Below are 144,179 nucleotides of genomic sequence, written 5' to 3'. Positions count from 1 at the left end.
GCTGATAACGTGTTATAAATAGGCAAAAGTAGAGAAATAACATTTGCTAAGAGCGAGGACGAAGTGGTGCAAAATATCACACTAACAAAAGTATTGTAGATATTAGAAAATGAGGGACACTGAGAGTTTTATATTTCTTTATTTTCTCTTCTTGATGTTCTCTTCTCACTTTGAACAAATGAAGTGCTCTATTTATAGAGCCACTTCAATGGAAAATTACAAAAGGATTACTATTTAGCTTGTGAGTCTATACTATACACATGTAATACTTTACTGTACACATTACTATACACATGTGATACTTTACTATACACATGTGGGCAAACATACCCATTATTTACAACAATTTTCACATATTTGCCATGTTCTTACATTCGTATAGGATCTAATCACTAACTAATTAATAACTTAATACATAGCAAAGCACTTATTTAGGCCCACTTTATAATATTAATTAATCACAAAACCTAAAATATCAACTTTACAAAAAATTACTAAAATTGGAAGTTGTTTAGTTATTTAATTATGGTCCGATAGATAGACGAATACAACGTTATTAATAAACAATGAAATGTTCACAATATTAACTAAAGAGCTAAATGATTATCGATTGGAGCAAATCTTTACAAGAATGATCTATGAATGATGGCTTACAATATAAATTGTTCGGATCACAAGAATACTTTGTGGAACAAGCCCAAACAAATTGTCAACGACGTATTTGAAAAAAATAATGTTAGTCTTACCACATTATATAAGCTTAGAAGATTTGCAATTTAAAACATGTTTACTTATCATGATAATGAATGAGATCCCATAATAATTTTATATCTTGATTTTTTTCTTTAGGTATGAGAATGTACAAGATGCTCAAAATTTATTATCCACTAACTTTTTTATTACTTAGACCAAACCCAACCTTGGGCTAAATGCTATTTTTTAGGTTTTATTCCCCCCCCCCCCCACAAAAAAAACCCAAGCCAACCCATGCTAAATGTGTGGATTAAAAGCTAAAACCATAGTCTGAAATATCGATAATATCAACGAAATATCGAGGATATTTCGGTTTTTTTGAATCACGGATATTTCAAAACATATCCATGTACATATCGTACAAATATCAACAATATCCACGATAATATCGGAAAATATCGATGTCGATAATTTCGGTCACACTTCAGCAATATTTTGTCAAAATATCGATGTAATATCGCTAAAATATCGAAAATATTGATGTAAAGGAAGGAAAAAAAAAAAGAAAAAGAAGAAATATAAGGAAAAAAGGGAGGGAAAAAAACACAAAGGGAGTTTGAACCCCTCTCATTTTACTCCTCCAACACCGTAACCACCATATATCACTTATGTTTTAATGATAATATGCTAAAATATTTAAATTTATATGAGTGGCATGTTAACAATTACATGCAAAACTATTTTGGGGATTTATCATTTGATGAATACTCTTCACAATAAACTTACTCTACACATAGAGATGATGAAGATAGTGAAAATTTTGAACCTCGTAGGAACTTTATGTGGTACTGAATCACTCATGTATCTTACCATGTAATGTATAAAGTGTAAAATATTGTAGTAAATCATTATATATAAATGATTAAGGTGTGTTTAATCTTTTTTTCATTAATTACTACATATTTTCTACACTCACAGTGTTTGCCAGCTCGCTGTATAATCAACTTAAATCAGTTAAATCCATCATATAATACATTTCCTTCTATTTTTTTTTTTGATAAACTAATAGATAATTGACTAAATAAACATTCGCCAAAGTTTCAATAAAAATTTCCAAGTTTTTCTTACAATTTCCGTGGTTTTTATTCAATTTTTATCGATATCGATAATATCTCGATATTTCCATTGAAATTTCCATGTTTTTTTACTACTGATATTTCCGATATCATCGATATTTTATACCATGGCTACAACCTAAAAAAAAGCCAGATTTAGCCCATGATTAGTGGGGCTGATTCACCATATATGTGTATTTTATTTAGTTTTATATTTATAAATTCATTGAATCCAACAACTGTCACAGCCCGTCCCGAACTTTTAATGTCGGGGACGTGAAATGACGGATTTACCCTTAGCGGGTATTAAGGTATGTGTGTGTGTGACGTTATTTGGATTAACTTTATATAAGTTTTGGAAAAATATATTTAAGTTGGGATGAATTAAAATTAATGGTTTTGTAAATTTGTGTGGTTAGGGTTTGATGTTGGATTTGTTTGGAGACCACACACACACCCTCGGGACATTTCCCTTTTCCTCCCCCTATTTCCCGTGTCTCTCTCTCCTCCCTCACGACTCTCACTCTCTCTCTCTCACCCCGATCGTACGGACCAACACCAAAACCCCCAGAAACTTCATAGATCGAGGATTTTGAAGACACCATCGTGCTCGTGAGGACTCTACGAACTCAACCACACCCATTTCAGGTAAGAAATCTTTTGATTTCACGTCGAAACCATAAGCACCGATTTTGGCACTGTTCATGAACTTGGTGTTGGTTGATTTTTAGGTCAATGCAAGCTTATAGTGAGCTTAGGGAGGTTCTAAGGAAGCTCGGGGACGTTCGTTTGGAAGTTTTGGACGTCGGGATCACCACGTTCAAAGTTGGCCGGTTTTCGTGGGATTTCTCTGGTGAGATTTCGAAGTTTTTAGAGCCTTAAAGTAGAATAGTGTGAAACTTCATGTTTGGGGCTTCATTTTGATATAAAATACGAAGAAAACGGTTGAGAAACGAAGGAGAACAAGAAGTTTTAAAACTCACCGGAATCCGGCCACCGGAAAAACCAGTCAGGCGACTGGCTGGGGAAGATGACGCGCGTGGGGGGCGCGTGTGTCCGTGCGTTCCCTGGCGCGTGGGGGCGCGTGCGACACCAAAAAATTAATCTAAAAATTTCTCGACGTCCGTGACGTCAAGTAGGTCGATATGGTATATTCATATACCCAAATTGAGCATCGTATGAGAAGTTATTTCGAATTGTTGGTTATGTGTTTAAATTAATGTTTTTATAGTTGTTTCGCATATAGGTGACACTTATCCCGAGGACGAGCGCATCCAGGGACGTCACGTGGGTTACGACCCATCGACTTATCAGTGAATGGGCAGTTTCGTTTTCGTATTACCTATATATTACTGTTTTTCCCAGAAAATGCGTTTATATGAAAATATGATTTAAATTGCCATGCATGTAATTGTTGAATTATGAATTGATAATTGATGCATATATATGTGCGAATTGGTGCCGTGGACACACAGGTGAGTATCAGGTGAGTTTATATGGTTTATATGAATGAATGATGATGTGATTGCGTTGTGAGCTCATAAACTGCACCTTTGGTATTAGTGCTTATAGTATTCACCACACCGCACGCTCGCCTTGGATCCAAGTAGGTGGATGTCGTACAGACCACTAGAGGTGGTTCCGACATGCCAGTCGTACAGACCATTAGAGGGGTTCCGACTGGTGGGTGACCTTAGATTATGCGCGCAGATGATTGATGTGAGAAGCATTAGAGCGTATTATTTCACCATTTTAGTCGTACATACTACTATACGTAGTTCCGACTTATATGCAGTGTAGTGCCGTACAGGTCACAGTTGGTGACTCCGGCAGGGCAGTACAGGTCACAGTTGGTGACTCCGGCTGGATGGGATATTGAGCTATAGACTCAGCAGTACAGGACCACTGTAGGGTCTCCGATTGATTTATTATTTCACCTGATTTATATTGATGCATTCTTATTATATTTTGGCATGGCATGGCATATTCTTCTGAGATGTTATATTGTTAGATGATGAGCTGAGTTTTGTGATATGTGTATATATATGTTTATATTCTATTTTCTGGGAAAGTATACAGGTTTTACGAACAGGGGTTAGAAATGTTTTAAATGAAATGTTTTGGAAAATCTTTGGTTTTACTGACCCACTCACCTTTGTTTTGCGCCCCTCCAGGTTCTAGTTAGCAGTTGGTGGCTCTCGAGGTCTTTTTCGGCATTCTGACAGACGTACTGCATGTAGGACTCACCTGCAGGTGTTATACTTTTATTTTGGTTCTACTTGACTGCACTTAAACCTACGCTCTGAATTTGTGTGTTTACTTTATAACTCCCTTTTTATGCTAGTAGGTTATTACTGCTAGTGGTTGGTTTAAATTCCTTCATATTTCTGTTGTATCATGCTTCCGTGTTGCACTTTTGGCTACGTCACGCTCACGTGACGGCCAGCACGCCTTGATTCTCCGGATCGGGGTGTGTCAGTTTGGTATCAGAGCCTAGGTTGTAGTCCTGTATAATTGTTAATGCTTTAATGATCTTTTGATGTTTCTATCAGAATTATGCCGCCTCGTAGAGAGCGTAGGGAGTCCCGCCGTGCTCCTGAACCTAATTTCCCGGATATCACTCAGATAGGGGAAGCAATGGCCCAGGCTTTTCAGAATGTAATTCGTCCTCCTCTCCCACCTCAGAGGACACCCCTAAAGACCATGTACAATTTGAAACTGGATCGTTTTATGGGTAATGAAGGTCACGAGGGGGCAGAGAATTGGCTAGATCATATTGAAAAGACATTTCAGGTGATGCAAAGTCAGGGGAACTTTCCAACTGATAGGTGGGTTGAGACCACTACCTAGTTTTTGGGTTGAAAGCCAGCCGCTTGGTGGGAAAATCAGACTAGGTTCTTGTCACCTGAGGCGGCTGTTGACTGGAAAGTATTCAAGGAGAACTTTATGAAGAGATTTATCCCCCCAGAGTATATTGATCGCAAGAAACAGGAATTTACTCGATTGAAACAGAAGAATATGTCAGCTCATGAGTACTACAGAAAATTTACTGATTTGTCTCGTTATGACCCTGATACAGCTGGTAATCAGGGAGAGATGCTTCGACGTTTCAAGTTGGGATCTAAGAAAAAGTGGCGGACTTTTGCCAGTGCACTCCCCTGCGCCGATTATCATGAGTTTTTCGAGATTTTGGTTAGGATGGAGGACTCCGATAATCTTCCCAGTGACAGTGAGGATGACGAGGACAAGAATGACGGTTAGAAGAATGATGATAAAGGTAAGGGTATCTCTATTCCAATACCTCGCAAGACACAGAATTTTAAGAATAGTGGAGCCAGTTCGAGTTCTTCTAGTGGAGGATATAGTATTACTGGCCCGAGGAGAGGTGGTGGAAGATTTTCTGGTGGGCCCAGATTTCAGAGGTAGAGGGATTCTGGTGGTGCTGGTGGTTATGGCGCTCCGTGGTGCCGTCGTTGTAATTTTCGTCATCATGGTGAGTGCAGGAGAGGTGGTGGTGCTTGTTATACCTGTGGGCAAATGGGACATCGGGCTTCTCACTGTCCCCAGGGTCAGCAGAGACCTCAGCAGACCACTATGCCACCTCCAGCGCCGATTCAGCAGAGTTTTGGACCTGGTAGTTATGGCCAGTCGAGTCGTGGTGGTGCCTACCACTACCAGGGGGATGCTGCTCCGTATGCTCCCGGACCTTATCAGTATCCCCAGGAGCCTTATTCTCAGACAGGGTATTCTCAGAACTTTGGGGGTTATTCTTCTTATTCATCCATGCCAGCTGGTGGATCTCAGTGGCATCAGGGAGGTCAGCCCCGTCAGGGGGAAGTTGCTACTGGTGGTGTAGGATCATCTAGGCAGTCTAGTCAGTCAGGCCAGGGACGTACTCCCCAGGGGCGAGGTAATCAAGGCAGTAGAGGTCGTGGTGGACGACAGCAAGCTCAGGGACGTGTTAATCACATCTCACTGCAAGAGGCTCAGAACCATCCAGACTTGATCATGGGTACGTTAAATGTTCTTGGTCATTTTGCTAGGGTTTTGATTGATTGTGGTGCTACGCACTCTGTGATTTCTCATACGTTTGCTCAAATGACTCAACCTCACCCTTCACCTCTAGGATTTGATTTAGAGTTTGCCATGCCTAGAGGAGATAAATGTTATGTTGATAGTGTGTATCTTGGGTGTCCAGTGATGGTAGAGGGCATAGTTATGCCAGCTGATCTTATTCCGTTAGATATTGTGGATTTTGATGTGATTCTAGGGGCTGATTGGTTGCATTATAATCGTGCCCATATTGATTGTTATGGGAAATCAGTTACTTTTTATCGCCCTGGACTACCCGAGGTTACTTTTGTGGGCGAAAGAGGTGGGGTGAGACATGGTGTTATTTCTGCCATAAGAGCAAGGAAATTATTATCGAAGGGTTGTCAGGGATATTTAGCACATGTGGTGTTAAATGATGTTGTTCCTACCAGTATAGAAGAAGTTTGTGTGGTCAGGCATTATCCTGATGTATTTCCTGATGATTTGCCGGGGTTGCCGCTAGACAGAGATGTGGAATTCTCTATTGATTTGCTTCCAGGTACAGACCCTATATTTCTAACTCCTTATAGAATGGCTCCTGCTGAGTTGAGAGAATTAAAAATTCAGTTGCAAGAATTACTTGATAAAGGTTTCATTCAGCCTAGTTCGTCACCTTGGGGAGCTCCAGTATTATTTGTGAGGAAGAAAGATGAAACTCTAAGATTGTGTATTGATTATAGGCAATTAAACCGGGTAACGATTAAAAACTGTTATCCATTGCCTCGCATTGATGATTTGTTTGATCAGCTGAAAGGTGCGTGTGTATTTTCTAAGATTGATTTGAGATCTGGTTATTATCAGTTGAAAATTAAAGATGAAGATGTACCTAAGACGGCTTTCCGAACCCGTTACGGACATTATGAATTTCTGGTTATGCCATTTGGGTTAACCAATGCACCTGCAGCTTTCATGAGGTTGATGAACGAGGTATTCTAGCAATATCTTGATAAATTTGTTATTGTTTTTATTGATGATATTCTGGTATACTCTAAGTCTCAAGCAGATCATATCCGACATCTTAACCTGGTATTAAAGAAATTGAGGGAACATCAGTTGTATGCCAAGTTCAGTAAATGTCAGTTTTGGTTGACTGAAGTGGCATTTTTGGGGCATGTTGTATCGGCTCAAGGAATTCAGGTAGATCCTCAAAAGATAGCAGCAGTGGAGAATTAGGAACAACCTCGAACCGTCACTGAGGTACGAAGTTTTCTTGGTTTGGCAGGTTATTACCGACAGTTTGTTCAGGATTTTTCTATGATTGCTTTGCCGTTAACGAAGTTGACCAAGAAGGATGTTAAATTTGAGTGGGATGAGAATTGTGAGCGGAGTTTCCAGCAATTGAAATATTGCCTTACTCATGCTCCGGTATTGGTACTTCCTGATGATAGCGGTAATTTTGAGATTTACAGTGATCCTTCCTTGAATGGTTTGGGATGTGTTTTGATGCAGCATAATAGAGTGATTGCCTATGCTTCTCGGCAGTTGAAAAATCATGAAAGAAACTATCCCACTCACGATCTTGAGTTAGCAGCCATTGTCTTTGCTTTGAAGATTTGGTGGCATTATCTTTATGGTGAGAAGTGTAAGATCTTCACTGATCACAAGAGTCTTCAGTATCTATTTACTCAGCATGATCTTAATCTTCGTCAGCGAAGATGGATGGAATTATTAAGTGATTATGACTGCACTATTGAGTATCATCCGGGTCGTGCTAATGTGGTGGCTGATGCACTAAGTAGGAAACCTCAAGGTAGACTCAATGCCTTATATGCTAGCCGTGTTCCTCTTCTTGTTGAACTGAGGGCAACTGGAGTAAAGTTGGAGTTGGAATATCGAAGTGGAGCCTTTCTTGCCAGTTTTCAAGTCAGGCCAGTTTTGGTGGATCGTATACTCGAAGCTCAGATGGTGGATGAGGAAATTCAAGAAATGGTTCAATTAAGAAATGAAGGGAAAAAGAAAAACCTCAGGATTCGAGAATCAGATGGCATGCTTATGCAGGAAAACAGAATGTATGTTCCGAATAATGAGGAATTAAATAAGGAAATTTTGGATGAAGCGCATTGTTCAGCTTATGCGATGCACCCAGGAGGAACTAAAATGTACCATACCATTCGACCATTTTATTATTGGCCGGGTATGAAGAGGGAAATTGCTGAGTATGTGAGTAGATGTATTATTTGCCAGCAAGTTAAAGCAGAAAGAAAGAAGCCTTTTGGGCGAATGCAGTCACTTCCCGTTCCCCAGTGGAAATGGGAAAATATAACCATGGATTTCGTGTATAAGCTTCCTCATACACGAAATGGATTTGATGGTATTTGGGTGATTGTGGATCGACTTACCAAGTCAGCGCATTTCATTCCAGTGAGGGAGAAGTATCCTCTGAATAAATTGGCTAAGTTGTTCATCACGAAGATAGTGAAGTATCATGGAGTTCCAATGAATATTATTTCTGATCGAGACCCAAGATTTACTTCTAAATTTTGGGTAGCTTTTCAGGAAGCTCTTGGTACGCAATTGCTTTACAGCACTGCTTATCATCCTCAAACTGATGGGCAATCAGAGAGGACGATTCAGACGTTGGAGGATATGTTGAGATCTTCAGTGTTACAATTTGGTGATTCCTGGCATGATCGCCTCGACTTGATGGAGTTTGCCTACAATAATAGTTTTCACTCGAGCATTGGTATGTCACCATTTGAGGCACTTTATGGTAGGGCGTGTCGTACGCCATTGTGTTGGTCTGAGGTTGGTGAATGAGTGTTAGAAGGCCCAGAGATTGTGGATGAGACTACTCAAAATATTCAGGTGATTAAGTCTAACTTGAAAGCAGCCCAGGATCGACAGAAGAGTTTAGCAGATCGACATGCCACTGATCAAGTGTATAATGTGGGCGATTGGGTATTTTTGAAATTGTCACCTTGGAAAGGTGTGGTACGATTTGGAAAAAGAGGAAAGCTAAGTCCGAGATACATTGGACCCTATGTGATCACTGAAAGAATTGGTGAAGTTGTCTACCGGTTGGAGTTGCCTCCGGAGTTATCTAAGGTCCATAATGTGTTCCACGTCTCTATGCTTCGACATTATATTTCTGATCCTTCGCATATGATCCCTCCTCAACCGTTAGAGATTAATCCGGATTTGACATATGATGAGGAACCAGTCACTATCTTGGATTGGAAAGATAAGGTTCTAAGGAACAAGACGGTGAGTTTGGTGAAGGTGTTGTGGAGGAACCATTATGTAGAAGAAGCTACCTGGGAGACAGAAGATCGAATGAGAGAGATGTACCCAAGGTTGTTTTATGGGTATTAAGCGGTTTATTTGATTGTGGGAATTTCGGGGATGAAATTCTATAAGGAGGGGAGATTGTCACAGCCCGTCCCGAACTTTTAATGTCGGGGACTTGAAATGACGGATTTACCCTTAGTGGGTATTAAGGTATGTGTGTGTGTGACGTTATTTGGATTAACTTTATATAAGTTTTGGAAAAATATATTTAAGTTGGGATGAATTAAAATTAATGGTTTTGCAAATTTGTGTGGTTAGGGTTTGATGTTGGGTTTGTTTGGAGACCACACACACACCCTCGGGACATTTCCCTTTTCCTCCCCCTCTTTCCCGTGTCTCGCTCTCTCCTCCCTCACGACTCTCACTCTCTCTCTTTCATCCCGATCGTACGGACCAACACCAAAACCCCCTGAACCTTCATAGATCGAGGATTTTGAAGACACCATCGTGCTCTTGAGGACTCTACGAACTCAACCACACCCATTTCAGGTAAGAAATCTTTCGATTTCACGTCGAAACCATAAGCACCGATTTTGGCACTGTTCATGAACTTGGTGTTGGTTGATTTTTAGGTCAATCCAAGCTTATAGTGAGCTTAGGGAGGTTCTAAGGAAGCTCGGGGACATTCGTTTGGAAGTTTTGGATGTCGGGATCACCACGTTCAAAGTTGGCCGATTTTCGTGGGATTTCTCCGGTGAGATTTCGAAGTTTTTCTAGCCTTAAAGTAGAATAGTGTGAAACTTCATGTTTGGGGCTTCATTTTGATATAAAATACGAAGAAAACGGTTGAGAAACGAAGGAGAACAAGAAGTTTTAAAACTCACCAGAATCCGGCCACCGGAAAAACCAGTCCGGCGACTGGCTGGGGAAGATGACGCGCGTGGGGGGCGCGTGTGTCCGTGCGTTCCCTGGCGCGTGGGGGCACGTGCGACACCAAAAAATTAATCTAAAAATTTCTCGACGTCCGTGATGTCAAGTAGGTCGATGTGGTATATTCATATACCCAAATTGAGCATCGTATGAGAAGTTATTTCGAATTGTTGGTTATGTGTTTAAATTAACGTTTTTATAGTTGTTTCGCATATAGGTGACACCTATCCCGAGGACGAGCGCATCCAGGGACGTCACGGGGGTTACGACCCATCGACTTATCAGTGAGTGGGCAGTTTTGTTTTCGTATTACCTATATACTACTGTTTTTCCCAGAAAATGCGTTTATATGAAAATATGATTTAAATTGCCATGCATGTAATTGTTGAATTATGAATTGATAATTGATGCATATATATGTGCGAATTGGTGCCGTGGACGCACAGGTGAGTATCAGGTGAGTTTATATGGTTTATATGAATGAATGATGATGTGATTGCGTTGTGAGCTCATAAACTGCACCTTTGGTATTAGTGCTTATAGTATTCACCACACCGCACGCTCACCTTGGATCCAAGTAGGTGGATGTCGTACAGACCACTAGAGGTGGTTCCGACATGCCAGTCGTACAGACCATTAGAGGGGTTCCGACTGGTGGGTGACCTTAGATTATGCGCGCAGATGATTGATGTGAGAAGCAATAGAGCGTATTATTTCACCACTTTAGTCGTACAGACTACTATACGTAGTTCCGACTTATGTGCAGTGTAGTGCCGTACAGGTCACAGTTGGTGACTCCGGCAGGGCCGTACAGGTCACAGTTGGTGACTCCTGCTGGATGGGATATTGAGCTATAGAATCAGCCGTACAGGACCACTGTAGGGTCTCCGGTTGATTTATTATTTCACCTGATTTATATTGATGCATTCTTATTATATTTTGGCATGGCATGGCATGTTCTTCTGAGATGTTATTGTTGGAAATGTGCCCTAAAGCCAATCATGTGATGATACTTTACGGACATTTCACATGTTAAACTAATCTAGTTTTACATATAAAGGGCATATATTATTGTTTGAGCCGTCTCATATAAATGTTATATGCTTAAACGATAAAGTCCAAGGAATATGTGATTGGGAGAATGTAATCTAATGAAGTTAGATTCATGAGACCATTCTTTCGTAGACACATCCTAAACGTTCCTGATCATAGGATTGCCAATTGGGCATTGACAGTCCGTTAAGATCAGTACGTACTATGTCTTCTCTCAGGGAGAGTGATTAGTCTCGAATCATTGGTGTGTGTGACATCAAGACAAGTACGGTAGGTGCTCAATAGAGAATGAGTTCACTGAACGCGATCAACAAAGAGTTCTCATATTCCATGTCACATGAGAACTCATGGTTGGGATAATGCAAAGTAGTCCTTTGACCTGAGGCATCATAGTTGTCTTGTGGTTAAGACCTTGATCTTTGATTATGTCAAAGTCATCCCACCAGGAGGGTGTCCACGGCATCGTTGGGGTCAAGCCGCTTAGCTATGGAGACAAGTGAATGCGCAACAAGGGATCTCTAACCTTCAAACCGTTTGAAGGAGAATACTCTCTGATATGATTTGAATCTCTGGCCAGAGTATGAATGAGATTTGGGAATGCGTTCCTAATCACATTCAAGGTAATCATATAAGCACAAGACACACATTGGATAGTAGACATGAGAAAATAAACTATCAAACCAAACAATGTGGTCAAGAGTATTAGATTAGAGAATGACCGTATTGCATTTGTAATCCCAGACTGAATAGGTTCTCCACCTCTTCTGATTAGCTTGGGTAACCATGACATACGGCTAGGTGTCACTCATGGTTTGTGGAAGCCCTAAACGTGTGTAATCACTAAAGGGAGAATTGAAAATAGTTTCAATTCACAATCGATGTAAAATGGTTTTAATCGCCCACTACCTCGCTAAAAGGAACCTAATGGATCGTACACCGTGTAAGGTAGAGATGGACGAAATAAATGAAATGAGTAAGATTAATTGAATGGTTTAATTATTTATGGCAAGGATTAATTAATATGTTAATTAATCAAACGAATAAGTTCGTTAAAGACCACGGGATAGTTTTGGACCTTAAGGCCCAATGGGCTTCGAACGTCAAGCCCATTAACTTAAGTTGTATGACAATTTAATGAATAAAGATTCATTAAAGCCCAAAAGCCCAAAAATCCCTAAATGGCCGGCCATAAGGAATGAATTAGGGTTTTGGTTGTTTAGGTCACTTAAAGAAGTGACTATATAAATGATTTTATAGCCAAATATTCATTAAGTGAAATAAGGGTTTATTTTTGGGGAAAATGGGTGAGAATTGTCTCTCCATTTTCTCTCTAAAGAGGCCAACACCTTGGAGGTGATTAGCTAGTCATCTAATCCTCCAAGGTCACTCATTCATCATCCAATATCTCCTTGGTGTAGAGACTTAGAGGTTCTCAATTTTGGGAACTTGGAGAACCTATTCTTCCATCCAAATCCATGGATCTAAGAAGCAAGGAATGAAGGCCCTATCTCTTTGGGTGATTAGCCTTTGCTTATGCAAAGAGGAATCTACAAAGGTATTAATTTCAACTTACTTATTTTTGAGTTGATTATTGGTTCACCAATCTACTAGGCTTTGAATTTCATGGTCATGTTTTGTTTTTGAGTACATACAAGCATGATTCCGCCTTTAATTGTTAATTGCATGCTATATGATGTTGCTCAAATGAACATGTTTTTACAAAATAATTCCTTCAGTTATATTGTTAGATGATGAGCTGAGTTTTGATGATATGTGTATATATATGTTTATATTCTATTTTCTGGGAAAGTATACATGTTTTACGGAGAGGGGTTAGAAATGTTTTAAATGAAATGTTTTGGAAAATCTTTGGTTTTACTGACCCATTCACCTTTGTTTTGCGCCCCTCCAGGTTCTAGTTAGCAGTTGGTGGCTCTTGAGGTCTTTTTCGGCATTCTGACAGACGTACTGCATGTAGGACTCACCTGCGGGTGTTATACTTTTATTTTGGTCCTACTTGACTGCACTTAAACCTATGCTCTAAATTTGTGTGTTTACTTTATAACTCCCTTTTTATGCTAGTAGGTTATTACTGCTAGTGGTTGGTTTAAATTCCTTCATATTTCTGTTGTATCATGCTTCCGTGTCGCACTTTTGGCTACGTCACGCTCACGTGACGGCCAGCACGCCTTGATTCTCCGGATCGGGGTGTGTCAACAACTAAGATCTAATTTGATGAAATTTAACAGTAAAAATATATATTTAATGGTCCAAATTTAAATCTAATGGCTAAAGTAATTAAAAAAAATCTTTTATGTATTTCATATTTTTTTTCCTAGTGTTTAATGAGTTTCATGGTGTCGGTTTGTGATTTTTCAATATTTGTCAAAATCTAAATATTTTTAAGTTAAAATGTTCATAAAATTAAATTATGATAGTCTACATAATTTTTTCTTTTAAAAAATTTACTTTAAGAAAAAAATTAGCCTAAATTTATTCATTAATAATCTGGGGCTAAAACCTAAGGGTTTGTTTGGTATCTAACTTGAGAACAAAACTCAAAATTTTGATTTTTTCTTAAAACACATGTTTTGATTTAAAAATTTTAAATCCAAAACCTTGTTTGGTATGCAACTTCTCTAAACTAATAAAAAAAAACACACATTTTGTGTTTTCAACAAATAAACTTTGTTTTGAAATATTTTTGGGTTGGAATTTTGAGAATTGTTTTCAAATCAAATACCAAACAAAAAACTTAAAATGTGACTCAAAACTTGTTTTTGAGATAAAAATATTGGATCCAAATCCAATACCAAATAGGCCCTAAATTTTCTGAGCTAAAAATTTTAGATTTTAGCCCAAATGTTGGAAATGGTCTTAGGTGTTAGTAAATGTGGGAATGGAAATCATCCTCATTCCTTTTCAAATTTTTGGTTGTTAGTGAATGATGGTGTGTACTCTTGGCACGTGTCAATGAAATTTTCTAGTGTCGAAGAATGACAGCTCCTGACACTAGGATAACTGAACAAAACTAAACTTGACAATACATTATCCGCTTAATTGCGAGGAATTCCTAGAACGTTTCCTCTTATATTGGTTGCCAAGTTATCCAGCGGGGGAGCCAAACAATGAAAGATACGCGGGAGTTGGTTTCGCATATTAAATCCTTGACATGTCCATCTTACTTGAGTCTTGTTGTTAAGGAATTTCTTGCTTCCAATCCAATCCAATCAATCAAAGGAATTTCTTGCTGAAAAATCAACAAGCTGCAGTAAACGGGTGCAACTCCGTGGTGTTGTCCTGTTCAGACTCTTTAGTTCAACCTCTGCTGGATAACCAAAACCAGGTATGTATGTATGTGTATACATACATACATATATATGTATAAACAAACAAGATTCGAGACTTGATCAAGTAGGTACTTTAATCAAATGATTTTATTAATTAAGCATATATATATATATTTTTCGTACGTACGTGCATGTGTAGTTTATGGAAGAAGAGGTTGCAGTTGCACTGGAAGCGAATCAGGAAAGAATGCAAAACTTGAGAAAGAAATTGGTGACATAAAGAGCAACCTCTTCAGGTTAGAAGCCAAGCTACACTCCCACTGGCCACATCCAAAGCATCAAACAGATCAGCTTTCGGTATTACATCGAATAATCGACCTCTTCATCGTTTGTTTTTAATTTACTTGACAGATGAAATCATCCAATTCTTCATGCCCTTTCGGTAGGAAATTATAAAGCAACGTCGATCACATACTGTGTATTGAATTTTTCTTTTCAATCTTTTGAGATGTATTATTTATTTATATCAAAGATGATGAAGAACAAGGAGAAGATTATGAAGAATTAAAGAAATTAAATGCCACTTTGGAGGATAAATTCATGGAGATGGCAAACACTATTGCTGATATCAAGTGTTCCTTATCTGGTCTAATGATGCCGATATGTATTATGCAAATGTTAATCATGAATTAAAACTAGTTTTAGTTTCTTCTTGTCGTGGTCAATCAATCAGCTTCTAATTAAACATGTTTATCAACACACGTATATGTATATATGTGTGTGTGAATATATATAACGGATCCAGCGTCCAGTTCTACGAGTAAGAGAACTAGTACGAGTGTGAGCGGCATATATGTAGGAGAAGAGAAGAAGAAGAAGAAGATGATGATCAGACAGCAAGCTTGTCGACGGATATTTCTGCGTTGCTGATCGTTTTGGTAATTTTGATCTCTATACTCATCGGGCTTCAGCTTGTAGCTCTACCTACTCGCTGAATTTGCAATTGGCTTGCATTGCAATGTGCATGCAGCAAAAGTAGTAGATTTTTATGTGCCTTTAATTGCAATGACATCGGCACATTCGAGTCTCGGTATGCTCTACTCACCATGTACTTCAAAATAAAAGACGAATGATATTTATCTTTTCAATGTTTTTAAATAACTAACAGTTAAGTATTCAGAAAATTTGATAAAACTAAATGAATGCATGGCTGGACTAAATTTTCATCTTTAATTAACTCAACTTTCTTACTTTGTGGGTAAATAACTAAACAAAGTGAACCTTCTCTCAGATGAGACTGTCATTAGTTGTTACTAATAATGCTATTCTGTTAAATTTTTTACCATGGTAACGCTTTACGTCACCGGTGGACGGCATGTGGAAGTGGAAGGCATGTGGAAGAAAGGAAATGCTCAGGAGACCATGTTTTAGGACCAACATATTGTGACGGTTGATGGTTGAATTTATTTTTGTTCAAGAAATGTCTGTGATCGTTAAATGGGAATAAAAAATTATACCAAAAACCAAAAACAATTCAATTTCCCCTCTTTATAATTTGCAAATTTTGCTTTCTCAGTAACTTCACTTTAGTTAATTTATAGACATACACCAGATCAATCAAATATTTTTCAAACAAAATCTAAACCGTCACAACCCCAATGCATCAAAAAGCAGAAGACATGTTCTGGCGTTTAATATCTCACATCAGATTTTATAAATTCATATTAACCAGCTGCCTGAAAATCCCCAAAGTCGTCATCTGGTATATCTTGAGTGCCTTGATTCCCAGAAGAGCTTGTTTCCGTCGACTCATGTTCCGTTGATTCCGAGGCCTCGTGCTTAGAAGTTCCCTCAAGATTGAGATTTGGAGGCAAGTTTGAGGAAGACTTGTCAACAGTAGCAGAAGGCGAAAGTGGTGCCGGAGGAGGAGGTGGTGGTTTGATACAAATCAAGGGTTCTTTTTGGTTAGCCTTTTTCTCTGGTGAGTTGTTCTCAGAAACCTTGGACTTCACGATTTCGGCAGTTTTCTGTTGACATCGAAAGGAAATTCAATCAGCATGCTCCAGTAAGTAGCATAAGTAAAAGCACACATTTTGAAAGAAAATGCGATGCAGATCACTAACGTTCTTTAATTGTAGTACAATAGTCTCCCCCTCTTTTAAGCTGTAATCAACTAAGGAAGTTTGCTGAAATTTTTGTTCCATCTCTTCTGCAGTTTTCTTTTTGTCCAGATATCTTCAAAACAATTTAGAAAGGTATATGAGCTTGATAGACGGAAATTCATCCTCTGATATGCATGCATTAAAAAATCAAATCCCAAGCTTGTAAACATGTTATAGTAGAAAATGAAGAACAAGCAAAATTGTAACTGTACATATAGGACATACTTCATGTGATCATGCAAGGCGGCTTGGAAATCATAAGCTTCTGTTCTTTCTCGAAATCCAATGCCAATGAAAGCATGCCGAAGCCGACCATCTGCATAAATTTCAAAGTAATGAGGATCAAACATGAACAAGTCACTGGAAATAAAAATATAACTCAGAAGCCCGAAATTGCATCGCTGTCTGGTACAAAACTTTGGGAAAACAGGAATACAAGAGATAAGAAAAATAAAGTGAAACAAAAGAAGTGGCACAATACTTACAGATACGAGCCACAATTCTTGGTCAACTTCCTGGACTATGATTTTGTGGCAAAATGCCACATGATGATAGCACTAATTAACTTCAATGTTCTGGTCTACTCTTGTCCAAGCCACTATGGGCAAATGGAAGGTTTGTAAATATTAGCCCCTCTCCCACTACCGGGCATCTATTTGAAATTTTAAAAGTCATGCACGCAGTAATGCATGAGCTCTCATGCCTAGAATGGATATGTATCAGAGGATGAATTTCCGTGGTTTCTCTTGATCTATGGCAATTTTTCACTCAATGCCTTCTATATATGAATTATAGGCCAATGCACAACGGTAAAATGGGCAGGAGGAACATCTACCTTAGGAGTCGATAACGGACGGAAATACAAGCTAAAAAACTCTTTGAATTGTTCCGACTTTAGGTTACAGGATTCACTAAAACATTAAAGATTACAACAATAAAAACTCACCAATGTTCTCCTCTACACGAAGAACGAAGTATCTGCAGACCAAAAAACATTTTTTAGTCACCCTCTATATAACAGTAAAAATTTAATAAGATTCTGCGGTTCAATAAACTTAATGTAATTTTTTAGTCACCCTCTATATAACAGTAAAAATTTAATAAGATTCTGCGGTTCAATAAACTTAATGTAAAGGTATCTTTCTTGTGAGTAATGTAGTCGCATGATGTTTTAACATTAACAGTCCGATAAAGATGTGCTCTAGTTCAGTGAGAATTAGGATAAACCTGCTGCTATCAATTACAGGTTCCACTGGATGAGGCTCTCCATTTCTCAAAAATGCCCGAGCATATAGTTCATCTGCAAGGACATATCACACAACAGTTTAAATAACAAACGTCTCATGGTACAAATGGAAGGCATATAACACAGCTTTCATCTTATTAAAACTAAAATATCCTCACTCGTTTTCTTATCTTCAAGTCTGATAATGCACTCTTCTCCTTTGCTGATTACTTTCAATATCCCGTCCCATACCCATTTGTTTACATCCCATTCATCTGCCCTGAAATACACTTCAGAGACTTAAAATTGATCTCCAACACATGCAAAAAAGAGTTGAGGAAGTAATCAATGCCAATCGATAGAGCAGTCTTCTTTTTGTTTGTTCGATCTAAGATTAAGAAGCACCTAATCTCAGGACTAATAAAACTCATCTCTGTATGTTTGCCTCTTTGTTGATTCCTTGCTTATGCGTCAATCTAACTCAACCTCGGAAAACTTATTCTCAAAATAGTCCATACAAAACCTCATACAATCTACCCTAACTTTAAGATCATTCCAATGTTACTGATCGATGTGTGGACGGAAGCATCAAAATTACAAATGCATCATATCAACCATGATAACAGATATCAGATCAATCATAAATAAACTGTCAAATGAATATCCTATTTTCTATCTATTCCATGAGTTGAGCAAAACCTGTATGAAGCAGCACTTTTCCTCGGCGGTATCTGCAAAACATTAAAAAATAGTTTAACACCACAGGTAACTTCAAGAACCCCCAACAAGAGTAACCAAACATTTCTCACATTATCGATTCCTTATGATTACTTGTAAACTCAAAATCAAGAGTCATGATTTTGTATTCGATGACAGATCGAAATCAAGCACTAAGTGGTTACTAACTTAAGTCAACACTTGAACTATCAAAAATATTCAATCTATTCCTCCATTACCCTAATTTTGCACTCAAATTAACAAAAATTAAAAAAATTATAATTTACATTTTATTCAGGAATTAACCAACATTTGCAATTTGCCCGCCTATAAAATTCATTCATTCAACTAATACATGCATCAGTGTTCATCAAGAAATCTAGTTGAATTATACATTCCCAAGATACCAATTAACGGAATTACTCAAAAAATTCAGGAAAACACAAGGATTCGGACAAACGATGTATCCATGTATGTATATTACCAAGTATACGTAACATTCAGGCACTTGAAAAAGAACAAGCTCCAGAGCTTCAGCTTCCGTCTCTTCTTGCTCAGTCGGTACCGCCGGTTCCTTCTCCATCTTCCAGATTTGGGATCAGGATTCAGAACCAGTGAGATGGAATTTGAATCTGAAACTTCTGGTTTCTGAGGGTTGGGACTTGATCGGAATTTGGTAGGATATTTGGTACTATCTCTCTCTCTCTCCCTCCCTCTCTCCCTCTCTCAGACGATCACAAAGCGTTCGAGCTTCTTCTTCCTCTTCCAGTCCTTTCTATCTACAAGTGTTCTGGTCAGTAATTTTACAAGATACAACAGGGACCGTTGGATGAGATTACTTTTTCTAATCCTACGGTTATTATCGTCAATCTAAGGCTTTTACTGTTTGCTGATTAAGCAAAAAATGGGGATTTTTCAACGGTTGTGATGAGCGGAAAGTCTACGGGAGACGGGAGTCAACCCAAAGTGTGATTTGGTGTAGAGAGAGAGATTTGGTTGAAGTTGGAGGGTCACCTCATTTAATGGGTACAAGGGAATATGCTTTGGATTGCCCCAAGCACAAAGCTTAGAGCAGCTCCAGCGGGAGCTCCTGCTCGAGGGACAGGCTCTGGAACAGGGCTTGATTGCCCGAGGGAGGAAGTCCAGCGTTGGCTGGCGAGGGAGCCCGAGCACCCCCGAGCGCCAGGCCCGTCGATTCTCGCCGGCCCGAGAGCCTGAGGTGGGTCTGACGTTAGCTGACGTCAGACGCCTGTTTTAATGTTTTTTTTTCTGTCGAGCCTCGAACTCCTCCAACATCTTGCCGATCTCGTCCACTATCCCATCCTCTCCAGCTCCAGCGGTGGTCACGGTGGAGGAGGAGAAGGAGCTGACGGAAGATTCGGAGCATGCGATTTCGGCACCAAAATTGTGATCTGATGATGCATGCAAGAGAATGAGAGAGATTAAAGAGAGAGAGAGGTTTCAGAAATGAGGGGGGTTGCGTCGTAGAGAGAGAGAGAGAGAAAGGAGAGACAGAGGGCTAGGAAACATGAAGAGTGTTCTGGAAAAAAATGAGAGAATGGTTGTCGGTTGAGTTTGGAAAAATGAAATGGAAAAGGAATAGGAAAAAAGAAAAAGGAAAACAATTAAAAATGATTTTGTATTATTTTATAAATAAAAAAAATACTAATATTTTATTGCCAATTGCCCCGGCTATTCAGTGCAGGGGTGGAGATGCAAAAGACAATTGCCAGGGGAATGCACTATTTATTAAATGCGATTACTGTTCATTGGGTGGATTAAATAGTGAATAGCCTGGGGGGAGGGCTCCTACACTGGAGTTGCTCTTAGAGGCTATATGAGGGGCAATTTGAAGGGCTATTTTTACTCTCAATATTTTAAATATATTCACCCAATCAAAATTACCTTTAAATAAAAGAAAAATAAAATTTAGATATAAGTTTTAAATATTTTTATCATCTAGGAGTCATATGTACTTAGTGGTGGAACCAGAATAAAATCATTAATTGTCCTTGATCCCAACAACTTCAAAAATTCATGCATATTTGGTTGAATATTATATTTGATCACTATAAACAGCTAAAGCAAAACTAAATTACAACATTTTCCTCCTATTTCTTCTATTTTCATATATTATATTTGTCTTTCTTTTCTCTTTTGTTGTATGAAATACTTTAATTGAAAAGTCTTAACAGTCTCCAACATTATTCCACAGTATCCTACATCCACTATCGACAAGTCTCTACAAATAATGGTAGATGTCGACATATGTTAATAGTAATTGACAGGTGTCTACTAGGTACTTGACAAAATGGCCCAGTAAAATATTTTTGGTTGATATTATGGCCTCATTACTTGAAAATCCTAACTACATTACTGATGTACTCCACCTCGTAATCAGTATTTTACCGACTTGAAAAAATAAGTTACATAACACGAATATTATGTTACGTGGAGTAAGGTGCTAATAAGTTACGTCATTCTTTCAATAGACTTGATACCGGTTCACTATTAAAATTGTGAACCGAACTAAAAAGATAAATATGTGGTTCAGTTCGGTTTTCAAAAGATAACCAAACCATCCGGACCTACTTAATTTTGGCCGGGCTTTTGCTCCGTTCTTGTCAGTTTCTGGTTGCACCGAGTCGTCGGGTCGCCCTCGTCCCCTTCTCCGTTCTTCTCAGTTCGGACTTCTGAGGTGGGTTCTCTACTTCTTTCTCGGTGGTTGCCTTGATGTATGTTATGTGTGATATGGGTTAATTGTTAGCAGATTTTTTATTAAGTTGATTGCTTTGATTTTTATAATTAATTGCTTTCTGGTTTCTCTAAATCTAATGCTTTGATAATTGCTTGTTAGTTGGTTGCAATTTGTGGTAATTTCTTACTACTCCTGATGAACTTTAGTTTGAGTTAACAATATTTGCCGTTGACGAGGGCAATGAGAGGACTCATGTTTAGTTATGTTGGTTGGGAACTTAGTACTTTGATATTCTGTTATGTACTTCGGATTTGAATCTTTGATCGAAGTGGCATATTTTTATTATTCTTCTTTCAATTAGTTTTCTCGATTCGCTGTTTCGCTCTACCTGAAGAGAGGCCACGATCTGATCCATAATGTCAAGATAAGTACATTTCCATTGCCATGAAAATGATACAAAAAACATAAAGTTCAGAAACTTATGTTCAACTTAACATGAATTAATGAATGCGGTCACTGTTTTTGTGTGCGGTCTTTTCATTTGTTTAAAATAACAAATGTTGCAGTGTTACGCTACTCTTTAGTTCGTTATGGTATGAACTATGAAGTTGCTGCTTATAGTTAGATGTCATTAGGTTGAGTTCATTTGAGATACTGTCACCTGGTCTTAGAGATTGCTTCTGTAACATAAGCATGTTATGGTAGAGTTATGTTTTTCTCGATAATTTAATACACCGGTCCTACCCAATGTGAATGCCTGTGTTTTTACTAATGTGTTAGTTCATGTTGCTCTTTTGTAGATATACTGATAACGGTAACTGAACAAAAATTCTGGATTGGATTTTGCATTGGGTATAAAGCAAACATGGTTGAGTTGAACCCGGGTATACTAATAGATATTGTGGATGAAGAATGGATGAGAAACACTCTTCCTGATGACGGTAGCATTTGCCTTCCCCCTTTTATGTGTCCCGACAAATGCATACATTGAAGAAGTTATCATCACATTATTTGTTGTTGGTCAATTGTTAAAATAGTCTTTTTGTTGTTTGCAGAGCTTCCCCTACCACCAGTGCTTGTTGTACAGACTGATGACAACGCAGATTCAAGTACGTCTTTTTATTCTTTAGGAAAAAAATTTCACCCACCGTGCCAGTTTTTCCATGGAGACGAAAATTATGGTTGGATGCTCTAACTTTCACACTATTGCATTTTGTGAGGCTTTCCATTAAACTCTCTTTTCACCCTTTCTCTCTTCTGTACACTCTTGCCAACAACGTTTTGCATAGACTTAAGAAAGGGGTTTCACTGGTCTCGGAATTGGTTAGACGATGACAGGATGGTATTTACATTTTCACCTTTTTAGCAATAGATTGTGTAGGCTTTCCTGCTATGAATATGTGCTATTTTATACCTCTTTGGGAACAGATCCAAAGCATGGAGAGCAGAAGCAAGAGAGCTTAAGTCCGAATTAGAATAAAACAAGCCTTATTCTATCCCCCCCCCCAGAGATTTGAAGATCAAAACTAAATGACATTCACATCCTCCATTTCTGTTTTCTGAACTCTTTAAAGCCCTAGTTTTTCAGGTACAAGGAATCTGATACGTCTTTGTGATGCAGACCACCGTTGGGTAATTAGAGGGTGTGGTTGCTGATTTGTGCAGACATGGATCCATTATTGAAATTCTAATGGTTAAGGGTGTGATTAGCTAAGGATTTCGGTAGGCGATAGTCAAAGCCTTTTTGAATTTTCAATAAATTAACAAGTGAGGATTTTGAAAGATGTTTACGAACTACTAGGCGGCTATTCTCTGCTTGTTTGTCTGAAATGTTTTGGAAGAGCATCAGTATATCCTACTATACTTTGGTATCATTAATTTGCTGTGGTAAATATAATTCTAATGATGTACCGCCACTATAAGAGCGAAAGATGGGGTAAATTCTATGGAAGGGGAGGGATTTTTGGAGCTCAGGCACAATATTTGTTTGCACTATTTTGTTTATTTGTTTCTTAAGTTTTCTTGTGGAAAAATATTATTCGTACTGATCTCTTTTTCATTATTTCTGGATTGATCAGATCAAGAGACTCAACAAGTTGATGCGGATGGTTGGCATGATCTTGCATTACCTTCCAGTGATTTTTCTTCTTCTCTTGGCAATGCTTCTTGAAATGAATTTGATTGTTGTCTTAATGTGATCTTCTAACATGAAGCTGATCATGTGCAACACTCTAATCTGCATTAGTTATAAGTAGATTTTGCATATTATTAAGTTTTTAATTTATCCGCCAACGCATTTTGGCATTCGCCATATTTTCATGGTTGTTGGAACATACCGAAACCCCTTGCAGAATGACAATCAATTCAAGTAAAGCAACAACTTACACTCCGGTGCAAAAACATTTACATCGACATTGAATTAGAATTACTTGTGATCGAATAACGAATCCTTATTGCTCATCTCGGGCTGTTGATCGGATAACGAATACATCAGCAATTCCTCGTGATTCCGTTTTCAATTTTCACCGGAGGTATTGTCTGTGGCGGAGAACTTGTTCTTAATACGAAACCTCAAAAGCATCGGCGGGCAAATGATCAGAAGACGGCATTGCTTCTTTCTCTCCAGATTTAGTCCAAGAACCAGTTATCCTCAGGGCCATATAATTTGCTTTCCTTTTTGTACCTCTAAGCAAGTTACTCTCAGACGCTTTCAGCTTTCTGTTTTCTTCCAACTCGAGAGCCTTCTCTTCTTTCGGCACATTTTCTTCGCGCACATTGGATTTCTCAGGCAAATTCTGAACCTCGAGTAGCGACTGATCCCCGATTCTCAGCTCCTCCAGCAGCAACCTTGCAAATGGGTTATCAAGAAGCATGATCTCGGGCTCCTTTTCGCCAATTGGTGCAGTGTCTTTCAATTCCATGGGAAGAAACTTTCAGGACTATCTTCTTGATTTGCCTTTCTTCTTGGTTTCTTGCTTTCTTCTCTAAACTTGAAGACCTGTGAACAAAAATGTAGTGCCTGCTCTGTGTTCTAACAGAGTTGAGATTGTTTTTGTAAGTAGTTTAATCGACAAACTATTGGAGGGAAAATAAACTGACTGATCGATACATACACTTACCCAACGCCGTGATCTTCAAAGTTGTCCTTCTACTCTCTTTCAGAAGATCGAATGCACAACTAACAATAGGTTTTCGTTCGATAAAAACCATGTCAATTTATATAGACGATCAATCCATATGTTTCTGCTATTAGAATTCGTGTTGAAAAGCAAAATAGTCTCCTTGTCAAACTATAAGTGGTAAAACCGTTTCATACATTAAGCACAATTTCATTTGAATTAGGATATGTATTTATCTTTTCATAAGACTTTAAAACTAATTGGAACTCTAATAGCCGACCTAATTTGAACTCTAATAGCCTAAATGCCTTGGACTTATGCTCATACTATAATAGTACGTGTCATTGGTCCATTATAACTCATACATCAATATTATATAAGATATTTTGGCAGAAACACAATTAATAATTAAGTTGATGTTCGGTGCAACCGGCAAGTATTTCTTCATAAAATTGGCCATTGTTTCTTCATAAATTTTTGGTTATGAAGATTTAGTTGTCAGTGCTAGCAAATTTCAACTTAATAATGATACTACCATTGACTTAAACTTTAACTTAATTATGATGCTGTCACCGTCTCTTGTGCTTATGGTTATAAGTTCATTAGATTTTTTGGATTACATTAAACTAAGTAGTGACTGAAACCCTACTCATATATAGTTTAAGTTTTATCATATATTCATATATAAATGCATAATATATTCAAGGTACTAACGAAACTTAAAAATAATAACTCCATAAATCATATATTCATATATAAATGCATAATATATTCAAAAATATCATAGGAATTTCATATGCAAAGTTTTCACATAATATTAAACTCACTCACCGCCTCTTAATACAATGGCCTAATAGTATTACTTTTCACTTGTAAGTGAGAGTCATTAAATTCATATCTCGTAAATGACGAGTCCAATGCTAATTTATTCTTCATTTGTTAGTGTAAATATATTGTTGTAGGCCACTAGTAATACTCAACGCATGTAAATCGAGATGCCGAGATGCTCAAGTAGTATCGACAACACTAGGATTAAACACACAACTAAACTTCGAAACTCTATTGCAATTGACACGTGAACATGTGGTAAGGTGCCATCTACACACAAATCAAGGCACATGTTGCACAGGACGACACACTCACTGTGATGAGCCCACCAAACTCCCTTAAGTCTCTAAACACCAATGTAAATTGGGTGCATTTTTGCTCACCACCCTACTTATTATCATTGGATGAGTTTAAATTTTAAATTTGTATCTACCCACTACATAGAGCTTAAAATTTAAACTCATCTAACGGTAATGAATAGACTAGTGAACATCATGATCACAATAGGGTGGAGAACTCATCTCTTTAATGCCTCACAATAGGCTATTCATCAAAGATGATCCTTGGTGTAAAACTTACGTTGTATCATATTTTCAAAGAGCTACATCAGTGATTAGGCTCTCATTGCTGCAGATCTGTAGCAGTCTTTTTTGGATTCAATCACACCCCTTGTCAAAACCCCTCTCCATTTGTCTACTCTTTTTAGAAGGAGGAAAAATAGGTTGGAAAGACTTAAAGATGGCTCTGGTGTTTGGAAGGAAGGTAGGAGGATCTGAATGTTGTGGTGGTTGATTATTTCAAAGAGTTGTTCACTGATAGAAGTTATAATCATTTTTCATGAATTTGCCCATTTTCCTTTCGTTGTTGGAGGATGAAGTTAGAGATCTTAATGCTCAAGTTGATAATTCTGCAATCACGGATTTTTTGTTTGCTATTGGCCCCCTTAAAGCTCCTGGCATTGATGGGTTTCATGCCCTCTTCTTTCAGCATTGCTGGAATGAATGTGCTAATGATGTCACCGCTTCTGTTTAGCATTGTTTTCAGCATAACAAAATTCCTCCTAGTATGAATGAAATGCTTATCACTTTATTACCCAAAGTCCCGAATCCAATTTCTATGAATCAAATTAGGCCCATTAGTTTATGTACTACAATGTATAAAGTAGTTTCCAAATTTTTTGTTTGCAAACTGCGGCCTCTAATAGAGAAGATTATTAGCCCAAATCAAGTCAGTTTTGTTCCTGATCGTCATATAACAGATAATATTATGATGGCTTAGGAAGTTCTGCATAAGTTTAAGCTTGCTAAAGGAAAAAATGGTTTCTTGGCTTGTAAAATTGATTTGTCTAAAACTTATGACAAATTATCATGGGATTTCATTGCTTATGTTCTTTATGAAATTGGTATTGATGGAAGCTTACTCCAACTCATCTTGAGCTTTATAAGTTTTGTCAACTTCAGAGCTATCGTTAATAGAGAACTTTCTTATGCTTTTCAACCAGGTTGTGGTATAAGACAAGGAGATCCTCTTTCTCCTTATCTTTTTATTATTTGCATGGAGAAGCTAAGTCATTTAATTACCTATGAAGTTAATAAGAAAACATGGAAACCTGTCAAAGTGTAAAGTGGAGGTCCTGATATTTCCCACCCGTTTTTTGCAGGTGATCTTCTTGTTTTTACTAAAGCTATTGTTACACAAGCAAAGATTGTCAAGTCCTGCATTGATAAGTTATGTGCCTTTTCCAATGAATTAGTTAATTTTGAGAAGTCTAAGCTTTTTGTTTCTCCGAATACTGGGAGAAAAGTGGCTCGTAAAATCAGCAGGATATGTGGCTCAAATGTAGCTAGCTCGCTTGGGACATATCTTGGGAATTCCTTTATTGCATAAAAGAGTCAATAAAGCAACCTATCAATATGTTGTAGATAAAGTTCAGATGAAGTTGTCTTCTTGGAAGAGTAAAATGCTTTCTATGGCAGGTAGGCTTACTTTAATTAAGTCTGTTGCTTCTGCTATACCAGTATATACTATGCAAATAGCTAGCATTCCTATCAATATTTGTGATTCTCTTGATAAAATCAATAGAAACTTTCTTTGGCGTAATGTGGATGATAGAGCCAAACCTCACCTTGTGAGTTGGAACAAAGTTAGTTCTATGATTAAAGGGGGTCTTGGCATTAAAAAACAAATCAGATGAATAGGGCCCTTCTTGCTAAATCAGGTTGGAGGTTACTGAATAAGGACAATGGTTTATGGGCTAATATGTGTAGGAAAAAGTATCTCAAACATGGTGAGGCTGATCTTTTTAAATTTAAAGTATGGAAGCGTGATTCTTCTTCTTGGAGGAATATTACTCATGGTGTTGAGACCTTACATAAAGGCCTTAAATGGAGAATTTGAAATGGTCAAAATACAAATTTCTGGTCTGATATTTGGGTTGGAAATGATACCTTGATTAATTATGTTCTGCCTTCAGTTCATGGTTTTGATCCAAATTTAAAAGTTGCAGACTTCTCTGAGAATGGGTCTTGGAATGTTGATAAGTTAAGTCTTATGATTCCTCCCTAAGTTATAAAGAACATTCTTTGAATTCTAGTTGTTTTGTCCTGTGATGGCAATGACTCAATGATCTGGAATGGCACCAATAATGTAGAGTTCAGTGTGAAAAGTGGCTATCTTATGAATTTTCCAAGCCAAGAATTTGCTGACAGTTTTTAGGATTTCATTTGGAAAATCAAGTTGCCTCCTAAAATTAAATGCTTTCTTTGGATTTTGTCTCATGGTAAGCTGCTGACTAATGAGCAACATTTTAAAAGACACATGTCTAGCAACACTTTTTGTCAGATTTGTAGTTATGCAGTGGAGAATATGTCGCATGTTTTCTCAAGCTGTCATGCTTTTATATGGGTCTAGAGAAATATTTATGTTCCACATCATTTTCATTGGAACCAATTTGATTCATTCCTTGGTTGTGTGGAGGCAAATTTAAAATGCAATGATTTGCATGAGCTTGGGTTACCTTGGAATCTTGTTTTTGCTGTAGCCTTATGGTTCATATGGAAGTGGAGGTGTTGTGCGATATTTTGTCCTAATTTTATTAAACCTCTTGATCCAAAGAAATGCATCTTGGAGTATTCTACTAAATGGCTCAAAGCTAATGTTAGCATCTCTAGTAAACATAACTCTGTGCAGGTTCTCTTAGCTTGGGTTCCTCCTCTGTCTGGGACTTTTAAGTTAAATGTGGATGGTGCTTGGGGTGATTGGAAGTGAATGACTAATTAGAGACTGGCATGGTAACTGGATCACTGGTTTTATTGCTAAAAATTGAGTTGGGAAAGTCCTCCATGCTGAGCTTTGGGCTTTGTTTTATGGGTTGAAGATAAATAAAGCTAGAAATTTCTCTCATCTTATTGTGGAGGTTGATTATGCTTTCGTGGTTTCTCTCATTCATGGTTCACCTAGCCTTATTAATCATCCTCTCTATGGTTTAGTCTCGGAGTGCAAAAGTTTGATCATAGAGAATTGGTGTTGTAATGTGCAACATGTTCATAGAAAGCATAATTTTGCAGCTGACGGGTTAGCCAAATTAAATTTAAATAGCAAGATGGAGTTTCAAGAGCTTGTGGAGCCCCCTCCTTGTTTAGTTCAAACTCTTTTGGATGACTGCTCTGGAGTTGCTACAACTAATTTAGTTGTTTCTTAGTGTTTTCTTTTTCTTCTTTCATGTTTTCGAAGAAAAAAAAGAATTATCAAAGTTTAATTATCTCACAATTATTGCATGTTTGTTCATTTTTATTTATTTTGTTTGTACCATACTTGACCAATCCCGAAACTACTGAGCACCGGTTAACGTTATGCAGTCAAGGACCCAGAAGAGTTTCCCTCCAACTAGGAGGCCAATCACAGCGCGTTACGTGTCGACATCAGAAGCCAATCATAGCGCGACACGTGTCAACAGCAGAAGCCAATCATAACACGACACGTGTCAATGTCAGAATGAATCTAGAAACTCTCTTCTATAAATAGAGATCATTCTCTCACAATATTTCCTAATGTCATTTGTACTAAATCATTCACTAGTACTCACAAAAGGAGAGCTTGAACCTATGTACTTGTGTAAACCCTTCACAATTAATGAGAACTCCTCTACTCCGTAGACATAGCCAATCTGGGTGAACCACGTACATCTTGTGTTTGCTTCCTTATCTTTATCCATTTACATATTTATCCACACTAGTGACCGGAGCAATCTAGCGAAGGTCACAAACTTAACATTTTCTGTTGTACCAAAGTCCTCACTAATTTTGTGCATCAACATTTGGCGCCGTCTGTGGGAACGACACTTATTCCCACTCTCTTCAGCTTTGTCAAGCTGGTTTCCACCATTCGTACACTCTTTTTTGACCAGGCATCCCTCTCCAACATGGGGAGCGAAGAAAGCCATAGCACACAGAATGACACCCCTCTTGCACCTAGTGTGAAGCAACGAAAGAAGGAAGGAAAGAGGGTTGCTCTTCAAGCTAAAGTCGATGAGCTAGAAGCTCAAAACAACAAGATAGCAATGAAGAATGAGGTCCTCCAAGAGTAGTATGAAAAGCTCTTTAAGACGTTCCATGAAACTATGCGTACTCAAACACGTGAGCTTGTTGCCCATGTGGACATCAACCATCATCTAGGTGCCCCCCAACACGGAGGGTCACCTTCCTTCGACATGGGTATCCCTGATGAAGAGCGAGCTAATCATCAAAACATTGATCAACATGAGACCTCTCAATCCAGCTGCTTCGACCCGAAGCAGGAGAAATGGAGGAAGACACCTCTTTGCAGAAGGGTTGAAAGGATCGAAAGCCGTTTATCGTGACTGTCGAGACTTCCTAAAGCAACGTCGAGAGAATCCCCTCCACATATGCTCGAAGATCAATGACCCAAGGGTTTCTGAAAGACTTGGTCCCCTCCCACGACCCAGGCCAGCTGCCAATCTAGGGAAGGAACAACATGTCCTAGAGGAACATGAAGGTACAAGAGACTCTGAGGTATTCCGACAAACTCGCCCTGTAAGTCAGTACGGCGAGTCCAAGGAAAAATCACATGCCCTTGCTCAAACTTTCCTACTTCCAAGAGGCGATAGAGACTTACGAAAGAAAATCCCAGTGGTACATGACTCCACTTAAGACCCCCTTGTCCTACAGCTCCTTGAGGAAGTAAACAAGTTGAAGGCCGAACGTCAGGCCGAGATACCTGACTGGAACCAATCCAGGCCTGGCCCTCTCACAAGGAGGATCCTCGACACCCCCCTTCAAGTGAAGACAAAACAAAAGCTTGGTTTACAACTCTATACTGGAAGGGATGACCCAATTGAACACCTTAATCTCTTTGAGTCCACCATGTCATATCGGATGCACACCGACGAAGAGCGATGTCTTCTCTTCCCCTTCACCCTCTCTGGTGGAGCTCTAAACTGGTATTGTCGTCTTCCACCTGAGACAGTAGACTCATTTGAGGAACAGAGAAAACTGTTTGTCTCTCAACACATCTTCTAGACCGATCGTTTGCATTCTGCAGATGACTTATACACTATTCGCCAAAAGCCGAACGAGTCACTACGAGAGTATGCTGGTCGTTTCAGCCATGAGTATTCTCGCTGCGCTGAGGCAGATGACAAGACTGCCCTCAAGGCCTTCATGGCAGGCCTACATGATTGTTTCTTCATGCACATGATCAATGCCAACACTTGGAAGACTTACCCTGATGTGATGGCACAGGTTTACAACCATGCCTCCGCTGAGGCAAGGACATATCAAGGGAAACCCCCCACAACCACCCTTTATCAGCAAGTAAGGAGTGGAAGCCAGATCCAACCAAATGAGAAGACCTCGACCTTCCAAACGGCAGCGGTGCTTTCCCATGCCTTACTTAATACTTTGCCAAGTCAGCAGACATATTAATCTCAAGGCAAAAGGAAAGATTTCCATCCTCACCAGTCTCATTTTAGTAAGAGGAGTAAGGGACACTACCGCAATAACCAAGGGTATCACAATGATAATCCCCGACCCTAGGCAGTCAACACAGTGGGTCAAACACGTGTCAGGACAACCCCTACCCTGAAGTATGAGGCATACACACCTTTGAACACCACATGCGTGGCCATTTACCCCAGCATAGCACACTTGATACTGAAGCCAAAATCGAGGCACCCGGATTACAAGCCCACGAAGAACACGGGCACGTTTTACTGCTACCACGAGCATAACGGCCATGACGGCGAGAAGTGTATCACCCTTTGTGATCATATTGAAGCTTTGGCATGTGAAGGAAAAATTGATCAATTCCTCCTTCACCTTTCAAAGGGTAACCGTAACCAACGCCAGGTAAATGTGATAGATTCCATAAGTGGTGGCATACCCATATCTAAATCTTCCAACAAGGCCATGAAAAATAGTGAACGAGCTTTAAAGTTTGGCCACCAAGTGTTTCACATGGAAGACATCAGGGGAGGTAAGTATCAATAGCCTAACTGAGATCCAATATGTTTCTACCCTGAGGAAGAAAGAGGTATCATTTACCCTCACAACGACCCACTGATCGTGGAAGCTCACATAGCCAACTTTGAAGTACGACGAATCCTGGTAGACACGGGGGCTTCGGTCAATATCATGTTTGCTGAAGCTTTCAGGGCACTTAATGTAGCTGAAAACTTGCTCGACCGCTCGATTTCCCCTTTAATAAGCTTCTCCGGTGATATCGTGCAACCTTTGGGGAGCATACACTTACCTTTCACCATTGGTACATGCCCTTACATAGTTACCATTACCACTAACTTCCTAGTGGTTGATTACCCAACGGCATACAATGTCATCTTCGGACGCACAGGCATCAATGATCTCAAGGCCATGGTATCCACACATATGTTGTTGATGAAATTTCCAACCCCCTATGGCAATGGTTACATCAGAGGAGATTAACTTAGTGCACGATCATGTTACAACAGTTCGGTCAAGCAACAACACCTGCTTGTGCCCAAGGAAACCTTTTCTATACATGACCAAGTCATAAAAACCAGCCCAGACGAAGTCAACTTGGATCTTCATGGTGGCAACAGTCAACCCAACGATCCTCGAGATAACTTTTTCACCTAGCAAGCACAACCCGCAGAAGAGTTGGAGAAGGTCTATATCTCAAAAGATTATCCGGATCGCATGGTGAAGATTGGTACCACCTTGTCACCACCTATTCGGTTGGCATTGATCTCTTTTTTGCAAGAGAACACTGAGGTCTTCGCTTGGTCATACGAGGACATGCCAAACATCTCTCCCGATATAATCTGTCATCGCTTAAGTATTGACCCCAAGACCAAGCCAGTGAGACAGAAGCGAAGATCTTATGACGCTGAAAGGTACGAGGCAATGAAGGCAGAAGTTAAAAAACTCAAAGGCATAGGCTTCGTCCGCGAAGTCAATTATCCAACGTGGGTAGCAAATGTTGTCCTTGTTAAGAAGAATCCGACCAAGGAAAATCTCCTGCTTCAAAAGGTCTTGTGGATAATGTGTGTTGATTACACCGACCTAAACAAAGGATGCCCGAAGGATAGCTTTCCTCTTCCTCTCATAGACAGACTTATAGACTCTACAGCAGGGTGTGAACTCCTGAGCTTCATGGATGCTTACTCAGGATACAACCAAATCCTCATGAACCCTCCGGACCAAGAACACACAGCCTTCATTACTGACAGGGGACTATATTGCTATAAAGTCATGCCCTTCGGCCTAAAGAATGCAGGAGCGACTTATCAGAGACTGGTCAATTCAATGTTCGCCGAATAGATTGGGAAGAGCATGGAAGTTTACGTTGATGATATGCTAGTCAAGAGCAAACATGCTGACCAACATATCACCAACCTATCTGAAACTTTCACCATTCTGAAGAGGTATCGAATGAGGTTGAACCCCAACAAATGTGCCTTCGGCGTAGGCTCTGGCAAATTCTTAGGCTTCATGATAAGCCAACGAGGCATTGAGGCTAATCCCGAGAAGATCAAAGCAATCCTCGACATGAAGGAATCGGTAACTTCAAAAGAAATCCAGAGCCTTACTGGCAAGGTGGCAGCCTTAACTAGGTTCATCTCTAAGGCCACCGACAGATGTGTTCCTTTCTTCAAAGCACTTAATGGAAGTAAGAAGTACATTACCTGGACTGATGAATGTGTTAAGGCATTCAAGAACCTCAAATATTACGTGAGTAAAGCCTTTTTGCTCTCCAAACCTGAGGTTGGTGACACTCTCATTATCTATCTGTCGGTATCGGCTTCAGCAGTAAGTTCCGTTCTCATTCGAAATGATGGTAATGTCAAACGACCTGTCTACTACGCAAGCAAGGCCTTACAAGATGTGGAGACACAATACTCCAACATTGAGAAATTGGCTCTAGCATTAGTCATGTCTGCTTGAAAACTTCGCCCTTACTTCCAAGCACACTTCATCATCGTGCTTACCAATCATCCTCTTCGACAAATACTCCAAAGTCCTGACACTTCCGGGCGAATGATCAAATGGGCGATAGCATTAGGTGAGTTTGACATCTCCTACCAACCAAAGCCAGCTGAGAAGGGCCAAGCAGTGGCAGACTTCATCGCCGACTTCACATATCCTGTTGACATTGTTTCTACGCTTAAAAAAGTGGTTTTATTACCCTCGAAAGCTCAGAAAATAGAACCAACAGCCCCAGTATGGAGTCTATATGTTGATGGCTCGTCCAACCAACAGGGTTGTGGAGCAGGACTAGTTCTTATGACCCCTGACAAAGTGGCGATGGAGTATGCTCTTCGTTTCAAATTCAAGGTGTCGAACAATAAGGCCGAATATGAAGCCCTCCTAGCAGGCTTACGTTTGGCCAAACACCTTGGGGTTAAACGAATTGATATCTTCAGTGACTCCCAATTGGTGGTTAACCAGGTCACCAACAACTTTGACACTAAGGATAGCTCAATGACAGCATATCTAACACAAACACAATTGTTGCTCAAGTACTTCCACTACCAGATCATCCAAATTCCTCGAGCGGCAAACAGTCATGCAGATGCTTTGGCTCGCCTCGCCTCAGCGGTGGAAGACAAGATTGGGAGAAAAATTCAGGTCGAATTGTTGGCAGCACCAAACACCATGGCTGCGGAAGTGTGCAACTTACAATAAGGAGATAGTTGGATTACCCCGATTTATAGATTCCTTGCTCATGGCACCCTTCCAAATGACAAAGTCCAAGCTAAGCAGATTCGATACAAGGCTACCCGCTACTTGATCATTAATGACCAACTATACAAGCGGGGTTTTAGCCTACCATACCTAAGATGCCTTACGCCCGCAGAGGCGGAAACTGTCATTCGGGAAATACATGAAGGAGTCTGCGGAGATCATGCTGGATCTCGATCCCTAGCACACAAGGCTTTTTGCCAAGGATATTACTGGCCAACACTCCACCAAGATGCCATCAGAATATCCCGCTCATGTGATAAGTGTTAACACTACGCAACTATTCCTCACTCCCCTCCCGAGCCGTTCACTCCTATGATCAGCCCTTGGCCCTTCACTCAATGAGGACTTGATTTAATCAGCCCAATGCCTGCAGGGAAGGGCAAAGTTCGCTATGCAATCGTTGCAGTTGACTACTTCACAAAGTGGGCCGAAGTAGAACCCTTGGCAACCATTACTGAGGTAAAAATAGAAGACTTCGTATGGAAGAACATCATTTTCAGATTTGGCATTCCCAATGCGATAGTCACTGACAACGGGCGACAGTTCGACAACAATAAGTTCAGGATGTTCTGCTCTAAGTTCAACATCAACTTATGTTTTGCCTCCCCAGCTTATCCCCAGTCTAATGGACAAGTTGAAGCCATCAACAAAATAATCAAGCGAACTTTGAAAACCAGCTTGGACAAGGTTAAAGGTTGTTGGCCAGAATTTGTACCTCAAGTTCTTTGGTCATACCGCACTTCGTATCGGACATCAACAGGAGAAACCCCATTCTTACTTGCCTTTGGTACAAAGGCAGTTGTTTTAGTTGAGCTTGAGCAAGCAACGTTCCGAGTCCAGAACTATGTGCAAAGCGAAAATGACAAACAACTTACCCTCAACTTAGATCTAGTCGAGGAACACAGAAACCAGGCTCACTTGAAGAATGTCGCTTACAAGCAGCGCATATCCAACTACTATGACTCAAGGGTCAAACCTCGTTCTTTCAAAGTGGGGGACTGGGTATTGAAGAAAAGATTACTGTGCGACAGAGTCCCAAGTGAAGGTACACTTAGTTCAAACTGGGATGGATCGTTTGAAGTTGTTGGCATCAGTGGCCCTGACTCCTATAAGCTTAGAAGCTCCGATGGCAAGACCCTTGGCCATCCATGGAATGCTGATCACTTGAAGTACTATTACAAGTAAACTCACATTGTACAAGTGTTAAGCTTCAGTCGTTCGGTATCCTATGTAACGAAGACTATTTGGCATGAATTCAATAAAGAGGTGATTTAGACAACTCGATCCTAATCCTCTTACATTCCTAGCAATGAAACACTCGGGTTCAAAGCTTTAACATGAATGCTTCCAACATGAAACAAAGTCTAAGTATATGTCAACAAAACTATACAAATAAATGAACAGCTTCATAGTATATTCGTTCAATCATACATTCCAACACATTCATACATAAGTCAACTGTGCTTTGAAAGGGTTCAACATATTTTGTGTCATTCGACACTTGCTATAATGTGCCTAGACACCTTGCTCTTATTCTCACCAACCAGGTGATGAAATGTGAAGAAGGAACTCATCTTCATGCCACCAACCAGGTGATGAAATGTACAACCCGTACTTTCCTTCATACCACCAACTAGGTGATGACATGTACAACCCGTATTCTAATATCTGACAACTTGCCACTCATGCCACCAACCAGGTGATGAAATGTACAACCCGTACTCTCCTTCATGCCACTAACCAGGTGATGAAATGTACAACCCGTACTCTAATATCATTTGGCAACTTGCTATTCATGCCACCAACCAGGTGATGAAATGTACAACCCGTACTTTAATATCATTTGGCAACTTGCCACTCATGCCACCAACCAGGTGAAAATGGAACTCATCTTCATGCCACCAACCAGGTGATGAAATGTACAACATGTACTCTCCTTCATGTCACTAACCAGGTGATGAAATGTACAACCCGTACTCTAATATCATTTGGCAACTTACCATTCATGCCACCAACCAGGGGAAGAAGGAACTCACCTTCGTACCACCAACCAAGTGATGAAAGCAACTCACCATTCATTCCACCTACCAGAAGACGAGTGGTACAACTTGTACATGTGAACTCCTAGCATTCACAAATAATCAAAAACCCTCAAGTTTGACAACTTAACTAAAGGAGCACTTATGCCCAACAAGAGTTATAGTCACCAACAAAGTCTTATTGCAAGCCAACAATAACTTCAGTGCATGGCATACGAAGATCAAGCTATTCATCCCTCTTGCATCTGCTTCAAACATTTCCCCTCTGTAACAATGCAAACACTACAACTCGTAGAAAGCTTCACACACTCTTGATCAAGACAGTGTGAAGCAAAACCAATTTATGGTGCTAACAAGAGCTTCATCAATAGAGGGCAACCACAATTCTCAAAAGCTTCACACACTCTTGATCAAGACAGTGTGAAGCAAAACCAATTTATAGTGTCAACAAAAGCTTCATCAATGGAGGGCAACTACAATTCTCAAACCTTCGAAGCAAATTCAATTTATATGGTTCATCCAAAACTTCGACTACTACAAGGCGTGGCTTGCATCATGATCTCTTGCTCAACAGTGTGGAAGCAAAATTTGTATATGTTGTCTCTCCCACATTTTCAAATTTCTAGTTTCCTAAAAAACACAAAAAAAAAAAAAAAAAAAAAGGAAATTCAACAAAGCTTCATCAATGGAGGACAACTACAAATTCTCAAAAGCTTCACACTATCTTGATCAAGATAGTGTGAAGCAAAATCAATTCATGGTACCCAAAAAAATCTTCAACTCCAAAGCTTCACCTACAAAGCTTCAACACAAAAGCTTCACCAACAAAAACTTCATCAATTCTCAAAAGCTTCACACTATCTTGATCAAGATAGTGTGAAGCAAAATCAATTCATGGTACCCAACAAAAGCTTCAACTCCAAAGCTTCACCTACAAAGCTTCAACTCCAAAGCTTCACCTACAAAAGCTTGACCCACAAAAGCTTGACCCACAAAAGCTTCACCTATAAAAGCTTGACCCACAAAAGCTTAACCCACAAAAGCTTGACCCACAAAAGCTTCAACTACAAAAGCTTGACCCACAAAAGCTTCACCTACAAAAGCTTGACCGACAAAAGCTTCACCCACAAAAGCTTCACCTACAAAACTTCAACACAAAAACTTCATCCACAAAATCTTGACCCATAAAAGTTTGACCCACAAAAGCTTCACCTACAAAACTTCAACACAAAAGCTTCACCTACAAAAGCTTCACCTACAAAAGCTTCACACTATCTTGATCAAAATAGTGTGAAGCAAAATCAATTCATGGTGCCCAACAAAGCTTTAACCTCAAAGCTTCACCTACAAAGCTTCAACACCAAAGCTTCACCTACAAAGCTTTAAAATATATATATATATATATATATATATATATATATATAAATTTCGGATATTCGAAAATTTGAAAATTCAAAAATTTGGAAATTCAAAAATTCGAAAATTCAAAAATTCAAAAATTAGAAAGAAAAAAATTCGAAAAAAAAAATGCCTAGACCTCCTATTCTTTGGGCCTAACAACTTTCATAACAAATATATATGAAGAAGGAGTTTTGGGCTACCATTTAGAAAGGAAATGCCTCATTCGTCAACTCCATCGACCAGAGACTTGGGGGACTCCTATCATATGCTACTGCACCTTGATACTTGAAAGTCTCACGACCACTCAGTGACTTGGATTTTTCAAGTCTCCAAACGAGAAGTTTTCTTCACTCGGGAAATTAAGGGAGCACTACCTCAACCTACATGCTTCACTCACAAAGCTTCAACATACAAGCTTCAACAAAAGGAAAAATTCAAAGAACTTAGTGAAGAAGGCCTTGGTGTATTTAACACAATACGTTGAAATGAAGCAAAGCTTGTTTATTGATATCTCCGATAAGTTAAAAATATGCACATATACATGAATCAAAATAAACAAACAAGAGGGAGCCTTCACAAAGGTTGCTTAGGAGAAGTCTCCGCAATCGCCAGAGCCCTAGAAAGAGGAAGCACCAGAGGGTGATTATTCAGAGCCTCAGTACTAGGCAGAACCCCAAAAGGAGGAGGCACCGAAGGTTGGTCATTTGGAGCTTCATTACGCGGTACAGCCCCAGAAGACGAAGGCAATAAATGTCTTTGGAACAAACCCACAAACCTCTGATGATCAAGTAAAATATGACCATCAGATTCCTACAGTTGGTCGAGCTTCCTCTTCATGTTTGTAGCATAGTCATGTGCGAGCCTGTGCAACTGTTTATTCTCATGCTTGCACCTTCTGATCTCTTGTTTGAGACTTATCACTTCAGCCGCCAATGATTCAACTTGGCGGGTTCGAGCAAATAGGCATTGGACCATATTAGACACAGAACCTGCACACTGAACACTGAGAGCCAGAGAATCCTTAACAGCCAACTCATCATACCTTTTGGAAAGTAGTCTGTTATCTTTGAGAGTGAGAAGGTTCCTGGCCACCACCGCAGCGGTCATATCATTCTTCATCACAGAGTCCCCAACGATAAGAGGACCAGTAGGAGATAAGAAGGATTGGCGCCATATGTTGTCTTAAGAAGGCATTGCTGCATCTTCACCAAAGTTCAAGTCAAAACGACGGTCGGATGGGCCAGACATTCTCAGAAATGATGAAGGAGAAATGAGGTGCAATAAATCTCTGAAGTAAGGGGAAAATTCTGATGTGAAAATTATGTTGACACTCAAATTAACCCTCTTTTTATCAATTGTAGCAAGTATGTAAGTAGGGATCGTTCTAGGCCGGGGATTATGAGGGATTGCAAAATCACTTGGACTTGACTCAAAAACGTAAAAACAAGTTTAAAACACTAACTAGACTCAAAGAATGTAAAACTAAACTTTAAAACACTAAAACAAACCAAAAGACTCAAAACTGCCTTAAAACCACTTTCTGGGCAGTTTTGGACACTAGGGAAGAATTTGGACGAAAATTGGTTTAAACTTGACTCAAGACACCTAAAAACACAAACTAAATGGGTTTCTAACTAATATGACATTTAAAACTAAAGGGGGATTGATTTTGGACGAATTTTGAAAACAAAACAAAACTTTGTAAATTGAAAAGACTCTAAAACGAATTTGGTTTGGATGGATGGAAGGCTAGCTAAGGGGTTCATCTCCACACATGTCACACTTGCATATAAAACGATCTCTAATTGCTTTTCAATAAACCATGAATTCCCAACGCCCCAAGTTAATTAGGTCCGCTTAAATTAACCTTCAGATTTTCCTAATGTTATTGAATTGGATGATTGCATACGACAACCCAAAGCATTCCCCACAAGTCCCCTACATGATTGCATAATAGAGATACAAGCAAGAATCATTAAGTTCTATGAAAATCATAAGCATTGACGAAGCACTTGTTACTATGATTGCATAAAACTTATGCCAAGAATTTACTTAACGCGATTGAGATCATCAACCTTTACTACTTGTGAATATAAGTTCATAACGATTAGGTGAAACTCCCTTATATCCTAGCATCAAATTCATGCATGCAAATTAAGTGTCGACCCTCAACCAACATACACAAATCAGTTTTAATTCTTGTAGATAAGTAAATTGAATTCACAACTTATGAAACGCAATTAGAAGTAATCAAATCATATAGCAAGCATAATCATGGTTTCGAATCCCCCCCTAGCCAAGGGGGGTTTAGTTCCTCATACTCGCAAATAAACAAAGAAAAATAAATTTAAACATTAAAACAAAGATAGAAAACACCTAGAAACGCTCCACAATCCAAGCTCCTTGAATGGCATGCACGGCTCCAAGTTGTCTTCCTTCTTCTCCTTGCAAACTCACGGCACACAAGGTATGTTTGGGTGAATGGTGTAGTGAAAATATGGTAGAGGATGGTGACTAAATGGTGCAGCAAAGGATGGTATTTATAGGCTGAAATTCGCAGCCCCTATGTAGCAAAGGAAAAGGATTTAAAAGCCTAATTTGTATAGGATAATAACACACAATCCTTGAAGGAAAAGGCTAAGGCTTTTAGAAACCAAGGGGGAAAGGAATAATCAGGTTTCTAGAAGTTCTAGAAAGGTTTGGGGCGTCACTTTTGTAGGACAAGGGATAAGGCCTTCTAGAAAGGTTGTTTTGTGGCTGATTTCTAGAAAAAACAAGGGATAAGGTGTGGCACCTTTGTAGGAGTGGATAAGGGCTTCTAGAAACCAATTTTAATGTGTCCTAATATGAAAATAAATCCCCCATGCAGCTGGAATTAAATTAGGATAGGATTAGGATAGGATAAGATAAGATAGGATTGGATAGGATAGGGTTTGGATAATGTTTTGGATAAGGTTTCTTCACTTGAGCTGATTCTTTGGCTTCAACTTCCCTTCTTCAAGTAGGAAACCTTGTTTGAGTAGGAAACTTCAATCTTCTAGGAATCCAACTTCAATTAGGAATCCATCTTCAACTAGGATTTCATCTTCAATTAAGCACTTTCCCACTTCAATTAGGAATCTTTGTATCTTCAATTCTTCAACTTCAAAACACATTCCTAACTTCATCAATCCTTCAAATTCGTCCATCCCTTGTGCTTCATGTGCATGAACTCCATTCTAGCCCAATTTTGCTCCAAAATGCTCCAAATTGCATCCTTTTGCTCACTTTGTCTCTAAAACCTGAAAACACATGAAAATAGCTTAAAAGACTACTTTAACTAAGAAAACACAATATAAATGCATAAGAACTAGCTAACTAAGGCGCATAAATATGCTCCTATCAAATTCCTACAAGCAATAACTCTCTGAATGTACTTCTTGCACACAATTGGTGCCCTTATAAAAGAAAGGGCAACAAGGCCGTTGGTTTAAAAATCGAAAAGGCACCATTCTCCAGATTTCGAAGAGGCAGTACTTTCCACACGCAACATTAGCTCATCGGGTACCACAGATAACTTTGCCAAAGATCTCTGACAAAGTTTAGACACATAAATTTTGAAGATCCCGCTACCCTACTATTACCCACAAGGGTAAAGGAACAACACCTCTGCTTGATAACTAGAAAGTCCCAATGTGTGTCAACATCCATGCTCCGTGGCAAGGTAGACTGGCAAAAATGCCTAACCTTTACTCACATTCGAGAAAACACTCTCAACAAGATTGCTTGCTCAAAAATCGAAGAGGCACCACTCTTCGAAACTTGAGAGCCAGACTCCCAACAGGATTACTTTATCAAAAATCGAAGAGACACTGCTCTCCGAATCTCAAGAGTTAGACTCCCAACAGGATTGCTTTCTAAAAAATCAAAGAGGCACCGTTCTCTAAATCTCGAGAGCCAGATCCCCGACAGGATTGCTTATTCGAAAACCGAAGAGGCATAACTCTCCGAACTTCGAGAGCTAGATTTCCTTGGATAAAGCTTGTCTGCAATCTTCATAAACAACATCAGCTTTCCAGATACCACATACCACATACCACTTTTTCAAAGCGCTCTGACAAAGTTAAAACATGTGAAGCTTGCAGCTCCCACTACATTGCTATGACCAAGAAGGGTAAAAGAATAGCATTATTACTTGCTCAAAAATCAAAGAGGCACTGCCCTCCGAATCTCGAAAGCCAGACTCCCAACAGGATTACTTTCTCAAAAATCGAAGAGGCACCGCTCTCCGAATCTCAAGAGCCAGACTCCCAACAAGATTGCTTTCTCAAAAATTGAAGAGGTATCGTTTTCCGAATTTCGAGAGCCAGATCCCCGACAAGATTGCTTGTTCGAAAACCGAAGAGGCATCGCTCTCCGAACTTCGAGAGCCAGATTTCCTTGGATAAAGCTTGTCTGCAATCTTCACACACAACATCAGCTTTCCAGATACCACATACCATTTTTCAAAGTGCTCTGACAAAGTTAAAACATGTGAAGCTTGCAGCTCCTACTACATTGCTACGACCAATAAGGGTAAAGGAATAGCATTACTACTTGTTGTTAGAGAGACTCCTATATATGTCGACCTCCATCCTCCATGGACAGGCAGACCTGCAAAAATGCTCAACCCTTCCTCATATCTGAGAGGGCACTCCCAACGAAGTCTCTCGAAATACTCAGCTTCTTTTCCTCCCGATAATACCTCTGCAAACAAGCCACACTAGAGCAAGAGTATCTCATATCATCAGGATTAAAAGCAAGAGTATCCCATATCATGCGTTTTCCCTGTCTTTTCCTTTGTCCTTATTCTTACATGCAAGACAAGGAGAAAGATAGCAATTAGTCAGCACTTGGAATAAAGCTTCCAGTCAGGAACTGACTGCCTGGAATCCCTTGCCTGATTACTTACCTGGCATTGCTCTCGAGTACTCATCTTCAACATCTTATGCTTCCAGAGAAGATACCACATCTGCCTGAGGAATAGATAGGGCAAGTGAGAAGGATACAAGGAAACATGTGGAGACAAGCGTAACAGAACACGTGCCGACGTGCCGATACATCCACTACTTTGTCAACAGCAAAAGTATCCCATATCATCAGGGTCGAACGTACTTTAGATTTGATGGACTTGTTTTGATCCTCAAATTCTTGAGTCGGCTTTATACTTTGGAGGAAACCAGAAAACCCTCCAGCCCAGTTCAAGAATAAGCCTGTAGAAAGTTACTTCTTCAAAAGCAAAAGTATCTCATATCATCTCTTCTCCATTTGCTTCTCTTTATCCTTGGTGCTATTTACGACACAATGAGAATGAGAACAATCAACCGGAAGCCGAAGTCGAACCTCCGATCCAGGTTACTTGCTTGGAAGTCTGATTACTTACCTTGTCTGTTACCTCTTTCGGCAAATCTCCTAGCTCGGTGACTTGGGGGACTCCTACTGTAGGGTTTTGTATCGCACTTAACCAAGCCCGAAACTACAAGTAAGCTTCAAGTGAAATTGATACATTAACTTGTGCATCTTCATCGGTTAAAGATACCACTTTTGGATGGAGGAAAAGTACTTCCAGAGAAGATGTCACATCTACGTATGAGACAGATAAGGCAAGTGAAAATGATACCACACTTCGGTACTTAGAAGTTTCGTGATTACTCAATGGCTTGGATCTTGCAAGTCCCCAACCGAGGAGCTTCCCTCACTCGGGAACTTAAGGGAGCACTGTTTGTACCATACTTGACCAATCCCGAAACTACTAAGCACCGGTCAACGTTATACCGTCAAGGACTCAGAAGAGTTTCTCTCCAACCAGGAGGCCAATCACAGCGCGACATGTGTCGACATCAGAAGCCAATCATAGCGCGACACGTGTCAACACCAGAAGCCAATCATAACACGACACGTGTCAATGTCAGAATAAAACTAGAAACTCTCTTCTATAAATAGAGATCATTCTCTCACAATATTTCCTAATGTCATTTATACTAAATCATGTACTAGTACTCACAAAAGAAGAGCTTGAACCTATGTATTTGTGTAAACCCTTCACAATTAATGAGAACTCCTCTACTCCGTGGACGTAGCCAATCTGGGTGAACCACGTACATCTTGTGTTTGCTTCCCTGTCTCTATCCATTTACATACTTATCCACACTAGTGACCGGAGCAATCTAGCGAAGGTCACAAACTTAACACTTTCTGTTGTACCAAAGTCCTCACTGATTTTGTGCATCAACATATTTATTTTAGCAGTGTAAAGGATACCCCCAAAATCCCTAATAACATACAGTTTTGAAACTTTGCATAATTGCAAGTCTAAAAATTCAAAGTGATAGTGTTAGAAAAGTCTCATTTACCCATTCTATAGTGATCAGTTAGCAGCTTGGAAGGTTCGAGCCTTATTAAGTGCAGTTACGATAGGCAGGCTATAGACACAAGGACATGGCCCCATAATCTGAAAATCTAACTAACCAATCGACTTCTAGAAAGCTTATGCAATTTAAGGGTTGTGGTTTATGAAATTCAAACATGAGCTTTACGTCATTCAAGGGAATAATCAAAAGGGCGATCCAGAAATAAGCCGAGGGGTGGCTATGAACTCTGACCTTAAGTATGATTAATTCCATCATCAACCAACGTACTCAGTCAAGTACGTTTTGTGATACCATGTGTTTATGCAAGTTCGAATGAGGCATCCAGACTAGGAATCCTCAAGATGAGTTTTGTTCCAAATGAGCTATGATACATAGAAATGCCTTAGCCAAGTTAACTAAATATAATTCGATCAGAAACGCTCAGGTCCAACGCATTGGGTTTGACAAAAGTATTTCCAACGTATTTCTAATTCATATGTGAGCGACCAAGTCCCTAAAGTTCGTCTAAGAGTCATTAAGGATGAACACACAATTTAGGCTAGAAGGAAAGCCCATTCCTAGTGACACTTTGCGATCTTTTAGTGAACGAATAAATAAAGAATGTTTATTTGAAGAGAAAGGAACTTATCAAAGTCAAAAAGTCGAAGGCCTTTCTAGACAAATTCCTTCACTTTCTTATCCTTAACCCGACCGATGCATAGTTCGGAGTAAAAGATTCTCATGGGCTTTGTACCCGATGTCGAAATAAGGTGGTATTCTATCACAATGATAATCTTTACAAGCACCAAGTTTGGGAGCTAATATTTCTTTGAAAATCAATGCTACCTAAGAGGCTTCGAGCTCTGTTCTGAGCCTACAAATCGTGTTTCACTCCGTCACTCATTACTATGAAGTTAAATTACTTTAGAAAGATTTGTCGGATTAAAGTCTTATTTTGTGATTAAGAAGCAAATGATGAAAAGTTTCAAGTGTTTTTTGTTATCAAAGTCCCATGATTAGGTCAAAACGAGTACCGTTTTTGGGGAAGACATGCCTTCATCTCTAGCATAATTGTTTTTTTCTTCTAAGGATGCTACTTTCTACTAGTAGTGGTACTTGTTTCAATTTGTTTGGCTCACTTTGAGAGAACACCAGGAGGGTTCCAATGAATAAGAACTTGCCTAAAGACCTCAACATTTTCCTCCAGTTAAACTCATATGTAAAGATTGCGATGATGATCTCGCTTTTTGTTACGAAGCAAAATGTGGAGGCTAAGAAACCTATTAAAGGAAGGTTTACTATTGAAAGGTTATGACTTATCCCTACTGCATTTGATATTTCTTGACATAGGTAAATAGAGGTATGGAGATTAGGTATGAAAGCTGAAGCATGAAAGAAACAAGAAGGATCCATGTTGCAACTCAGAGGAAAGGATTTGAAAAAATAGGGCCAAGTTTGAGGTATTTAAAGAGGAGGTGCTAAGTGATCTCATTGTTGAATTTGGAACACCTCACCTTGAGATTTGTTTCTGCAGCCGATAATGCAAAAGAGATGTCCCTTCTTTATTGTGCACAAGTAACATGACATCCCTCATCATTGCTATCTTCGTGCCGTAGTTTTTAAGACTACATGCTTGACAGACCATTTGTAAGATTAGGTAGAAAAATACATGATGCTCATGTTGGGTCATTAGTTCAATGGTGGATGCAGATATAAAGCCATCAAAATCATATTGTTACTTAGCACAATAAGTTGAAGGGGTTGAAAATGTTGGATTCACAAAGAAAGATTGTCAAAATTTTTTGTATAGAAAGAAATCTGAAACTATAGAAGAAGCAATTGCACACAGTTTGTTTAATCATTTGGAGATGCTTTATGCTTCGATACTACATTTTGAATTAACAATTACAATTTGATTTGTGCTGTATTTGTTGGAGTTAATCATCATTGGATGAATGTGATACTTAATTGTGCTTTTTTGTTATATGAAAACACTAAATCATTTGTTTGGTTATTTAAGACATTCTTAGAGTTGATGGGTAATAAACAATTGAAGACCATTTTCATTGATGAAGAACAAGCAATGGCAAATGCAATTGAGCAAGTGTTTACAGAGACGTGTCATCAGTTGTGTATTTGGCACATCGCACATAATGCTATAAAAAATATTTCTAGCCTTTATGCCAGTCCGAAGTTCAGAACACATTTCAACAAGGTGTTTGGTGGTTGCTAGAGTGTGCCATAATTTCAAGCTGATGAGATACTTTCTTTGCAAAAATGAAATCCACTCAAAGAGTTTAGAGTACAAAAATAATAAAATGTGTACAAAGACAACACGTATTACTGAGTTTGTGCATCACTATGAAAAAAAAGCTAGAAGACATGCGTTTGACAGAGTTGCAAGAAGATTTTCGCTGTAAACAAAGTATGCCTCGTCTCAAAGTAATGAGTAGAATTTTGTGTCATGTAGATGAGATATACTAGGATTCATATAACTGACCCCACTTAGTGGGAAAAGGCTTTGTTGTTGTTGTAGATGAGGTGTACACTAATAAAATATTCAAGTTCTTTGAAATTGAGTACATGAGTTGTTTAACAATAAGGTTGAGAGAAGTTAGTAATGAAGACTGGGTTACCAGGGTCGACCCTGAGATTTTGGAGCTGCAAAATTTGAATTAAGAGTAAGACCTTTAATAAGAAAAAGAGGACTCGAGCCAGTGACGAGATTTGAACCCACAACCTCACGTGAAATTGAACAAAGAAACACCACTCGTTCTAAGGTCAAACTTTGTTATATTAGTGCACAACATCATATATAACCTATATGTCTTGTATCACGTTAAAAAATTCAGGCACTTCAAAATTAAAGGCCCTGTGCGGTGCACCTTCTACACTCCCTCAGGGCCGGTCTCGGGATTGCTGTCTATGAAGCAACCTAAGAAGGTCATAAAAGAGTGAACACAATTGAGTGTATCTCTCATACTTCCATGGTTTCATGCTCATGAAAAAATGTTTGAAGTTAAGGGTATATTGTGTCGTTATGCTTTGAGGGTTGTTTGATTCGAAATATTACATATCAACTCAATATCTATTAAAGAGATGGACCAAAACGGTCAAGGAAGGGGTGGTGTTGAGTAGTGACAAATGATTCATCACCACAGAGAAATCTGAAATCTGCTCATTCATTATGTCTCAATCAATTGATGCATAAGGGAAATATTCTTTTTAGCTTAACGTTAATGAGTGATTGGGCTGCTCATGTTGTTGATGAAAATTTATTAGAAGTAATGAAGTTGGTTGAAAAAGACATGAAAGCAAAGAAAGTCTCAAATAAGCTTAACAAAAAAAAATAGCCTCTCTACTTTTGGAGAGCTAAAGTGGTAACCAATAAGAGATTGAAGAGTGCTTTGGAAAAATTGAAGAAAGTGGCAAAAGTTAGACATACCTCTTAAGTGTCGCCACCTAATACTATAGTTTATGGTAATACTCCTTCTATATGGCACACTTAATACTTTTTATCATGATTATGTTATATTATTATGTAATGAATATATGTACATAATCAAGAATCTACCACTATTAAAGAAGGAGATCTTGTCAAGCGCACTGAATCCATTGTGAATGTTCTACCAATGCTTCATCAAATATGACAACCTCATATCCATCGTTTCATGACTTCTATAATCAATTTTGTATTGAAACTTATATTTGGGGTTCTAAGTCACATTTTGTATTATCATTCTAACATTTTGTTTATTTGATTTATGTTAATGGCAGTGGACATCTTGAATAACACAACTTTAGCTCTTCTACTTCAAGCATGCTTCAAAAAATTGAGCAAATGCTGGAAACATAAAGTTCATTGGTTGAAGATGTATGAATTGAATGTATGATCCGGGATTTTTGCTTCTTATTTATATGATCTGGCTTGTTGACAATTAGTCAAAATAACTTTTAAATTCACTTTGGATATCAAGTTCGTTTAATAAATTTTGTTTCTCACAAGTTTAATTTCAAAAGTATTATCTATTGGTTCCAAACTCTTATTTCTCTTAGTTGGATCAAGAACTCTACAAGTTAAAGAAGGCAGCCATGCCATGCAACATAAATTGGAGGGAATATTTGGAAGAGAAAAAAAGGGGTGAAATGCATAATAAAAAAGCCATTAGATTTAGGGATAACAATTCTAACCATTAAATCAAATAACCGTGGAAAATTGCCATAATAAATTAGATTTGGGTATGAAAATTTGGGTATATTTTGGATATGAGAAAAAACAGTGAATATTTTCGGTTATAGTTTTGGATATGGTTATAGGAGTCCGTAATCCGTATCCATCCCCGATATATAACATAATTTATCTATAATATAATAGTATTATATCTATATATGTGGACTCATTATTCACCAAACCCATTACCTTGAGAATACAAAAGTTGCATTGTGTGAGTTGCATTTTGTGGGAAAGTTCAAAAGTTTTGAATCAAAAGTAATGAGAATTCAATGGTACCTAAAGGAGATATCAAATTTTAGCTAATATCATCAATGTTTAGCTTTAATTTTTATACTCCAAAGATTTGTTCTTTGAATCATTTTATATATCAAATATTTAACGACAAAATTAATATTTACTAAATTATAAAGCGTCAATTGAAGGAATATATTTTTTGTATTGACAAAGATGAATATATTCGTTTATCGATGGGGAATCAGTTACTCGATGAGTATGGTTATGGATAATATCCAATGATTAATTTGCATTTATGGATATAGTTAATTTACGTGGTTATGGGATGAATATAACATTCCGTCCCCGAACCGAACCATTGACATCCCTAATTAGATTGATGTATATTAATTAGTGGGAATCTTAAATATAACAAAATAGGAAAAATTATATTTAAGACTTTCCACGTTGCGATTTTTGAATGGATTGTAGCGCCACTCAGCAAAATCCAATGGCAAACCAAGATCCACACAAGTTTTTCTCGCGAAAGAGAGGCAAGTGAGAGCATCCCCAATGGGGGCTTTATCCTCATTGAGGCTACCACATTTGTAGCTAAAATGAAAATTTTCATTCCTAATGAGTTGAAAAATGGGGCTACATCCACCACATAGGCTAGTAGCTTCAATCCTTAGGTAGCAAAAAGTTAGGCTATATTTAGCTCCAAAAAGTAGGGGACCCACACCAAATTGAGGGACCAATCTTGGTTTTTGGTTTGTTTTTAGTTTAGAAACTAGTAATAAGCCCGCGCGATGCCGCGGGACTTAAATGCACCAGCCTTAACTACATGAATAAAACACATTTAACCTGAAAAACATTCAACATAATCATGAACGAACAAAAATGATAGATCTAGGAAATTATAAAAAGCATTGTAACCGTAGATCCAAGAAATTATAAAAATCCATCCAATCAAGAGACTAAAAGTTGTGGGAAGGTGGGTATGCAACCAAGAATCTTAAGATATACTTGACTTGCAATTCCATTATAATTTCACACAAAAAAAGGATCAAATTTTGATTGAAACATCAAACAAAACAATCTCATCTGTTACAAATTGGACCAACTAAATAAAGAATATATCGATAAGATTTTCAACCTAACTATAAAAAAGAGCTTTATAACAGCGCAATCAACATTATTTGAACTCAACTAAACAAAAACTAATTGCATGTTATAAATTCCATAGGTAATTGAATGGCAGTGCAGCCCTTACATAATGTTTTTAATCGATTTAGTAGTTAACACTGGACAATTACACAATACAAATCTTAGAAACTATTCCAACTTAGAGCAAAAACTACCTCTAATCTTTGTTTCTCTTGTACTTTGGTATTGCAGGGTTGACTTGTAAAGGGTGAATGAAGTCCTGAAAACATAAAGAATAAAAAGCCTCTGTTTCAGTTAACTAAAAAAAAACAAACCATAAACAAAGTGAGATATCTGGTAACCAAAAAATGAATCTTGGAAAGCAGACATAAACAAACTTCAATCAACATTACTTTAATACATTTGGATATCAACGAAAATTAAATTTATTCAATTTCGATATAAAAAAATTAATTAATGCAAGAAAAACATTTGTGCCTCAATGACATGAGAAGTACTCAAAACAAACATCGTTTTCTTTAAGTCTTTAGTCTATCTCTGCAAATCGCAATAACTCATATCCATTGAGAATCAAATTAACTAATTAACTTACTAACCCGTCCTGTAAATTTCACATCTATGCTCTAAACAGATTTTGTAACTAATATCCCAAAAAAGTGGCAAAAGGGAAGGAAAAAAACTTTTGTATGGTACATTGCAGTGTTATTTGTGTAACCAAAGTCAAGCGCTGAAACGCCAGCAACCTCATTGTATTCTTGGAAATCTGTTGCAGATTTTATAGCTCCAAAAGAAAATATATCCTGCAGCATTAATATCATTTAGACTGACGTATTTTTTCCAAGTGAATACACATGCAAAGTATCAAAAAGAGAGAAAGGAGAAAAAATTATCAAAATAAGAATTACAAACCTGTCTTATAATATAAACAAAAGGTAATTACAGAAAAATAGCTGGAAAACACAAAATAAGTAGAAAAGAAAACAGACAATCAGCATAATCTAAAATTACTTAAACAATTAATCCACATTGAAAAGCATAATTTACAAATCCAAACCAAATTACATCATCCAATAGATTTTTTTTTATACATTTGTTATTGTGCCTCTAAATTGATTTCAGCAAAACTTGTTTCTTTTTCCACAGTTTGTGAAGCTCAAAATTTTTCAAAAACCTACAATCATTACACAACGTTGTCACATCATAAGTGTAGAAGAAATCACTGCTACCAAAATTTATAAAGACCAAAACAGTTAGCACCCAAAAATAACATTGATTAGCAAAGACCAATTTGCCAACAAAAGTTGAATAGGAGATACCCAGAAAATTTCCTTAGTTTTTACGATTCTTAAAAATATGACCTAACTTTAACCAAGACTCAAATTTTATTCAAGGATCATGTTAAGCTAAGCAGCAAATTATAAATCACTAATCTTGTTCTTAATTATAGTAATTTAGAAATCAACAGATACAAAAAAAAAGTCACAAAGCTTAATAAAAACTCATGAAAAAAAGAAGTTTTAAACAGAACACCTGCACATGACCCTATAATTTGGCTAATTTACAAACGCTCAACGTGCTCAGCAGATGTTAAACTTTTCAGTAGTATATAATTTGAAACTAATAAAACTATCTCTAACTTTTCAAAAATATTTAAACTGAAATGAATTGATATTTTTTTCTATACACTGATAAATCAAGGTTTGCTATAGAAAAGGAATCTATAATTTAAGCTTCAAAATGCATTATAACATCAATTAATCCAAAGAGAGCAAGCTGACGATAACAATTTGATTAGCTTTGGAAATCTCTTTGCTTTATCACTTCAAGATACTAAATTTTTCAAGCCGTCTTCTCTCTCTCTCTCTCTAAAACGTCTTTTTTTCTAGCAACTGGCCTAGAAAAGACTAAAACCCAAATGCATGGGGTGAAGTATTTTTCAAGCCATCTTCTCTCTCTCTCTCTAAAACGCCTTTTTTTCTAGCAACTGGCCTAGAAAAGACTAAAACCCAAATGCATGGGGTAGAATTTCACCCAAAATATTGGGAAAACTAAATAAACAAATAAAATTAAAAGATAAGTGCATGAAAAATCAAATCTTTCGCAACCCTCTGAATGACACGGATGCAACAACTCTTTGAATGACATGGATGCAACAACCCTTGCCCTCCCTCCCGCCGTCGCCTAACCCCAAATCGAGCATCACCACTCAATCCCCTCTCTCTCTTCCTTGAATCATACACCCCCTGTGACTTTGTCTGCCTGCAAGCCGCATGCCTTCCTCTCACCAAATCCATCTCTCTCTCCCTCCCTCCCTCCCTCCCTCCCTCCCTCCCTCCCTCCCTCCCTCTATGAGTGACACAGTTTGAGTTACTTTTACTGTGTTTGACCATTTTTCTTCAAATCACATAATAAACATTTTTCATCATCGTCACAATCATTTTGGGAACCAAATCTTAAGAAATATAAGAATCACCCTATTTATTTCACTTCTTCATAAGGGATAATCTTATATAAAAGAACTCGAAACGTATTCAAGGTAGAGCAAGCTAAGGATTTAGAAGATAAAGACCCTTTTTTAGCAATATCTAATTTAAGCATTAGTTTATACTGCATGAATACAATATATAACACTACCAAACAAAGGAGATGAAGTGGAGAATGAAACACATACAGACCGATTAATAGAATAAGAATCATTTACCCTTCCCTACACCATGTAAGGTGCTTATGGGTTGCCAAAGAGCGGAAAATGTGATTCCAATGCTAAACAAATGCACTATACTCCCAACCATCCATATCATGAAACCATCATCGCCAAATTCTTGAATGGGACCCGTGCAACTTCCCAAGCTTTCTGCTGAACACAAAGAAACCATGAGATGATGAGATCACATAAATCCAAACCTTTAAGAAATCAGGTTATACTGTATTTTATAATTATTTGCACAGTCGAACTCAGAAATCAGGTTATGCAAAACCCTAAAAATTAGCAATTAATTTCTTTGATCCTAATTACAAAATGTATTGGCATATGAAGTGGGATCCCAAAATATAGTTCTCAAACTATATTTGGAATCCTGAGATCATGCACCAACATAGTCACAGATTACCAAACGCTTTAATCGAAACACAAAATAACCACCAAACATCAAAATTCCAAAAACCTAAAACACAAAGCAAACAATTACAGTAAAATTAATATTAAGCAAAATCAAATGAACGAACAATGTATACAAATTCCTTTTCCTAGCTTCTTGCACATTCTAAATCTGTGGGAACCATATACAAATTTTTTTATTTTACAAAATTTATTAAGCATTTAATTAACATAACAACATTCAGAATTATAGTGGTTCTCTATGGTGCAATAATAAATTACAGTGGAAATGTAAACTTGCAATTCAAGTCTATGCACCTGGTTGAATTTAAAATGCTTACATGTTAATCGTCTACAGTTAAGTTGTTAAACTCTAATTCCACCAAATTAAACTCTACAGTCCCTTATGGGATCAAATGAAAGCTGTATATGAAACCTATTTTAGTCTAGTATTATAACTTTTAACCATATTGATGATGTTGAAGTGAATAATTAAAACGAAGAGTAAACATAGTCATACAACAAATTAACAATGCCATGCAAAAAACTTGCTCGTTGGACAACTCAACCCTGTATTCCATCTCCTTATCTGTCATACCAAAAATCTGCACAATTGTTTAAATCCAAATTCAGGTCTTTCCAAAACCCGCCTGAATTATTTGAAAAACACGAATTTAGAACAATAATTCAAAACCAAAGAAAAGAATATCCATTACTCAAAGTAAAAAATTAACCATCTCGTTGCTTCCTAGCTCTAAGGAAATGCCTAGGTTTCACTTTTACTAATGTCGAAACACCGCCATCATTGACCAATTAGACAAATAAGACCCAATTCGATTACGCCCAAACTGACAGAACACCCAGATTCCCAACACCCATTGAGCAATCTAACCATAATTTAGCACATGAATAAAGTGAAAACATAAAAGATACATGGGATAAGCTGACAGCCAGCCATCCCTGCGTAATACATTCACTTCTGAACCCCAAACACAACAAAACAAAAATCCACACACATGAACTACTGCTCCCTTATGTAATAAGAATTAAAAGCATCTCAAAACAAAATGGCAAACTATAAGAGCACTGTAAAAGTAAAATTGCAAGAAATCTAATACTTGGAGGGCAAGTACTAATCAGACCAAAATGAAAGATTGAACTACCTTGCGTGGAACTGTGCCTTGGTTTTTTCCCATACTTACAGGAAGCTTTGCATTGAGCTCTTATAGCCCAAATTTTCTCTGAAGGGAAAAAACACAATTTTGAAATAAGATTTTCATATTATTCCTTAAAGAGAAGAATTAGAAAATGAATAAGAGAACAATGAGTACTTTTCATCATATCTGGTTAGAGTGTGTGGTCCTCTAGTCCAATGGTCCTGCAGCCATATTTACTTTATAACTCTTTCTTTTAGTGTAAAAAACATCTTGGATCTCTAATTAATATGAATACGGATTCATACTTTATAACTAAAGATCTTACTGCTCCTGATAAGATGAACAAAACGCCATTTATTGCATGCATTGCATTACAAACACAATGGAACATCTCATTAGATATCCCCACACAAAAAGTTTTTATTGCTACTTTGATTTTTGCTTATCCTTTTCATGAAGCATGGGGGAGCTAATTTTTTATTTATTCCAATAACGTTATAGGGTTGCAAGGATATTATCAATTTAATTGATTGTATTTGATTGGTGGAACTTCTACATCTATATTTCAGGTTTTCAATTTTAGCACTGGGAGTCATTCAGAAAATGTTCGACATTGAGATTACCTCCATGGATTATGCTTACAATGGACAACTCATGTTCTGCGGTGATGGGACAATATTTTTCAGTCATTCACCATTCAATCAATTCAAACTGAGGAACAGGCAACATCAAGAAGAGGATCTGCCATGTCAGGATCACTGTCGTCCAATTAATACAAAAAATGGAGATAAAAACGATCAATTTACATAACAGCCTTTCATTTTCTCAACAACCAAGCAAAAGAAAATACCTATCCGTTAAACACTCGATTTGGGAGTAAATGTTGCTGAAACTGGGCTTCAATCCCCTCAACTGCAACAACCGAATCGAGGTGTGCAAGTCATTGAAAAACTCACCCAAGATTTCAAAGCTGCATAAAGAAATAAATAAGCACATAAATTAGCCAACCCAGAAATCAAAGAAATCAAAATCAACCCAGATTCAAAGAAATCAAAACCTATCCAGAACCAAAGAAATCAAAATCACACACAGATACGCAAGACAACTCAAATTTGAAGCCTTACTTTTTGGGTAGCTTGGCGGCTGACATGAGTCTTATTCAGTGTTTGATCCATCCATGGATCCATTTGTTCTGCCCGTCACTTCTGGGTCGTACAATCTTAAGATCTGCAAAAAGAATTTAAAGAATCAATTTTTACGATTGAAAAGCCAAAAGTGCTACAAACTCCAAATTAATGAGAACCAAAGTGGAGTAACACTTACAGGTCGCGAGAGGAGATGAGGACGTTGTCGGATTTCAGGCGAACCGGATTATGGAAATTGCATCTTGGATCGGGCTTTCGAACTTCATGGTGGACCCAAGCAACTCTCTTTCTGTCCCCCTAATCGTGCATCTGCCCTCACCCTTTCTCTGCACCCAACCCCCTCCCCTATCTCCCCCAAATCACGCCCCCACAACATCCCATCAGTTAAGAATCAAATCCAAAAGTAAATTGTAGTTACCTATTATGGTAGAATTTAAATAAGAGTCTCCAAATAGAAAGACAAAGGATATAATACAACAGATAGCTCACCAAAAAGCTACAACCCTTTCACAGCGGTGATACATTTCCGCTTATTACGCATGGCCTTTTCAATTGTAATTTCTTGCTTCTCCTGCAGAAAAAACACAACAGAACAGATTTCAATAACCACTCATACCTATTCCATCTCTGGAACTAAAACTTTCAATTGTTTATCTATATATAAATATTGATTATGATCACATTTTGATCATCGACATAAAATACAAATCATTGTATATTTGCACAATCAAATATTTATGGAACTCACAATCGAGAGCCAGAGCTTCAATTCCGGTGAAACCACCCTTCTCTCAAACCCTTGGCAACCAATTCTTACATCATCTATACGGTAAAATTGATCAATCAATCAAAGATTTAAAAAACTTTTGAATTTTAACCTCAATTACAACATGCAGACACAAAATCGATCCAAATCAAAGTTGAAGAATCCTAATAAGAACAAAGGCACTAAACTATAGAACTTGGTATTTCTTAAAACCCCTAACCCATGATATTTTAAATCCTTAAATTTTCTGAGCACCGAAACACTATCAAACTAACATGATTAAAGAAATTGCAAATTACAAATGGGGAAAACTACTACCCATGGGTAGTTCCTAAAATCCCATCATGTTTTCAATTCCAAAATTTCTCGTCATTTAGGAAAACCACTAAGCTTGTCTACCCTGTACTGTGCACCTAATAATAGCGCAAGGAAAGAAGAAAAATGAAGATAAAAAAAATGCATAGCTATACGGCCATAACTGCATCCTATCTAAAACGCACTAAAATGTTAGAGATAAAGTTTGGAACTTAACATTGTATAACATTTACAGATGACAACCAGTGTAAATTTGTGAAAAGCGAAATCACTTTATTGTTTTGAATGTTGTTATTTTGGGAAACCTTGCAAATCACATTTTTAGGTGAGGGCAAACTACCAGAAAGGAAAATGATTTATACCTTTTATCAAAGATCTACAACCTTGGTTCCTCCGCCATTGCTTGTCTTCTCCGGTCTGAGTTTCACTTTCCTCGTAGTCTCTTCCTTCACTGGTAGTTTTTTGTCCTGTAGAGAGAAAAAAAATTAGGGTTAAATTCTAAACGCAAGGTTCCTTGATTCTTCCGCTTCAGAAATTTGTTGTCGCATAGCCAAAAATTAGAGAAAATAAGCTTTGGTTCAGAACTTACTCTCTGCAGGCATGGGTTCCTCCTCAATTTTCGTCATCCTCCTCTTTCTGCGATCTCTCTTTCTGTCTCTCTCCTTGTCTCTGTGTAATCGTTCTCTCCCTCTCTCTCTCTTTCTGTGTTCTTCCCTCTGTGCAAGCCCATACTCACCAACTCCCTCAATCAACTCTCTCTCTCTCTCACTCCCTTCCCTGTCCGTGAATCCCTGTGCATCAATAATCTGAAAACCCAGTTCGATTTTTCATTGCTCGGATGGAGAAAATTGAGGAATGAAAGAACAAATTAGGGTTAGGACAAAAGTTGAGAGAGATGCAGAGTTGGGAGAAAGGGAAAGTTTGAAAGAGAGTGAAAGAGAAAGGGTTAGAGAGAGGTTGAGTGTGACAGAGATGAGGGGAAAACACGGGATGGGATTACCAATCCCTGTAATTTCTCTTTCTGTCACTATCACTCTCACTTTCTCTCACTGTCGCCCTCCCACTCACCCATGCCAGGATCGGCATGGCCTTGCCTGTGCCGAAGATAGACAAAGTGACGGGGAAGGAACCTAACCCCAATCTGAAACCCTAATGATACAAAGATGATTCTACCCCTCTAACTCACCATCCTCACCGTGGGATCTGAAGATGAGATGGGTGGTCTCGTCATTTAACACAATAAAAAATTTCTGAAGCCCAGTGGCAATTTTGCAAATTTGGTGAAACCGATATATCTATTCAGACAAAATTACCCCCCTAACTTTTAATAACTACGTTCCAACCCAGCCCCAAATCCCACGGTTTTGTTGTAAATAAAGCAAAATCGAGGGGGGAGGAATTGACCTCAAAAGACAAAATCACCCTCTGAACTTTTGAGAATTACCCCCCAACCCAGGCTGGCATTGTTGTAAATAAAGCAAAATCAAAACAAACGTGAATAGTGCCTGCCCTCCCCCTACTTTAGAATAGATAATGGGTGACCCCATTTTTAATTCCAAAATGTGATTTTAACGGTTTATTTTCAATAGTTTGTTTGATTAAGAAAACATATACAAACAATGACTATTTTTTGTGTGATTGATTAGAAAAAAAAAACGTAGTGCTTTGTATTTAATTTTCTTGATTAAAAAGTTCATAAAAAAGTGATGAAATTTAACATTGATAGTTTAGAGACCTAAACTGAATATATAAACAAAAAATATAACTAAATTGTGATAAGCTAATCCAATCCAATAGTTATTATGAAATGAAAATCTTGTTTGATTTCGGAGAGTATGTTAATCAGAGAAATAAACCAACAGATAAGATTGAGATAAGATAATCAAATCCAATAGTTGTTATGAAATGAATTCTTATTTTGTCTGATTTCATAGAAACAAACCAACGAATGAAATTGAGATAAGAGAGCTTACAATAATGCATAAGTGATGAAATCTTTGTCAGAATTTGAATTTTTTTAGGTTAAAAAGTTCATAAATTAAAATTTAAGATAACACGTCCAAAAATCAAGTTAAGAAAAATTAAGACAAAAATAAATTTACTGTAATCAAATTACTATATAAATAAAATATATGGCCCCATATAGAGCCCGAAAGATGTATAGCCCTTCATTGAGAGATATTCATTTTTAGAGCCTCAAAGATTTATCGGAGCTCTAAATTGAGCTATATCCATTATTTTTCTAGCTCTATATAAAGCTCCTCATTGAAGATGCTATGAGGAAGGCAAATGGGAAACTAGTTGGCATATCCTCTTTCCCAAAAAAGACAAAACTAATACACTTTAACACAGTGACACTTTACCCCAATGGTAAAAAGGTGTTCAGCCCTTACATAATGATATGAGTTCAAACTCTGTCGATAACTAATTTAACAAAATCTACCATTTTACAAAAAAAAAAAAAAGGAAAAGAAAAAAAAGAAAAAGAAAAAACGCTTAAGCATTCGGCGCACGTTAGCCACTTCCCACCAGAGCAACCTCGACCATAAAAAGGGGCTTAAACACTAACTCACACCCTCTGATTCTCTTTGCGCGCGTTTGCTCTGTGTTATCAATGGCGGCGGCAACTTCCTCTTTCTCTCCTGCCCTCTGCCCTGCTCCCCAATCATCGTCAACATCCAAAACCCATGTGGCTCCCTCCAGTCTAGGGTTTTCATCCGCCGTCTCCAAGTCCATCAACCCCCTGAGAGCCAAAGCTACCCGCGGCGGTAATGTCTCTGGCATTGGCTCAGCTCTCGGAGCATGCATGGTGTCAATGCCGTCCATTAAGTCCCCTCCTTCTCTCGATTTCGAGACCTCTGTTTTCACCAAGGAGAAGATCAACCTCGCTGGTCACGACGAGGTCTCGCTCTTACTATCTGTCTATTTGTACAAACGCATTCCGATATTGCTCAGTTAATGTACTAATTGAGTTTATGGGTTTTGCTTGGATTTCGATAAATGGGTTTGGGAAAGAGAATGGGAAGCTCTTTATACTTATCATTAACTAACAAACAATAGAAAGGTAGGAAATGGAAGGCTAAACAAGGTAGTTAGGTTAAAGGAACGGAAAATGATGGAAAAGTGTTGAGCTGTTCTCCGCGGGTGTACGCAAATACATGTACATTGTATTTATTTGTTGCTATTATATGCATATTACTGATAATGAATGAGAAATGATTTCCATTTGGATTGTCTTATTGATTGTGTGTGTTGGGTTTGATGCCAACTGCAGTATATTGTGAGAGGAGGAAGGGATCTGTTCCATTTATTGCCTGATGCTTTCAAGGGTATTAAGCAAATTGGTGTTATTGGTTGGGGTTCTCAGGTGAATGAACTTCTCTCATATCTTTTATCTATTTGTTAAATGGTTGTATTTATTGAACATAATGATTAGTATTTGTGTCTGCATTGTTTCTTAGATTTTCGCATCATTTATGTATCCGTACGTTTCCTTGTGAAAACAAAACCAGAAGCACCTGCTTTAAATAATTGGGAGATTATCTGTCCTTTTAAACGAGTTGCAGAAAGAAATGCATGACTTATGGGTGTTGATTTCTTTTCTGTTTTCTTTTTTCTCTATGTCAATAGGTTACTTATGGTAATCCGGTATGAGTAAATTTATTTGCTTCAGGATCCTATATTACTACACACTGAATCTGAATATTTGTATAAGCTTCTCTTCCCAATTTCTCATGGAGCACCATAATTAGGCCGGACAGTTGGAATAGTTTGTGAGTTGCACATGGGTTATTTGAACGACTGACAGTAAGGTACATGAGGTTTTGTTGTAATATTCTACTGCAGAGCGTGTGAGAATGTAGAAGTCTAGCTTGCAGACTATGCTCTAACATTGCTTCTTTCAAATAACCTTCTCTTTGGGAACAAGAGAGGGGATGTCTACATATCATAATTCTTTTCCATGCATTTTTCACTGTTGTAAAATGTGAATGTATTTTTCTGTCTCGGTCACTATATGTTATTTGGGTCTTTTAACCTATCTTCACCTCAGGGACCTGCTCAAGCTCAGAATCTAAGAGATTCTCTAGTTGAAGCAAAGTCTGACATTGTTGTCAAGGTAAATGCTTTCCTGTTTACACTAAAAAATGCATTAAAAAAAAAAAAATTTAGTTACTGACTTATGTTTTCAGTGTGTTGCGGTTATCGTTTTCTTATACATACATATTATATAACCTTCCGTGACTTTACAGATTGGGCTTAGGAAGGGCTCCCGTTCTTGTGCTGAAGCTCGTGCAGCTGGTTTCACTGAGGAGAATGGGACTTTGGGTGATATATACGAAACAGTTTCAGGCAGTGATCTCGTGTTGCTGCTAATTTCTGATTCTGCGCAGGTCTGTTAATTGCACTTTTGGAAATTTTATTCCTTCTAATATTGGCTGTAACTTGTAGTTGCACAGGTGCTTCTGTTCTGTTCTGCTAAAATAATTTTTGGTCTGCTAATCCATTTATCATTTTAAACCATCTTTATCTTCTTGTCCCTGGGCACTGACTTGTTGTACTTACTAATAAGTCACTTAGGAAAATAGGTTAAGAAAGGCTGAAGTACTGATAATGCGATTACACAGTTATATGGTTTTTTTTTTTTTGATGTAATGTTGTCGACTGTATCTGCTGAAAGGTGTTGACATGGTGTTGATAATCAAGTGTTTTTAAGTTCTCTACCATGTGAGTACTTAACATGTCATTTGTTAGCATTAAACCAGAGTGTTATTAAGCTCAGTATGTAGTTGTCATCTCATAGATATCTTCATAATTATGCATGATTTTGTTTGCTGGTCAGAAATTATTTGATGCCGTGCTAATGTAAGTAGAGTTTGCTTGGTGAAGTTTTACTTTGTTGAGAATCAGGTCATATTACAGAAGTAATCTCTAATGGAACGAAGTCGTGGGTGTGTGGGTGAACGAGCCTGTTTTCTGGGTACCCTTAAAAGTATCTTTCTGAAAGGGTTGAACTGTCTCATGTTGCAGGCCGATAATTATGAGAAGGTATTTTCACACATGAAACCAAATAGTATACTTGGTCTTTCCCATGGGTTCCTTCTAGGGCATTTGCAGTCAGTGGGACTTGACTTTCCCAAGAACATCAGTGTAATTGCTGTATGTCCCAAGGGAATGGGTCCATCTGTAAGGAGGCTTTATGTCCAAGGCAAAGAGATAAATGGTGCGGGAATTAATTCCAGTTTTGCAGTCCACCAGGTCATCTCTCTCTCTCTCTCTCTCTCTACATATTTTCTGGCCTTAATATAACTGATATCCTGGATACTAAATGTTCTGTGTTTGTACAGGATGTTGATGGTAGAGCCACAGATGTGGCCCTGGGCTGGTCAGTTGCCCTTGGTTCTCCTTTCACATTTGCCACTACACTAGAGCAGGAATACAAAAGTGACATCTTTGGCGAACGAGGTATGTTTTATTTGCTACATCGTAACTTTCTCTCTTTTCTTTGCTTATGCTTTGAATCCAGTAAACTTCATATCTCATCTCTTCTTCTTTGCTTTGTAGGCATATTACTTGGTGCTGTTCATGGAATTGTGGAGTCACTATTTAGAAGGTACACTGAAAATGGAATGAGTGAGGATTTGGCTTATAAAAACACTGTTGAATGCATAACTGGAGTTGTGTCAAGGACCATCTCGACTAAGGTACTGCCCATGTATGGATTTCATTATTTGTAGTTTACATCTGTTTGTTCCTGTGCACATCCGTGCTTGTATATCAATTTAATTATTTTTCCCAACAGGGCATGTTAGAGATTTACAACTCTTTGTCTGAAGATGGCAAAAGGGAATTTGAGGCTGCTTATAGTGCCTCATTTTATCCATGCATGGACATCTTGTATGAATGCTATGAGGATGTTGCCAGTGGCAGCGAGATCCGCAGTGTTGTCTTGGCCGGTCGCCGCTTTTACGTATGTTCTCCATCTGTTTTCAATTGGTGAAATCCCTATTTTAATTATTGTTGTTTAGAAATACATGATTCTCAGTGTCATAGTACTTTGAATACTTTAAGTAAACAAATATTCATGTTATGCAAATTGATAATGAACATGCTTTGTTTACAGGAGAAGGAGGGTCTGCCTGCATTCCCAATGGGTAAAATTGATCAGACCCGCATGTGGAAAGTCGGTGAGCGTGTCCGATCAACAAGGCCAGCTGGTGATCTAGGCCCATTACACCCTTTCACTGCTGGTGTTTTTGTTGCCTTAATGATGGCGCAGGTATTAGCCTAACTCTTTAGAATGGGTGAGAATGTAACATTGCAAAAGATGAGATTACCTTCCAACAAGCAATCGTTCTGAGTTGCTTACAAATGAATGATACTTTCCTTTTGTTCTGATCTCAAAGTTCAGCAGATTATACATGTTCTCATACTAACTTGCCAAAATTAATAAGGTTTCATCGATTACTTTATATTGACACCAGACTAAGTTAATTAAACAGTCCGAATAGCAAGTGTGTGCCTATAAAATATTAGAAAATTGGCAACAAAAGATTGGTATATGAAAATATTTTGATGTTTTTACTTTTTGTCAGACTAAGATGCATATCAGCTCTAGACCATATAGTTAAGAATGTGGATTTCATAAAGGGTTATTATTCTGTGAATATATCTAGTCAAAATCATGAAACATCTACTTCAAACATCATGTATTTTAAGTTATCATCTATGAGAGGATCTGTGGTAGAAACGATGAACATGCATACTTAATGTTTCATAATGCAAATTGTAGGTTTCTTTCTTTCAATTGAAACTTCAGTTCCTTGGAACATAAATGCTGGGAATTTATTTTATTTTTTCCTAATAAGAAGTGAATGATTTTGTTAGTTAACTGGGGATAATTTCTTCTGCATGTGATTTTAACCGCTTTATGAATTTCCAGATCGAAGTCTTGAGGAAGAAAGGACATTCATATTCGGAGATCATTAATGAAAGTGTTATTGAGTCAGTGGATTCTTTGAATCCTTTTATGCATGCTCGGGGAGTTTCTTTCATGGTGGATAACTGTTCAACAACAGCTCGGTTGGGATCAAGGAAATGGGCTCCACGATTTGATTACATCCTTACTCAGCAGGCCTTAGTTTCTGTGGACAATGGTGCACCCATCAACCGAGACCTCATCAGCAACTTCATGTCAGATCCAGTGCATGGAGCCATCAAGTTATGTGCTGAACTGAGACCTACAGTTGACATTTCAGTGCCTGCTGATGCAGACTTTGTGCGACCAGAGTTGCGTCAGAGCAACTAAAACTCGAAGAACCTTCTGCCTGAGCTGGCCTACGAACTTCCATTTGGCTCCATATTTAAGGTGTGCTGTAGTTTTGCCTAGTTTAATCTGTTTTTACTTTACATGTGTACTTCAGCACATTGCAAGTTGTGTTTAACGCTGAATGTTGTATTATGATTTTGCGGGAGTAACAAGTAGCTAAACTATTAATAATGTTTGCATTTTTTAGTCCATGTTACTGCTCATGGTGGTTCATTCAAAGCTCTGATGATTGGTTTATGGAAGTAGTTTCAAAGGGAAAAGAAAGGGCACAATTACGCTTGTGCAGTTCTGAAATTGGTGGTTCGTTTGAGTATACAATCTGATACACAATAATATGACTTAAATGGTATGGGACATTGCCACAGTGGCATCCTGCCCAATAAAATAAAAAGACGTGTGTAAGTTTGTTCACATGTCCTTATTTCATTGATACGGAACTCTACGTGGCTGTATATCATGTGCCATGAAAGTTCTGCATCATCACTGATCTCATAACCAATAAGTGGAAACACAATGGTCGATGGCTAGTCCACGTACTCCTTTAAAGACGCCACTTTTATAGGACATGAAATCTTCTCCTCCGGCATCAATGCAATCAGATACAAGTTGATTAGCAATAGCCTGGGGAAGGGCCTTGTCATTGCTTCCTGGCATGTCTTCATAGCCATAGCCAGTTATATCGATGCGTGAGGGGCATGGCTGTTGCAAGTATGGTCAACACCGGTGTTGTAATTTGCCTCAGAGCTAATCTCATGATTTTGATTGATGAGATTCCTAGAAGCAGCCGAGATTCGGGATTTGGTAAAGGAAATGAATTGAAAAGAGCATGCACTTTATGTACTTGGTTCAAACAGAAGAAACCGTAGAAGATTTTCACAATATCGTATAATATTCATACAAATTGATACATATCTTACAGCCTACAACGCATATTATATAGTTAATTGTTGAGGGTAAAATTATCTAAGCTGTGGGGTAAGAGGCAGCCATAGCAATGCCACAAAGTCCTTCCGCCGCAGCAACATCTCTCTGCATTCTAATGTACCCAGCTTCACCCCATTCTGCACCCCATGAGTTCTTCACTAGCCAATACTTAGTCCCATCCTCACTCACGCCATAACCAACAGCGGTAACACCATGGTCAAGGCTCGTTCCACAGGTTCCGGTAAAGACACCACTTGAATAGAACTGGAAGTCGGAACCACTAGCATCAATGGCAACAGAAACAGGTTGATGAGCTACTGCGGCAAGAAGGTCCTTTTCACTGTTTGCAGGGACATCTTCAAAGCCAGTTATCTTGGCTGCATGGCTGGCTTCCTTCTTGGAATTACATGTACCATCAACGCCTTCATAGGGGTAATTAGCTTCTGTGCCAATCCCGTGGTTTTGTTGGATGAACTGGAAGGCATCGTCCATCAAGCCGCCCTCACATCCTTGGTCTTCACTAGCAGTGTCACAATCAACGAGCTCTTGCTCAGACAAAGAGATCAATGTCCCAGTTGTAAGCTGTGTAATTCCTTCCGTGGCGGCCACTGCTGAAAAAGCCCAACAACATCCTGTATTTTGATATTGGAATTAAAAGTAGTTAGAATAAGTATCAAATAAAACCAGTTAATATAAATAAATAAAAAATATAACTACCGCATTGGCCTTGGTCCTTGACGGGGGTGACTGCTCCTTTCTTTCTCCAATCCATTGTTGCTGGTAATGATGCAGTCACATTTTCATATTTGAAAGAAGTTGTCTTCGTGGAGCACTCGTGTCCCTTGAATCCATTTCTTGAGACTTTGAACTCTTCATTTGTAAGGTCTGCAAATTGATTGACACTTAATTTGTAAGGTTTGTTTGCATCCTTATTAGAAGATTCTATAAACGCCATATTTTCCTTGAATATCTTGAAACGAGTTTCCTTCTCATTAACGTCGTTATATACACGACCATAACGAGTCAACCATTGCTCGTATCTCCCATATATCGATGCATCTTGTAGAGTGCGAGAAGTGGCTCCGGATGACCAGGCCCCCAGCATGAGGATCAAGCTCAAGCACGTATACTTCCACGGCTGCAGGTTAATGAACCCCATGTTAGCTGGCTAGCTAGTGTACTGGAATGAAGCAGCAAAGTTTTGATTAAGTAAATGATATGAGCAGGTAATACTGAAATGGTAGACTGCTTGGGTTTATATGCTACTCCATCCAGGTACTACATAATGGCCTCTCGAGCTGTCGCCGTGCCACAAAAATTGATCTGCAATATACGTACGTGCCCTCGAATTTACGTTGATATGGACTTGTAAGATTAATATGTTAAACTTTAATATAATTTGGGTTTGATGCTTGATGAGTCCATATTATACCATATATTTTACTCTATTCTTGGTTATTTTAGTAGAATTTTGATACTTTGTTAATGTATTTTCAATGTAGAATATTCGACTTCCTCTCAAGCAAAAAGTGATCAAATGGATGAATTTTGGAATGATTCCAATTGGAGGATGTTCATGAGTCTTTCAAGATGATTGTGTCAAAATTCCAGATTGACGTTTTTAGACATTGTGGGTATTTTAGAGGTTAAGATGACATATTTTGAGAAAGATTCATTCTGATGATTTGTTGGGGACGACTTAAGCTTCCAAAAGAGACATTTTGGGACTAAATCAGAGTTGATTTGGTCAGTCAAAAGTCTGATTTTATGAGAAGTCCGAATTTCAGATTAAATAGGATTTTTTTAAAAGACCTTTTCTAAGTAGGATTTTTTTTTTTTGTAGTAGTATAAATAAGGCTATTTAGCCAATAGGGTGAGGGGAACGCATCAATTTGAAGAACTTAGCTAGGCTTTGACGATTTGTATTTCAAGCTGTTTTCTATCTTTTTTCTATTTCAATAAAATTCCTTTTGTTTTATGGTTGTTCGTAACTAATTTCTGTTTGCTAGGGTGATGTCTTGAGCCTTAGCATGAATATGTTGTTTTTATTTAATTGCTTATGATATTATGCATGCATACTTTGAATTATTAATTATTGTGTTTAAACTGTCTTTTTATCTTAATGCTTAGCTACCATTACGATGTTTAGATAAGTAATCAGATGCAATTAAGTTGGAATGCCACCGGAGGATTGGGTATTGCTTCTTGTGATTGATAGTTGTAATTTCACTTAGGGCGAACGCCACGTCTTAAGGGTTGCATGTTTTTTCAAAAGGTTTTCACAAAGCGTACTGAGTCATGCATTTTTATATTTGATCTGAATGTCACAGATGGATTGCATGTTTGATATATGTTTTAACTTGAATGCCACAAGTAGAATATGCATAAGGAAGACCTAACCTTCAAAGTTGCATGTGTAATTCATAAGTAATTGGTAAAACTACATACGATTATTAAGGTTGTTTGTACTATACTTGACCAATCCTGAAACTACTGAGCACCGGTCAACGTTATACCGTCAAAGACCCAGAAAAATTTCCCTCCAATCAGAAGGCCAATCACAGCGCGACACGTGTCGACATTAGAAGCCAATCATAGCACGACACGTGTCAACATCAAAAGCCAATCACAACACGACACGTGTCAATGTCAGAATGAAACTAGAAACTCTCTTCTATAAATAGAGATCATTCTCTCACAATATTTCCTAATGTCATTTGTACTAAATCATTCACTTGTACTCACTAAAGGAGAGCTTGAACCTATGTACTTGTGTAAACCCTTCACAATTAATGAGAACTCCTCTACTCCGTGGATGTAGCTAATCTGAGTGAACCACGTACATCTTGCGTTTTTTTCCCTATCTCTATCCATTTACATACTTATCCATACTAGTGACTGGAGCAATCTAGCGAAGATCACAAACTTAACACTTTCTGTTGTACCAAAGTCCTCACTGATTTTGTGCATCAACAAAGGTGATGGCGGAACCCTAGTGTCCTTTTATCATTTTCTTCTAAGATTGTTCCCTTTCAAATTGGTTTCTTTAATTGTTTTAATTGAAAATTCGTTTTTAATATTCTAGGTCATAAAATCAACATTTTTGAAACTTTGTTTTAAATAGTTAATTAAGAATTAGTTTAAATTCAAATTATTCAATCAATCCATGTGGAAACGACCTTACTTGAGCTGCTACACCACGATAACTTTGTACTCTTATAAGTATTTTTAAGCATTTTTATCTCTACTTTTGCAGGTGGTAAAAATCCTATAAATGGTAAACCTTTTTCTTTTTGTGCGGTAATGGATCCTTAATTAAACAACGAGGGATGTGAAAGGTTACAACTGAAATTGTAGTTATAGCAACAGCTTAACTTCCTAGAATTTGTCTGTTCGCCTTATCCCATACACTTCATTACACTTGTCTAACTAACTATTTAGTAAAGCCAATCCACATATGACACTTGGATATTCTAGGATGTCCTAGACTGAGATTGTTACAATGCTTGACAAACACAGGGCTGTATAATCCTTTGGTAAGTACATTTGCAACTTAACTCTCAGTAGGAATATAATGGACAATAAGATCCTTCTTTTGAACTCTTTCATGAACGAAGTGATAATCCGTGTCTAAATGCTTGATCCTTGAGTGAAACAAATGATTAGTACTTAGAGCCAATCCAGATACGTTGTCACAATGTAAAAATGGTGGAAACTCCAGAAATTCATGCAAATTTTTCATAATTGATTTGATCCAACATATATTAGCATCGGAATTTGCCAAGGCTTTATAGTAGCCTCTGTAGAACTTCTAGAAATAGAAAATTGCTTCTTAGACTGCCAAGATATTGGATTTGTTCCAAGAAAAACTACATATATACCCAGTTATTGATCTCCTTGTGTTAATATCAGTTGCCCAATCAACATCTGAATAAGCTGATATATGAGTACCAGAAGAAGCTGAATATGTAATCCCACAACTCATTGTTCCTTTTAGATACCTAAGTATTCTTTTAACCAAGAACATGTGAGCATCAGTGGGATTTGTCATAAATTGACAAGCTACATTAACTGAATGAGCTATGTTTGGTCTTGTAAATTGTTAAGTACTGTACTGTTCCAGCTAAACTCCTACAAAAGCTAGGATCATGTAATGGTTCCCCTTTAGACATAAGAAGTTGTGTATGAGGTTTTGCTAGTGAAGGTGCTGGTTTACATGTCTCTATAACTGCCTTTTTGAGCAACTCTTTTACATACTTGGCTTGGCTGACAAACAAATCTCCATTTTCTCTATATTCCATTTGTAGACCCAAGAAATATGTCAATCTGCCAATATCTTTTAAATCAAAGATCTCACTGAGTTATGTTATGATTGTCTGAACTTTAGTTGAATTTGAACCTGTCAATATAATATCATCTACATAAAGAAGTAGAATGATAATATCAACCCTATCATGTTTTATAAAGAGGCTTGTATCAGATTGAGAGACAACAAATCCTGAAGAAGGAGAAACACCTGTAAACTTTGAGTTTCAAGTTCTTGGAGCTTGTTTAAGTCCATATAAGGACTTTACCAACTTATATGCATTATATGGACATTTCTAATCAACAAAGTCTTGTGGTTGTTTCATGAATATCTCTTCCTGCAACTCACTATGTAAAAAGGCATTCTTGATGTCAAGTTGTCTGAGTTCCCACTTGTGACAAGTTGCAAGTACAAGAATGAGCCTTATTGTAGTATGCCTAACCATTGGATTGAATGTCTTTGAATAATCCAATCCATGTTTCTGTGTATACCCCTGAGCTACTAAGCGACCTTTGTGTCTTGCAACACTACCATCTGGGTTCTTTTTAACCTTATATACCCATTTACTTCCAACAATAGATTTATCTCTAGGTAGAGGAACCAAAGTCCATGTCCCCTGTGTTTTTAATGCATAATACTCTTCTTGCATTGCTTGCTACTAATTGGAATTAGATGCTGCACATTTGAAACTCTTAGGTTCTTCACAATCCACAATCTCAGCCAAGAATGAAAAACCAGCACAACTTATATACTCATCATCAAATTGGAGTGACTGCAACTTAGGTAATTTAGCATAACAAGAAGAATAATATCTTCTACTTATAACACCTAATTACAATCTAGTTCTCATGTTATGCTTCTTGGAATTTTCAGAATTTGAAACATTATTAAACTTCTCACCATAAGAAGCTGAGATTGGAAGTAATACCTTGAGCTTTGCAAGATCTAGGACAGGCAACAAGGGTTGGGATTGATCTTGTACATGAGTAGATGAACATGAGAGCAGTGTTTCAAATTCCTGGCTTTGATCTTGTATTGAACTCAATGTACTTGTAGACCTTACTGAGTTATCAGAAGTAAAGCTATCATGATCTAGTACTGAATGATCCAATGTACCATTTTATATATTATTATTTATTTATCCTCTTTGTGGTTGAATATGAGCAATAATTGGAGATGATGTTGAAGATATACACTGAGACATAACAGATGCTGTTGAGAACCAAGCTTTGCAGGAAATAATGACTCATCATGAAAAATATGCCTTCAGAGTATAAGTTTCTTAGATTGCAAGTTATAATAGAGTGCACCTTTGTACCCTGAAGCATATTCCAGAAATATTCATATAGATGTTCTAGATTGGAATGTGATGTCATTGTAATGTTTAAGATAAGGACATATAGCTGAACCAAATATTTTCAAGTCTTTCAACACTGGATGCTTATCAAACAATGCATAGAAAAGTGAATTCAATATGCAAGGCTTTACTAGGCATTCGATTGATTAGATACACAACATGAGCACATGAATGGAACCAAAATTCATGTGTCAATCCTGCAACATTCATCAATATAATTGTAGTCTCAACTATATGGCGATGTCTTCTTTCAACTAAACCATTCTGCTGAGGTGTATAAGAGCATGAAATTCAATGTATCATTCCTTTATCTTGCAAGAATTCTTTAAAAAAGTGCTTGTAAATTCACCACCTCCATCAGACTGTAGAGATTTTATATTGATTCCAAATTGCATTTTAACATACTTGTTGAACTTAACAAAAATGGAGAAAACCTCTGATTTATTGAAAAGTGGAAATAACCACACAAATCTTGTACAATCATCCACAAAACCAACATAGTTTCTGTATCCTTCTATAGACTTTACAGAGGAAGGACCCCATACATCTGAGTGTATTCTATCAAATGGTAAAACATACCTAGATAAGTCAATAGGGAAAGGCTTTCTAGCTATTTTTCCATGGATACAATCTAAACATATTGAGTGACTATCATCTATAGAAGCAGAAATTTGAGATTTAGCTAGCATGACTGACATTATTTTATTAGTTGGATGCCCCTATTTGTAGTGCCACACTGAAGACTTCACCATTTGTCCCACCAAAGCACTTGAACGCTGTCTTGGAGATGCAGGAATCTAAAATAGTTGTTGAGGTCTACTCTTTACTTTGTACAAGATCACCCTTGTCACTTTGTCTTGCACAAAGAAGGTAGTGTCATCATAGATAAACCAATAGTTATTATCTCCACATAGTTGTTGCACTGACATAAGATTGATTGTGATTGATGGAACATGCAATACTTTCTTTAAAACTAGTGAATGTGATGGTGTTGTAACAACTGTTGAACCAATATTCTTAATAGGCAAACCTTGACCATTGCCTATTTTTATCTTCTCAAAACCTTCAAATGATGTCACTTGATTCAGGCTTGCAAGATCAGATGTCATATGGTGTGAAGCTCCTGTATCCAAGATCCAAGATGGTTGATTTGAATATGATGTTGATCCTTAAGTTGAAAAACCATGCATTGGATGAGAAACCTGATAAGGAATCTCAGACACATGAATCTGCTATGGAGGAACCTGATATGTGTAATGTGAAGAAAAGTTGGATGAACTTAGAATAACTGGAGGAGGTTGATTTTGAAAGGTATGAGCTATAAATGGTGAAGGTCCAGAAGACTGATATGAATAATTGCCTCCATGAAAGCATTCTAGAGCTATGTGCCCTCTTTTGTTACAACTTTGACATTCAGTGTTATATCCCTATAGAGGTCCTTGAGAATTTTTGAAGAAACAGTTTGAACCAATGTGCCTCCTTTGTTGACATATCTGACACTCTGGTTGTTGATTAGTCCTTGAATCAGTGTTCCCAGACCATTTATTCCGCCTATAATTATTGGAACCTTTTCCTTTATATCCAGACTTAAAGTTGCTACCCTATCTGTTAATTACTGTCGATGCAAATTTTCACCGTCTTCAGTCTTGACGAAAATGCACCTACAAAACAATTAACACCTTTGATCAAGGACCTAATGTAACATCCCACATCGCCTAGGGGAGTGGATCCTGCAAGCCTTATATGTATATTCCCATTTCTACCTAGCATGAGGCCTTTTGGGGGCTCACTGGCCTTGGGTTCCATCGGAACTCCGAAGTTAAGCGAGTTTGTGCGAGAGCAATCCTATGATAGGTGACCCATTGGGAAGTTCTCGTGTGAGTTCCCAGAAACAAAACCGTGAGGGCATAGTCGAGGCCCAAAGCAGACAATATAGTGCTACGGTGGAGTCGAGCCTGGGATGTGACAATTTGGTATCAGAGCTAATCTCTGGCCAGAAATGTGCCAACGAGGACGTCGGGCCCTTAAGGGGGTGGATTGTAACATCCCACATCGCCCAGGGGAGTGGATCCTGTAAGCCTTATATGTATATTCTTATCTCTACCTAGCATGAGGCATTTTGGGAGCACACTAGCTTCGAGTTCCATCGGAACTCCAAAGTTAAGCTAGTTTGCACGAGAGCAATCCCATGATGGGTGACCCATTGGGAAGTTCTCGTGTGAGTCCCCGAAAACAAAACTGTGAGGGCATGATCAGGGACCAAAGCGGACAACATCATGCTATGATGGAGTCGAGCTTCGGATGTGGTAGGGGTCCGGGTCGGGATGTGACACCTAAGCCTCACGCGCCCACGAGGTGGGGGGTGAGGGGGTTAAGCCAATGGATCTCCGATGCCTAAGTCAGTTTCTCTAAGAGAATAAAGTGTTTTAGGGCTTTTTAGGGTTAGCAACAAATTTTTGAAATTTGGTAGAATATGGGGTATTTATAGGGATAGGGCCGGCCATAGTGTTAGGGTTTTACCCTACACATGACGGCATCCTATTGACCAAGGTTTATGAAGAAATATTCTCAAGTTATTAAATAGGAAATAATATTTTGAGATAATGGAGTAATTATCCCTAATTGATTTAAATTGGGATTACTTACTTGATTGGAGTCAATCTTTAATTGGGAATGTATTAAAAATAAGATTTGGGTAATTAATCCTTATCTTTAATGCTTTGACTTTTCCTTGCCAAGGGCAGGTGAGCTATGGGCAGTTGTATTCAGTTGCTGAGACCTTCAGAGGTGCGAACTGCGCGTGGGAGCATCTGAGAAGCCTGCCCATTTATTGAGGGCAATCTTGTCTTCCTTCAGCAAAAGTCCACGTGTCGCCTCTAGAATTTTTGGGATTATTTTAGGCTCCACAAATGCCACCACACCTACCACCATACCTACTGGGCTGCATGTGGGAAAAAGGTAGTAGGTGTAAAAATCCCAAGTTGTTTGGGCTTGTAAAGTTGTTTCCCAATTTGAACTTGATCTCTTTCTTGATTTGGAGATAGACCTCTTCTAGGAAAAGGAAACCAATTAACCCCAATACCTATTTAATTAGACCTTAAGTAGGGGATTTACTTTTCCCATGCTGTGTCTTTTCCAATAGGTGATCTGCTTCATCAAATGCACTCTTGCTCAGTACTCCCCAAATGCAATTCGTGCGATGGTGGGGTTCTTCAACTTAAGTAGGTTCTTTGATCTTAGCTTGACCATAAATGAGTTATGGTACTTCTTTGAAATTGGCCACAAGGAAGGTGTGGGGCAGCTGAAATGTCGCCATAGACTGCTCGATGCCCCTGCAAAAGTGATCATGTGTGGGCGAGGGACACCTTGGATGTAAGTGGAGAGTAGGAGTCTGACTCTTCTCCTAAGCTGCATGTTCTGACTATTTTTATCAGTGGTAAGTGAACTGTTTCATTCTTGGCCTGCTTGAATTTTTGTTGAGCTGCTCCATGACATCAGTTTACTGATCGTCTTTCTTACTTTGGTAAACTGATGAGTACCGTAAGTGGCGCTGGTTGCTCAGTCTTCTTCATTTAGAGAATGGTGGGTTGCCTCCAAATGAAGAGATAAAGCAGATAAAAGATGAGGCGCTTGTTTGTTCGATCGCTACTATAGAGGTTGCTTCCAATAAGGGTGGAAAGAAGTGATATTCCTTACCTGTTTGTGAGCCTTCAGTCGGGAATAAGCTAAGAACATCTTCTGCTGCTCATGGGGACTCGTCTACTTCTGAGAAGCTTGACATTGATTTAACTTCGCCAAATGGGATGAAAAAGTCCATTGAGTCTGAGCCTGTGAAACCTGTTGTTCCAAAGATGGCTATGACCATTGCTGGGAGGATTGCCCAGCAGAAAGGTTCGGTGATGCACCTGGTGTCTGGGTTCGTGTCGAAGCGCACATCGGGAGCTAAGTAAGGCTCAGCTTCTAAGAGGATTGCCGCTATAAAGAGCAGGAAGGTGGATTCTACTACAAAGGTGGCGCCTGGGCTTGTTCCTCATTCTGCTGCGACTGGTTCATCTGCTGAGAAAGGGAAATCTGCTGGCACGGGCAGTTGTGAGAAATCCATTGAGTCTAAGGTTGGAGAGTTTCTCGAGGTTTATGCGCTGCTGAAGGCTTACCTGCTTGAGGATGTTGATGCATGCGCCAAGTTCGTTGATAGTGTTGGGAAAGTTGTCATTCGCTCAGACTCTTTTGCGAAGCATCCTACTTACTCGAGGAGATCCTCCTTGATTGCTACAATGCATAAGATTTGATCTTGGTAGCCAAGTGAATACATGGTGATCAGGGTGCTGTCAAGTGTGCTAAGAAGGCTGAAGTGGTGTTGATGGCTTAGCTTCACTCGGCTGCTGAAAAGAACGAGAAGCTCGAATCTGAACTCACCATTTTGAAGGGGTTTGATGTCTCTACCCCCATTTCTATGCAATTGGAGACCACTCATTAGGAGGTCGCCCACTTGAAGGCTAAGCTTAATGCGACTCAGGCGATGGTGGAAGTTGCAGATAAGGAAGTCGGTCGTGTTTCACTGATGGTCAAAGACCTTAAGCATGTTAATTCGAAACTATAAACTGCTTGCTTTGCCAAAGATGATGAGCTTGTCTTCATGCATGATGAAGTGTCTCGTCTCAAGGATGTTGCCAGTAAGCTTGAGTCCAAAGAAGTGGATCTGCAAGGTGTGATGTCCGCTATCGAGAACCTGAATAAGGAACTGGATAAGTTGCTGGATGTTTACACTGGGCTTACTGAGGAGAATCTGCAGCTGAAGGCGTGGCAATTGAGGGACCAGTGGCTGTGCAAGCTGTCAATGAGTAGTCTTTTTGTTTAGACATGGGAACTTTTTAATTTTCCTTTTTGTTCTACTTTAGTTGATCTTTGCTGGCCTTCGAACCGGTTTATCAATTTGCTAGAAATTTAATAAACAACTTTCCTTGCTTTGCTTTATCCTTCTATTTTGCCATATCTTTTGCAAAACTTTATCCTAGGACTATCGGCTGGATGAGCTGCCTCAATGAAGCAGTCGATCCCATGTTGTCACTTAGTTTTTAATTTCGGGTTTGAGGCTTATGGAGCTTTACCTGCAAAAGGAAAACATGCAAGATTTCTAACTTATAGTGCCGACAGTCGAACTTGTTGCCTCCGTAGGAAGCAGGCGAGTCAGCGTAGCTACTATAATCGTGAATCTTGGCTTTAGTGGCTTTATAAGCTTTAGCCCTCTTAGGGCGTGTTGTGAAGTTTTTAACTTATAGAGCCAAGGATCGGACACTTGCTTCTCATAAAAACCAGAGGAAATCTGCGTAGCTGCTATAGTTGTACTTCGACTTTAGGCTTCTCAAGCTTTGGCCATTCTGGGGTTTGTTGCAAAGTTTTTAACTTATATAGCTGGCAGCCATACCCTTGCTTTTCATAGACCGTAGAGCAAATCTACGTAGCTGCTATAGTCGTATTTCTGCTTTAGCTTTTACGAAACTTAAGCCCCAGACTGTTGGCCGGAAGCACTGCTTTTAAATAAGCAGACAGGTCTGTGTAGTCATAATAGGTGTAAATCTCAGCTTACGGATTACCTTGGGCTGCCAGCCGTTGGGTCATCGGCTGAGCGTCTTACTTACTAAAGCAGAAGACCCACGTGACCACTTCAGGCATTGTACCTGGCTCTCGGAGGCGTTTTAGGCATAAGGTGTATGCAAAATTGCGACTCAGAGGCCATATCCTTCCGAGTTGTAACTTGATTCCTCAAGTCGCTTAACTAGTATTGCAACATTTTAAAACTAAGCTATGTCTATGAAGACTTGCACGTCGAGGATGGACCATCTAGTCACCCAAATTCTTTCATGGGTAGGAATCCTGCACTTAGTGTCTCTTCTGGTTAGAAACCCAGGATCCTGCGGAATTGAATCCTTCAGTCGGCTAAGTCTCTTTTAGGAGAAGGACTATTGTGGCCAATTCTAGGAGTCGTCCGGCTCAGGTAGTCGCTGCATTCAGCGAAAACTGAGCAGTCGTACAACCCATCCACTTCTAGATATTTCAGATTAGTTTACCCTTTCCTAATTGGAAAGTGATGTGAAAATTATCCAACACTCAAATTAAAACCCTATGATTGTAGTATATGTAAGTAGGGATCGTTTTAGACCGGGGATTAGAAGGGATGCTAATCTACTCAATTTAAACTTTAAAACACTAAACTAGACTAAAAAACAGAAAACTCTCTTATGACTCAAAACTAACCAAACTAACTCAAAACAGCAAAACTAAGTTAAAAAGACTCAAAACATACTCTAGGGAGTGATTTAGACGAATTTAAGACTATGAAGACTCAAAACACTAAATTGGACAGATTTAAATACTTTTCTAACTAATCTAACACACTTAATAAAAGGGGGGAATGATTTGAACTAAATTAATTAAATTGAACAGATTGCAAAACTAAATCAAACTAGGTACGAAATCAGGTGAATTGAATGGTGAAATAGGCTAGTTAGAGGGTCTTTCTCCACACATGAACATATGCAACATAAATCAATTTCCGGTATTGTTTCTTTAAACCATGAATGACAATGCCCCAAATTAATCGTGAATGCAAAAATTACCTCTCAGATTTCCCTAAATTCATTGAATTGAATGGACAAAGCATCGCAACCAAATTATTCTTCTCAAGTTCCCTATATGAATAGCATGATAGTAACTATGAACTGCATGATACATTCAAAGATCATTAAGTTCCATGGAAATCATAAGTATTGACAAGGCTATCGTAACTATAAACTGCATGATACTCTAGCCAAGGATCTACTTAACACGATTGTGACTAGCAATCTCCACTACTTTTAATTATAAGTTCCTAACGCTTAGGTGAAAGTCCCTTATAATTTAGCATCAGATTCATGTATTTAAACTAAGTGTGCACCCTTAATAACAAACAAGAATAAGTTCTCAATCAAATAGATAAGTAAATCACATTCATGTTTTACGAAACAATAACTGAAGGTAATCAATTCATATTAAACATATGTCCATGACTTCGAATTCACCTCTAACTAATAAGAAAATTAGTTACACATGTTCATAACAATTGAAAAGCAATTTGAAATAAACATTGAAACTAAAACGAGGGAAGAAAGAACTCTTAAAACTCCCAAGGATGCAGGTGGCTTGCGCACAAGGTCCTTGCTCCAATGGAAGGCACGACAATGGCTTCTTCTTCTCCAGAGTTGCAGCAAAAGATTGTGGAATGGTGTGGATTGTGGCTGAGAGGGTCTTAGAATTATATGGGGGGGTTGGTCGAATTTGTGGCTGAAATTATATATTTATAGGGTAGGGTTTGGCCGAATTTCTGGAGGAAAAGGCTTAGGGTTTTCGCATAAGGCTTAGCCCAATCCAAAGGGGGAAATAACTAGGGTTTCTAAAAGAGTTTGGGGCGCCACTTTTGTAGGGCTTCTAGAAAGAGTGTGTTATGCTTGATTTCTGACCTTCTAGAAGAGTTTGGGGCGCCATCTTTCTAGGGCTTCTGGAAAGGTGGGTGCATCACATGTATAAGAGAAGATATAAGCATTCTAGAAGGGTTTTAGGTCCCCTTGCAGCTAATTACTCATATTCCAAGTCTTGAATTAATTTCTCCATCTCTTTAGCACACTACTCGCTTCATTTGATCTTCAAAAATGTCAATTCCTTGTGCTCCACATGCATGCAATCCATTCCAGCCCAAAATTGCTCTAAAATGCTTCAAAATGCACTTTCTTGCCAACTTTGCCAATTAGACCTACAAACAAACGAAAATAGCTTAAATCACTATAATAAACACAAACTAACTATGAAAATGCAAGAAAACAAGCTAACTAAGTCGCATAAATATGCTCCTTTTAGAAAGCACATGCCATGTCTACAAGGGCAGGGCGTCTTCTGCTTGTCACAGGGATGGTCAGCTTGTTTATGCATTCGGCCTAGGCTTGTGAATAATTCCTTCAATCTTCATTGAAAATAGAGAAATTTGTTAACTTTGCTAGTAGGTAGTAATGGCATAACAACAGATAATCCTCGGCATGTGAGGTCCTGTTCGTCAAGCCGTTTGAGTATTCAAACTTTATTTGTCATTCCACTGCTTTTCAATTTCTTTGTCGCTCATAGTGGTGAGGGTGTAGCTGCTCTTTCCACCTACTCGGCTAATCTTGTACGAACCTTCCTAGATATGAGCCATCTTTTTGGAGCCTTCCCAATGGGCGATGATTAAGGCTTTTCTAAGGACTAAGTCTTCTGGTTGGAATTGTCGGATCTTCACTATCTTATTGTAGCTGGAGATGAGCTGTTGTTGATAGGCTGCAATGCGGGTGATAACCTTCTCACGTTCTTTCTCTGCAAGGTCTAAGTTTATGGCTATCTTCTTCTCGTTCTGCTCCAAATTCAATAGTACAGTGCTGATGCTTGGCACCATGATGTTGGAAGAGCCATACTCTAAGGAGAATGGAGTCTCGCCAGTTACTTGACTTTTGGTGCTGCGATATGCCCATAGAACACCAGGGAGTTCGTCTGCCAACTTGCCCTTCTTGTTTGAGAAAGACTTCTTGAGGCAATTAAGGATGGTCTTGGTGGACGTCTCGGCCTGCCCATTGCCTTGTGGATACTAGGGCGTGGACATGTGCTGCTTGATACCATATTTTTCGAATAACTCTGTCGAGTCTTTGCCCACAAGCTGAGGACCATTGTCGATGACGATGAAGTGCAGGATGTCGAAATGGTAGATGATGTTGTTTTATATGAAGCGTTCTATGTTCGTCTGGGTAGTTATATTCATGTGTTCAGCTTCGATCCATTTGGTGAAGTAGTCGGTCGCTACGATCATCATGCCTCTGCTTCTAGTGGCAGGCGACATTGGTCCTACCAGGTCAATCGTCCACTGCATAAATTCCCAAGAGCTCGTATGTGGGTGAAGTACGCTAGCAGGTAGTGTGGGCACTGGCATAAAGTGCTGGCAGTTATCGCACCTTTATACATACTCTTTGGCGTCTTAATGCATGGTTGGCCAGTAGTAACCAGCGCTAAGAGCTTTTTGTGCCAAAAAGCAGCCTCCAAAGTGGTTTCCACAGACGCCTTCGTGGATTGAGCTAAGTTTCTTCTGGTCGTCAGGAGGCGATAGACAGCGGAGATGTAGTCCTGAGAATGATCTGTGAACGAGCATATTGTTCCCCATGTTGGAAATGTGCCCTAAAACCAATCATATGATGATACTTTACGGACATTTCACATGTTAAACTAATCTAATTTAATATCAAGGGCATAGATTATTGTTTTAAGCCGTCTTATATACATGTTATATGCTTAAACGATGAGTCCAAGGAATATGTAATTAGGAGAATGTAATTTAAAGAAGTTAGATTCATGAGACCATTCTCTTTCGTATACATATCCTAAATGTTCCTGATCATAGGATTGCCAATTGGGCATTGACAGTCCGTTAAGATCAGTATGTGCTATGTCTTCTCTTAGTGAGAGTGACTGGTCTCGAGTCATTGGTGTGACTGACACCAAGACAAGTACGTAGGTGCTCAATAAGGAATGAGTTCACTAAACACGATCAACGAAGAGTTCTCATACTCATGTCACATGAGAACTCATGGTTGGGATAATGCAAAGTAGTCCTTTGACCTGAGGCATCATAGTTGTCTTGTGGTTAGGTCCTTGATCTTTGATTATGTCAAAGTCACTCCATTTGCGGGTGTCCACGGCACAGTTGGGGTTAAGCCACTTAGCCATGGAGGCAAGTGAATGCGCAACAAGGGATCTCTAACCTTCAAACCGTTTGAGGGAGAATACTCTATGATATGATTAAGAATCTCTAGCCAGAGTATGAATGAGATTTAGGAAGTCATTCCAAATCACATTCAAGGTAATCATATAAGTAAATGAATCACATTGGATAGTAGACATGAATAAACTATCAAACCAAACAATGTGGTCAAGAGTATTGTATTAGAGAAAGACCGTATTGCATTGTAATCCTAAACTGAATAGGTTATCCACCTCTTCTGATTAGCTTGGGTAACCATAACATACTGCTAGGTGTCACTCATGGCTTGTGGAAGCCCTAAACGTGTGTAAACACTAAAGGGAGAATTGAAAGTAAGTTTCAATTCACAATCGATTTGAAAGAGTTCTAATCGCCCACTGCCTCGCTAAAAGGAACCTAATGGATCGTACACCGTGTAAAGTAGAGATTGAAGAAACAACGGAGATGAGTAAGGATAATTAAATGTGTTTAATTATTTATTTATGGCAAGGATTAATTAATATGTTAATTAATCAAACGAATAAAGTTCGTTAAAAGACCACGGGTTAGTTTTGGGCCTTAAGGCCCAATGGGCTTCGAACGTCATGCCCATTGACTTAAGTTGTATGACAACTTAATGACAAATAATTCACAAAGGCCTAAAAAGCCCAATGAAACCCTATTGCCGGCCATATTGATATAGGAGTGGGTTTTGGACTTAATTACAAGTTTGCCACTCCAATGAATGTAGGTATAAATATGACTTTATAGCCAAAATTCATTTAGGGTTTCTTTTGGAGAAAAGATGAGAACACAAGCTCTCTTTTCTCTCTAAAGAGGCCGGCCACCCTAGAGGAATTGAGCTAGCAATCTTACTTCCTCTAGGTCACTCATTTCTTCATCAATCTTTCCTTGGTGTGGAGACTTAGAGGTTTTCAACTTTGAGAACTTGGAGAAACCAATTCTTCCATCCAAATCCATGGAGATAAGAAGCAAGGAATGAAGGCCCTATCTCTTGGGTGATTATCCTTTGCTTATGCAAAAAGGAATCAACAAAGGTATAAATTTCTCAACTCACTTTGTTTTGAGTTGAGTCTTGGTTCACCTAACTACTAGGCTTTGAATTTCATGGGTAATGTTTTGTTTTGAGTGCATGCAAGCATGATTCCGTCTTTAATTGTTAATTGCATGCTATATAGATGTTGCTCAAATGAACATGTTTTTCACAAAATTTCCTTCACCCCATGTAGTAGCGTGCTGCCTTCATATGGAGCTTTCTAGACTCCATTCTATCTACGAGGAGCATTCCATTGACTATGTATTCGATGATGGGATCTTGCCAACTCAAAGTTGTGTTGATCTACGCCACCTCGACTTCTGGTTCCTTATCTATGCTTAATTTTTCTAAATACTCAACTAAGATAAAGCATCTGAGCTGATGGTCTAAGGCATAGCCTAGACCTGCTAGTGTGTGTGGGCATTTTATGCTTGTGGAAACAGAATGAGTGTGTACGCTTGCAACGTTACTAGCTGCTCTCGTACCTTCTTGAGGTATCAGGTCATCCTTAGATGTTTCGCTGCGTACTTCCCTGAGGTTTGGTTGGTGATTAGTTAAGAATCGAAATAAATCGTGAGCTTCTTCACCACTAGGTCTTTTGCCAATCGGAGACCTGCTAGTAGGGCTCCATACTTTGCTTTGTTGTTTGACGCCTTGAAGCTTAGAATGATCACATGCTCAAGCATCGAACCATCTAGGGTAGTAAGAATTAAGGCTGCTCACAATCCCTGGTAGTTAGATGATCCATTGATGTGCAGACGCCATAAATCTCCTATAGGTGGGGCTAGTGCAGCTACAGCATACTATGCTGCCTCCAGGGCACTTTCAGGCTGTGTTACTGCATCCTTCAGGCTTGGGGTGAATTCTGGGCCTGGGCCTTTATTACCATGTGGGGTTGGTATGCTAAGCTGTATTGGCCAAGTTTCAACACCCACTTCATCACTCGTTAAAAAGCATCTAGATTATGCAAAACTGATCACAGTGGGTACTGGGTCATGACGATGACCGGATTCCCTTGAAAGTAAGGTCTGAGCTTTCAAGCTACAACAACTAGCGCCAAAATTAGCTTTTCAGTCTTCGGGTATCTAGTTTCCACATCGAGAAGAGCGTTGGATGTATAGAATACAGGCAGTTAGGTCCCTAGCTTTTCTCGTATGAGGGCAAAGCTCACTGCTACTTCTAATACCTCCACATACATATATAGGTTCTCCGTTGCTTCCGGCTTGGAAAGTAATAGAGGTGATGTCAGGTACTACTTTGGTCTTGAAACACTTTCTTGCACCCGTTGTTCCATTTATCTTCCTGTGCCTTTTTCATTGCCTTGAAGAAAGGCTTGCATCGGATGGTGGATCGTAAGAGGAAACGATTGAGTGCAGCTGATCGTCTGGTTAGACTTTGGATCTCCTTCAGAGTTATAGGAGACTTCATGTTCAGGATTGCTTTGATCTGCCTTGGGTGAGCTTCGATTCCTCGCTGGGTTACAAGGTACCCTAAGAATGTGCCTGAGAAGATGCCAAAAGTGCAATTGGCTGTGTTGAGCTTCATTTTGTACTCTCGGAGGATGTCAAAAGTCTATCAAGTTGCTAATGTGGTATGATCGCTGCTTGCCTTTAACCATGATGTCATTGACGTAGACTTCTATGGTTACTCTGATTTGTTTCTTGAACATCATGTTTATGAGCCGCTGGTAGGTTGCTCATGTGTTCTTGAGGCCAAAGGGCATGACCTTGTAGCAGTATGTGCCTTGCTCAATCACGAATGTGGTTTTCTCCTTGTCAAGCTCGTGCATGACAATCTGATTGTAGCCTGAGTATGCATCTAAGAAGTTGAGCAGCTAGTTCCTGGATGTTGAGTCAACGAGCAAGTCAATTCAGGGAACTAGGTAGTTGTTTTTAGGGCATGCCTTACTGAGGTTAGTGTAATCCACACATACTCTCCATTTGCCCTTTTTTTTTTCTTTATTAGAATGATGTTTGCCAGCCATGCTGAGTACGGCACTTTTTCAATGAATCCAGTCTCCAGTAACATGTTGATCTCTGCCTTGATAATCGCTACTCACTCGAGTGTGAAATGACACATTTTATGGATCATAGGTTTGATAGTAGGATCGATGTGCAGCTTATGGCAAGCTACTGTTGGATCATACGGGGCATGTCAGAGGGTGACCATGCGAAAACGTCATGATTTTTCCTAAGGAAAACGGTGAGTTCTTCCTTCTTGATGCGAAAATTATCTTAACACACAAATTTAACCCTCTTTTGACAATTGTAATACAAGTATAAGTAGGGATCGTTCTGGACCGGGGATTAGGTGGGCTTGCTAATAACCTCTAAATTGACTCAAAAACATAAAACTAAACTTAAAAACACTTAACAAGACTCGCAAGACTCACAAGACTCAAACCAAACTTAAATTACTCAAAATAGTTTAAAACAACCAAATAAACTTAAACTAGACACTAGGAATGACTTTGGACGAAAATTGACTTTTACTTGAATCAAAACACTTAAAAAAACAAACTAAAACAGATTTGAAACACTTTGAAACAAGAAACTAAAATGGGGGTTTTGATTTGGATGAAGTTGAAACAAACAAACAAGTATGAAAAACTAGACAAATTGTAAAACGAATGTGAGAAATAAGATGATGGATGGGATAGCTAGAGGCTTTTTCTCCACACATGACATGTATGCAAATAACTCGATTTCCAGTTACTACTTCATTGAATTATGAACGACAATGCTCCAAATTAACCGTGACATCACTAGTTAACTATCAGATTTTCCTTGTTTTATTGGATTGGATGACATCATTCGACAACCCAAAACATTCTTCTAAAGTTCCCTACATGACATCATAATAAAGATACAATCAAAGATCATTACGTTTAATGAAAATCATAAGCATTGACAAAGCACTTGCAACTATGACATCATGTCACTCATGCTAGGAATTAAACTTAACGCGATCGTTTATAAGCGACCTTCACTACATGTGAATATAAGTTTGTAACGATTATGTGAAACTTCCTTATATTCTAGCAACGGATTTATGCATGCCAATTAAGTGTCGACCCTTAATTAACAAATACAAATAAGTTATCAATCAAATAATTAAGCCAATTGCATTCACGATTCAAGAGTTCATAACTGGAATTTATCAAATTATATTGCACACATAATCATGGCTTTGAAATCACCCCTAGCCAAGAGGGGTTTAGCCACTCATATTTACAACAAAACGAAAGGAAATGAATTTAAACATTAGAAAAAGAAAGAAAACACCTAAATGCTCTAACGATCCAAGTTGGACAGCAAGCACGTCCAAGCACTTCTTCCCTTCCTTTGCTACGGCACAAGGTGTTGGTGAGTGTTTGAAGGTTTGTTTATATGGAGGAATTGATGTGAGGATGAATGGATGTGTTTGGATGAAGGTTGTGTTGAAATGGGAGTGAATGATCTAACCAAGTATGTACTCCATTTATGTTACACACACTTCCTTTTATAGAGGAAGTGCATGGCAATGAAGGGGGACATGGAGTGGTGTAGCAATTGAGTGCAATAATTCAATGTAATGATGCATGAATCTGAAATGATGGAGGGAACAAGGAATGGTGTAGCAATTGAGTGCAATTATTCAATGTAATGATGCATGAAATCTGAAATGATGGAGGGAACAAGGAATGGTGTAGCAATTGAGTGCAATGATTCAATGTAATGATGCATGAAATTTGAAATAATAAAGGGGACAAGGGTGATTATGCATGGCATGGGTGGAAAGGTGAGTAAGTGGTGAATCAATGAGTGCAAGAAGGTGAAAGGATATTGTGCACATGGTAAACAAAGGAAAGGAAGTGGAATGATGCAACAAATGAGTCAATGGAGGGAACATGGATGATGATGCACGGCATAAGAATCCGAAGTGAGTGCAATGGTGGTGCACGACAATGATGGAAAGGTGAATGGTGGAGTGACACCCCTTTGTGGCTGAGCTCTTTGTCATTTTTACATTAATTCTTCTTTCTCTTTAACACATTCCTAGCCTCTTTAGTCTTCAATTTCGTCCAGCCACCTTGCTCCATGCATGTGCTATTCATTCCTAGCCCAAAACTGCTCCAAAATCCACCAAAATGCATTTTATTGCTTTATAAGGCCTATAGACCTACAAACACACGAAAATAGCTTAAAATACATAATTAACTAAGAAATAACAACATAAATGCATGAGAACAAGCTAACTCAGTCACATAAATATGCTCATATCACTTCTCCATCGAGCTTAAACGTGAGCCAATCCTCTGGTAGGGGTCAAGAATGATGTTCTCAACGTCCTCTTCGGATTTCCATCCTGATTCATCTTTCAAGGCATTGTCGACCTTGACGCCATCTTCTTGACCTGCCTGCTGTAATAGTTATTTGGCGAAGGTAGAGTCATCTTTCTACACTTCAGCTGCTACTGCTGGGATGAAAGACTTATTCTCTGACTCTTTGGGAACTTGTACAATGTATCTCCAAGACATAGGCTGGTCACCTTTGATCTCTCCGACTGCTCCTTCCGAGATGCAAAATCGAATTTTCTGATACTCGATCTATGTCACAGCTCTAATCTTCACTAGCCAAGGTCGGCCTAATATCCTATTATCGAGAGATGGGTCACTGAGGATTATAAAGGTCTGCGATGAGATAATCGAATGACTGGTTACGTCGAGTGTGGTGGTGCCAATGACAGTTAAGGTGAGTCCGTTGAATCCTGTCAAGACCTCTGCTTTGCGTTTGATCGTGTTTTCCTAGTCCATTTTCTGGATGACTGATAATTGTAGGATATTGATGGAGCTGCTGTTGTCTACCATAACTCTGTCAACGATAGCATGGGCCAGTTAAACAGAAATCACCAAGGCGTCGTTGTGGGGAAAGTTTAGTCCATCAGCGTCCTACTCGGTGAAACCGACGATTGGTCCATGTACAGCATCTTCGGCTTGAACCTAAAAGATCGACCTCGCCTTCTAGATCTTTTTTTTCTTAGAACTGTTAGTGGCCCCTAGATGCTCGGATTCGACAAATATTTTGTTGATTTGGATCATCTTGGCTAAGGGTTTGACATTAGCATCTATTTCTCGCCTTGGCTGGCCAGCTAGCCTGTCGACATACTGATTACACTTGCCTTCCTTCATGACCATCTTAAAATACTTCGTCCATGTGGTATAGTCGTTGGTTGTGTGCCCAGGGCTTCTATGGAATGTGTAATACTTTGTCTGGTCTATCTTGGAGATGTCCCCTCTTATAGGTGGCGGTGGCTTGAACCATGGCTTGTCCTTGAGGTTGTGAAGGATTTGGTTGATCGATATTGAGAACTTGGTGTACGTCTTGATGTCATCCCTTCGTAGGGGATCGATCCCAGTGTCTTCTTCCTGGCTTATTTTTTTGTTGAGCGGTTTGTCGCTCGCCTTCTTCTGAATTGGCTCTGCATCCTTGCATGGCTTCTTAGGTGACTTCTGGGAACGCTTGGCCTCATCCCAAAGGGAGTGCTTTTCTACCAAAGCATAAGAGTCTGCCAAGGTCAAGTTCTTGGGCATGTTGGCCTACTGGTTTGTCTCTTCTTCTTGATATGTGATTTTCCTTTTTTACGTAATCCTTTGGATTTTTTTTTTTTTTTTTTTTTTGTAGCTTGTCTTGTAGGTTTCTACCTTTTAGGTTTTATATTAGAGGGGTTTGGTCCTATGTCCACACTTTTTTATCTTGTATTTTCTTTTTCAAGAGGGGTAAGGTGTATGTCCCCCCTCCCCCCGCCCCTCTTTTCTTGTATTTCTTTTTTCAAGAGGGGTAAAGTGTATGTCCCCCCTCCCCCCGCAACTAGGTGTAACTTCTTTTTTCGATATCAATAAATTTCCCTCGTACCATCGAGGTTCTCCAATATATATATTGCAGTCATATTTAGAATAGAAATGTGATTGTGTAAATCCTAGTAGATATGAGAATGTATCTTATATCCCTATTAGGAGTTGATTACCTATTAAATGTTGTAATCTTAAAGGGAAAGGTTTTTACCTATCCTACTACTATAAATAAAGGCATAATGGGGTGATACAAACACACCTCACAATTAAATCACTATCTCCTCTCTCTAATTGCCGTCAGCCCCCTCTCTCTCTAAACCCTAAAGATCTTTCAATCAAATAGGCCTACAACACGTTATCAGCACGCTCTTGCCAGAAGCTGAGGAATTGATGGATCGTAGGAGAAGGCTATCATCCACAAAATTCAAAGGCTTATATTTGTTTTATGCTAATCAAGTACACTTAAAATAAAAGAAGATATTTCAAATGTCCACGAAGCATGAAAACATTCCCATGATGCATGAACCCCTCTATGTTTATATTTTCCTTATGATATATTTATATTCTATATGTTCATATATTTGTTTCATGCATTACACAATTATATTTGCAATGTAGAATTTGTGAGTCAATGTATATAAAATAAATTAGAAGTAAATCTAAGGTTTGTAAACCACATGACAGCACCATTTGGGTTTGCTGCACTGACCTAGACAACCCAGGCATTCGGCCTACTTAGATCTCTAGGGCCCAAAGTCCCTTAAACCTATCTAAGAAAACCTGCAGCCCTTTCTTGGCCTATTGTCCCATGGTTTGAGCCTGCCTGTAGTAGCTCATAGCCCATTGGGCTGTGTCATGCACCCCAACCTGCTGTGTTAAAGCCTGCCCCGACCCAGACCCTACCTCGACTGGGCTCCCCATGAGAACCCCAAGCTAGCATTTTGCTGGGTTTGCTCCCATGCCTAAATGCCAGTAGCCATTGCTATTGGGCTCCCAAACTTGGCCCATGACCTGAAGACCACCTTGAAGGCTGCTTTTGCAGCTGTACCCAACTCGAGCTCTTTTGCTCGCGGCACCCAACCCAAATTTTGGGGCTATGGTATTTTCAACCCAATACTATTATTTTAGTCTTATTTTGCTTCTACGATCAACCCTGTTTGGTCCCGATCTATTGAATTAATTAAAAGTGACCTACAGTCCATTAATCTGATAATGAATCCAAAATTATTGACCTGAAGATCACTTTTGGACATTAATGATTCAATACTTTATTTTTATACTTTGAATCGTTGACATACTTTCGTAGTAATGAAGCTCTCACACTTGAGTTCCCAAAGAAACTCAAACCCACTATATTTAAATTATTATATTGCATTTTGTGTTTCTTATAGGAACCTCTCCTTATGAACTAATTGTTCATAAAAACTAAATTGAACCTGTAGTTTCAAATTTAGTGCCTTTGAAACTTGAAGTTTTCATTCAAAACATACCATATGAAACTTGTAGTTTTGATGCATAAATTAAACCAATACATGTTTATATAACCTGTATGTTTAACAATATATGTCTATGGCTTACCATATGACTAATCACGTTTTCTTTCCCTCCGTTTTAGGACATGCCAAACTTGAACAAGCTCAATTTCTCCGCTCTAGAAGTCTCCAGAAGAAACTATCTGAAGTGGGTTCAAGATGTGAAGCTCCATCTGACTGCAAAGGGTATTAGAGTCACCATTGGGGCACGTATCGATAACAAACTTATTGATGAAGCTTAGAAGGCTACTGCAATGATCTTCATTTGAAGACACATCCATGATGCACTATAGACCAAGTACCTTGCTGAGGAGGACCCACGCACCCTCTGGCTTGCTCTGGCCAACTGTTTCGATCACCAGAAAGACATATACTTGCCTGAAGCAAGATACGACTGGCAGCACCTTGGCTTCTAGGACCTTAAGTCCATGAATAAATACAACTTTGAAGTTTGTAGAATTCGTTCACTGTTGAAATTCTGCAAAGTTGAACTAACCGAATCCGAATCAAATATCCTAGAGAAGACCTATTCGACCTTCCATGCCACCAATATTATCCTGCAGCAACAATATAAGGCACATAAATTCACCAAGTTTTCATATTTGATCTCTATTTTACTTCTCGCTGAAAGGCAGAACCAGCTTTTGATGAAGAATCATTAAGCTCAACCCACTGGCTCAAACACCGTGCCTGAAGCGCATAAAACCAATTCTAGCAGCCACAAACGACAAAGGAATCGTCGTGGCCATGGCAATGGGCGGCAAGCCCAACCACGGGCCCAAGGTTAACAGAGCACCGCACCAAATGGAGGAAATATAACCCAGCAGCGTCCACCACTTGGCCCTAAGGCCCCAAACTTTAAGAATAAGGGCAAAGCTCTTGTTCAGCCTACTTCTACTGAACTGGACATATGCTACCGATGTTGATCAAGGGATCATTGGTCACTCATATGCCGAGCTTCCCCTGAGGCTATTGCCAAGTATCATTCCCGTCGTGAATCTAACTTTGCACATATGGATCATCCGGAAGATGCTACTACATCAATGGAGATATTGGATTTTCAGGATGCGTCAGCTTCTATGGATGCATAAATTAGACATGTTTTTAGGGTGTTTACCCCTAGTGGCCGAACCCACTAGGAGTGGCCGAACCCACTAGGAGTGGCCGGCCCTTCCCCCCCTTAATTTTCTAGGTTTATGGTTTAATTTTGAACAATTTTTCTATGTATTTGGAATAATTTGTTTGATTTTGGTTTGTTTTGAATTATGGATTCTTATTTTGAATGGATATTATTTTCTTGAATTGCTTAATTGAATGAATGGACATATATTTATGCATGTGACCAATTCAATCAATTTATTTCTAGGTATGTCTAGTGGGGAAGTTAGTTGTCTGACAGATAGTGCAACCACGCACACCATCTTGCATGAACGACACTATTTTACTAACTTAATACCCAAGAAAACTCCTTTGACAACTCTCTCAGGCCCATCCAACCTGATTGAAGGATACGGAAAGGCCTATATCATATTGTCCAGTGGTATTATCTTATCCATTAAGGAAGCACTATATTCTCCACGTTCCAGAAGAATGTTGCTGAGTTTTAGAGATATTTGAGATAATCAATATCATATTGAAACCACTAAAGACAATGGTTCTAAATTTCTTTGTATCACTTTGTACAAATATGGCCAAAAGTGTATTCACGAGAAGTTAGAACATCTACCGAGTGGGTTGTACATCACAACCATTCGCGGCATAGAAGCCCACAGTGTGGCCGGCCCTATTAGGGCTGGGTTCGGTTTGAAACGGTTCGGTTTTTTGCCAAAACCGAAACCAAACCGAAATTTCGGTTCGGTTCGATTCGGTTCAAAAAAATTTCGGTTTTTTTCGGTTCGGTTTTTTTCGGTTTCGGTTTTTTTCGATTTGGTTTCGGTCAGGTTCGGTTTTTTTCATTATTATTATTATTTTTTTTTAATATCTGGATATTAGTAATCTAGCCCAAAAGAGGACCTGCCAAACTAGCCCAATAGATCCAACAAACAATACAGAGGCCCAAGCCATAAAATACAACAAAAGAAAACCTAGGGTTCTACTGCAGCATCCGCCGCCGAGCATCCCTACTAGCACAAACCCTCGCCATCAACCAATCGACGCCTCGCCGATTGTAACATCCGGCCACGATCACCTGTCCGAACACAACCAAACAGACGAGATCCAAGGGTTTAATAAAGAGTATAGATCCAAAGACCAAAGATCTTTACCACATAAATTCAAGAACAACATCAGCCAATTTTTCTTCAAAAATTCACAAAGCATAGTCAACAAATAAATTCACATAGCATAGTCAACAAACCAAAGAAATAAAAACTTTTAATCAATACATAAAAAAAATAAAAAAAAATAAACTACCATTTTCAGCACTCAAAGAATTAAACAAGAAACAGAAAAAAAAAAAAAAAGGAAGAAATTGAATACTTACTATTAAAGAAATCCAGAGGAACAAAGATGGATGTCTGGACCGTGCGACCTCCATATGAATCCCAGATTAAAAAACTATTTGGCTTGTATTTGAAAAGCAGAGATCGAAAGTTTATGGAGAAAGCAAGGAATATTAGACGAGGAGCAGAGAGATAAGAGGCATACGATTTGGAGAGGGAAAAAATGGGGATTGTCAAATAAATTCATCACAAACCCTACGCCTCTTGTGGTAATCCTTTGAAAAGGTAAGTCCATGTTACAACCATGGACTTGGCAGGTTGGAGAGAGGAAGAGAGGAAGGAGAGTTGAAGGGAGGAAGAGAAGAATGAGGGAGAGATCAACTGAGGAAGCAGAGAGGAAGAGCAGCGGATGGGAGAGATAGAGAGAGAATGTGTGTTTGAGAATGAAAAGGTGAAGGAGTGACGGCTGCTAGGGTTTGTAAGCTTTATAAATTTTATAAAACATTAAAGATTAGAATACCTATAAATATTATGCTGGTACAATTATAGCAATACAAAGCCTACTGTCAAGTTGGCTTGAAGGAGCTATCCCCAACCTAGACGGAAGGGGTTCGAATCTTCATTCCAGCAGGTTTTGAGTATTTTTATTTGATTTTCATATCTCAAAAATCGAAACCGAACCAACCAAATTCGGTTCGGTTCTGTTCATCAAATTCGGTTCAGTTTTTTTTTCGGTTCGGTTTTTTTCTGTCTCAGTTCGGTTCGATTGTCGGTTTTTTTCGGTTTTCGGTTTTTCCAACCCACCCCTAGGCCCTATGCCTGAGTTTCAGGACAGTTTGTTGCTTTGGCATGACCATTTGGGACATCCTAGACGTGGCATAATGCGCTGCATCCTCAAATCATCTTATGGGCATTAGTTACCTCCCTATGTTGCACTCCTGCCATGAAAAACGTGTTCTTTAAGGAAGTTGAATACTCAAGCCTCACATACAAAGATTATTCACGACCCCCCTAAGTATCTTTAGAGGATTCAAAGGGACATTTGTAGACATATCTAACCAACATGCGAACCATTTAAATACTTTATGGTGTTGGTTTATTCATCGACACGATGGTCACATGTTTGCCTATTGTCCACATGTAACGCTGCATTTGCTAAACTCTTAGCTCAAATCATTATGCTAAAGGCTCACCACTCTGATTATTCGATTAAGTCGATACAAATGGATAACGCTAGAGAGTTTACATTACAGACTTTTGACGATTATTGCATGTCAGTAGAGATTAATGTGGAACATCCTGTACCCCATGTTCACACCCAAAACAGCCTGGCAGAAGCTTTCCTAAATCACCTTCAATTGATAGCTTGGACTTTGGTTATGAAAACCAAACTGCCGATATCTGCTTGGGGCTATGCAATATCGCACACATCTATGTTGGTTCGCTTGAGGCCCACGGCTACTCAACCACATTCATCGTTATAGTTAGTCACTGGATACAAGCTTGACATCTCCCATTTACGAGTGTTTAGGTGTGCCATTTATGTGCCAATATTGCCGCCACTACGTACTAAAATGGGTCCTCAGAGAAAAATGGGAATTTGTCGGTTATGATTCGCCATCAATTGTTCGCTACTTAGAACCCTTGACAGGAGATATCTTTACCGCACATTTTATGGATTGTCACTTTGATGAGACAGTCTTCATGTTGTTAGGGGGAGATAAGTATGCTAACATTCCCGTAGAACGCCGCGAATTGTCGTGGTATGCTCCCGCTATGTCTCATTTAGATCCCCGCACTGCCCAGTCTGAAATTGAGGTGTGACGAATTATAGATCTTCAGAGGATTACTCAAAGCATGCCGGATGCTTTTAATAATCTAGTAAGGGTAACAAGATCACATATACCCGCTGCAAATGCACCTGCAAGGATAGATGTACCCCGCATAAGTCCACAACCTGCCTGGGAAGGCCAAACCGTCCCTGAAGGTGAGGAGGCAGCACCTTCCACACGGTAAGGTACATTGGCGGCTAGCCAATCATCTGCTCTAACCCTGAAGCATGGCAGACCCCTTGGTTCAAAAGATTCACAACCCCAGAAAAGGAAAATGGCACCAACTAGTGACCCTAGTTTGAATCTGAACATTGCTTACTCATCCGTTCCAACGCATGAGGTTATTCTAGACTATAGTGATGCTTCAAATGAAACATGCTGGTCTACCAAGAATCGTGAGATTTTGGTCCACTAAGCAATATTGGATGAGGTTTGGAATAGGAATGAGATGATCATTGACGATACATTTGCGTACTCAATAGCTACTGACATCATGCTTAGCAATGACATTGAACCACATTCCATCGATGAATGCCAATGTAAAATCGATTGATCAAACTGGAAACAAGCAATCAAAGTCAAACTCGATTCGCTCGCGAAACGTAAAGTGTTTGGACCTATCGTTCCTACACCACAGCCCATTGGTTATAAGTGGGTTTTCGTGAGGAAGCGTAATCAGAAGAATGAAATAGTGTGATACAAAGCATGCCTCATAACGCAAGGCTTCTCTCAGCGCCTTGGGATTGATTATGAGGAGATGTATTCCCCCGTAATGGACGTTATAACGTTCCACTACCTAATTAGTTTGGTAGTTTCTGAAAAACTGAATATGCAACTTATGGACGTGGTAACTGCATATCTCTATGGGGATCTAGATACGGAAATATACATGAAAGTTCAAAAATGACTTCCATTGACTGGTTCAAAATAGTTCTAGACCACGGAACTCTCTCTCAATTAGGTTGAAGAGGTCACTTTACGAATTGAAACAATTCGGATGGATGTGGTATAACCGTCTGAGTGAATATTTGACAAGTCAAGGTTATATGAACAACGAATTATGCCCATGCATGGTCATAAAGAAGTCACATTCTGGATTTGCAATCGTTGCAATTTATGTCAATGATATAAACCTCATCAGGACTCCTGCAGAGATTGAGGAAATTGTTGCACACTTGAAATCGGAATTTGAGATGAAGGATCTTAGGAAAACTCGATATTGTCTCGGCCTGGAGATCGAGCATTGTTCGGATGGAATCCTAGTACATCAATCGAACTACAACCAAAAGGTGTTGCGACGTTTTAATGAGGATAAAGCAAAGCCTTCGAGTACACCCATCGTCGTTCGGACTCTAGATGCTAAACAAGATCCCTTTAGTCTAAAGGAGGATGAGGAAAAGATTTTGGAACCCAAAGTTCCTTACCTAAGTGCAATTGGGGCTTTATTGTACTTGGCTCAATGCACTAGACCCGACATCTCCTTCGCTGTTAATCTTTTGGCAAGATACAACAATGAGCCTACACACAGGCACTGGAATGGTGTTAAAGACATTTTCCACTACCTCAAAGGTACGACGGATTTGGGCTTGTTCTATACCCACGAATCTTCGAGTGTTGCCGTCCCTTATGGTCCTCAGATTGATTTTCACCTTGTTGGTTACACAGATGCTGGATATCTGTCTGACCCACATAGGTCACGTTCTCAAATGGGCTATGTCTTTACCGTTGGAGACACCGCTATATCTTGGAGGTCTACCAAGCAAACGCTAGTTGCGACTTCATCGTACCATGCTGAGATTCTCGCCCTACATGAAGCATTGCGTGAATGCTTTTAGTTTAGAGAAGTTATGGAACATATTCGAAGCACTAATGGTCTTACATTAGTCGTTGACCTTCCTACGACAATCTTTGAAGACAATGTAGCATGTATCGAGTAGTTAAAGAAGGGATACATCAAGGGAGACAACACCAAGCACATTGTGCCGAAGTTCTTTTACTCACACCAGCAGCAGCAGCATCAGAACATTGAAGTCAAGCAAATCCGTTCCCAGGACAACTTGGCCGATCTCTTCACCAAGTCATTGCCCAAGTCTACTTGCAGAAGCTCGTCCAAGGAATCGGTATACGTAAATTATCTGAGTTAAATCGCTTGTAATTCTCTTATTTAGAAGTTATATCAAACTAAGGGGGAGTATCTAGAAGCATGCTCACTTGATCTTAATGTACTCTTTTTCCTATGATTAGAAGCATTTTTCCCACTGGGTCTTTGCTACCTAATGAGGTTTTAATGAGGCACCCATCCTGGGATGATCATACTCTGTTGAGTTCACTACTTTTGTCCTGTTTGACGTTTGTTTTAGACATTATGCATACTTCTCAATTTTCTCATTAGTCTATGGGTTTTCTCCAAACCCTTGGGTTTTACCATAGCGAGGTTTTGTGAGTTTTACTACAAATGCATACTTTCTTAAATTTGAGACTCGCGTTCATCCGTTATGCCGATGACTTCATCAACTACTCTACCTTATCTACTGAAGATCTGATGCAATGGTTTGTTGAGTATTTACACACTCAAGAGGGAGTGTTGCAATCATATTTATAATAGGAATGTGATTATGCAAATCCTAATAGATATGGGAATGTATCTTATGTTCCTATTAGGAGTTGATTACCTATTAAATGTTGTAATCCTAAGGGGAAAGGTTTTTACCTATCCTACTACTATAAATAAAGGCACAATTGGGTGATACAAACACACCTCACAATTAAATCACTTTTTCCTCTCTCTAAACCCTATAGATCGTTCAATCAAATAGGCCTACAACATATGTGTGTGTGTGTGTGTGTGTGTGTGTGTACATATAAAGGGAATAGTCGACAGTGCTCTAAGTCAAGCCATTGCGAATAACAAATTGAAGCGATGAAACCATAGCAAGGAATCCTAACTAGGTAGCTATTCTATCATGTACGTAAACAAAGATTTGATAACACAATTCAGTGATGTTACGGTCATTAAAAAATTACTCCATAATGGCATGATTGTTGTACAACGGAAAAGCGTGTAATGAAATAAAAATGATTTGATTAGAGCATCCACAATAGACTCTACAAAGTACAAATGTGGAGACCCAAAATTGTGACTTCACAAAAATTGGTGGATTTATCTTGTGGATTGGTATTCATCTTCAACACACTGCATTTTAAGTTCAAACTCTCTCCGTCCTTGTAATTTAGATGAATTTGAATGCCTAGTGTACGGTTGCCCAAAATCCGTCTAGAATATTGCGATTGCTGGGATTCTTTAAATGATAAGAATAAACCATCACGCTGATCGGACCGGAATGATTTAATTAGCTGTTAACAGTTTATTAATTAAAAAGCTGCATGGAAAGCTGTTTACCATTTTGATAGGAAAGTCTACGCTTTTACGATATAAAGTTCAATAGAATGGCTAGTTCTTTCAGCCAAAACACATAGATCTTACAAGTATTTTACACATTGGAGTTTCTTAGATCTCATAGTACCAACAACGCATAAACATAGTAGGCATATTGATTTATTGTTGATGGTAAAATTAACTAAGCTGTGGGGTAAGAGGCAGCCATAGCAATGCCACAAAGTCCTTCTCCCGCAGCAACATCTCTCTGCATTCTTATGTATCCAGCTTCACCCCATTCCGTACCCCATGAGTTCTTCACTAGCCAATACTTAGTCCCATCCTCGCTCACGCCATAACCAACAGCGGTAACACCATGGTCAAGGCTCGTTCCACAGGTCCCGGTAAAGACACCACTAGAATAGAACTGGAAGTCAGAACCACTAGCATCAATGGCAACAGAAACAGGTTGGTGAGCTACTGCGGTAAGAAGGGCCTTTTCACTGTTTGCAGGGACATCTTCAAAGCCAGTTATCTTGGCTGCACGGCTGGCTTCCTTCTTGGCGTTACATGTACCATCAACGCCGTCGTAAGGGTAATTAGCTTCTGTGCTAATCCCGCGATTTTGTTGGATGAACTGGAAGGCATCATCCATCAAGCCGCCCTCACATCCTTGGTCTTCACCAGCGGTGTCACAATCAACGAGCTCTTGCTCAGACAAAGAGATCAATTTCCCAGTTGTAAGCTGTGTAATTCCTTCCGTGGCGGCCACTGCTGAAAAAGCCCAACAGCATCCTGTATTTTGATATTGGATCTAAAAGTAGTTAGAACAAGTATCAAACAAAACCATTTAATATGAACAAATAAAAAATAAGCTAGACGTTTATATAACTACCGCATTGGCCTTGGTCCTTGATGGGGGTTACAGCTCCTTTCTTTCTCCAATCCATTGTTGCTGGTAATGATGCAGTCAAATTTTCATATTTGAAAGAAGTCTTCGTGGAGCACTCGTGTCCCTTGAATCCATTTCTTGAGGCTTTGAACTCTTCATTTGTAAGGTCTGCAAATTGATTGACACTTAATCTGTAAGGTTTGTTGGCATCCTTATTAGAAGATTCTATAAACGCCACATTTTCCTTAAATATCTTGAAACGAGTCTCCTTCTCATTAACGTCGTTATATACGCGACCATAACGAGTCAACCATTGCTCGTATCTCCCATACATCGATGCATCTTGTAGAGTGCGAGAAGTGGCTCCGGATGACCAGGCCCCCAGCATGAGGATCAAGCTCAAGCACATATATTTCCACGGCTGCAGGTTAATGAACCCCATGTTAGCCAGCTAGCTAGTGTACTGGAATGAAGCAGCTAAGTTTTGATTAAGTAAATGATATGAGCAGGTAATACTGAAATGGTACGCTGCTTGGATTTATATACTAGTCGATCCAGGTACTACATAATGGCCTCTCGATGGATCTATCGCCGTGCCCCAAAAATTGATTTGCAATATACGTATACGTGCCCTAGAATGTATGTTGATATGGACCTGTAAGATTATATGTTAATCTTTAATATAATTTGGGTTTGACGCTAAACCTTTATCTTTTTGTGTGGTAATGTTGATATGGGTCCTTAACTTTAAGATTGTATGTTGATATGGGTCCTTAACTAAACAACAAGGGATAATACTAATACAATTAATTATGTCTTATAATTCAGAAGGCGTTCATTACGGTTTTGTATTCTTCGAAGTTTCAAAATTTCTGATGTATGGAAAACCCTGGCATAGATTATTTAATTGCTCAATTGGTTCGTGCATTGGTTTGAGCATGATAGTCTCACTCACTCTTCCATATTATAACATGCATGTGTTTGGCTAGAGTTTATACTTCTAAGGGTTCATTTGCTGAGCAATTCGTTTCCTTTTTTTATTTTCACTTCTTTTTCAAATTGAAAACTAAAAGCATATTTGACAACTACTTTAAATACTAAACACCAAAAAGCGAAAGCTACCCTTTTTTAAGTTTTAAAAAATTCTGAATTTCAGTTTATTGTTTTTGTTTTTTTTATTGGAATCTTAATGAAACACTCCTAGTACTATCCACTTATACCTTTATTTTATCATTTTGATTAAAACTAAAATTTTTAAGGACTTTTCGTTAGTTTTTTTTTTTTTCTCAGTTTCTATTTTATGTTTTATAAAAAATTAATAGTATTTACTGGACAAACTTTAAAAAACTAAACAGTTAAATGGTTATCAAACCGACAATTAATGTACATGACATGTATGCACCAAACGCTCTTGGGGCATCAGGAACCACGTTCCTTGAAGAGAAAGAAATGTAATACAATTAGTTTACATATACTTGCATAACAAGGAATCCTAACTAAGAGGGTATTCTCCCCAACGACAACCGGGAAGAGACAATTTTGGCCAGAATACGAACAAGTGATACTTGTACAGTCCTTTTGGTGAGAATTTTAGCTGGATAATCGTCAGATGGTATGTAATAAACTTGATGAGAACCCAAATGGATCCGCTCACAAACAAAATGATATTCAAACTTAATATGTGTAGTGTGGGCACATATGAAACATCAAATTGGCAGTCACGTAAGTGTTGCTTAGGTTATTAGAATACAATAATATTGACATAAACTTGGGAAAATCATGGAAGACAACGCAGGGTATAAGAACAAGCACCAGCGCGATATTACTCGAACAAATGAAAATGATACGATTAGAGCATCTACAGTGGACTCTACAAATGTGGAGACCAAAATTTGTAACTTCACAAAAACTAGTGGATTTCTCTTGTCGATTGGTCTTCATCATCATTCGAATTAGACTATCTCCCTCCCTTCCTGTAATTTAGATGAATTTGAATCGCCCTAGTGTGCGGTTGCTCAAAATCTGTCTAGAATATTGCAATTCCTAGGATTCTTTAAATGATAACAATTGTTGTGCTAGGATAGCACCAAACCAATTGGGAACCAACTCAAGCTACCCCACAGGAAATATATCAAATGAAATGCAAGAATGTAATATAAAAGACACCAAGATTTTAATGAGGTTCCTTAATAGTCAGTGTAATTGGAGTACGTCCTTTCCTTGGAGCAGTAGGAGCTCACCCAATAATTCACTATCAACCAAATGGGAGTTTACAAAGTGTTGGCAATCTCACAACCCAAAACCCCAATACACTCACTAACTCTCACTCACCAAAGAAACAAATAGATAAGAGAATATAGTGAATAATTTCCTCTCTATACAAAGCTCAAAGCTAATACGCAAATACAACTTTGATTGAGTGAGTACTAACAAAGAAAGAAAATCACCTTTCTTTCTTCTCTTCAAATGGAAGTTGCGGCACCTTTTTTTCTTCTTTTCTGCTGCTAAAAAACAAAGGCAGCTGCTGCTACCAATTAAAACCCTAGCCACACTCGTGGCTTTTCAAAATGGGCTAAATAAAAGGCCCACTTAATGGGCTAGTGAGATTAACTTAAGGCCCAATGTAATTTGGCCATAAATCCAACAATCTCCACCTTGGCCAAATTCCGAAAGCGCCATGATGAGCCAAACCAACATAATCAACAATCAACACAAAACCACTCTAGAAAGTAGCAAGAGAATAACTCAAGCCTAGCCAAAATGCTCCAAAGCTCCTACTGCTTAACTCCTTCTTTATATAGGTAAAATGTGAGCCAAGTTTAAGCAATGAACAAACTTGGCTACACCAACAACCTTTGTCAACATATCAGCAGGGTTGTCTTTAGTTGGAATCTTCTGGAGAATGATATCCTGTTCACCAACAACTTCACGAACAAAGTGATAATGCACATCTATGTGCTTGGTCCTCACATGATGAACATGATACTTAGCCAAATAAATGGCACTCTGACTATCACAATGCACCTCCACCTGTTTCTAATCAACCCCCAAATCTCAAATCAGTCCATGTATCCAAATGGCCTCCTTTATAGCTTCGGCAACAACCATATATTCAGCATCTGTAGCGGACAAGGCAACAGAAGATTGCAAAATGTACCTCCAACAAATTGGCCCTTTAGCCATAGTAAACACATAGCTTGTAGTAGACTTCTTTTTATCCAAATCATCTGCATAATCTGAAAGCATAACCAACTGCAAAGTGACCAATACCAGAGCCATCCCTCTCAAAGCATAAACCAACATCTTGAGTACCATGGAGATACCTTAATATCCAATTAGCTACATGCCAATGCTCTTTACCAGGATTATGCATATATCGACTCTCCATACCAACTGCATGAGCAATATCCGGTCTAGAGCATACCATTACGTACATCAAACTACCAACCAAATTTGCGTATGGTATATTTTTCATTTGCAGCTTCTCCTTATCAATTTTATACATTGTAGAGAACACAATTTAAAATTAGGAGCCAAATGAGGACTAACCAGTTTGGTTGAATCATGAACTCCAAACTTCCGAATCAACTTCTCAGGGTATTGTCTTTTATTCAAGCATACCAAACCCTTTTCTCTATCTCTAATGATCTCCATGCCAAGGATCTTCAACCTAGGACAATCTTTCTTCCAATGGCCTTTATTATGACAAAAAGCACATTCATCCCTTTCCAAACTTTCTCTACCTTTAGAAGTTCCTCTAGGTCGAGAAAGTGATTTTTTCTTACTAGAGAAAGATCTCCTCTCTGATGACCTACCTCTAACAACCAAAGCCTCAAAGGTACTATCATGATTTTTATCTCTATGCCTAATTTCATAATTCATTAAGGCAATTGACACATCTTCAAATTTCACAGTTTCTTTACCATGCGTAATAGTGGTAACAAAATGCTCATAAGAGTCCGGCAAAGAATTCAACAATATTAAGGCTTTATCTTCATCCTTAATATCCTCATCTAAATTCATCAAATCAGCAATCAACTTATTAAAAGTATCAAGGTGTCTAATCATTTTTGTACCTTCTTTATATTGGAAGCGGTAGAGCTTTTTCTTTAAGTGTAGCCGGTTCTCTGCACTCTTCGTCATGTACTTGTCTTTTAATTTTTGACACAACACATTTGCCAATGTCTCCCGCATCACAAAATACTTCTGAGTTTTTGCAAGGCACAACCGAATTGTAAAGCAAGCCCACAAATTTAATTTCTCCCATTCTGACTTCGACATAGCTTCCGACTTATCTCCCAAAGCGGCAAGCAGATCTTGTTGAGCCAACACATCCTTTACCTCACATTGCCACATCCCGAAGTTGTTTGTGCCATCAAATTTTTCCACTTCAACTTCGCATTTTGCACCGTAGTTCTTGCAAACCCAGAGCTGCTTCCAAAATGATTCTCATCTTGCCCATCTGACATCTTTAGCAACTAGACAATACCCAAGAGCAACCAGTGCTCTGATACCAATTGTTGTGCTAGGATAACACCAAACCAATTGGAACCAACTCAAGCTAAACCATAGGAAATATATCAAATGAAATGCAAGAACATAATATAAAAGACACCAAGATTTTAACGAGGTTCCTCAATAGCCAGTGTAACTGGAGTATGTCCTCAGAGCAGTAGAAGCTCACCCAATAATCTACTATCAACCAAATGGGAGTTTACAAAGTGTTGGCAATCTCACAACCCAAAACCCCAATACACTCAACAACTCTCATGACCAAAGAAACAAATAGATAAGAAAATATAGTGAATAATTTTCTCTCTATAAAAAGCTCAAAGCTAATACATAAATACAACTTTGATTGAGTAAGTACTAACAAAGAAAGAAAATCATCTTTCTTTCCTCTCTTCAAATGGGAGTTGCGGCACCCTTTTTTCTTCTTTTCGGCCGCTAAAAAACAAAGGCAGCTGCTACTGCTGCCAATTAAAACCCTAGCCACACCCGTGGCTTTTCAAATGGGCTAAATAAAAAGCCCACTTAATGGGCTAGTGAGATTAACTTAAGGCCCAATGTAATTTGGCCACAATTTCAATAAAGAATAAACTGCCACGCTGATCTTACCCAAATGATTTAGTTAGCTATTAACTATTTATAAAAGGATGGAAAAATGGCTAGTTCTTGCAACCAAATAATTCGGGTAAGATCAATAAAATGGCTAGTTCTTGCAACCAAAATACGTAGATCTTACAAGTATTTTACATAGGAGTTTCTTAGATCTCATAGTGCCTACATCGCATATATATAGTAGGCATTGATTTAATTGTTGATGGTAAAATTAGCTAAGTTGTGGGGTAAGAGGCAGCCATAGCAATGCCATAAAGTCCTTCCGCCGCAGCAACATCTCTCTGCATTCTTATGTACCCAGCTTCACCCCATTTTGCACCCCATGAGTTCTTCACTAGCCAATACTTAGTCTCATCCTCACTCACGCCAGAACCAACAGCGGTAACACCATGGTCAAGGCTCGTTCCACAGGTTCCCGTAAAGACACCACTTGAATAGAATTGGAAGTCGGAACCACTAGCATCAATGGCAACAGAAACAGGTTGATGAGCTATTGCGGCAAGAAGGGAATTTTCACTGTTTGCAGGGACATCTGCAAAGCTAGTTATCTTTGCTGCACAGATGGCTTCCTTCTTAGCGTTACATGTACCATCAACGCCATTGTAAGGGTAATTACTAATTAGCTTCTGTGCTAATCCCGAGATTTTGTTGGAGGAACTAGAAGGCATCGTCCATCAAGCCGCCCTCACATCATTGGTCTTCACTAGCAGTGTCACAATCAACGAGCTCTTGCTCAGACAAAGACATCAATTTCCCAGTTATAAGCTATGTAATTCCTTTCGTGGCAGCCACTGCTAAAAAGCCCAACAACATCCTGTATATTGATATTGGACTTAAAAGTTAGAATAAGTATGAAACAAAACCATTTAACATAAATAAATAAAAAATAAGCTAGATGTTTATATAACTACCGCATTGGCCTTGGTCCTTGACAGGGGTTACTGCTCCTTTCTTTCTCCAATCCACTGTTGCTGGTAATGATGTAGTCACATTTTCATATTTGAAAGAAGTCTTCGTGGAGCACTCGTGTCCCTTGAATCCATTTCTTGAGGCTTTGAACTCTTCATTTGTAAGGTCTGCAAATTGATTGACACTCAATTTGTAAGGTTTGTTTGCATCCTTATTAGAAGATTCTATAAACGCCACATTTTCCTTGAATATATTGAAATGAGTCTCCTTCTCATTAATTAATGTCGTTATATACACGACCATAACGAGCCAACCATTACTCATGTCTCTCGTACATCGATGCATCTTGTAGGGTGTGAAAAGTGGCTCCGGATGACTAGGTCCCCAGCATGAGGATCAAACTGAAACACATATATCTCCACGGCTACAGGTTAATGAACCCCATGTTAGCTAGCTAGCTAGTGTACTGGAATAAAGCAGCTAAGCTTTGATTAACTAAATGATATGAGCAGGTATTACTGAAATGGTAAACTGCTAGAGAATTTATATACTAGTCCACCCAGGTCCTACATAATGGCTTTTATAGCTATCGCCGTGCTAAAAAATTTGGTCTGCAATATACGTACGTGCCCTAGAATGTATGTTGATATGGACCTATAAGATTAATATGTTAATCTTTAATATAGTTTAGGTTTGATGCTAAACCTTTATCTTTTTGTGTGGTAATGGGTCTTTAGTTAAACAACGAGGGATAATACTATTACACTTAATTATGTCTTATAATTCAAAAGGTGTTGATTACGGTTTTGTAATCATTGTGTTCGGGCAAAGATTTCTCTGGAGAAGGATCCTATGACCTCAGCACAGTTTCCCAAAAGATTGGCACTTTGAATGTGTAGTCGAGCTCTTGCTTGTTGATGTGCTACAAAAAGATGACAAAGTTAGTTCTAAAAAGTGCCTTTGTAGGGCCTTAGGTGTAGGCCTTGAGGCTCGCAATCAAAATTAACTAAGTGCTAGGTGTGCCACTGCTATCTCAGTATAACAGATGTAGAACAAGAATGTTTTTAGTCGATTACTTGCGCCCCAAGTTATTCGGACTTCTTTTTATCAAAAGATTGTCGTGGATGGATTAAGTCCACTTTAACTTCTTTTTCTTGCCTTGTAAACAAAGACTTTTAGTTCATAGTCTTGTATGTTCAAATGAAGGGAGTTCATGCCCCTTTAAGCCTTTTGCTTGGTTCTTGATTGATTTTAATGATAACATATCCATTAAACTAACCAGATCCAGATGCAAATGGAACTCTTACAATAGGAAAACTGATTGAAATAACTGGAATACATACTGGAGAATGCATTAAGTAATAGATCTACAAATTTAGAAAACAAACAAATAGCATCAGGCAAGATTTCACCTTGTCTGTCAAGGTTGAACCTCTTGCAATCACTTCTCTTTGAATTAACAGGGGTTTATATGCTAAAAAGGGATGGATGGTGAACAATTTTACACAAGGGAATCGATACTACGCCACTAAGGGAGATAGCAGAGCTTTAAACTGGACAAGAGATAGCTTGTCGCTAAAAATGACTGAATCTGGGTTAATTTCAGCTTTTGGATACAAATCTGGCTTGAGAGCAGAGTTTGTATGTTTGTTTGTTAGATTGGTTGAGTATCCTTGTCTCTGGGGCCTCTTCTGCCTTTTATAAGCCAATTAGCCCGACTGTTATGACTTTGCTCTTGCCCAAAAGCATCTAAAGGGTAATGAGTCATCAGCTTTTTACTTGGAATGCCACTAGAAAGTGTTCTTTGAATGGTAGTAAGTTAGTCTTCATCACTTTTTATTTCAATGGTAAGCACATGGCTTGTATCCTCACTGAAAAAGCTTCACTTTGCCTTTGGGCTTAGTGTTGGGCTTCGGGCAAGTCCCTTTTAGTTGGCATCAAAAGACGCTAATAATGATTAAATAGCCATCGCATTCATTTACTCGGGACTTGCACCATTTAAAGCAGTCATTGGTTAACTAAAACCCTTGCACTAACCAACGAATTTGATCGTTAATTAACCACTTACTATATAATCCTCACTTAAACTCCTCAACAAAGTACCTCAGAACTTTCAGAAACTTTTCTTGTTCTTCATTTCTTGCCCCCTAATTCTGATTTTCTTCCCATCTTCTCCTCAAAATCATCCAATGGCACCCAAAGTTGCTCGAACTCAATCTCCCTGCGACACTGGTGAGGGAATCACTATCATGCACCACTTGCTCAACGGCCTTCATGGCCCTCGGGCAGGCCTGCATACTGAACTCTTTTTCGATGAGGGAGGAGTACATTCGTTGAGGCCTACATGGATTTCTTAGGTCCCTTTAGCTGTAGAAAACAATATGCCCAAGGAAAATTGGTATACTCCCAACCCATTTCAGGCTAAGTCGGGCATTTCGTCTTCTAAATGGTCAAATCACTGTCGTGGCTTCCCACTCATGAAGGATGAGGCATGGACATAATGGGTCAATGAGCTCGAGCCCACCTTCAAGCAGAAGTGGATGAACAATGGAATTTATGAGCTGATAATGCTCTCTAAGACCGCGTTCATTGCCAAGCCCAAGCTACTGACAACTGCACTCCTCTTCTGGAACTCAGGCACCAACACTTTTGACTTTAAGATGGGCCCCATGTCTCTTACCATCCTTGACATAGTGCAAGTCTTCGAGCTAAGGCCCTCAGGCAGGGTCGTAGATGTTACCCATGACTGGGCATTGGTTTCTACAGTATCCTCAGAAAAACGCACTACGTCCAACTTTTGTTTCAAGACTTCTATGGCATTGAGAAGTAGCTGAGCAGCCTTAATCATACCGGTAGATTCCACTTTTGTTTCAGAACTTCTATAGCTTTTGCTTTCTTGATCACTTCATCATCATAGGTGTATGCTTCGAGATCAACTACCACGACCTTGTTGGTTTTAGGATCAATGCCAAAGACTTTCGTAGGACTTGTGGAAGAAGGCTCTGCTATAGAGGCAAAGATTACAGATGTGTCTTCTGAAATTGAGAGGTTAAAAGAGCAATTGTCTGTACTTAAGGCTGAATAAGTGACCTTAACCAACCAGCCTCACCAGAAGATTGAAGAGGTCAAGAAAGTAAATGTTGAAGTTGAAGATGCTGAAGCACAGTAAGCTAATAATAACATTGCTTTGGAGGAGCCGGGTAGAATCTTCACTATTATGTAGACATACCATTCTAGGATAGCTGCCCTAGCCAAGGATGTAAAACTATTAAGCTGATTCTTATGTAAATTTAACATTCAATGAAATGAAAATGACTTCTTTTAATCCACTTTAGCTTGCATTCCCTCCTTGAAACTCAACTATGATGAGCATATAAGCTGACTTTTGGATCTCTTACAATGTCTAAACTTCTTCAATGTAACAATCTATAATATCCCACAAGGTTGGGTGATATTTCTTCAAAAACTTAGCATTAATTGGATGCCTCTGTAAGCTTCCTTCCATATCTGCCAAGTAATATCCTTATTTCTCTAGTACTTGGTTGATAATGAAAATACCCTCCCAAGTCAGACTCCATTTCCCAAAGCCTCTAACTTGAGCTCCTAAAGGCAGAATTGCTTTCCATACTAACTCTCCTTCCTTGAAGGTCTTTAATTTGACCTTCTTGTTGTATGCTTGAGTAACAACCCTCTTCCTTTATTGAATTTTCTAGAGCTTTAATTTGGGCTACATCTAGATCTTCAACTCCTTGACACATAGCCTGAATGTATTCTTCATTGTGCAACCCAAACTGGTTTTGAATCCTAACAGAACTCACATTAATCTTCATATGGAGTACATCATCATGCCCGAAGGTTAAGGCATAAGGAGTAGTTTCATTTTCTGCCCTCTTGAAGTTATGTAAGCCTACAAAGTCTCTCCTAATTTCTTATGCCACTTCTCTGGAGTATCTGTCACCATTCTTTTAATAATGTTCACCAAGATGTTGTTGTTGGCTTTTGCTTGACCATTTAATTGGGGGTAGTACGGACTAGACTTAACCATCTTTATCTTGAACTTACTTGCAAACTCCTCTACTTCATTTGAAATAAAAGATGGTCCGCGGTTGTTCCTATCAGCTCCTAATCACTCGAGAATCCCAATACTAGGATTATAAAAGCTGGTTTCTGCTACATTGGCAGTGAAAAGAAATGGTCGTGACTCGGCCTTCACCATCTCCTAAAATCCTGGTCCCACGACTCCTTCCTCATGGTAAACTGCTACTTATTGGTGTAAGGTGGAAGGCACAGAGAGACTCTGATGAATCCAATCTCAGCCTAGAAAAGCTTCATATATGGAAGTATTATCCACAACGAATAAGGCTAGCATGATTAGCTTAGAGCCCAAGTCAACCTCCAGGGGCAATATCTCATAAGTTATAGTGATGGTTCCAGAGAAACTGGAAACTGTTAGATCCGTAGGGATGAGATCATCCTCACTTCTACACACATTTTTCATCTACTTATATGGTAACACATTGACCGCAACTCTTTCATCAATCAATACCCTCTTGAAGGCATTCCTTCCAGATGAGCAATTACATAAATAGGCTTAAGATGGCTGGCTAGGGTCAAACTCGGGCGACTGAAGACCATTATATCTGAGTACACTCTCTCATGCTCTTTTTTTGTGAGCTCAGGCAAACCTATTCAGCTCGACTCCTCTCTTCCCACTTCTTCAACACTAACATGTGCCATCATAGGTTTTGTTACCAAGTAATCATCCTTTATGGTGGCAAGTTAATCATGTTTAGGACAAAACATGGCAGATAAAACAAATGTCATGTTTACATGGAAGTTACTAGGTTCAAGTAAGTCATCTTCTTGCCCTTAATGTGGTCCATGAATTCATCTAACCAGGCATGTGCTTCTTTTGGCAATATCAGCTCTAACAACCTTTCTTCCCGAGTTATGCCAAAGTTCTATGCCTGCACTAGGTTCTCACAGAGAGTATCAATCAGTAACGGTGGGGGCATTCTTCTCTCAGGCGAGATAGTTCCAAAACATATTGGCTCCTAGCTCTATCTTAGTGTTGGTATCATTATCATGTCCTTTTGAGCTCTCCTTAGGATTCTGTACTTCCCAGGGTGATGGCTTTATGGCACATGGTCTTCTTCCCCATCAGTCTTTCTATTTTCTTTTTCTACCTCATTTTTGCTTGTCCAATGAAGTTGATTTCTTCCCCCATGAGGTACTTTCTCAAACTTTACATTTTCGGAGGTTTCTGAGGCAGTGGAGACTTTTAATGAGTTCATGTAAGCTTTGTGCTGCCTCTGAACTCTCCTAGGCAGAATCTTTCTTTGTGAATGGGGATATAATGCTGTTTGTTTTTCCCTTCATTCTAACATCATTGTAAATTGGTTGGGGAGGCCTTACATCCACCCATTTTAGTATTTTGGCTTCTCTGTCCTCCACCTCTTCAGAGGCTTCATAATTTCTGAATACCTCTTATAAGCCCTTTAGTTGAGAATCTCCTCCCAACTTTTGGAAAACATTTCTGGAGGTCTCTTTCTCAACTGCATGCATGATACTTTTGTAGGCTTCTTATTCCTTTTTCTCCTTTCTTCTGATCAATTCTTAATCAATAATGGCTCCTAATGCTAGTACTTCTAACTCACATTCGCCCTGGCACTTAATACACAACACCAGTCCTTTAACTATGGCTGATTTGGGTTTCTCGGGCAGCTTGATAGTTCATTCTATTGGTTTGTCAACTTGCCTCCTTTTTTTTTCATTTCCCAAGTAGTTTTCCCTTTCCCTTTTTCTGCCCAAGTCAATTTGATCATGTTTATTAGGGCTTCTGGGAAGGGATTCGTGTCAATCATCATATTGGCTTGTTGTTTTTCCAACAGCAAGTTTCCCTTCACTATGAGGTCTTGTATCCAATCCTTGAACTAGACACAATTGGTTATAGAGTGATTGAAGGTATAGTGCAGCTTGCAATACTTTTTCCCTCTTAGCTCTTTTGGCTTAGGCATCTTTTTGGTGTTGTCAGGCATGATCACTCTTGCCCACACCAACTCTTCATAGATCTCTAAGGCCTTGGTTAAATCAAAATAATAACTCTGATATTTAGGAGGTTTCATAAGGACAAATCCGCCATCATTCATCACCACTTTCTGATCCTTTACTGGTTGGATTAACCCATTCACTATTAAAGGTTTGAAGGGGGTAGTCATCTCTACCCCACACATGTCAATCCATTCTCTTCCATGGCCATCATTTTGTTCTGGCTCAGCTCATTCAAACTTCACTTGGTGAATTACAGCTTTATTTTTGTAAAAATGAGGAGCCTTAGATAAGTGTCATACTTTGTGGCAGCAATTACCAACTCTTGTAACTCATTGAACTATAAATCATAAAACTTTTTCCTCATAGGTAGCCTCAAAGCCTTTTGAGCAATGGATATGAGTTAGGCATGATTGATAGGGAATTGGCACTTCATTCTTGTCCTTTTGAACCTCATCATGAAGTCTTATGTAGACTCAGGTTCATATTGCTTCACCTTCACTAAATCATTGATAGACATCTCGGGCTATATCCTATAAAACTGCTCATGGAAAGCCATCTTCATTTGCCCCTAGTTAGCACTAGAATTGGTGGGCAACAGAGAATACCATTGAGATGTTAGGCCAACCAATGAGTTCCCAACCAATCTTAACTTATAATTAGGATTGTCTTCGAATGCCACGCAATGGTTGGAGAACTTGAAGATGTGATCTCTAAAGGATACACTACCATCCTCCCTACTAAAAGTGGGAAACGCGGGCATCTTGAAGTTGTGTGGAAAAGGATTCTACTCATCAATATACTCCGGGTATGGCTTTTGGTAAGGTCATTTTTTCCACTGAATTCTCCGATTAACTAAGGCATCCCATACTTCTTTCTTTCTTGCCCGCTCTGCCCCTACTATCTAGTGAAAATAATAGGGGGTCGGGGTCGGGCAACTTCGCTTCTAGGATCTCATCCAACACTAGCTAACTAGCTTCAGATCCTCTCTTGTTTTTTCCTTTATCCCTCTTTTCCTCAAGCAAAGGAAATAAAGGGATAACTAGTTCTTTCTTAGGACTAGCCTCTCTCATCACTTCCCTAGCATAACCATTTTTTGGAGTAGAGTACTCCAAATCTAATCTTCTTTGCAAATTCCCTGTTAAATAACAAAGTCTGCTTACTTCTCCTCTGGTTTCCAGAGTGATCTTCTCCATACTTTTCAACACTTGTACCATGGTGGCTTGCAAATCTTCATTGGTCACCTTTCCTCCTGACTTCTCAAATAAAGTTAGGCTCTCTAGAATAGATGGTCTTTGCAGGGAAGGAAAATCCTCTAGATGTTTTGTCATGCTCGATCTTAGTAGACACTGGGGTGGCTCGTATTCTATGTTCCACCTGAAGGTTTTCTCCTTCCTCATTTTTCAAGACTAATGAATCCCACCGGGCGTGCCAAAACTATGTTCGAGCAAAGATTTCTCTAGAGAATGATCCTCGGACCTCAGTACAGCTCCAAAAGGGATTGGCACTTTGGATGTGTAGTCGAGCTTTTACTTGTTGATGTGCTTCAAGAAGAAGACAAAGTTAGTTCTATAAGGTGCCTTTGTGGGGCCTTAGGTGTAGGCCTTAAGGCTCGCAATCAAAAATAACTAAATGCTAGGCGTGCCACTGTTATCTCAGTATAGCAGATGTAGAACGAGAGTGTTTTTAGTTGATTACTTGTGCCCCAAGTCACTCGGACTTCTTGTTATCAAATGATTGTCGTAGATGGATTAAGTCCACTTTAACTTCTTTTTCTTGCCTTATAAACAAGGACTTTTAGTTCATAGTCATGTATGTTCAAATGAAGGGAGTCCAGGCCCCTTTAAGCCTTTTGCTTGGTTCTTGATTGATTTTAATGATAACATATCCATTAAACTAACCAGATCTAGATGTAAATGGAACTCTTAAAATAGGAAAACTGATTGAAATAACTTGAATACATACTGGAGAATGCATTAAGTAATAGATCTACAAATTTAGAAAACAAACAAAAAGCGTCAGGCAAGATTTCACCTTGTCTGTCAAGGTTGAACCTCTTGCAATCACTTCTCTTTGAATTAACAGGGTTTATATGCTAAAAAGGGATGGATGGTAAACAAGTTTACACAAGGGAATCGATACTACGCCACTAAAGAGATAGCAAAGCTTTAAAATGGACAAGAGACAGCTTGTCGTTAAAAATGACTAAATCTGGGTGGATTTCAGCTTTTGAATGCAAATATGGCTTGAGAGCAGAGTTTGTATGTTTGTTTGTTTAATCGGTTAAGTGTCCTTGTCTCCAGGGCCTCTTCTTCCTTTTATAGGCCAATTACCCCGACTACTATGACTTTGCTCTTGCCCAAAAGCATCTGAAGGGTAGTGAGTCATCAACTTTTTACTTGGAATGCCACTAGAAAGTGTTATTTGGCTGGTAGTAGGTTAGTCTTCATCACTTGTCATTTCAATGGTAAGCATGTGGCTTCTATCTTAGCTGAGAAGGCTTCTCTTTTCCTTTGGGCTTGGTGCTAGGCTTCGGGCAAGTCCCCTTTTAGTTGGCATCCTTGGGCTTTCCTACATCTAGGTCCAATGCTCAAATATTAACCCAAACACTTTGAAGTTCCAAAATTTCTTATGTATGGAAAACCCTAGCTTAGATTATTTTATTCTGCATTTGGTTCGTGCATTAGTGCTGATCAAATTCTGTATGGGAAAAAAAAATATAAGGGGCACCACAACCGACTCCTTTAATACTTCAATTCACATTCCTCAGTTATATTTTGGTGTTGAAGTCACATTTGAAAGTTTAAGCATGATAGTCTCACTCATTCTTCCATATTATAACATGTATGTGTTTGGCTAGAGTTTATACTTTTAATGGTTCATTTTAGACCTAGCATTCGTGTCGTGTTTCTCATGTTCGTGTCATACCCGACAGCTTAATGGGTTGTGTCGTGTAACACCATTAAAATAAACGGGTAATATGACCCGAACTAGAATCGACCTGTTAATATTATCAGGTAATATGACCTGACCCCGTTACTCGTTAATAAAAATATATTTAAATCAATAAATAATGAAAATGAAAAACATAATTTAACCCGTTAAAAAGTTGATCTTCCCCAACAGCCTCTGTAATTGCACTTTGTTGGTGGGGGAAGGTGATTCCATTATAACCCAAGCTTTGTTATTATCTATCTCAACTCATCTCTGATGAACTAGGAATCCTAAAAAGTTGCCTGATCTAACCCCAAAGGCACATTTCTTAGGATTCATCTTCAACCTGTGGGTCCTCATTCTCAATAAGGTATCTGAGGTCTTCTAGGTGTTGATCTTCAATTTTAGACTTTACCACAATATTATCAATGTCTACCTCCATGTTATACCTAATTAAATCATGAAAAATAACATTCATTTCCCTTTGATAGGTAGCACTAGTATTTTTCAGCCCAAATGGCATGACCACGTATTCATATGCTCCTATATGTCCTGGGCATCTAAATGTTATCTTATGTATATCTTCTTTAGCCATTTTTATCTGATTATATCCAGCATTCCCATCCATAAAAGATAGAACATTATGTTTTACAATCGCATCGATGGATAGGTCAGCCATGGGCATAGGGTATTCATCTTTAGAAGTTGCCTCATTAATGTTTCTATAGTCAACACAACATCGAATGGCATTAATTATAGCTTTTAATACAGGTACAATGTTGGCCAACCACTCCACATACTTTGTAGGCCTAATAAATCCTGCCTTTACCAGCTTTTCAATCTCTTCTTTGACTTTTCCTTCTATTTCCTTCGACATTCTTCTTGGTGCTTGCTTCATAGGTCTGTAGCCATCTTTGATAGGCATTTTGTGCTCCACTAAACTAGGGTCAAATCCATGCATCTCTGTGTAATGTCATGCAAAACAATCTTTGAATTCATGCAAAAGGTCAACTATCTTTGCCCGATCTCCAACCTCCAACAAGCCACTGAGTTGTGTTAGCCTTGGATCCTGCTCAATCCCGAAATTAATGGTTTCCAAGGGGTCTTGTACTTCTAGTGCTGGCTTACCAAGCTTTGTACACAAAAATTCTAATGACTTAGAGGCCTTGGGCTCATCCTCTAGCCAATCTAAGTCATATATACATTCTGCCATGTGAATGGCTGCTTCCACTTCTTCTCCTAAAATCTCTTTTCCTCCTCTGTCTTAAGTGCTCGAAGTTTCTTCTCCTTACTTTGCCACCTTATTGGCTGAGCTTTCTTTAATCTCTCTTCTTTCTCTCCCATACTTCAACAGTCTTTTGATTAAGGACCTGACTGCAACCACTCCATCCTTTCGTTTTTGGTCTACCATCATTGGTATTGGTGAGTTAGAACAATATAAGGTATGTCTCAATCCTCCTTAGTAAGAGAAAGTCTTTACCCTAGGAGCTTCTGGGTCGTCACCTTGGCAAGGTGGCCGTTCTTATCAGCACCTAAATATTGTAAGATCCCAACATTGGGATTGTAAAAATTTGCTTCTGCAACATTGGCTTTGGGGAGACATGGTCGCGATTCGGCATCCAGTATCTCCTAAAATCTAGGCTCCTCAGTTCTTACCTTATGGTAGACATCAACTTGTTTGTGCAAAGTAGATGGCACAGACAGACTCTAGTGGATATAATCTCTCCCCAGCAATGCCCCATAGGTAGAGCTAATGTCCACCACAAACAATGCCAACATGATTTTCTTAGATCCCAAGTAGGAGCACATTAATTGCTACCCTTCCATATATCAACACCTTTTTAAAGGGGATTTCCGCCAGATGAGATGTCATATATATGGGCTTTAGATGGTTTTCTAAAGCTAGACTTGGCTTGCTAAACACCATTTTGTCATAATAAACCTTCTCAGGCTCCTTTCGTGCAAGGTCGGGCAAGTCCGCCAAGCTTAATCCCTATTTCCCAACCTCATCAACGTTCACACGTGCCATCATTGATTCTGGTACCAAATAGTCATCTTTCATTGCTGCTGGTTGATCCAGTTCTACACATAACATAGTTGATAAGACATAGGTCATGTTCACATGGAAGTTGCTTGGTCCAGGCACTTCTTTTTTTTTTTCTCCAATCTGACACATAAATTAATCCATCCATGTCTAGGCATCCTTGGTTAGCATCAACTCAGGCACTTCCTCCTCTTCTGCTATATCAAAGTTATGCAACTGCCTTGGGATTTCATAAGGAGCATCTTCTAGTAAATGTAGAGGTATCCCCCTTTCAGGGGAGATAGTTCCAAAATAGATAGGCTCTGGATTCCACCCTGGTATAGGCATCATCACCACACTATCTTGAGCTCTTCTCAACACCCTATACTTCCTTAGATAAGGGTTTTGAGGTATATGATATCCTTCACCTTCAGCTTTACTATTAGTTTTCTCTATCTCTTTCTTACTTCTCCACTGGAGTTGTCTTCTTCCTCATTGGGTGACCTTCTCGAACTTAAGATTTTCAGAAGCTTATAAAATGGCAAGGATTTTTAATGAGTTCATATGAGCTTTATGCTATCTTTGAACCCTCCTTATCATGGATGCCCTCATCTCTCTAATAAGTCTCTTATCTTTCCCTACTATGTACGAGTCGGGCTTGATCTCTTTCAGTAACTAGGGGAATTAGGCTTATGGTTCCCTCCCACCATCCTTGTCTCATGTTGCTGTGATAACTTGGCTGGGGAGGTTTCACATCCACCCACCTTGGCAACTTTGCTTCCTTATCTTCAGCTTCTTCAGAGGCTTCATAGTTTCTGAACACCTCATATAAGCCATTGGGCTCTGAATCTCTTCTCAATCTCTGGAACACATTTTTAATGGTTTCTTTCTAAGCAGCCCGACTAATACATCTGCTGGTATCTCACTCATCTATCTATGTTCTTCTTACCAACTTCCGACCAATAATGGCGCCCGATGATGGCACCTCGAGTTCACACTCACATTGACATTTACTGCATAAAACCACTCCTTTGACCACAGTTGCTTAGGGTCTATCAGTTAACCTTCTAACACTTTCTAATGGCCTAACAGCTTACCTTCTCTCTCCCCTCTCATCCCAGGAAACCTTTCATTTTCCTTTCTAAACCCAATTAAGGTTGATCATGTTGATTGGGGCTTCAAGGAATGGATATGTGCCAATCATCATATAGGCTTGAGGTTTCTCTAATAACAGTTTTCCCTTAACTATGAAGTCTTAGATCCAATCTCTGAACTGCACACAATTAGCTATGGAACGATTGAAGGTGTATTGAACCTTGTAGTACTTCTTTCCTTTAAGCTCTTCAGGTTTGGGCATCTTCTTGGTGCTGTTGGGCAAGATTACTCTAGCCATCACTAGTACCTCATAAATGTCTACTGCCTTAGTTAGATCAAAGGAATATGCCTGGTACTTTGGGGGCATCATAGGCAAAAAAACCTCCATCATTTATCACGATCTTCTAGTCCTTAATAGGCTAGACCAATCCCTTCACCATTAAAGGTTTGAAAGGAATGGTCATCTCTGCTGCACATAACTCAATCCCTTCTCCCAAACTACTATCATTTTCTTCCGGCTCTAGGCCTTCAAACTCTAATTGGTGTATTGGGGCTTTGTTCCTATATAAATGAGGCACTTTAGATGAGTGCTTCACTTGATGTTCCTCTATCAGCAACTTCTCATACTTAGTAGATGGGATCACCAATTCTTGAAGCTCGTTAAACTGCACATCATAAAACTTCTTTCTCAAATGTGGCTTTAGAGCCTTCTGGGCAATGGCTATGAACTGAGCATGGTTGATTGGGAACTAGCATCTCATCCTGGTTTTTCTAAATCTCATCATGAAATCCTCCGTAGACTTATGTTCATACTGCTTTACCTCCACCAGATCATTGATGGTCATCTCTGGTTCCACCCTGTATAACTGCTCATGGAAGGCCATCGTTATCTGCCCCCAATTGGCAATGAAATTAAGGGGTAACAGAGAATACCATTGGGAGGCCAAGCCTATTAATGAATTTCCAAAAAGTCTCAACTTATAGTTAGGGTTGTCCTCTAATGCTACATAATAATTTGAAAACTTGGAAATGTGGTCTCTGGAAGACACATTATAGTCTTCCCCACTGAAAATTGGGAATGCGGACATCTTGATGTCAAAAGGGAAATGATTCAGCTCATCAATGTATTCATGATAAGGCTTCTAGTATGTTATCCTAAACATAGGGCAAGCCTGTGGCTGAGCATTCTGGACCATCATCCTTCTTAGTTTTGCCAAATCATTTCTGAGTTACTAGTTAGCCATGTTATTATGTAGGGTGTAAGAAGTGCTTCGCTTCGGGCTACAGTCAATGCCCAAGAAAGCTTCCTTCTATGGTTCTGACTACCTCCATCTAAATTCTCTTCCTTTGTTAGCCAACGATGGTGGTTTATAAGGGTGAAGTTTACCCGCATCTATGGATAAACCTTTTCTGCTTGTCTCTTCTACTGGATCGGTTACCTCCATCTTCACTCTTTCCTGCTCAATCTGCCTCATTCCATCTAGTGGAAGTAATAGAGGATCAGGCAAGCTTATCTCTTGGAATTATTCTTTCTCGGGTTGACTTGTTCCAACCTTTTCTTCTTCTTCCCCTTATCCTTTTTTTCTTCGAGTAAAGAGAACAAAGAAATCACTGGTCCCTTTTCAGGGCTTACTTCCCTGATGACTTCCTCAATACAGTCATCATTCAGTGTAGAGTATTCTAACTCCAGCTTTCTCTGTAGAGTTCCTATTAAGGAACAGAGTCTGCTAACATCTCATCTAGTCTCCAGAGAGATTTTCTCCATACTTATTAGCATTTGCACCATAGTGGCTTACACGTCTTCATTGGTGACTTTTCCACCTAACTTTTCAGAAGAAGTCGGGCTCTCTAGATCGTAGGGCCTCTTAGTGAGGGAAAATCTTCCGGGTGATCTGTCATACTAGCTTCTGTTGGACAAAGGGGTTGTCCAAACTCTACTTTCCACCTGAATGTTTGTTTCTTCCTTCTTCTTGACATACAAGATATCAATGAGGTCCCACCGAGCGTGCCAAAACTATGTTCGAGCTGGATTCTGGATCTAGTCCCTCACACAACTCCACTGGGCTCTAACTCTTTCTTGCCTGTCGAGCACGATCTTGCTGCTTGGTGTGCTGCAATACAAGTTTATTGTTAGTTTGAAATGTGCCTTTATGGGGCATTTGGTTTAGGCCTTGAGGCTCACAATCCAAACTAACAAGGATCTGAGTATGCCACTGTTATCTTTGTATAAAAGATTGTTGAATATGTGTGAATTAGGTTGGTTACTTGCGCCACAAGTTATTTAGACTTCTTGTATATCAAATTATTGTCACAGATGGGTTAAGTCTGTATAAAGTTCTTTTCTTGCCTTGTAAACAAGGACTTTTAATTCATAACATTGTATGTCCAAAATGAAAGGGGTTCAGGGCCCTCTCAACCATTTCCTTAATCAAAGTTTGCTTTAATGAAAATAGGTTCATTAACTTATCCAGATTTGATTGCAGATGAAACTTTTAAGTGGAAAACAGTTGAAAATGATTTTAAACCATGAAGGAAAATGCACTAAATAATAGATCTACTATATATAAGTACAAACAAAAGAGACTCGGAAAAGATTTAACCTTGTCGAGCAAGGTTCAACTTTTTGCAATCACTTCTCTTTGTGCTTACAGGGGTTTGTATACTCTGGGGGATGAAAAGTAAAAGGGTTTTACTAGAGGGAATCGATACTACAACATTAAGGGAAGGTAGCAAAGCTTCCAAGCTTGACAAAAGATGACTTTCTATAAGGGAACTACAGTTAAAAATGACAGGATCTAGACAAGGTTTAGCTTGACAAAAGACGACTTTCAATAAGGGAACTACAGTTAAAAAGGACAGGATCTGGACAAAGTTTAGCTTTCTGGTTTCTTGCTTGTTTGAGAGCAAATTGGATGTCTTTTGATTAATTAGTTGAGTATCCTGGTCTCTAGTGTCCCTCTCTGCTTTTATAGACAATTTGGCCCGACTGTCCAAGTTTTGCCTTTAGCTGATAGCTTTCGGAGGGCAGTGAGTCATCACATATTTACTCATCCATGCCCTGAAAAGTGCTTTTTGGCTGGTGGTGAGGTGTCATTTGATGTCCATCACTTCAAACATAGACATGGTCTATGCCTTTGTTGAAATAGCTTCCAATTCTTCTCAGGCCTATCGACTTGCCTGAGCCCAATCTTCTCTTTGCTTTTGCATCTTTGGGCCTCCACTATCACAAAGCCCAGTGTCAAATATAAACCCAAACAGAACCTTTCCTAATAATCATTCTGGATTCAGCAATGCTCCTCCATATGTATGATGCAGTCTTCCTCACCAGTGCTTGTAAGATAACGATGGTAGTTAAATATCTCGCCTTAAATACTCTTACCGCAAGTGACGAGGGATGGTGAATAAACCTCCAACCTTGTTTAGCAAGTAAAGCAATTTAAAGGCATATAAGTCTTTAAATCTTGGCCCCCCTTTACTTTTAGGTATGCATAATTGTCTCCAATTAACCCAATGAATTCTTCTTTGACCTACCTCACACCCCCATCAAAACTAGGCAACCATGTGGTTTAAATCATCACATAGCATTTTGGGAAGCAGGAATGTTTGCATTGTATAGAGTGGCACAGCTTAAGCCACCGTTTTAATCAAAATTTCCTTTCCAACACTACCCATGAATTTTTTACTGTGTAGCACTTTTGAAGATTTAAATTGAATCTAAACTACATATTAATAGAATTTTTATTGTCAACCAAAACTCTATGAAATTATCATTCTAAACTTCTAATTAAAACTAAACATAAATAAGAAATATAGGTAGTAATGTAATTTTATACAACCAAATTTTTGCTTTCTTTTTTAACTTCACCTACATGTAATTTTTACATATCCCTAATTAAAAAATAAAACTCTCTCCCTTTTCTCCCCACTCGCATGCTCTCTCTCACTCTCTTCCTCTCTCCTTCCATTTTAAAAATAAAAATAAATAAAAAATTACACACATTTTGTGTGTGCCCATATGCTAGTATCTAATTAAGCCATGCTTTATCAAAGATATGCGTGAATGTGGGGATTGAAAGCATATCGTGTCAATGGCATATAGGGTAAAATAAACAAACTTTAAACCCCACTTTGTAGTCTACATGGCAAGTCAAGGCGTGTTTTAGTGATGTTATTCCCATCCCAATGTCTTATCTTCCCACCAACCTTTTAATGAATTTTTTAATTACAAATTTGTCAATTTACAAAAAGACTGATAAGGACATTAATTAATTATCTTGTTTTGCTTAATTAAAAAAAAAAAAATAGGTTGGGCATGGGAGGCAATTTGTCTACCTTAAACCCTAACTCATATTTTCATCTCCTTTCATTCAGAGAAAGTAAAAAAATAGTAATGGACTTAGAAGATGACTTTTTCATTGAACAGGTAGAAGATGACGCTTCTACGGAAGAGGTAGAAGATTATGTTTCCATTGAAAATGTAGAAGAATAATTTATGTGTAGGTCATTTGAATTTGTTCATCATATTTTTAAATTTGTCGTTGTCGAATTCTTTTGAATTTGGATACCTATGTCGTTTCCATTTGAATTTGTAAACCTTAGTGGTTTTCATTTACATATTATTTGTTATATTTTTAAGAGACAATTTTATAATTTCATATGTATGTATATATTAAAGGTTATTTTGGGAATCATAGTGGGTGGGAAATTAGCATTTTAATTTTTTAACTTTTTAAGGTGGGTGTTTTTAAGGTGGGTGGGATTATAACATGGGTGAGAAAATAAGATAATGGGGAAGGTCTAGTAGCTCTCTTTAACAATAGTAATGGATTATTTTTTTTTTTTTTTTTTTTGCCAAATTACCATTTCACCCGAATTATCAATCGTACCATACCAATTTTGTACCAATTTTTTTGTGCCAATTAATAATGACATGTATTGTACCGAACCCAAATTTTATGTACTGTCATTGTATTTGATAACATTACCGATAATATTAACGTATCGTACCGAAAAATATAAATCTATATTATATTATATAACTTATATTTATTATAATAATATATATAATATTTCAATAATATTAAAAGGGATTCAACTTTAATTCTTGTTCTAAATGCTACTAATATATTTTATTTGCTTGTAATGTAGGCTTGACACAAGCTCAACCTCAATATTTTATAAGTCAATGCCTCCTCCAAATGCTTCTACATCTCAAACTTGAAGAATTGATCGATGAATTTTTTTTTTTTTTTTTTTTTGAAGTTTAGATCCACTTCCAATTTTCATTTGGTTTGAAATTTTAACTTCTATTTGGATTGTAAACTTAACTTCTATTTGATTTGGTTTGTAAATTCTATTTGAATTGTACCCTTAATTTCCATCATGAATCTTGATGCATCATTTGACTTATTGAATGATGAATGATTGATGAATTTAGGCTACAATATATGAGATAAAGACACACAAAAAAGAGTTTGCCCTGGAATTGGGTTGAAAAAAAAAATCATATTTTAGCTCAAAAAAGTGGCTCAAAACCAAGTGATAGTTACCATTATCATACGATGTCAACCGAACTATTTGGCATATCAAAATTTAGTATACCAAAAGTTTGGCACAATAATGGTAATAAATTTTGTCAAACCAAAAACTTGGTACAAAAATCAGTACGGGAGTTTTGATATGGTAACCATACCGAACCCAATTTTATTTAACAATTTGGACAGCAACTTTGATATGTGTCTGGATTAGATCCAACAGATTGTAATGGGATAGGACCGGAATTCAAAAGCCCCATTAAAGAAATGTACAATGTGATCTCTAGGAGGGGTCTTGAGTCTCTTGACTTTGAATATTTAAACAGGGTTGGAGCCCAAAAAAGCCTATTACAAACTGAGAAGTGACCCACAATTATATATACGGAAAAAACAAGAAAATTCCAAAATTTATCAATCAAAACTACATCTAAAGTTCATCAGTAAACACACACGCTTATCAACCCAAACAATAAAATTTCACAAGAACTCGTCCAACCCACAACATATTATCAAAAATTAGAGCAAGTTGAGCAACCCATCTAGTAATACTTGGTCCCAACCAACATCTCTTTGCATTCTAATGCGATCGATTTTGTGATTTGCATGATATAGGAGATATGCACATTTAAGATATATGCAAATATATACGTTTGATTGATAGGAATCGTTCCAAGTTTCAGGTTCACTTTTAAAGATCATCCGGACAATAACTCAGTTGAAACCGGATTCTTTATAACAACGAAAAGGGATTTTATTTGAATCTAACGACTGTATATTTGTCTGCATAGAAGAAGACCAAACAATTATCGATTTGCACAAGTGTTCACAGTGGATAATCAACAGATTGGAATGCATGATCACCAAATAGAGGTTGTTCGCATGTATTGGATCTAACTGTTTAGATCTATATGCTTAACTAAAACAGACGAAACTGAAGAAGGTTTTCACAAGATGGCTAGTTTTCCTTACGGCCAATCTTATAAGTATTTTACACATACAAGTTGATACGTATGATCCAGCCTACCAGGCATATAAATAGTAGGCATTGGTTTCACTGTTGATGGTAAAATTAAGGGTTCTTTAGATATAGACCCTTGTAACTCTTATTTCCTCTATAAAAACTCACCTAATTATAAACATTCAAATAAAACCCAAATTTAAAAGTGATTGCCATGTAGGAAAGTGTGGCGTAGGTCTGCATGCGGCAGACTGTGGGGTTAGATGCAGACAGCAATTCCACAAAGTCCTTCGGCTGCTGCAACATCTCTTTGCATCCTAATGTACCCCTCTTCATCCCATTCTGCACCCCATGAGTTCTTCACTAACCAATACTTAGTCCCATCCTCACTCAGGCCATAACCAACAGCGGTAACACCATGGTCAAGGCTCGTTCCACAAGTTCCGGTAAAGACACCACTTGAATAGAACTGGAAGTCGGAACCACTAGCATCAATAGCAACGGAAACAGGTTGATGAGCAACTGCAGCAAGAAGGGCCTTTTCACTGTTTGCAGGGACATCTTCAAAGCAAGTTATCTTGGCTGCATGGCTTGCTTCCTTCTTGGTGTTACATGTTCCTTCAACGCCGTTGTAGGGGTAATTAGCTTCTGTGCTAATCCCGTGATTTTTTTGGATGAACTGGAAGGCGTCGTCCATCAAGCCACCCTCACATCCCTGGTCTTCACCAGCGGTATCACAATCAACAAGCTCTTGCTCAGACAAAGAGATCAATTTCCCAGTTGTAAGCTGTGTTATTCCTTCAGTGGCGGTCACTGCTGAAAAGGCCCAACAGCTACCTGTATTTGATTGGAATTAAAGTAGTTAGAATAAAGTATCAAATCAAACCAGTTAATATGAATAAATAAATAAGCTAGACGTTTATATAACTACCGCATTGGCCTTGGTCCTTGATGGGGGTTACTGCTCCTTTCTCTCTCCAGTCCATTGTTGCTGGTAATGATGCAGTCACATTTTCATACTTGAAAGAAGTTGTCTTCGTGGAGCACTCATGTCCGTTGAATCCATTTCTTGAGGCTTTGAACTCTTCATTTGTAAGGTCTGCAAACTGATTGATACTTTGTAAGGTTTGTTTGTATCCTTATTAGAAGATTCTATAAACGCCACACTCTCCTTGAATATCTTGAAAGGAGTTTCCTTCTCATTAATGTCATTATATACGCAACCATAACGAATCAACCATTGCTCGTATCTCCCATACATAGATGCATCTTGCAGAGTACGAGAAGTGGCTTCAGAAGACCAAGCCCCCAAGGTGAGGATCAAGCTAAGGCACATATATTTCCACAGCTTCATGTTAAGGAACTCCATGGGTAGCTTGCTAGTGTACTAGAAGCAAGCTGGCTTATGATAATGTTAAGGGTATATGAGCAGAAATACTGAAACGGTAGATTGCTCCGTTATTTATATACTAATTCAGGCGGTACAGAATGGCGTTTTTGCTATTTCAGTTCCCCAACAAATGATGAGTAGCATCGTATGCGCCTTAGAAAATATTTGATATGGAATAGACCTGTAAGATTATTAATAGTAAATTGACCTTTGATTTAATTTGAATTTGGGCCTTATGCTGTACGTTTGTCCTTGTGTGCATAATATACTTGATTAAAATGAATTCTGAAATGTACGTGTGAATCTTCAACCATGTGGGATGTACTTTACTTGATTAATTATTTCAGAAAATAGTTGTCCAAGATTTTTCAACAATTTGAGAAGAGATGTGCTATTTACACACTCATTTTCACTTCTCACACACGCTCTTAATTTTCAGCCGTCGGATCGAATGAAATGAAGAAAATCGAATGATAGAAATTAATAAAGAGTGTGTGAGAAGTAAAAATTAGTGTGTAGATATCACACCCCTTTGAGAATTATATGCACCTCAAGGACCGTAGTTTTGTTGCTGTCGAAGAAATCGAATTATGTAGTTGTTTGTTTCTCTATTACGTTTCGTAAACTCACAGGAAAAGAAAAGAATGTTAGAATGGCCTCAAATCTATGAAGTTGGACAAAAACAAGTAAGAGATGTATGTGGCCACTATGAATTTAAATAAAAATATGGATGTTAACTAGCATATTTTATCCAAATGAAAGTAAAAAATGGAGAAGTTGTTAAGAAACGTATCCCTTTTGATCCCCATAAAAAAATGATAAGATACAGAGGTACAAGTTTTCTTTCACTTCTTCATCTTCTAGTAAATTAACTTGGACAATATATGCAAATTAACAAATATATTTTTATTCGACATTCTTTGAATTTAGTGGGTTATTCCAATCCTACTTGGGTGTTTTAGTTACTCTACTATTACTTTAAATTTAATTGCATCATGTCATTGAAAGTGTAACCCCATCTGCAATTGCAGGAATCCCATTTAGCATTGGAGTGGAACAACATTTATGATATATGCACAAATGTGTCTGTAACGGTTTTGTTTTCTTCCATTAAGAACATTTGTGTTGTCCAAACACAGCAATGTCAATGTAAATATGGAGGAGCGGCGATGAGGAAAACGACGGGGATTGAAGTTTGAGGACGAGGAGCGGCAAAGGCAAACGAACACGACTCGAGTGAGGACTCAAGTGATGTGGACGAGGAGAGGAAGAACACGCTTAGGGTTAACTAGGTCTGACAAACGGATCGTGTTTGTCGTGTTTTGTGTCGCGTTCGTGTAATACTTGTTATCATAATGAGTCGTGTGGTATCACACTCATTATCTTAACGAGTCCTTAACAAGTCAGGTTACTTTAACCAATATGTAAAATGACTCGACCCATTAAGAAAAAAAAAATTCTTAAATTTGCACATACCACATTACCACATAAATATTATTTCAAAATATAAAAACACATTTGTCATCAAGTACTTCATCTACACTCCAAAATAAGAGCTTAATAAAAAAGCGCCAATACACTACTAATCTACTACAAAATATCAAATGTGCAAGGATATGCAAAATGAATGAGTTTTTCTTTTCAAAGTTGTGAAGCCTTTTTCAGAAGTTAAATCCTTGTCAATGAAACTCAAAGCTTGCATGTTATTTCTTTTACAAAATCCATCAATTCTCATCGATCATCATGAGGAAATTGTATTGGAACTTCGGCTTGATCTATTGCCTTCAAGAGTTATGTTGATGATGTTTTCAGTAATGTTTTCCACATCAGAACTCTCTTCTGCATAAATTAAGTATAGAAAAATCAAACATTATTATGAGAAGTTTACCAAAATAATTATGAACAGAAATAAAACAATAGTACTCTACCATATAAAAATATATTACCTCATTTTTTCCAAATTTTCTAAATTTAATTTAATAAATATATAATATCAGATATATAATTATTATGTATTTTTAGGGGCAAAAAATTATTAAATTAATATTTTTCTTATCGTGTATCGGGTTATCCACATGTATACCCAGACCAACCCGTTATCTTACCATGTGCTTATCGCGTTATCCGATAATAACTCGATTCATTATTGTGTCGACCCAATAACTTGTTAATTTCATATCGTGTCGTATCGGATTAATGGGTCTTGTCAGAAATTACCAAGTCTAGGGTTAACCTAACTGTAAAACGACTCTGTCTTGGGTTTAAGTTATATCGGTTATGTTCAATTCAGTTTTCGAAACCACTAAAACCGAAATTGAACCAATAGTTTTTTGTTCAGTTCAATTTCTTTAGCTTCAGGTTTTTTATTTTATCAGTTTTGTTTCTTCTTTTAACAAACAATAGTATCTACACAAAAGGGGAGGGGTGGGTTTAACCTCACAATGTGCTAGCAATAATGTGGTTCAAATTCGTCTTTGGTTAGAATCAAACCTAAAACCTCTCACTAACAAATAAAAAGAAATATCACTAGACCATATTACTAGATGACTAGTTTTGGTTTGTTACGAATGGTTTGTTTGTGTATTTTTTTTTTTTTTCAATTTTCCGGTTTTCCAACTCACCCATATCTCTAGCAACGCTGTAAGCATATTTATTAAGAGATAAATATTACCATAAATGGAGGAGGGAGGTGATTTATTGAGCCTTCTATGTAGTGTTCAGATTTAGGGTTTATCCTTATTTATGTGGGACCTAGTTTTTCTTGTCTTGTTTTGTTTCGAGTCAGACCAAGACATGCATTGTGCACCGCACGACGCATACAATATTTCATATGAGAATTATTGACGGTACATAATGGGCTGTGATGCAGTGTTAAGGCATGGGTACTTGGGTAATTTCACTTATTGAAGGGTTTATGTCATCCAACTGTCTCACAAGTACGGCACACATTGGCCATATATGATATATGGGTGTGTTAAAATACTAATTAGGGTAATACATAATACACGTAAGCTCATGATGAGCAACACAACAATGAAAGTTCTCCAACATCTCCGTCCAAAATATTCACTTGTAAATGAGAGGTTATAGGTTTGAATTTGGTAGATGACGAATTCAATATCAAATTAAGTTATTCATTATTTGGTTTAACTGAATTCCTCTCTCCTTTTAGTATAACACTAGCATCTTGTCACATGCATACGCAATTGCCTTTTTTATATTAGATTATGTCTTTTAATTTTTTTTTTATTCAAAAATTATTAAAAAAAAAAATGAAGCAAAACCATGAAACCATCTACTAATGTGGGAGTTTTTTTTTTTTTTTTAATTAAAGTTTGAAATTTAAAATTCATTCAAAATTAAAATGTGGTGAATTACTTTAAATTCTTGTGGTTCAATTGTAATTTTGAAGGACAATTTTGGTATTTTGAATGTTTCACCTTTTTATCATTCTCACTTTATATATTTGTACTAAAAAAAAAGACGGGCAAATTTAAAACGTACAATTTACATTTTATATTTCACTTTACACATTTAAGAAATGTAAATATTGAGTTCTACTTTATGTGAGAGGTGTAAATTTAGAATTTTATCTTTTTACTAGTGAAGCTCACCTCCTAAAGATATAAATATATAGTTTTATTTTAATGATCTAAACCGTCTATATTTTAGTACATTGTTTATAGATCATCCTTGCAAAAAATTAGACAAATTCAAAACTCTTAAGACATCTATTTGTGGTGAATAAAATAGATGGACACGATTTTACAAAGAAACACTAAAATGAATCCAAAGTTTATATGGTTTCAGAATTGAGTGGTTTTTGGTAGATGTAATATTTGAGGCAAGACATAAAAGATAGACAGCTAAATCATAGAAAGTACATTACGAGTGGGGCCACAAAAATGAGTGTTAAAAGCGTGTGTCCTCAAATCCTAATCATTTACATATACTCCTTATGGTGCACATTCAGTAACTCTTTTCAACGATCTAAGCTATCTATATGATTTGAGATTTTTGTTCTTACATGATCTGCACATAACACGAGATTTAACGATTCTATTGATATTTGTAATTTTGAGATTATCAATCTGCTCAACGAAGTACTTGAAATCTACTCATTGTTTTCCAATTAGTCATGTGACAATGTCAAATTTTTTCTTGCTCCGGTACATGTCTATCTTATTCAAATAATATTTACCGGACCACTTTTAAATAGAAATCAGTTAAAACCAACCATCATTATTTATGATTGGTGCAAATCTGAGACCCAAGCAACAAAGATTTAAAAAAAAAAAAAAAAGACATCGTATATTCTCATCAACAAGAATTCGTAGCAAACAATCCTTTCACTAATCCACGTAGGATAGACATCTTAGTTAGAGCATACTTTGGATTTAAATCTCAATTGGAGGTAGTCTAATATGGAGAAAGGATTGCAATATACCCCATGAAATAGATTATAACGAGTTATCTTTGACAATTAAGTATTTAGTTTAAAGAACACAATCATGACTAAACCATGACTCCTCCATAATTTGTTGACAGTTCAACAAATTCAGTCCAATTACCTTTAAATTACAAGTAGCCGCATCTATTAAAGAAGAGATAATCAGGTACAAGCCCAAAACGGAATGAACTATTGAGTTTAATCCGAGACATTTTGGTTACCAGTTTAGATCCTCTAATTTTTATTCCAAGTGAGCAAACTTTCTATTTCGTGACAATAAGTCCTCCTTCTAAAGATGAGTTTTAATAGTATTTGTCATTTAGTACCATGGTAAGAAGAATTTTTCTTCACTTGAAAATGAAAAGTCTTAGGTTTGAATCTCGTTGATGGCGTATTCGATACCAAATTAGACTTTTATTGTGTGGTTTTGCCAAACCCTCTCTTCCCTTAATATAAAAATACCAATGTGCTCAAAGAAAAAAAATATAATATTTCTCAAATATCTATCATATACCCTCGAGTTGTACGGGGTTCCAAAACGGTAAAGTAAATGAGTTGTTACCCATGAATTTTTTACTATGCGGCACCTTTAAATATTTAAACAGGAATCTAAAAAAAAAAAAATCTAATTACAAACTGAGTAAGTGACACAATTATATATACGGAAAAAACAAGAAAACTCAAATTTTATCAATCAAAACTACATATAAAGTTCATCTGCAAACACACACGATTATCAACCCAAACAATCAAATTTCATAAAAACTCGTTCTACCCACACCATATAATAAAAATTTAGAGCAAGTTGAGCAACCCACCTGGAGAATGGAGATTGAGTGTGGTTAATGGTCGGTGCCTCGGCGGTGAGGTCCTTTGCAGTTAGGAGCCTCGGAGGAGTGGGGTCGGCGCCTCGACAGAGTGAGGTTTCGGACTTTTGGACGGCGCCTTGGTGTCGGCGGAGAGGTGAGAGGTCCTTCATAGTTTGCATGCCAAGCGCTGTGTCGCTAACGCGAAGAACTTAAAGGTCTCTCTATCTTGGACTTTGTAAAGGACAAAATAAAAATTAATTACATATCTCTTTAAGCTATCTATTTACTAGGTGAACTGTTTAGTTTCTGAATTATTATCTGAGTGAAAATTAGGTCCCCTAAAATATTTTTTCAGAAAAATTAGTACTTGAATTATAAAATTTTGCCAATCACATCCCTGATATTAGATTTGAAGCTACTATATTCAATTTTATGTCAATTTAGGTCACGTTATTTTCATGTGATACACATTGGAAGGTAGAATGGTAATTTTTCATAAAGAAATAGTGTATGAAATTAACTTCGGACAGTAAATTAGACGTTAGATTCACGACTATATGACATGTTAAGGGCTTATGGGCGAGAAAATACGGTATTACACTTTAAAGTGTGTCAAGTGACTTAAGTTGACGAAAAATTGGATAAAATAATTTTGAACATAATAGGAGGGATGAAATAAGTAATTTTTAATGAATTTAGATACTTATTTTACCAAAATAACCTTGAGACCCACCGGGCCAAAATTCAGCCATTTGGCTAGTGGGCTAGCCAACCCCCACCCATTCAGTTGAGCCCAACTAATATATATATATATATATATATATATTTAAGACAATATTCAAATAAGAGATTTAAAAATTCTAATTTTTTTAAGAAAACTAATGAAAAAAGCTTGAAAACTTTGAGTTTTAACGATAAGGACAAAAGAAAGGGTAAAGTGAATAGTACTAAGATTGACTCTTTAGTGTAAAAATGTGGTTTTTCGTTAAAGTGAACAGTACCGGGAGCTTTTCGTGTAAGTTCCCAATTTTTTTTCCTATAAGTACTTACACCATTTCTCTCATCATTTTCACCATTTCATACTATCTTACCTTATTTTATTTCAATTCTTCACATTCAATTCACCTCATACACTATCACAACCCGTCCTGAAATAAATTTTTTGATGGTGTGAATTGTCTAAAATACCCTTGGACGTTGAGATGTGTTTGTGTGATATGTTTTTGGTTGTGGTTCAATTCCTAATTTTCCTAGACTTTTGGAACTATTTAGGATTTAGGTTTTATTTTTGGTTGGTTGCAAATTGGACCACACACACTCACACACCCATACCCATCCCGTTGACTCTCTCTCTCTCCTTCTCTCGGCTTCCATCCATTGTCGGTATAAGTTTTACGGTCACCCTTTGAACTCAGCTTTCAAACCACGGATTGACATCGAGGAGGTTGTTTTTGTGTTCCTTGTGAGCTCAGAAACACATCCATACCTTTAGTTCGACGTGAGAACTCGTAAAAGCCAAGAACCCAGAATCTCATATTTTGAGTACTGTTCATGCACTCGTAATCGTGAAGTTTTCAAGGAGTTTTAAGGCTATAGTGAGCCTTAAAACATCATCACGAAGCTCAAGGAGTAATTTTGAAGTGATTTGGACGTCGGGAAGCCCAGGTTTGGTCGAAATATTGAAGTTTTTCAGGCGACTTTCTGTTGGTTTTAGGTCCCCAAAGTGGTATGAATATGTTCTTTGAATTTTGGTTAAGAATCGAAGGAGATATGAAGGTTTGATTATTTTTCCAGTTCTGGTGATCGCAGCGGTGACTGGTGCCGGACTCTGGCGAACCAAGAAAGAAAGAGGAGAATATTCCGTCAAAGTTGACGGAATATTCTAACGTCGTCAGGTAAACATAACGGCATATTCTGATTTTTAACGGAATATTTCCTAACGTCGTTAGGGAATCGGTTTGGTGTGCCAAGCACGTGTCTGCGCGTGGGCCGCGTGTCTGGCAGTGCCTTGGCCGGTGCGTGAGGGCGCGTGGGGTCATGAAAAACTTTTCTAAAATACCTCATTTGAGCATTGTATGAGAAGTTATTTCCTAGTTTTGTGTATATGCTTTAAATAACGTTTATTCAGTTATTTCGCATATAGATGAGACCTATCCTGAGGACGAGCGCCATCAATCGAGACTCGGGGGCTACGACCCTTCGACATATCAGTGAGTGGGCTTTTGGTTTTCCGTATATACCTATATACTTGAGATTTTTCCCAGAAAATGAATTATTTATTATGTCACTAATCACGTGTTTGAGTCGATTCTACAATAAATTTTTTTTCTGATTTGGATGAAATTTTGTAAAAGTTATCTAAGAAGGTAGATCCAAAAAATTAACGTTTCAGATGATAAAAGTGGTTAGCGCCGTGTTATGTTACTATCTAGTTACCGTTTGAGCTTTTTTGTATGTAAATTATAAATATAGAGAAAGAGGCAGGTAGCTATGGATACAATTGAGACAAGGATAATAAATGGTCTAATCCAATTTTAGTTAATAAAATTAAAAAGGAATCATTTTTCATGCTTTGTTTGGCAAGAAATCTAATTCACAAAAAAATAGAAGATAAAACCAAAAATAAAAAATTAATTTCTATTTACCTTTTGTTTCAATTGATTAAAGGAAAGGGGGGAAATGTCTCTCATTTAGTCATTCTTTGCTTGCGCCTTTTAACATCACGGGATCCCCATCCCCATCCCCATCCCCATCCCCTTCTTTTCTCTCTTCTTTCTTTTATTTCTTCCATTTCCTCCACCTCCTCCTCCTTCATCTCCTCCTCCCTACAGCCGCCGCAAGCCAACCTCTCCACATTTTCTTATCACTCCCTTCCTTTTGCTTCTTTCAACAAAGAGCATTGAAATTCAAAACAACAAAAGAAAGAAAGCTCACAGAATTCACAAACTCTGTTTTGTTCTGGGGAAGCTTTAGGCACTGAGCAAAAATGCCCCACACCAGTGCCAAATCTCTGCAAGAAATGGGCTTTGATTCCCTCACGAACCGATTCCGTGACTCACTGAGTTACAACGACACCACCACCATCACCAACGACCACAGCAACAAGCCAGATGTCAAACAGCTCGATCTGGGTTCGCCCGTCTCGCCATTGATGACTCGGAGTTCAGCCAATGGCTGCAATGGACTCGGCCACAGCGGTGGGGCAGCAGTAACCAGTTCAAGCTGCAGTTCAGGTACTTCTTCTGGTTCAGTTTCGAGCAAAACCAGCAATACCCAGCTGGGCAGAAGATCGGATTCCAAACCCAACAACCACTCCGGCGAGCTCTCGGTTTCGTCCGAAACAAGCCCGAGAGCCTCCGAGGCGGTCCGATCCGGTACGACGCCGAGGAATTGGAAGCCGGTTCACCGGAGATCGGTGTCTGCTGGACCCCCATTGATCTACTCTGGTGCAAGCTTCAATACCAGCTTCAGTACTAATGCGAGTAGTAATACTAATACAGCAACTTCATCTTCTTCTGCTTCAATGGCGTCGACCACCACTGTTTTTCCGAGTGGCAACATTTGCCCATCTGGGAAAATCGCCAAGTCTGGATTGGTCTGTAGAGGAATCAACAAGACCGATGTTTTGGGGTCTGGCGGTGGCAACTATGGCCACGGCAGCATAGTCAGAGGAGGCGGTGGGGGTGCGAATGGCGGCGAGTCTGCGATGGCAAAGAGGGCAACTGGGAACTCTGATCCAGAGGAGGTAAAGAAATCTGCTAATGAGCTTTATAGAAGAGGCCAGTTTCTTGAGGCATTGGCATTGTATGATCGTGCCATATCCTTGTCTCCGGACAATGCTGCCTACCGGAGTAACCGTGCCGCAGCGTTAACAGCGCTGGGGAGACTTCCGGAGGCAGTGAGGGAGTGTGAGGAGGCTGTCAGGTTGGACCCTGGTTATGGGAGGGCGCATCAGCGCTTGGGTTCTCTTTATCTTCGGTGAGTAGTGTTGAAAACTGAGACTTTAATCAATCGAAAGTAGGTTTTTCGCAATTTTATTTACGATGTCTTATTTGTTTGTACGATTGTGCAACTTTTATAGTAAACATGTTTTTTTTACATTGCTGGAATGTGATTGGTCTGTTTGTTTAGATTTCACATGAATTGTGCTAAAGTGTGTTTCTTATTGGTTTGTTGGTATCTCTGATGTGTCATTGGTTTGTGTTACCTCGAGCTTTCGCTTCCATTTTCTATTATTTGAATTGGTAGATAAGTACTTCTGATATCAACATTGTGTTCTGTGTTGCTGGCAACCTGAATGGTTTTTGCAACATTGTTCTATGTTGTGTTCTTTTTATCTTTCTGCGCGTTTGAGTACAGATTTCTAGTATTTTTGTTGCTATATGTCGACTTTGAGTCTTTTTAGAGCTTGTAACTGAAATATTTATGGCTAATTTATTTGCATAGAGTTTATAGTTTTAGTGGCCCTCCATTTGCATCTGGGATTCTTATAAGTTTTCCGAAGTTTTCAGTTATGTTGGTCCACTATCTATCTTGCATCATACTCTGAAGTGAACATTTCGAATTCATTCAGCATCATCTCAGTTAATCCATAACTTGGAAATTTTACAGTTTTGGGCTAGTTGAAAATGCCTACCATCACCTCTGTATTCCTGGGCAACGGCCGGATCAGTCTGAGTTGCAGAAGTTGAAGTCATTGGAGAAGCATCTGAAACAATGTGAAGATGCCCGTAAGCTTGGCGATTGGAAAAGTGTGCTAAGGGAATCTGAGGCAGCCATAGCAACTGGAGCAGAGTCCTCTCCTCAGGTATAACACAGATCAAGTTCTCTTAATTTTCTGATTGATGTGGAACAAAAATTTTCAAATCGTTTAAAACTAATTAGAATTAAAACACAGCTTGTTGCTTGTAAAGTTGAAGCTCTACTGAAGCTACATCAGCTCGAAGATGCAGAATCTAGCCTAGCAGATATACCCAAGTTTGAAAATTACCCTCCTTACTTGCAAACCAAACTCTTTGGCATGCTTGTTGAAGCTTATGTTCTGTATGTCAGAGCCCAGGTTGAGATGGCATTAGGAAGGTAAGAACTGAAGTTTCAAACTTACGTAACACACCAGCCATTGTTTTTAGAGTGAGCTAGAAGGATAATAGGTTTTTTGCAGGTTTGAGAATGCAGTAGCAGCTGTAGGGAAGGCAGGACTGATTGACTACAGTAATGTTGAAGTAATGAGGGTTTCGAATAAAGTGAAGAAGGTTGCAAATGCTCGTTCTCAGGGTAATGATCTTTTTAGCTCTGGAAGATTTGATGAAGCCTGCTCTGCTTATGGGGAGGGCCTCAAATATGATAGTTCCAACTCTGTTCTCTATTGCAATAGAGCAGTTTGTCGGTCCAAGCTCGGACAATGGGAACAGTCTGTTGAAGACTGCAACCAAGCCCTAAAGATTCAACCTAATTACATCAAAGCTCTTCTTCGAAGAGCTGCCTCAAATGCAAAGGTACGTTGTCCTTCTTATGTGCATGTGGGTGGGAGCTCATTCTTTGAATTTGTTATTTGTTGATTTATATGTGACTGTTGGTGTCTTTTCTCCCAAAATTTATAGCTTGAACGATGGGCAGAGGCAGTGAGAGATTATGAGGCCTTAAGGAGGGACCTTCCTGGAGACAATGAGGTTGCTGAGTCTCTACACCGGGCACGAGTTGCATTAAACAAGTCTCGTGGAGAGGAATTTCATAATGTGAAGTTTGATGGTGAAGTGGAAGAAGTCTCTAGTTTGGATAAATTTAAAGCTGCGATATCATCACCCGGTAAGCTTCATCCATTTTTAATTCTTAGTAGTTAATTAAAATCCAAGTCTATTGTATAACTGAAGATTTGAAATTTCAGGTGTTTCCGTCGTCCATTTCAAAGTTGAATCCAACGAACAATGCGCAGAAATATCGCCATTCATAAATATGCTTTGTGTTCGATATCCATATGTTCACTTTTTTAAGGTAGTGAAATGATTGAGTGGTCTATTTTCACCTCATGCTCAAGAGATCATTTCACCGTGTTCCTACCGTTTCGGATGAGATTTATTTTACCATTTTTGCATTGATCGTGTATTTCATAATGCAGTAGGAGAATTACCTTATACGGGAGGATCTACAATTAAATACTTTGTTGTTTGATTGAAGGTGGACGTAGAGGAGAGCTTATCCGTAGCAAAAGCGGAGAGCATAAGAACCGTTCCAGCGTTTAAAATTTACAAAAATGGAGAAAAGGTGAGGGAGATGGTCCGTCCAAGCCATCAATTCCTGGAAGAATCGGTGAGAAGCTGCAATCTCTAGCAGGAATGGCGAAACATCTCAGGTCTGGTCCGTTGGCTCGCGTACATGTGTATGGTAACTCTCCTAGTATTTACCATGTTTATTCATATTTCCTGTTCCTACTACAAGGAATACCATTTTTACCTGCGACATACATAATCAGTTACTCAATTGTTTCAGAACCTGCAGAGAGAAATAGCTCTGCCGTTACTTCCTGTTACTCTACATTTGGGGATTATATACGTAATATTCTTCTTCTTCTTTTTTTCTTTTTCTTTTTTATATTAATTTTCTCTCTAGATTTATTTTTCCCTGCCTTTGGATTCCATGTGTTTGGTTGTCCTTTTAAAGTTTTTTTATTATTATTTTTTATTTCCCCAAAATGCCAGCCTGTGTCACTTCCTGATTTTGAGCAAAAGTGGATAGTTTTGATTATAATGTCTCCCCCTCTCTCTCTCTCCTCTGGTAGAGAGAGAGCATGTTGGGTGGTGGGTGGCATTGTGTAAGATCATTGTTGCATAAACATTTTACCTTATTAGGGTCGTTATCGGATGGTTAATCCGATACAAAATAACACGACTCGTTAACAAATTGGGTTGTTATCTGGTCATTTGTTAAGAATCCGTTAAGATAATGAGTTTGACATTACACAACATGACCGGTTAAGATAACGAATATGACACAAAAACGATACGAAAATGATAAAGACAACTAGTTTTTCAGGCCTACCCACAACCGATCCCTTTCAGTTATCCCGACAGCCCTTGCCTCCATCCCCGGCCCATCTCTTCCTCTTTCTTTTTCTCCTTCCACTTTCTCTTCCTCTTTCGTACACTCTCGTGGCTGGGAGACCCAAGGTGTGCGTTGTAGTTAACTGTTCGATCCGCATGTATCCGAGAAACCCGATTTCGATCACACCCGCGAGCGAGCGGAAGAACTCCTCCAGGGAGTCTGTTTGTCAAGGATAGAACGTGCCAATTCCATGCCTTATCCATGCCGTCACTTCACAATGCCTCCTTCCTTCTCTGCCATATCATATGGCCCATATGGTATGCGTGCTTGCTTAATAACTTAATTATTTTGTTGCCGATAATCCATCTATGTACCGACTTTTTACGTTCAAAACCAAGCATGAATGGAACAAATTAGGATATGGTGGAAACCAATGTATGTGCTTCATACTTCAACTTACCAGATTATTATCGCTCTACGAAAGGGAACATTACTCCACATTGCATATAGATATACTTGTGCTTACTTGTGTTGAGTGACCATCTTGCATTGCCTTAAAGATTGCATACGCATGTAAGCTAGACCTAGACTTTGTCGTTTTTGCAAAGCTTAATGGATTCGTGTATGTAGACAAGAATACTTGATTCTTGCCGTGACCACATATCTAAGGAAAACAACTTATTAAGTTGGACCAAGACCTTTATGTGGATGTACTTTAAAAATTAAATATGGACTTGTATGGAAGGTGCATTGACTTGAGAAGTGTATGATTGTTGTGGATTTCGAACCTTAGGCTCGTTACTCATATAGAGTACACCTCTATTTATTCACCTTCATTCATCCGTTGTCGAGTTCTTTCTCCCTCTTTTATTGTTTCGTTTTGTTTAACTCCTCTTGTTTTCTTATTAATCAATCCAATTGTGATATGTAATTTGTTGCATTAGTGTCTAGTTAAATTATAGGATTAAGTACCTAAATCCCTCTAATCTTTTCCTGTCATTCCAAATTGGTCTTATCTTTTTTAAACATTCCAAACAAATACCCAACCTATTAAAAATATCATATCCGTTAAGCCCTAATTGAATTTCTCTTAAATTAACTAGGGCTTACTTTGTCTCCAACACTAATAAAAGGTCATGGAAACATGGTCTCCGCCAAGTAACGGTTGCCGCCACCTCCTTCAGGCCATCACCTCGAAACTCAATGCACAACCACAAACTCTACCCTACAACTCACGCCGCTCATATCGAGAAGAAGGTCTTGAGGTTGCTGAAATGTTATGGGCTGTCATGATGCCGGCACCACCATCTTCATTGCCCACAAAGAATAACTAGAGGCTTTACTAGCCCAAAATTGACGAATAAGGAAATCACATGAACAGAAAACAAGTTTCTTAAAAGCCTATTTGAATTCTTAACCCTCTTTTTTTTTGTTACGAGACTTCCCAATCTTCATTTTTGTTTTCCATTTTATTCGTGAATTTTTATCTTTTCATCTTTTTGCCTTTTTGGGGTTATTTTAGTATCCAAGTAAGCAAATAAGTGGGACCCATTGTTGCCACTTGTATTTTAACGAAAAAAATAAGTGGGACTTAATGAATAAGACATTTTCAAAAGATTGGATACTTGTTTCGAATTTTTAAAAATGTTAAGATCAACTTAGAATAACACTAAAAGGCTAGGGGGTTTAGGGCACTTAATCCTAAATTATAATAAGAAAATCAAATAGAAAGAGTGTAAATATAAATAAAAAAGAAAAAGAAAAGAGAAAAAAAAAACAAGTTAGTTGATAAACCAACCGCATATATAAACAGAAGAGTAGCCAGTACGCAGTAATAAAAGAGCAGAAAAAAAAATCCCAGAGAGAGGGAGCAGAGCGAAAATGGAGATGGCGAGTGCGAGTGCGAGTGGGAGAAAAAGGAAGACGACGAGTTTCCAGAGAGAAAAGATGTTTCTAGAAGATTACCTTCTCCTCATTCAGTCCAACTCCCACCTCCATCTCACCGTCGCTCATCTCAATCAGGTCCCTCTTCTTCTTCTTCTTCTTCTTCTTCATCATAGATCATCTAGTTTTAAATTAGTAATTTATTCACATTTTTCTTTCAATTTATTTCTAAACTGTTTGATTCGAGCTCCTTTTCGAAATTTTGGTTTTGCAGATCATTGGCATGCACGGATACAAGAAGATCTACAAAGTTCCCAAGGTGAAATTTCAATTTCCTCCATATTCTTAGCTTCTGTTTGGTTCCTGAGAAAATCTTAAAATTAATCTACTATTGTTATGTTGGTCGGTTATATTTTAAATGTCATGAATCATGATGATTTCTTCTCTGGGCTGTTTAGCTAGTTTAATTTTTAATTTTTTCCCATTTTTTGTTGAAATTTGCTTCAATCCTTTGGCCGGTTTTTCTCACACTTTCTCGGTAACAAACAAGTCCTAATCCATCGCATTCCCTTTTTTTTTTCTAACATTTTTCATATTTATTTGAAATCTGGTTCGAATTCCTGGCCCCTTTTATTCTCTCTCTCTTTCTCGGTAACCAAACAAGTCCTAATCCATCTCATTTCCTCCTCTTTTGTTCCTATTTTTCAACTCTTAAGAAACGTTTTAGCGACGCCGTGAGTTCGCTGTCGCTTGTCGATCCGGCTCGCTCGACGCTCAAAGACTACATCTCGCCGTTTGTGATCACCACCCTGGAGGACGTCGTCGCTGACCTCGCCGACCTCAACTGGAAGGAGTGCTGCGTCACCTCCGTTGAAACCCTAAGCTCGTGGAAACACACAACCTCCGCTCCTGCTGCTCCTGCGAGCCCCCGCCTCGACCTCGTCCAGTACTCCCAGCTTCAACAATCAACGCCGTTGGCCCTTGATTCCAGACTCTACGGCGTCGTTTCGGCTCCTAACTCTGCTTCCGAGACCGCTCCTCCAGCGAAGAAACTGGTGACGAAGAGGAGGAGGAAGCGATCGCCGATACCCGCCGGTTTCGCTCGTGCTCTGGACTCTTTTTCGTACGGATCGTGCTGACGTCACAGGTACTGAATTTTCGCGACTCACTCTTTGTGCGCGGGCGCGCCGTTTGTTTACTGTATTTTATTTTTTATTTTCAAATTCGGATATTCTGTTTTTTTTTTTAATAATTTTTTGTTTCGGTTGTTTTTTTCGCAGCAGACTTACGTGTTGGCGGGAGTTGGGCACTTGTTTGGTAGAGCTATGATATTTTTGAAAGGTGAGGGATATTTCTGGATATTCGCTCAGACAGTGGTACAATTGTGTTTGTGAAGAAGTGTTAAGGGTATTTCGGGCTTTTTATATTTGTTGCTTTGTAGCTGGTAGTGGTAATTGCTAATTGGTTAAGTGAATCCAAATCTATGCGTCTCGTGGTTTCCTTTTAATAAGTACGATTGACTAATGCACGTTTTTGTTTTATAGTAATGGATGTTTTAGAATGTACTAGAAAATAAGCCCGTGCGTTGCGGCAGGAACTACTGTTTCAGTTATAACTGCATAAATAAGACATATTTAACATGAATAAATTTAACAATCATAAATGAACAGAGGGACACATAAGAATGCGGTTGATAAGTTAAGCAGCTTGGCTTTTATATGCATTCAACTAAGCTAACATGTAAAGACATTGCACAATTAGTAGGAAGAAACTGAACGTTCTTGATCACAAAGACATGGTTGCCCAAAAAATTCTGTTTCCATAAGAAATAGAAGAAACAAAAACAACATGCAGTTCAAACACATTGTGTAGTTTAGATGGCAAAATATTTGCCCTGCAGGGCAGACTCCTATTCCAGCACTTAATAAAAAAACATAGAAAGTGTTTAGTACTTGTTCAAGTAGCTAATTTTGCAAGCACAAATGTTCAAAGTTAAAAATATGTAGAAGCCCTGTTTCTGTATGAAATAGAAGAAACAGAAGTAACATGCAGTTCACACATATTTTGCCCCTGCAGTTAAGACGTCAAAATATATGTCCTATAGGCTAGCCACCTGTTTTAGCAATTACCAAAAAACAGAAAAAGTGTTCCGTTCTTGTTCGAGCAGCTAAGTTGTCAAGCACAAATGTTCAAACCTCAAAAGGTGGTAAGAACGAAATGACATCATCAAATGCACCAATGCAGATAACACGCACTAATGCCCATTCATTCAAACTGCAGGCCAAGATGTGCAAAAAACATTTGCATATTCCTTGAAGGAAAATTTCTAGGCCTTTGTTATATTATGTATTAAGGAGAACCAAACTGTATCCCTCAACACTAAATTTGTTGGACTCACAATCCCCTTGCAAGGGTTGTAAAACTCAAAAGCTTATTGTCCAAAACCAAAACAATTTGTACCATTTACATGCATGTGCAACATATGGCTTACACTGGAAAAACGTCTAAAATCAAATAGAAATTTGTAAATCATGTAAAGATTTTGTTTTACATTTTTATAATCAAATAGCAAGTAAAATTACAAACTTTCAGCAACCTGAGAGCAGAAATTAAGATGTTGAGATATCCCGAAACATACAACATACTGTATGGACCGTCTTTTCTTGACTTTCTCAATTTCTCTTGCTACAACCTCATTCATCATTCAATGAATTCAGATTTCAGATATAACTAGACAGATGAAGCCTTATTGACTCTAATCCTCACTAACCAACAAAGCTTAAATGTTACTATTTTGCTCAAATTAAATAAATTGTACCCCTATCCCCCATTTTCCGCGCAATTCACCACCTAAACAATGCAACCAAAAACCAAAAGAAAAGATAAAAGATTGTTACCTATGGTTAAATTTATTTACAATGAAAGATGTTTTGGCTTTTTGAAAGAAGTTTTACATGAAAAGTATAAAATGGGTGAATCAAGCTCTTGGAGCTCTTTGAACCACTTTATGACCCTAATTGGTATGATTGAAAATGAAGAGTAATCAAACTTCATTAGCCTAATTGAAACAAATTAAATACCATATTGAAAATGCATTAAAAGCTGAGAATATGCTTTATAAAGACACACCTCAACAATCTTAAGAATTTTGTTCCAAATATAGTATCATTTTCAATCGACAGAATTTTGTAATCGAACCCATATATATATATATATATATATATATATATATATATATATATATATATATATATATATATATATGCACGGAGAAAAATCATTTATTTCCCTAGTACTAACAAAATTAGTAGTGTATATATGTAATATATATATACACACACACACACACTTTTGGATTTGGAGGAGGAAGCAACCATACCCTGAATATATCCAAGGCTAATGTAAGACTTGACTTGTTTGTGTACTCTTCGCATGCCACATAGTTGCAATTTCAAATTATATTATTAACTCTCAAAACTAATGATATGAAAATGCTTAATCATGTTTTAATTGACATAATCTGCTTACTTGTTACATTCAGGGTGGTTATCGTCGCTCCAATCGATAGGGTTAACCACCTTGGTCATGCTGGTGTAGGCATACACCATTTGGGGTCTGCCTTTCCAAGCCCTGCCCAAATATGTGTCAGTGCCTGCCCCATTAATTATATGTTACATTGTTAGTCACAAAGAATCAAAAGTTCAAAACCATGACATGTAGACAAACAAAAAGATTAACTACACATATCTTAGTTAATCCACCCAAACTATGTTTTGAGAGGGGGAAGGGGAACAATCATGTGAATTTATAGTTTATATGGTGAGACTCGCATAATCTACTCGATCATTGTCATTCCTATACATTCCTCATAAATTATATTAAAATTATGGGGAAAAGAAATAACATGCATACATGAAATAAAATTGTATCACAATAGAATTATATTATGAACAAAATAAGGATAGATTGTGTTTACCTAGTGTTTTTCTGCGGGGAAAGAAGTCTGGTTTTCCTTTTTTTTTTGGCAATTTTATAGGATGTCATCAAATTTTTGCACGTTTGTCTATGTGAAATGTAAATTAGATAAGAGTTTGATTAAACATATGAAAAAAATATTGTTTAGTATGGTGTAAACACAAAATTACACGTGTGTAGTAGTTGGGATAGCAAAAGCTTTACAAATGAGATTGCAATTGAAGGTTAAACCCCTCAGTTGTCATATGCGTTCACAAAATGTAAACTGATTGGTATGTTTAAGCAGTGATGATGATACTTTTGGTCTAGCATAGTTGGCAATATGTGTAGTACATGTATTACCCTAATTTTATCTTAATTATTAATCATTATAAGACTAAAATCTCTCCTCAAGCTTGTAAAGAAGCTTGAGTTTAAACTCATTTTCCTACTTTGAACAAAACTTTACCCAGATACCTCAAATAATCGGAATCATACAAAAACCAAGCATCCTAGTAGCTAGCTAGTACATGAAATCACTAATTATATTAAAAATATTAGGAAATTTTTTAGATATGAAAAAACACAAATAAAGTTTGAAAAATCACTTACTGAATGCCCAAGATAGAGATCCTTATTTCCAGTAACCTTTCCAATCTTGGCTAGCCATCTTCCATGTTGATGACGTCTGCTACACAGAGAAGAAACAAAACAAAGAGATTTTAGAGATTTTTATTTGGTATATATATTATTTCTCATCGATATTTTATCTAAATTATTAAATAAAATTATGAATAGCTAATAAGACCTTATAATTCTTCTGTACATTGAAGCCCCTCTTGAGAATCCACTACTTTTCCTGTAAAGATCGCATTATGTTAGTAATCGATTAACATTTAAACGTTGTTGTACATATAAATCCACCGGATGCATGATTAGTAGCATGAATTAAAACAATAGTAACCAAGACTACAACTCCTACTCAAAAGGTAAATTCTTTTTCCAAATGAAAACTGTGTTTGGTGGACTGGAGGAATACAAAAAACTTAAACTTTTTGAAAGCATAGAAACAGAGAGAAGATACAATTGGAAGTAAAGTTTGAAATCTTACCGAGGGGCTTTAAAAGAAGCACAAAATTATTAGCTGATCATTTTGCACTTTAACGAATGGTATTAGTAGCACTGCTTTTCTGTTTAACAAAAGTACAAATCTTATCAACAAAATTATGATGCGTCTATTAAAGATTCATTATAGTATTAGTGTAAGTAGTTAATTTGTAAATTTGTTACATATGAGATAATTTATAACGGTAAGAAACAAAGGAATAGATGATGTTTGTACCATACTTGACCAATCCTAAAACTACTGAGCACCGGTCAACGTTATACCGTCAAGGACCAAGAAGAGTTTCCCTCCAACCAAGAGGCCAATCACAGCGTGACACGTGTCGACATCAGAAGCCAATCATAGCGCGACACGTGTCAACATTAGAAGTCAATCACAACACAACACGTGTCAATGTCAGAATGAAACTAGAAACTCTCTTCTATAATAGAGATCATTCTCTCACAATATTTCCTAATGTCATTTGTACTAAATCATTCACTAGTACTCACTAAAGGAGAGCTTGAACCTATGTACTTGTGTAAACCCTTCACAATTAATTAGAACTCATCTACTCCGTGGATTTAGCCAATCTGGGTGAACCACGTACATCTTGTGTTTGCTTCCCTGTCCCTATCCATTTACATATTTATCCACACTAGTGACCGGAGCAATCTAGCGAAGGTCACAAACTTGACACTTTCTATTGTACCAAAGTCCTCACTGATTTTGTGCATAAACATTTGGCGCCATCTGTGGGAACGACACTTATTCCCACTCTCTTCAGCTTTGCCAAGCTTTCCACCATTCATACACTCTCTTTTGACCAGGCATCCCTCTCCAACATGGGGAGCGAAGAAAGCCACAACACACAGAATGACACCCCTCTTGCACCTAGTGCGAATCAACGAAAGAAGGAAGGAAATAGGGTTGCCCTTCAAGCTAAAGTCGATGAGCTAGAAGCTCAGAACAACAAGATAGCAATGAAGAATGAGGTCCTCCAGGAGCAGTATGAGAAGCTCTTTGAGACGCTTCACGAAACAAGGCGTACTCAAACACACGAGCTCGTTGCCCCTATGGACATCAACCATCATCTGGGTGCCCCCTAACACGGAGGGTCACCTCCATTTGACATGGGTATCCCTGATGAGGAGCGAGCTAATCATCAAAACATTGATCAACATAAGACTTCTCTCAACCCAAATGCTTCGACCTGAAGTAGAAGACAAGGATGAAGACACCTCCTTACAGAAGGGTTGGAAGTATCGAAAGCCGTTTATCATGACTGTCGAGATTTCCTAAAGCAACGTCGAGAGAATCCCCTCCACATATGCTCGAAGATCAATGACCCAATGGTTTCTGAAAGACTCGGTCCCCTCCCACGACCTAGGCTAGTTGCCAATCTAGGGAAGAAACGATAGGTCTCAGAGGAATATGAAGGTACGGGGGACTCTGAGGTATTCTGATAGACTCACCCTATAAGTCAGTACGGCGAGTCCAAGAAAAAACCACACGCCCTTACTCAAACTTTTCTACTTCCAAGAGGCGATGGAGATTTACAAAAGAAAATTCCAGTGGTACATGACTCCACTCAGGACCCCCTTGTCCTACAGCTCTTTGAGGAAGTAAACAAGTTGAAGGCCGAACGTCAGGCCGAGATACCTGACTAGAACCAACCCAGGCCTGGCCCTCTCACAAGAAGGATCCTCGACACCCCATTCAAGCGAAGACAAAACAAAAGCTTGGTTTACAACTCTACACTGGAAGGGAGGACCCAATTGAACACCTTAACCTCTTTGAGTCCACCATGGCATATCAGATGCACACTGACAAAGAGTGATGTCTTCTCTTCCCCTCCACCATCTCTAGCGGAGCTCTAAACTGGTATTACCGTCTTCCACCTAAGACAGTAGACTCATTTGAGGAATTGAGGAAACCGTTTGTCTCTTAACACATCTTCCAGACCGAT

At 38.4% G+C, this 144,179-nt stretch overlaps 8 protein-coding genes, 2 long non-coding RNA genes and 3 pseudogenes across 20 annotated transcripts; 5 read left to right on the top strand and 8 right to left on the bottom strand.

Moving 5' to 3' along the window:
- Positions 1–13,982: 13,982 nt before the first annotated feature.
- On the top strand, positions 13,983–15,396 carry LOC126633935 (uncharacterized; annotated as a pseudogene).
- Positions 15,397–15,931: 535 nt separating this feature from the next.
- On the bottom strand, positions 15,932–19,273 carry LOC126581922 (uncharacterized protein At1g03900-like). The gene is made up of 8 exons (XM_050245860.1): positions 18,990–19,273; positions 18,488–18,519; positions 17,968–18,068; positions 17,791–17,863; positions 17,510–17,541; positions 16,789–16,879; positions 16,525–16,636; positions 15,932–16,428 (listed from the first exon to the last, which is right to left on the bottom strand). Exons 1-8 carry the CDS (start codon positions 19,086–19,088, stop codon positions 16,126–16,128), a joined length of 843 nt encoding a protein of 280 aa, XP_050101817.1. The 5' UTR covers positions 19,089–19,273; the 3' UTR covers positions 15,932–16,125.
- Positions 19,274–21,035: 1,762 nt separating this feature from the next.
- On the top strand, positions 21,036–23,516 carry LOC126581924 (anaphase-promoting complex subunit 13-like). 2 transcript variants are annotated; one of them, XM_050245866.1, is made up of 4 exons: positions 21,036–21,203; positions 22,004–22,144; positions 22,259–22,312; positions 23,282–23,516. In XM_050245866.1, exons 2-4 carry the CDS (start codon positions 22,069–22,071, stop codon positions 23,371–23,373), a joined length of 222 nt encoding a protein of 73 aa, XP_050101823.1. In that variant the 5' UTR covers positions 21,036–21,203; positions 22,004–22,068; the 3' UTR covers positions 23,374–23,516. The 2 variants fall into 2 exon arrangements, with proteins under 2 accessions (XP_050101823.1, XP_050101822.1); XM_050245865.1 differs by having other exon boundaries at positions 22,259–22,384.
- On the bottom strand, positions 23,343–24,539 carry LOC126581923 (uncharacterized). Of its 4 annotated transcripts, none has more exons than XM_050245862.1 (2): positions 24,317–24,539; positions 23,343–24,234 (listed from the first exon to the last, which is right to left on the bottom strand). In XM_050245862.1, exon 2 carries the CDS (start codon positions 24,122–24,124, stop codon positions 23,762–23,764), a length of 363 nt encoding a protein of 120 aa, XP_050101819.1. In that variant the 5' UTR covers positions 24,125–24,234; positions 24,317–24,539; the 3' UTR covers positions 23,343–23,761. The 4 variants fall into 4 exon arrangements, with proteins under 4 accessions (XP_050101819.1, XP_050101820.1, XP_050101818.1 ...); XM_050245863.1 differs by having other exon boundaries at positions 23,343–24,222; XM_050245861.1 differs by having other exon boundaries at positions 24,323–24,539.
- A 25,164-nt stretch (positions 24,540–49,703) lies between these two features.
- On the bottom strand, positions 49,704–56,764 carry LOC126581927 (uncharacterized). 6 transcript variants are annotated; one of them, XR_007609204.1, is made up of 10 exons: positions 56,657–56,764; positions 55,703–55,784; positions 55,392–55,558; positions 55,193–55,295; positions 54,919–55,038; positions 54,692–54,809; positions 52,516–52,668; positions 50,495–50,614; positions 50,009–50,073; positions 49,704–49,867 (listed from the first exon to the last, which is right to left on the bottom strand). It is a non-coding gene; the product is annotated as an uncharacterized LOC126581927 (long non-coding RNA). The 6 variants fall into 6 exon arrangements; XR_007609202.1 differs by lacking the exons at positions 49,704–49,867; positions 50,009–50,073 and adding an exon at positions 54,075–54,152 and having other exon boundaries at positions 50,290–50,614; XR_007609203.1 differs by lacking the exons at positions 49,704–49,867; positions 50,009–50,073 and having other exon boundaries at positions 50,290–50,614; positions 52,516–52,671; positions 54,692–54,826.
- A 2,091-nt stretch (positions 56,765–58,855) lies between these two features.
- Positions 58,856–63,812, top strand: LOC126582100 (ketol-acid reductoisomerase, chloroplastic-like). The gene is made up of 10 exons (XM_050246103.1): positions 58,856–59,196; positions 59,569–59,661; positions 60,346–60,411; positions 60,545–60,685; positions 61,323–61,550; positions 61,640–61,757; positions 61,857–61,996; positions 62,095–62,262; positions 62,416–62,571; positions 63,235–63,812. The coding sequence occupies exons 1-10, from the start codon at positions 58,909–58,911 to the stop codon at positions 63,598–63,600; spliced, it is 1,764 nt and encodes a 587-aa protein (XP_050102060.1). The 5' UTR covers positions 58,856–58,908; the 3' UTR covers positions 63,601–63,812.
- A 772-nt stretch (positions 63,813–64,584) lies between these two features.
- Positions 64,585–65,704, bottom strand: LOC126582103 (senescence-specific cysteine protease SAG39-like). Its single transcript, XM_050246107.1, has 2 exons — positions 65,263–65,704; positions 64,585–65,177 (listed from the first exon to the last, which is right to left on the bottom strand). Exons 1-2 carry the CDS (start codon positions 65,702–65,704, stop codon positions 64,585–64,587), a joined length of 1,035 nt encoding a protein of 344 aa, XP_050102064.1.
- Positions 65,705–90,409: 24,705 nt separating this feature from the next.
- Positions 90,410–91,408, bottom strand: LOC126582105 (uncharacterized). The gene is made up of 2 exons (XR_007609267.1): positions 90,900–91,408; positions 90,410–90,605 (listed from the first exon to the last, which is right to left on the bottom strand). It is a non-coding gene; the product is annotated as an uncharacterized LOC126582105 (long non-coding RNA).
- A 4,860-nt stretch (positions 91,409–96,268) lies between these two features.
- LOC126582101 (senescence-specific cysteine protease SAG39-like) lies at positions 96,269–97,417 on the bottom strand. The gene is made up of 2 exons (XM_050246104.1): positions 96,962–97,417; positions 96,269–96,861 (listed from the first exon to the last, which is right to left on the bottom strand). Exons 1-2 carry the CDS (start codon positions 97,398–97,400, stop codon positions 96,269–96,271), a joined length of 1,032 nt encoding a protein of 343 aa, XP_050102061.1. The 5' UTR covers positions 97,401–97,417.
- Positions 97,418–102,294: 4,877 nt separating this feature from the next.
- On the bottom strand, positions 102,295–112,931 carry LOC126633934 (senescence-specific cysteine protease SAG39-like; annotated as a pseudogene).
- Positions 112,932–121,839: 8,908 nt separating this feature from the next.
- Positions 121,840–124,033, bottom strand: LOC126633933 (ervatamin-B-like; annotated as a pseudogene).
- A 6,895-nt stretch (positions 124,034–130,928) lies between these two features.
- On the top strand, positions 130,929–134,795 carry LOC126582099 (inactive TPR repeat-containing thioredoxin TTL3-like). The gene is made up of 7 exons (XM_050246102.1): positions 130,929–132,207; positions 132,841–133,036; positions 133,127–133,308; positions 133,391–133,724; positions 133,830–134,034; positions 134,114–134,220; positions 134,404–134,795. The coding sequence occupies exons 1-7, from the start codon at positions 131,216–131,218 to the stop codon at positions 134,554–134,556; spliced, it is 2,169 nt and encodes a 722-aa protein (XP_050102059.1). The 5' UTR covers positions 130,929–131,215; the 3' UTR covers positions 134,557–134,795.
- A 1,752-nt stretch (positions 134,796–136,547) lies between these two features.
- On the top strand, positions 136,548–138,631 carry LOC126582102 (uncharacterized). 2 transcript variants are annotated; one of them, XM_050246106.1, is made up of 4 exons: positions 136,548–137,289; positions 137,426–137,470; positions 137,868–138,298; positions 138,435–138,631. In XM_050246106.1, the coding sequence occupies exons 1-3, from the start codon at positions 137,149–137,151 to the stop codon at positions 138,288–138,290; spliced, it is 609 nt and encodes a 202-aa protein (XP_050102063.1). In that variant the 5' UTR covers positions 136,548–137,148; the 3' UTR covers positions 138,291–138,298; positions 138,435–138,631. The 2 variants fall into 2 exon arrangements, with proteins under 2 accessions (XP_050102063.1, XP_050102062.1); XM_050246105.1 differs by having other exon boundaries at positions 138,432–138,631.
- The last annotated feature ends 5,548 nt before the right edge of the window (positions 138,632–144,179 follow it).

Source organism: Malus sylvestris, chromosome 9 (genome assembly GCF_916048215.2).
Source record: "Malus sylvestris chromosome 9, drMalSylv7.2, whole genome shotgun sequence".
Classification (NCBI taxonomy): Eukaryota; Viridiplantae; Streptophyta; class Magnoliopsida; order Rosales; family Rosaceae; genus Malus; species Malus sylvestris.
This window is presented reverse-complemented; position numbering and strand designations above follow the sequence as displayed.

Bases quoted from the DNA above. Each gene is read 5' to 3' on its own strand.
- LOC126582101 (XM_050246104.1), bottom strand. From the start codon at position 97,400: ATGGGGTTCATTAACCTGCAGCCGTGGAAATATATGTGCTTGAGCTTG. The intron at 96,862-96,961 runs GTAGTTATATAA...ATCAAAATACAG, and splicing joins CAAGGACCAAGGCCAATGCG to GATGCTGTTGGGCTTTTTCA.
- LOC126582102 (XM_050246106.1), top strand. From the start codon at position 137,149: ATGGAGATGGCGAGTGCGAGTGCGAGTGGGAGAAAAAGGAAGACGACG. The intron at 137,290-137,425 runs GTCCCTCTTCTT...TTGGTTTTGCAG, and splicing joins CCGTCGCTCATCTCAATCAG to ATCATTGGCATGCACGGATA. The intron at 137,471-137,867 runs GTGAAATTTCAA...TCAACTCTTAAG, and splicing joins AGATCTACAAAGTTCCCAAG to AAACGTTTTAGCGACGCCGT.
- LOC126582100 (XM_050246103.1), top strand. From the start codon at position 58,909: ATGGCGGCGGCAACTTCCTCTTTCTCTCCTGCCCTCTGCCCTGCTCCC. The intron at 61,997-62,094 runs GTACTGCCCATG...TTTTCCCAACAG, and splicing joins CAAGGACCATCTCGACTAAG to GGCATGTTAGAGATTTACAA. The intron at 62,263-62,415 runs GTATGTTCTCCA...CTTTGTTTACAG, and splicing joins TGGCCGGTCGCCGCTTTTAC to GAGAAGGAGGGTCTGCCTGC.
- LOC126581923 (XM_050245862.1), bottom strand. From the start codon at position 24,124: ATGGAATTGAAAGACACTGCACCAATTGGCGAAAAGGAGCCCGAGATC.
- LOC126581924 (XM_050245865.1), top strand. From the start codon at position 22,069: ATGGTTGAGTTGAACCCGGGTATACTAATAGATATTGTGGATGAAGAA. The intron at 22,145-22,258 runs GTAGCATTTGCC...TGTTGTTTGCAG, and splicing joins AAACACTCTTCCTGATGACG to AGCTTCCCCTACCACCAGTG. The intron at 22,385-23,281 runs GTTGGATGCTCT...TGGATTGATCAG, and splicing joins CCATGGAGACGAAAATTATG to ATCAAGAGACTCAACAAGTT.
- LOC126581922 (XM_050245860.1), bottom strand. From the start codon at position 19,088: ATGGAGAAGGAACCGGCGGTACCGACTGAGCAAGAAGAGACGGAAGCT. The intron at 17,864-17,967 runs GTGAGGATATTT...ATGTCCTTGCAG, and splicing joins ACTTGAAGATAAGAAAACGA to ATGAACTATATGCTCGGGCA. The intron at 16,880-17,509 runs GTGAGTTTTTAT...AAATTTATGCAG, and splicing joins TCGTGTAGAGGAGAACATTG to ATGGTCGGCTTCGGCATGCT.
- LOC126582103 (XM_050246107.1), bottom strand. From the start codon at position 65,704: ATGGGGTTCATTAACCTGCAGCCGTGGAAGTATACGTGCTTGAGCTTG. The intron at 65,178-65,262 runs GTAGTTATATTT...ATCAAAATACAG, and splicing joins CAAGGACCAAGGCCAATGCG to GATGTTGTTGGGCTTTTTCA.
- LOC126582099 (XM_050246102.1), top strand. From the start codon at position 131,216: ATGCCCCACACCAGTGCCAAATCTCTGCAAGAAATGGGCTTTGATTCC. The intron at 132,208-132,840 runs GTGAGTAGTGTT...GAAATTTTACAG, and splicing joins TTGGGTTCTCTTTATCTTCG to TTTTGGGCTAGTTGAAAATG. The intron at 133,725-133,829 runs GTACGTTGTCCT...CAAAATTTATAG, and splicing joins GAGCTGCCTCAAATGCAAAG to CTTGAACGATGGGCAGAGGC.